This window comes from Lygodium microphyllum, chromosome 2 (genome assembly GCF_053477565.2).
Source record: "Lygodium microphyllum isolate KBCC chromosome 2, Lygodium_microphyllum_v1.1.10, whole genome shotgun sequence".
NCBI lineage: Eukaryota > Viridiplantae > Streptophyta > Polypodiopsida > Schizaeales > Lygodiaceae > Lygodium > Lygodium microphyllum.
The window spans coordinates 153545619-153689797 of NC_141136.1; the positions used below are offsets into that span (position 1 = coordinate 153545619).

The 144179-nt window shown below is 40.9% G+C and overlaps 2 protein-coding genes across 3 annotated transcripts; one reads left to right on the plus strand and one right to left on the minus strand.

The window, feature by feature from the left end:
- Positions 1-34326: 34326 nt before the first annotated feature.
- On the plus strand, positions 34327-83662 carry LOC148040486 (ribosome-binding factor A family protein). The gene is made up of 4 exons (XM_087699708.1): positions 34327-34903; positions 34991-35164; positions 35246-35399; positions 82790-83662. Exons 1-3 carry the CDS (start codon positions 34589-34591, stop codon positions 35384-35386), a joined length of 630 nt encoding a protein of 209 aa, XP_087555834.1. The 5' UTR covers positions 34327-34588; the 3' UTR covers positions 35387-35399; positions 82790-83662.
- Positions 83663-112828: 29166 nt separating this feature from the next.
- On the minus strand, positions 112829-117372 carry LOC148040487 (uncharacterized). 2 transcript variants are annotated; one of them, XM_087699721.1, is made up of 5 exons: positions 116648-117372; positions 116373-116509; positions 116174-116298; positions 115124-115979; positions 112829-115045 (listed from the first exon to the last, which is right to left on the minus strand). In XM_087699721.1, the coding sequence occupies exons 1-5, from the start codon at positions 117066-117068 to the stop codon at positions 113342-113344; spliced, it is 3243 nt and encodes a 1080-aa protein (XP_087555847.1). In that variant the 5' UTR covers positions 117069-117372; the 3' UTR covers positions 112829-113341. The 2 variants fall into 2 exon arrangements, with proteins under 2 accessions (XP_087555847.1, XP_087555856.1); XM_087699730.1 differs by having other exon boundaries at positions 112831-115045; positions 116424-116509; positions 116648-117371.
- Positions 117373-144179: the final 26807 nt, after the last annotated feature.

Sequence of the window (144179 nt, forward strand, 5' to 3'; positions counted from 1 at the left end):
TATCATCCACATAAAGTACCAAAATAAGCAATGAGCCATCACGGGCTTTCTTCGAGTAAAGACACAGATCCATAGCACTCTTGTTGTAGCCCTATGACTGCATATAGGTATCAAATTTATGATACCACTCCTTAGGTGCGTGCTTCAAGCCATAAAGACTTTTCTTCAACTTGCACACTAGGTGGTCCTTGCTAGGTTCTACAAAGCCCTTAGGCTACTCCATGTAAATCTCATCATGCAAATCCCCGTGCAAGAATGCACTCTTGATATCCATCTGATACATGTCCAAGTCAAGCTACACGACTGAGGCCAAAACCAAGCATAGGGTGATCATCTTGACCACAAGAGAAAAGACTTTATCAAAGTCAACCCCATGCTCCTACTTAAAACCCTTAGCAACAAAGTTCTGCCTTATAAGCCGACTTGGGGTGCCCAGGGGTACTTTTCAGCTTATACACCCTTTTGCATGGCAAAACCTTCTTGCCATCAAGCAATGCAACCAAATACCAAGTCATATTCTTATGTAGGGAGTCCATCTCAGACTACATAGCCCTCTCCCAGGAGTGACTATCACCCTTGCGCATAGCCTCATCATAGGTGAGAGGCTCTCTTGCATCTATAACCAAGACACATAATGCATCAAGGGCTCAAATTGATCATGTGGACATTTAGCTCTAGTAGACCATCTCACTGTAGGCTCTGCTACATGTCTAGCATCCTATCCAACACCCTGGCCATGTGTACCAATTGTTGCTGCAGGCTGTCCAACTGGTTGTGCAGGAGCATGTGGATCTTCCTGGAATATAACCCTGCATATCTCTACCACCTTCTCAGGATTCCTATGCATCTTGTCTTTATGGAAGACTACATCATGGTTGCGGATGACTTTCTATGCTTGCAGATCCCACAGGCGATAACCCATCTCGCCTGCATCTCCATAGCCAAGGAAAATGCATTTTACACTCTTAGGATCCAACTTAGTTTACTTGTCCTTGGACACATGGTAGAATGACTCACATCCAAAGACACGTAGATGTGCATAAGACAGAGGTTTCTCAGTCCATACCTTCTCTACGACCTGGAAATCCAAACCACTGGAAGGTGATCTATTGATAATATGCACAGTTGTACTAACTGCCTCTTCCCAAAAGCTCTATGATAGGCCTACATGGCTAAGCATACTGCGTACACACTCCTGGATGGTTCTATTCATTCACTCAACCAAGCCATTATCGGATGGGGTATGGGGGCGATCAACTGATGCTTAATACCCCTCTCATCACGCAGCTGCTCAAAGGCACGTGACACATATTCTCCCCCATTGTCAGTCCTAAGGCATTTCAGCCTATGCCCAATCTGGTTCTCAACCAATGCAAGCCATCTTTAAAACACAACCAAGACATCTGACTTAAGCTTAATGGGCCCAGACTTTACGCGAAAAATCGTCAATGAACATCACAAAATACTTTGCACCACCCATACAATGACAGGGCATGGGCCCACAGACATCTAAATGTACCAATGCCAGGGGCTCACTCATGCGTGTCCTACCAGACTTCTTGTGTGTATTCCTAGTCTGTCTGCCATAAAGACAATGCTCATGTGAATCAAAACATGCATAGTCAAGGGGCAATAAGTACTGCAAAAACCAGAAAGCATTTTCATTCCCTTCAAGGACATATGGCTCAAACGAGCGTGCTAAAGAGACACATGTGGGATGGAACTAACTAAAAAAGCATGGTCAACAGAGGACCCATCAACTACAAGAGGATAGAGGCTGCCAGCCTTGGCACCTCTAGTAAGCACAAGTCTACCACGAGTGATCTTCCAGGCAGAATCCCGAAATGAAACATGAAATCCAGCATGATCAAGCTGCCCCGCAAACATAAGACTATGTGTAAGCACACGTGCATGACGTCATCTTGTAGCAAAAAAGTACTGCCAGTAGAGAACTGTAGCCGTACATCCCCAATGCTAACAATAGTAAGTGACCTATCATCACCCAAGCGAATAGAAATAGAGATAGTACGGTAGGAATGGAACCATTAACGGCATGATGTAACATGAAATGAAGCACCAGAATCCAAAAGCCAGCACTATGCATACATAGAGTAAATCTCGGTCAATGGTGTAGCATCACAAGAACTAGATGCAAGTATGTACTCCCCATCAGAGTCATTAGTCTTCATGACATTTATCTCCTCGATTTTCACACTAGATTTCACAGGCATAATGTTGTGATCAGAGGACTTTTCATGTACTTTGTCTTTCCCCTTCTCTTTGCACTTCTCATTGCACAACTCATGACACCATGGCCGTATATGACCCTTCTTGCTACAATGATGACATGTCACATTAGCATTTCTCCCACGAGACTTGCTGTGCGACTTACCACATGACTTAGACCTAGACTTCTACGAGTCTCTGCCACGTCCATACCCACGGTCATTCTTTGCATTACCATCTCTACTTCCGACAGTCAAAGCATGTGACACATGAGAGGCATCTAAGTTCTTATGGTTGATCTCTTCCTGCAGAAGAGCACTCTCTACATCAGGCAAGTTCAAAATGGTAGCATGAGCACATAAGGTAGTGTTGAATACATCCCATGTCTCACTTAGAGTCCCAAGCAAAAACAATGGAGTAACCTCATCATTAAAGGTAATGCCCTACAAAGTCAAGTTCTTGAGAATAGCATGGAACTAGCTCAAATGAGTAGACATTGTCATATTCTTCTTCATGCGCAGGTCCATAAGCTGCTTCAGCCAATACATCTGACTTGCTGGACTTTTCTTGTCATAGAGGTTCTTAATTTTATCCCAAAGCTGCCAAGCACTCTGTGCTTCCTCAACCACATTGTAGTGCACTTGTTCAGTGAGAGACAAGATGAGGGTGGACTTGCATAACTCATCAAGCTCATCCCATTCGTCATCAGTCATAGTTTCAAGCTTCTCGCCATGCATCCTTCGTGGGTTGATCTGAGATTTTTGCACCAACACTTGCCAAACTTGGCCCTTCCAATAGGCATAATTCGTACCATCAAGCTTAGTGATGCTGAAGATAGCATTATCAGTGGAAGAAGATGCCATACTCAGTCCAAAACGGTGCATACATTTTAAAATTGCTTGCTATTTTTTTATGTAAACAGTCAAAATACCACCAAAGCCAAGGTAAAATGACCACAAATGGATAGCTAATGATGTTGCCCACCAAGTACCATCAAAAGTACATAAAATCAGGATGAGTCAGCATGAAAATTCCACATCGGTTCATGCATAACTACTTGTTGTAATAAATTACAGCCAGGTACAATGAGAGCAAACTATAGGCAAAATAAATGCACCAAGTCAACAACTGGCTATCAAAGCATAACCAGCATCAAGCGGGCATAAATCAGTTTGTGACAGTCATACGGACATTGAGAAAACACCCAAGCATGTCAATGAATCCATCAGTAAGCCGACACACCCCCTGTGTAATAGGGCAAAGTGTACACAACACTGGCAAGACCTGACACAAAGAGGTGTATGTTTGGGGAGTGCAAAGCCCAAATCAGCCCAAGTACATCTGTGAGGACCACCGCATATCATCCATACAACATCCAAGGGAAGATCCTAGTCTCAAGTATCTGAATGCTCAAGTAGCATAAACCGCCTACTCAATGTTTGTCAGGCATATTAAGACGCTCCCACTAGCACAAAATCCATAAATATCAAGCAAAGAAGCTCAATAAGGGCATATGATAGCACTAGTGCCAAAAGATCCAAGATCAAGCATCAATAAGACCTCATGAGCATATAGGCTATGTAGCATCCATACATAGCATCCACAGACATCAAGTACATCCAAACTATAACTCTGGCAAGCCGAGAAATAGCCAAAGTAAGCTCCGAGCAATCAAATGTCAAGCCAAAGCAAGTCTCAGTAGCATCCAACTCCAAACAATGTAACGGGCATGCAGTAGTTGCATAGGCCAAACATGTCAAGACCGATCAGACATAAGCAAAGTATGTGCCATAAGTACATCAGAGATGAAGATCCAAATGCTATCCAGAGTGAGCTCAAGCTCAACTAATGATTCGAGAGAAAATCCAAGTTCTATGTCGATCCCCGAGAGTAACTACATTAATGTATACATCTAAGACATAGCCCGAATCCAACAAGCATATCCAAACATAAGCAAATAAGCTTCAGCCCTGAATATTCCAGCAACAAATAAATATCCAAAACTAAGCAAAATGTGGCTCAATCAAGCTCAAAACCATAGACAAATTATTGACATACTTTCCCATATGTATAGGCACCAACCGGGCATAATCGGGCATCAAATGACTATGTAGCATGAGCATAAAGTATAATGACAGAGGGCTGCCCTATTTTGGGCTGCATGTGGACTGTGTAAAATAGTCAATGACTAAGTAAATTCAGTCCCAAAAGCATCTCACATCATAGGCATACATTGCCCTAGCATTCGAGGTGCATTCAAGACCAACTGAACAACCAATGTCAATGCCAACCAAGCATAAACATAAAGTGATGATGTAACACTATTAGTGGCTGCGTGTGGATTGTGAAAAATAGTCCTAGAATGAGGTAAATCAGCCCACAAATCAATGCCAATGATAATCACCAATGTCGAGCATCAAGGGAGTGTTCCCAAGTGCCAAATGAAGTGCTTTCAAGTTGCCAATGAGTGCCAAGGGAGAGCTAAAGTAAAAAATTAATTTTTTGCACATTTTCAAGCTGGCCCAAACTAATTTGGGGCCTATGGAAGGGCTGGGCAAGGTCAAGGCAAGGTTGGGGGAGTAGTCAAGGACCCCCAGGAGCTCCCTCTTGAAGGGAAAAGTCACCGGTAGAGAGTAGGCATCACAAGAAGCAAGAGGACATGGCTGCCCTACTTCACAAAACCTATGATCTGAAGTAAAATAAAAGAAGAGAGCTCCAGTACCTCTGAAGGAATGCCTTAAGGGTGTCCAAATGGGCTCGGGAAGCCAGGGAGTGATGGGAGCTCAAGAGAGTCAGCTATGTCTGCCAAGAAGGAGACCCAATGAGTGTAGGTAATCCATAGGAAACTGAAGGAGTCACGAACCAAGTCGGAATGCTCAAGCAACCATGCTCTGATACTAGTTGAAAGGTGAGTATGATCGAAGCTTGCTTGGAAGAGCTATGGCGGGAGAGCAAGAGCAAGAAAGAGAGAGAGAGAGAGAGAGAGAGAGAGAGAGAGAGAGAGAGAGAGAGAGAGAGAGACCAAATGGAAACTCCAAAAGTCACAACATGTGACCGAGCCTTCCTTTATTCAAACTGTCATTGAAAAAATAAAGAATAAAGTGATGGTGACGAGCACCCGCCACATGCAGTGTGCAGTGACATGTAATGTCAGTGTAGTAATACACGGGAGGCTAGGCAGAGGCTCCTTTACCTCCAACAATGTCCAAGTTGGTCCATCTTGAGTCTCTACAAGAGGTCAAAGATCAGCCTATTCATTTTGTCTTAAGTTTCTAACTTAGCAGTACATTCGATTTGGTATTTGATTTTGTCTCCTTTACTTACCACATTCCACTTCTTAGCATCACCATATTATTGGAGAAGTGTCCTCGAGAATTGCCTTACTATATTTCAGTTAGCTTTCATGTAGGGGAAATGACACCATTAACTGTTACATAAGAAGATAAGATAGCATTAACCATCACCAATCTTCTTGCCAATCTCCCTTCCCAATCCATCCAAATTTGGACTTTTCCTCAAACATTGTTAATTAAACACTCAAATCTATGAGCCATAATGATAGATAGCCCAAATGTATCTTAACATTGATTCTACCTTAACCTCTTTAAACCTCATTTGGACTAGCCCATTGGGAACCTTTTCTCAATTCAAAAAACTACTTATTTTCTCTCAACTTATTATTGACCCTTGAGATTTCTAAAATTGATCTCTCTATCTTGAGGACGCCTTTCACTAAATCCTCTTAAATTGCAACAAAGTCGAGGCTATTGTTCACAAACATTTATTCTTGAAACACTCAACTACAAGGAATTTGCATTTTTGTACAACTCTAATTTTTTATCTATTGCCCTAATAAATTGTTCTCCATGGTCAACAAAAGGGAAGGCAAACTACAGTAAGCTTGTCAAACTAACCTTGGAAACTTCATGCCCTCTAAGGTAACTAGTGATGCAACCTTTGTTGAGGGATTACTACCGATCAAATTCCATATTGATGAGAGCATCTCATTTACACTAAAAAACACCCAAATCCATGATCATGGGTAGATTTAAAAATGAACCCTTAAGCTTTTTCTTCTAGACAAATCCATACCATCCAAAGATGCAATCGTTTTGGCAAAGCAATCTTAATCTAAGAGGCAAGTGCTTTAGTCATCAAGCTAAAATTTATGTTCACCTGAGACCTAACTAGTCTTGGGTAGCACCTTGACCATACGATTTTAATAAACTAAAACTGACTGTTGCGTTCTTTCAAGTGGTTCAACATCCTACACATGTTTGGAGCACACGCATCCAATAAGGTCTAGAAAAACTCAATAAGTAGTCCATAAAAACCAAGGGATCTCTCATATTTTATTATATTTTTGCTTAGAAACTCCAACCCTTCTACTAAATGCAATTCACACTAGATTGTGCAATTTAAGCGATTAAGAAAGTCATTAGTTTTAGAAGTCACCTAATCACTGAGATGATACTCCATATGGACAATGCTAGAATCGTATATAAAATACTTTAGTAATATCATCATCCCCATTATATTGGACTTTGGAATGTCATCTTGCATTATGTGGATTCTATGTTTTTCTTACTTATCCTCTTGAAGATTCTAAAGGAGTGTTGGCCTTTTCCCTCAAGTCCCCATTTTGTTGTTGGGGGAAAAATTTGCTATGCCACCTAGTTGCCCATGTATTACTACACTAATAGTACCTGCACACTTGAACATTGCAGGTGGTGGGCACCCATCTCTATCACTTCATTCTTTATTCTTTCAGTGGCATGTGAATAAAGGGAAGGTCAAACATGCATTGTGACTATTGGAGTTCCCACATCTTGTGTGTGTGTGTGTCTCTCTCTCTCTCTCTCTTGCTCTTGCTCATTCCACCATAGCTCTTGCTTCTGCTCACGTGCTTTCACTCTGGGCTCACTCCCTTCAACTAATATTAGAGCCATCTTCCCTGAGAGCTCGAGCCCTACCCAGCATTACTTCAGCTTCCATTCAAATACCTACAATAGTTTACAATCATGGGCAGCCATAGCTTTAACATTCAAGGTATGTGTTGATCCCCCATTGCTCCGGTTCCTACCAAGGCCTATTGAGGCTTCTTTAGGGCATCATTGGGCCTACCTTGACCCCACTTCAATGAGCATTCAACTTAGCCATAGCAGTAGCCACACCAGACTAGCCAGCATGATTTGCACCTAGCTATCTAGCCCACCTCCTTGATAAATTTGGTGCCTCTCCTACCTCCCGTGTGGTCATTAACACCCCTTAGCACTTAAGAAACCACTTGGGCTCTTCTTGGCATTGGTCACTTGCATATTGGAGCTCCCAACCTCCAATCCTTGTTGAAACATAAATATATAGCAGACCTACTGTTATATAGGTTTGAATAGAGTTTTCATGGACATTAGAGCTTGTACATGCTTCACAAGATGCCTATATGCACATGTATTGATTATTGGATACTTGGGGTTGGGGGATGATATGACATTGATGTGAGATGCTATTGGACTTACATGAGCACACTTTTAGCTCAATTTTCTTAGAGATTTCATGGCTATAATAACAAGGTTGAATGTCATTTATATGGAAAAAGCATATGCGTCTTGTCATTTGATGGTTCCGAGGCTTGGTATTGATATCCAAATGCTTTTGGGCTTCAATTGAGCTTGCACTGGCTCAGTTTTAGTAGAGATTTCGCTATTTTAATATGGTGGACAACAAGCTTTTCTTAGGGAACACTAAATGCCTATTAGTCTTGGATGTCGTTCGTGTATTTCATATACATGTATTGATGCTTAGCATTGGTCTATGCACTCAAATATGCTATGGGATGCTCTTGAGCTTCAATTTTGAGTTTGGAAATATTCATCTTGACTATGGTTCAAGCCTTGATTGCTTCAATGGCTTATGCAATTATGGGCTTGAAGAATATATTGGATTTATGCTTCCAAATGTATGCTCTACAGATCTTGGATGTCTAGATATCATCACCATGATGTTTTGAGCTTTGCTTGCTCATTTGGCATTTGACTTTTGCTTCAATGGAAGCTATTTGGCTTTGTGTATTGTGCCCCATTGGCACTTGGATGTACTATAGAGCATTTGGTTTATGCAATTAAGCTTGAGCTTATCATAGTGAGACAATGGGACTCATTGTGACATGTGCATGCTCTCTTAATATTTATTGGATGTAGTTACCCTATCATGGGCTAATTTGATCTCCTTGGCTTGGACCTGGTACTTATGTCTGTCAGGGTATTTTCAGTGGTATTTATATGCTTATGGGTTATGTATTGAGCTTTTGCTTAGTGGGTTATGTATCTAGCAGTTCTCTTCATTTACCCTTGAGACCTATCCTGTGCATGATGTCTATGCCTACTGCATACATGGTTTTTGACACACTGCAATTGTGATAGTCTTCAACTCTAGTTGTTCCTAGCTTCTTCCTTCTTGGTTGCTCATAATTGATTGTTGGCATATTGCTACAGTTCATTATAGTAGCTTGTCATTTTATTTTTATGCATTCTATTTGAGAGCAATCACTTGGACTTCATAGCCTTTTACTTACAATTTGTGGACAGCTCATTACTTTGGTAGTATCTCTTGTCTCCCACTTAATTTAGCCATGGTTTTGGGGCTGATTTGCAGGGTATTATAGTAGTATGTCTTGCCCTTCTGTGTACTTACTCAGCCTTATTATGGCTAGTGGTTCTCATGATAGTGTTATCTTCAATATTGAGAAACTAGATGGGACCAATTACAGCTATTGAAATACCCATATATGGCAAGTTTTAGTGCAAAAATTGCAGGTTAGACCACTCAAAAATGGGGGTGCCAAACCTAAAAACATTGTGGCTGAGGATTCAGATGAATTGGATGAGCTATGCAAGTACACAATCATTTTATTACTCTCTAAGAAGGTTCGCTACAATGTTGTAACTGGAAATCAAACTGCATATGAGCTTTGGATGAAAATTAAGAATCATTTATGACAAGCAAAGTCATGTGTCTCAAATGTATTGGCTAAAACAATTAATGGACCTTCACATGAAGGAAGGGACTTCTATGTGTCTGTATACTTGAATGAGTTTCACTCTATCATCAGCCATTTAGCTTTGCAAGAGATTGAGTCCGAGTATACTTTGCATCCTTTATTTTTGCTTGGTACTCTACGTGAGTTGTGGGCCACTCTTTGTACAACTCTATGTACTAAGGATGGGCTAAAATTACAAGATGTTGAGAGTGCCCTCTTGAGAGAAGAGGGCCCTCTTGAGAGAAGAGGTGAACAAAAAGAATGTGGATGCTTCGTATACATCATATGTATTGACTGTGAGAGGCGAGTAGGATGGAAATGGCTATGGTAGAGACTCTAACAAGTCTCAATCTAGGACACATGGATAGTCTCATAATAAGTCTCATGCATATAAGTCCCGATCTTACTTGTCATTATTGTGGAAAAGCGGGTCATGTTTTACCACAGTGCCATTAAATGCTCGAAGACAAGCACAAGGAAAAGGAAAAGGGTAAATTACAGGACAACAATGATGATCGAAGCATTGTGTGTTGCAATTCTAGTGTCAAGATTGAGGAGATTAATGTAGTGTAGCCTGATATATCTAATGATCTTACCTTGGTTGTTTCTTCTTTGGATGCTTCACAATTTGTTGATGCTTTGTTAGGCTATACTCAATATTGGTTGATAGATTCAAGGTCTTCCTTTCACATGACCCCTCATAGAGAGTGGTTTCACTCCTATCGTAGTATGACTAGATCTATCTATTTGGGTAATGACCTAGCATTGGAGATAGTTATTGGCATTAGTAATGTCCAACTGTGTTTTAGTTTAGGAAGCATGTTCACTCTTCATGATGTACATCATGTATTGACTCTCACAAATAGCCTTATCTTTGCTAGCACCTTGGATAATGCAGGTTATGTTGTCTCTTCCAGTGATTTCTCATAGAAGATTACTCATGGGAATCTTATTATTGCACAAGGTGCTAAGTCCAATACCCTCTATCCTTTACTTGTATTTGGGTTAGTTGACTATATTTTGGTTGTGGCTATAGTTCCGCATGTATCTCTTTGGCATCATCGCCTTGGGCATATGTCCTTGAAAGGAATGAAAATGCTTACCAATTTGTAGTATCTTTTGTCTCTAGACTACAAGTCTTTTGAGTCTTGTGATCATTGCTTATATGGCAAACATGCATGTAGCACACATAAAAAGTCTGGCATTAAGTATATGGGTGAGCCATTAGCTCTTATTTATTCGGATGCGATCCCATGCCTAGTTAAACGTTGTGGTGCAAAGTACTTCATCACATTCATTGATGATTACTCACATAAGGTCTAGCTTACCCTACTAAGAAAAAATCAGATGTCTTGTCTACCTTTAGCATTGGCTTGCTCTTGTTGAGAACCAATCCGGGTATTTTCTGAAATGCCTAAGGTCAAATAATGGGGGTAAGTATTTCTCAAAAGCTTTTGAGCAACTTTGCAATGAGCAGAGTATTAAGCATTAGCTGACTGCCCCCTATACTCCTCTCTAGAATGGTATTGCCAAATGCATGAACAAGATGATTCAAGAGAGAGTCCGCAGTATGCTTAGCCATGCAGGCTTACCCCAATACTTTTGGACTGAGATCATTACTAATGTCATACACTTGATCAACCAGTCCCCTTGCATTGCTATTGATTGCCATGTTGCAAATGAGTTTTAGATTGGGAAACCTCCATCATTTGCTCATTTGCATGTCTTTGGTTTTGTGAGGCATTCTGCCATGTTTCCAAAGACAAGCACAATAAGTTGGATCCTAAGTTCATGAAATGCATATTTCTTGGCTATGGGGATGCAAGTGAGATGGGCTATCGCTTATGGGATCTGCAAGCTCGCAAGGTTATCCATAAAAATGATGTTTTTTTCCATGAGAAAAAGATGTATAAGTAGCCTGTGTAGGTGGTTGAGGTATATAGGATGATCATTCAAGAGGAGCCTCTTGCTCCCATATAGCCAACTAGATAACTTGCAACAGCAGTTGATGCTCCAGTAGACAAAGTCCCACATGTTGTGCAAGATCAACATGTTTTGAGATGCTCTATTTAGAGCTAGATGTCACCCTAAGTGGTTTACGCCCTCCATGGATCATGTTATGGTGGCAGATGCAGGTGAGCCTATCTCATATGATGAGGCCATGCACAAAGATGATAGTTACTCATCGGACAAGGCTATGTAGTTGGAGTTTGACTCCTTACAGACTAACCATACGTGGGATTTTGTTCCTTTGCCTAGTGACAAGAAGCCATAGCTATGCAAGTGGATATACAAGCTAAAATATATCCCTAGATGTCTTAATTCTGTTCATAAGGCCAGATTGGTAGACAAGGGTTTCAAGCAAGAATATGGTGTTGACTTCAATGAAGTTTTTTCTCCTGTGGTCAAAATGACAACCCTATACTTGGTACTAGCATTGGTTGCCCAGAGCTTTGGACCATTATCAGATAGATGTAAAGATAGCTTTTTAATATGGAGACTTGCATGATGAGATATATATATATATAGTAGCCTAAGGGCTTTAAAGAAAAAGGCAGGGAGGAACACTTAGTGTGCAAGTTGAGAAAGAGCCTTTATGGCCTTAAGCAGGCACCTAGGGAATGGTACCACAAGTTTAATACTTTTATGCATTCACGGGGATATAGCTGTAGTGCTATGGATCCATGTTTATACATGAAGAAAGCTCGTGATGGCAACCTTATGATTTTGGTCCTCTATGTGGATGATATGCTTATTGTTGGGAGTGCTCATGATGAGTTGTCGAATGCCTTGAAAAATGAGCTCAAGAAGAGATTTGAGATGAAGAACCCATGATAGGCCTCGCATATTCTTGAGATATGCATCATGCACAATCATTCTAAAAGGCTACTTTATCTGTCATAGAAGGAGAATATCCAGAAAGTCCTTCAACAATTTTGTATGTAGGATAGTAAGCCTATTGGCTATCCTCTACCTTCTCATGTGAAGGTTAGTCAAGTTGATTGTTTGTGGTTTGATGAGCGGAAGGCCAAGATGGCCAAGATCCCTTATGCATCCACCATGGGCAATTTGATATATGCCGTGATAGCCACTCATCTTGACATAGAATTTCCAATGGGAGTTGTGGCATGCTATACATCTACACCTAGAAAACGACATTAGGATACAGATAAGAATATCATGAGATACCTAAAGGGCACATTAGCTATATGCATATGTTATGGTGGCTAGGATATAGGAGTCATGGGGTACATTGACTCTAATTATATAGGACATGCAAACAGTAGGAAGTCTACCTTTGACTATGTCTTTACCTTTGTTGGAGGTGTTGTTTCTTGGATGTCTAGGGTATAGAAATACACAGCCCTCTCTACTATCGAGGTTGATTATGTTTAGCCAGACATGTAAGGAGGCTCTTTGGTTAGGCCGCCGTCTAGTGGCAAACCTTGGTATTATTGATGTGGTCCCTACACTACGTTCAAATTCTATGAGTACTCTCCAGTTAGTGGTCTTCCATGTGAAGGCAAAACACATTGAGATGCATTACCACTTCATCTGAGAGGTCATTGAAGATAAGTCTATTGACTTTCTCAAAATCTCACTGACCAAAATCCTATAGATCTGCTCACGAAAAGTCTCTCAACAGAGCATTTTGCCTTCCTTAGAAAGTTGATAGGCATTGGATGAGATGACCTCTTTCCCCAATCTTGTTGTACTTATGTACATTTTGTACTTTGACACTTTTTTCTTATTCTCTCCTCACTAGGGGCACATTCGCCTTTAAGTGGGAGGTTGCTGGGGTTGAAGGCACTTGTGCCTAGCCACCTGTATATTATTACACTAACAGTATCCATACACCTTTACACTATAGGTGACGGGCACCCATCACTGTCACTTCATTCTTTATTCTTTTAGTAACTAGTGACATTTGAATAAAGGGAATGCAGGTCACACATTATAACTTTTGGAGTTCCCACATCTTCTCTCTCTCTCTCTCTCTCTCTCCCTCCCCCCTTCCACCATAGCTCTTGCTTCCATTCTAGGCTCTCCCTTCATTTGCCTCACTAAACCCTAGCAACCTCAGCTCTAGCTTATTCTCAAGCAATCATGAAATCCTCAAATTTTTGAAGTACATGAACCAATTGAACATTAGGATAGCAACCAAGGTAATGCAAAACTTTACAAGCTTATTTCTCCCATAGCTCTTTAGAGAAAACAACAATCACTTTTACACAACTCTCATTGTTTACGTCTAGGATACAACCTTGAGAAGGTTATTTCTTCTAGATTCTCTTAATAGATTTGAGGTAATACTCTTTATCCACAAATAATGTGCTATCTTTGAAAGCAAGGGACCATTCTAGGTTATAGAAGGGCAAACAATCATGGTAGTTAAGAGAATGGGGCTTTGAATATATGCAAACATAATCCAACAAACATGGATATGTCTTCAATTCCTTCCTTTTCATCTACCTCATCTAGGTTCTCTCGATAGCTAGCGATTGGACAGATGTATATCAAGAATTTTCAATGGTGTCGAACCTTGATATCTTCAACTAGAATAGCAAGAATGATACCATCAATGCACATGCATAGCTTAGTCGTAGTGTGCAGGCCATGACGCTTTGCTCTTGCAAAGCATTCAGAGAAGCCAACAAACATTGGTCGCCATCCTAAAAGCATGCTTTCAAACTGCTGCCCTACAAATATAGAATGTTGGCACATGTCATGAAAAAAGGTTGTCAATTATATTGGAAAATGGCAGCCCACTATGGAGAGAGAGAGGAGAGACAATGACAGCAAGAGACTGAGCTGAAGCAAAAAGAGAAGAGTGTACTTGCTAGAATAAAAGATAGAGTTAAAGTACAACTTATGTTTAGATCAAGGGTTGACCTAACTAGCCTTCCACCAACTATCTAGAGTTAGATTTATTTTACTCTAGAGCCTAGTGTCACTACTTTAAGTTTCTAAGACACCAGGTGTACACACCTTACATTAACACTTTAATAAGTGTCCACACCACACAAATTACATTGGGTGCTGCCCATAGAATCGACAAATTTTGACACCCCCTTGCAGTGCCAATGTGATGAAGTACAAAGATGATCAATCACCAAAGGGTAACAAGTTTAACGACTTTCGAAAAGCCTCAAACTTCTCGCGTGGTACTGCCTTGGTGAAAATGTTTGCAATATTTTTATGTGTGGGTACATACATCAAGTTGATCTCTCCTGCATATCATCTCTCTTTGACATAATGGTAATGCACCTCTATGTGTTTCGTGCAAGCATGAAACACAAGATTTCCTGCTACTGCAATAGCACTTTGACTATCAGAAAGAATGGGTGCAGGACCCTCCAATGGTAGATGTAGATCAGCCACAATCTGCACAACCATACACATTCCACTACTGCCGTGAAGACTGCCCTGTACTCAGCCTCGCAAGAAGAGGTAGCCACTATAGTCTGTTTCTTGCTTAGCCATGAAATGCATGAATGGCCTAGAAAGAAACAGTGTCCACTAGTAGACTACCTAGTGTCTGCATCACCAACCCAATCTGAATCACTGTAAGCCTATAAGTGCAAGTCTCCCCCTAGGAAATAATCATGCATGTGACTGAGTACCTTGCAAATATCTGAATATCTGCATAATAGCTTGCCAATGTATGGTCCGTGGGCTATGCATATACATGCTCACCTGAGATACTGCATGCTGAATGTCAAGGCCAGTGTTGCAAAGATAAATGACAGCCAACAACCTAGCTGTAACTAAGATGTTTTAGTTCGCCAGGTTGTCTCTTGTCTGCCTATGGATTCAGCAATAGTTCATAAGGTTAACCTATTCGGGCTTGGCTCCATAGGAGTGCACATAGGTTTGCAATCTTGCATACTAAACCTATGTTACAACTTATCCACATATTGTGACTATGACATGATGATACCATGGTGATTTTGGGTGAATTGAATCTCCAAATAATAGTGTAGGTAGCCTGTATCTAACATAGCAAATGCATGTTTTAATTTAGCCTTAAAATCTACAATTTTTTCTTTCGTAGGTTCAGTGAGCAGTATGTCATCTACGAAAATAATGATAATCAGCAAGTTCCCCCCCCCCCCCCCCCATCCGTAATGTATAGAATGGGAGCAATTGGACTATTTTTGAACCCTTTGCTAGCCAAATAATCATCAATTTTGGAGTACCATGCATGAGGAGCCTGTTTGAGACCATCAAGAGCTTTATGCAGCAAATCATGCAAGGGGGGCACATTTGATTGATTTTACGAAATTAGATGATTGTGATGAGCATGTGTTTATGAGCTCACTATTGGATGATGATGAGCCTACTTCCTTGGACAAAGCTCAACAAGATGTACATTGGATGCAGGCTATGCAGGATGAGTTAAACTCTATTGCCACTAACTCTACATGGGATCTTGTGGATTTACCATCTGCAAGAAGGCCACTGGTACAAAATGGGTTTTTAAACTCAAATGCAAGGCTGATGGTACGATTGACAGGTACAAAGCACGGTTGGTAGCAAAAGATTATGCACAAAAGAAGGGCATATATTATGAAGAAACTTTTGCTCCTACATCATGTATAAGTATGGTGAGATGTGTGATTGCTATGGCTGCAAATTATGGATGGAAAGTACATCAATTGGACATTAAGACAACATTCTTGAATGGGGATTTGCATGAGGATGTTTATGTGTCACAACCTCTAGGGTTTGTGGTTAAAGGAAAAGAGCACATGGTATGCAAGCTACACTTTACTCTCTTGGAGAGTCTATAACAACCATCTTGGGACTATTTTGGATGCATTTACAGGAGCAGCCCTTTCATGCTATACTGCTTCTTCCACTACATGTGTCAAACCATCATTGATACCCTACTGTTCAGGAGCATATGGTGCAGCAACAGTCTATCTTGCCATTTACAACAGGCACAAACTCCAAAGTAAGGGGCAAAAGAATCTCAAAGACATCACCAATATCATGGGTGGGTGGCATTTGAAACTAATCATGTGAAAATGTAGCATTTTCAGCAAATAGGACATACCTACTGACAAAGACTTTCTTCGTGAGTGGGTCATACAAGTGATAGCCCTTGCTCTCTGAACTGTAGCCAATAAATATGCATTTTACAATCTTGTCATCAAGCTTCCCACGAAGCTCTTTCGGAACATGTGCATAGGTTATGCAACTGAACACTTGAAAGTAGTCTACTTTGGGTTTCTTGCCATGCCTTCGAACGGTGTGATCATCTTTAATGCCTTAGTGGGTGCACGATTCAACACATGATTTGCACACTGAAGGCCTTCTAGCCAAAATTTATGAGGTAGCCCCTTTCTTTTAAGCATACAATGAGTCATCTCCATAAGAGTCCAATTCTTCCTTTCAACAACACCATTTTGTTGAGGAGTCCTTCTAACAGTGGCTTGATGCGTAATCCCATGATCAAGCAAATATGTCTCCAAAGCACGAGACATGTCCCCCCCTCTATCTGTGCGAAGTGTCTGCACTTTTAAGTCAATTTTAGCTTCAAGCTTTGCAACAAGATGTTTGAAATGCATGAACACATCGGATTTTGCCTTCAACCCATACACCCATGTAGTCATCAATAAATGTAACAAAGTACTGATGACCTCCAAGTGCACGTGTCCTCATGGGACTACAGACATCAGAGTGAATAAGCTGTATTTTTCAGACAGCATACACTGCACCATCCTTTTTGAAGGCAAACCTATGCATCTTGCCCAAAATACATCGCTCACATGCATGAGGAGGTGGAGTCTCCACTGGAGGCAATGCATCTACAATATGACACCTCTAAAGGGTCATCAAACTCCCAAAGCTCATGTGTCCATAGCAAGCATGCCATAGCTCTGCATTGTGCATATCTCTGATACCAAATGTTGGAAAATGGCAACCAGCTATGGAGAGAGAGAGGAGAGACAATGACAACAAGAGAGTGAGCTGAAGAAAAAAGAGGAGTGTACTTGCTAGAATAAAAGACAAAGTGAAAGTACAACTTATGTTTAGGTCAAAGGTTGACCTAACCAACCTTCCACCAACTAACTAGCGTTAGGTTTATTTTACTCTAGAGCCTAGTGTCACTACTTTAAGTTTCTAAGTCACTAGGTGTACACACCTTACATTGACACTTTAATAAGTGTCCACACCACACAAATTACATTGGGCGATGCCCATAGAATCGGCAAATTCTAACAACTTAGATGCTTAAATTGTTAACATGCTTATCAGCATGCATTACAAATCATTAGCATGCTTATCAACTTAGATTGCCAAGAAAGTATTTGTGTGATATCGACTGTCATCATTACTCAATATGTGACAAGAGAGAGCTATTGGATATGCCACACAAGAGATCTTTGAAAGTGTTGGGAAAAAAGAACATACCTATGCATATAAATCGAGTCCATGCAAATTGAATCGATGCATATTGAGCCCATACAGATCGACTCTATATAGTTTTACAGGGATTTCTTTTTGAAATCACTATACTAAGTGCATTGGAATGGCTAGCACAATGGAGAGCATACTTGTATACTCGTGTAAGGTGTTCCAAATGAAAATTCCACCTTGATTGAAAAGTTAAAAGCTACAAGGCATGAGAAGCAAAAAAATGGAGCTTCTTGTGGGAAGGCATGGGTGGGAAAGGTGGATCCCTTCTAAGATATGTGCACTCGTGGATCGGTGAGCTCATCTATATTGTCACACTTATGAGCACTCTGGTGCTTTGGTTATGCAAAGCAGAAAGCAAAACCGTCCTCTTTTTATTGTAACACACATTCAAATGCAACACAATCACAAGTAGATGACCCTCTACTTCATCATAAGAGTAGACACTTATAGCACCAAAAGAGAGAGAAACAAATCTTTGAACATCCACATGTAATGGTCCTCACAAACCATGGCATCATGGACTCTATGAGAGAGAGAGAGAGAGAGAGAGAGAGAGAGAGAGAACGATGCAATGATGCATGCTAAGCATAATCAAGTACTATGCAAGGTGTCTCTATGAGAGGAGGCACCTGCATGTGTCAACCTCCTTCCACCTTGCCCCTCCTTGTCCCATCCATGTCCCCATATCTTGCCACACATTGATACATCATCCACCCCTCCCCCCCCTCCTCCACTCTCCTCACTACTAACCTTTCTTCCTCCCCCACAGTTGGAACTTGGCACTTGCAAGCTCTTCAACATCACCAACATTACCACTTCCTACATCACTGGCAAGTTCTTATTAAAGTGGGAGTAGATCAGAGGCACTTCATGCACCATTCACATGTATATCATAGGCGAACACCCAAGATTGTTTGCGGTTGCTTAGTCAGATATTGCACACCCACCCCCTCCACTTGTGCCCCATCAACAACCATTGTCTTCTACATCTGATCATGCTCCACCTGAAGTGCCACATGCTAAAGATAGGGGGGAGAGAGAGAGAGAGAGAGAGAGAGAGAGAGAGAGGCATTTGCTACTGCCTATGCCATAGGGTGCCACCTCTTAGTACTGTATTACTAATGCTACTATATCACCGTTGCGTATTAGTTGCCTCCTGTCACCGAATGTTGTGCCTCTTCCACCCCATTTCTATTTCACACATTGCATGGCTCCCTACCACACTTCTCTACACGCAATGTGCTCCTTCTTATGGAGAGAGAGAGAGGGGGGGAGGGAGGGAGGGAGGGAGGGACAAAGGGAAAGAGTGTGTGTGCATTTATGTTGATCCATGTGGCACCATGACAAAAAGAGAGAAAGAGAAAGCCAATATGGCACCACTGGAGACAAAGAGAGAGAGAGAGAGAGAGAGAGAGAGAGAGAGAGTACTAAAAGAGATGATTTGAGTGCATTTAGATTTGGCACCAAAAGAGAGAGAAAGAGAGGAGTTAATGGGCCGTAGCCCCTACCTCCTTTTGCAAATTGCATGTGATTTGTGGCCTATAACTTTATTTTATTTATTCTTTTATTTATTTTGTACTTCTTTCCTCAAAAAAGGGAAAAATAAGTTTGGGAGCACTTTATGACCACCATGTGGGCTTGCGGTGTGCTTTGATAGATGTGTCAATTATAATAGTATATGTAGAGAGAGAAAGAGAGGAGTTAGTGGGCTACGACTTGCCTCCTTTGTACAAACTACATGTGATTGTGGCCTATAACTTCCTTTTATTTATTATTTTATTTATTTTGTACTTTTTTACCTCAAAAGAAGGAAAAAAAAGGTTTGGGAGCACCCTATGACTACCATGTAGGCTTGGGACTCTATTCGATAGATGCGTCAATTATAATAGTATATAGATTTCCCAATAACAACCTTTGAAATTTGAAGGTTTGCTTTAAGTTCTTTCTCAACCTCTTGCATATCAATCCATATCTCCTTACATGATTGTGTCAACCTCCATGCCTTGTACTAGGCTCATTTGATACTTCATCCCATTGCTTCTCTCTACCTGCTACTGCTAACACTTAGGTACTATTTGATAGGAGGAGGATTGTGTATGGTTAGATGAGCTTTCAGAGAATCTACAATTTTCTTGAAAAGATTAAAATGGAGTGCCTCTAAGGTGGTAGCCAAGTTGCTTTTCAAGGCTTTGTAAGTTGCATGAGTATGAAGATGGATGTTGGTTCACTTTGGCTCATGAGTATTTCCTCGAGGAGCTATATGCATTTCTATAATTGAATACTATTCAAAATTCTCATTTAAAAAATATTAGGTGCTCCCTGTCTAGTTTCCTCTCAGTGCTTTGCATCAGGGTTGGTGCTATGCACCAGTTTAAGTGTTAGGCTAGTGCTTATTAGTACCACTTGACTACCATGATTGATGCCTTGAATGTCAACCTAGCCCACGCCCATGCTATATGGAGCCCTCGGGAGCATTCCCTAAACTTTTGGCAAGGAGTGTAGTCTTTGTCACATGGTCTCATAATCAATGATTTTTAAAAGAGCTTCAGCTCCCTCAATCTTTGATGACAACATGACCATATCACCACTTTTTCCTCATTGGAAGAGATGTTGTAAATGGCCAAACCTAGCATAGGGGACATTAGCATGCAAAGAGAGAGACCATTCACCCAAATAAATAGCAAGTCATGCAACATCAGGTTTTGTACCCCTCTAAAGGCACATTAAAAGATTGTTTCCACCAACATTACAAATTATTCTACCATTTTTTTGGCTTGAATCTAAACAAAATATAGATACATTATACCTAGGCCAATTCTTTGTACATACAACATGCCTCTCTTGAGCCTCTCTCTCTCTCTCTCTCTCTCTCTCTCTCTCTCTCTCTCTCTCTCTCTCTCTCTCTCTCTCTCTCTCTCTCTCTCTCTCTCTCTCTCTCTCTACACACACATACACACATAATATAAATATATATGTATGTATAGACACATGCTTACACATATACTCATACATATGCACGTGTACATGTCCATACATAATTATGGAGGCTACACTACTAATAGCCTTCACACACACACACAGAGAGTCTACCAAAAGAGAGTATTCGAGTGCATTTAGATTTGGCACAAGAAGAGAGAGAGAGAGGAGTTGATGGGCTGCCTCTTTCTATAGACTGCATGTGATTTGTGGCCTATAACTTTCATTTATTTATATTGTACTTTTTTTCCTCAAAAAAGGAAAAAGAGGTTTGGGAGCACCCTATGATTGCCATGTAGACTTGGGGTTCACTTCGATAGATGTGTCAATTATACTAGTATATAGATTTCGCAAGAGCTCCCTTTGACTCTCATTAGAAGTCTAAAGATTTGCTTTTTAAGTTCTTTCTCAACCTCCTACATACCAGTTTGTATCTCCTCGCATGATTGCAATGAAGTCAACCTCCATGCCTTACATAGGCTCATTTGATACTTCAACCCATTGCTTTCTCTCCCCATGCTAACTATTAGGCATTATTTGATAGGAGGAGGACTGGGTACGGTGCACTTTAGGCGTAGTGCCTACACGAGCTTTGAGAGAATTTGCCATTATTTTGAAAATATTCAAATGGAGTGCCTCTAAGGTAGTAACCAAGTTGCTTTTCAAGGCTTTGTAAGTTTCATGAGTCTGTAGATGGATGTTGGTTCACTTTGCCTCATGAGTATTTCCTCGACGAGATGCATACATTTCTATATAATTCAATAATATTCAATCTTGGCATTAAAAAAATACTAGGCACTTTGTACCTAGTTTTCTCTTAGTAATTCATGCTAGGGCTAGCGCTATGTGCCAACTTAAGTGTTAGCCAATGCTTAGCACCACTTGACTACCGTGATTGATGGCCAAAGTCCCAACCTAGCCCACACCCGTGCTATATGATGCCCTTGAGATCATCCCCTAAACTTTTGGCAACAAGTGTAGTCTTTGTCACATGGTCTGATAATCAATGATTATTAAAAGAGCTTTAGTTCCCTCAATCTTTGATGACAACATTACAGTATCACCACTTTTTCCTCATTGGAAGAGATGTTGTAAATGACCAATCCTAGCGTAGGGAACATTAGCATGAATATAGATAGAGAGACCATTCACCTAAACAAATAACAAGCCATGCAATGTCTGATTTTGTGTCCCAACAAAGGTACATTAAAAGATTGTTTCCACCAACATTACAAATTCTTCTACTATTTTTTTGGCTGGAATCTAAACAAAGTATAGGTACATTATACTTATATTTCCACCAATGTCACAAATTCTCCTACCATTTTTTGGCTCAAATCTAAACAAAATTTACATTATACTTATGCAAGTTCTTTGTACACACGGCATGCCTCTCTCTCTCTCTCTCTCTCTCTCTCTCTCTCTCTCTCTCTCTCTCTCTCTCTCTCTCTCTCTCTCTCTCTCTCTCTCTCTCTCTCTCTCTCTCTCTCTCTCTCTCTCTCTCCACACACACACACACACACACACACACAATATATATGTATGTATAGACACATGCTTACACATATAGTCATACATATGCATGTGTACATGTAGATACATAATTATGTAGGCTACACTACTAATAGCATGCATAGAGAGAGAGAGAGAGAGAGAGGAGATACAAGAAGGTGGATCTAAGTTGGATCACACTTGAACATCATTATAACTTGGCATAACGTTGCAGTTGAGGAGCTGGTAGGTCTGCACAATGAAAACGCCATTTAAGTAAAAGGATAGAGAGAAAAAGCATAGAGAGAGAGAGAGTCGAAATGGCATTGCCAAAAAGAAAAAGAAAACTCAAAAAACCTTAAGATAAGACATGAATTGTAGCTTTTTTGTTATCTTTAATTTTTTTTAAAAAAAATCTATTCTCTATTACCTTTGACTTAAAGCATGATAGCTATGACAATAAGGCATATCAAGCATAAGTGAGCTCTATGGAATTTAAGGGTTGACTATTTAATATGAAACTTGAGATTAAGTCTATCATCTCATCATTATACATATGCAATTGTCTCTTAAAGGATGATTATCATCATTATACATATGCAAAGTTCTTTCTTTTTCAAAAGTTCAACAAAGTTTAGCATTGTTAAGATTCATGTAAAAAGTGTTGTGTTGCTATTAAAGAAAATATCCTATTGGTCATCCATTGCATATTTTGATGAAGTATCATTGTTTCAAGTACCTTTGGTTAGCCCTTTGGAAGCAAATGTTTGTGTGTGTGTGTGTGTGTGTGTGTGTGAATGTATATATAAATTATATTAATATGCATAATATAGAAAAATACATGTATATACTTATTATCATATTTATATATAAGATTAATGTACATAATATCTTATATGTCATGTATATATTAATATACATAAACATATTATAAACACACATTTATAAATATGTATATATGTTTACACACACACACACACACACATATTCATACTCTCTTTATATATGTATATACATATTTGTATATGCATATTAATTTATAAATACATTTATTTATTTATTTATAAATGTATGTAAATACATATAAATATTAATTAGAAAATAATATATTTGTGTGTGTGTGTGTGTGTGTGTTCATGTTCTAGACTCTCTCTCTCTCTCTCTCTCTCTCTCTCTCTCTCTCTCTCTCTCTCTCTCTCTCTCTCTCTCTCTCTCTCTCTCTCTCTCTCTCTCTCTCTCTCTCTCTCTCTCATGTTACGCCAAGCTAATTTGTGTAGCAAGGAGCATGTGTGTGTATCTTGGTGGACAAGCTCCATGATTTGTAGGGAGGAGCACTAGCGCGAACTCTCTCTCTCTCTTCATGCTTTCTCTTTGTCCTTTTGCATGCTTAGATCAGCCTTCTTATTTTGTAGATCCACCTTCTTGTTCGTGTCTCTTCTCTCTCTCTCTCTCTCTCTCTCTCTCTCTATATATATATATATATATATATATATATATATATATATATATATATATATATGCTTTTTCTATTTGTCCTTTTGCTTCAATGGCATTTTCATTCTGTAGATCTATCAGTTCCTGAAGTGTGATGATCATTCCAAGCTCTTACTGAAGCTCAAGTGTGATCTAGCTCAATTCCACCTTGATATCGTACATGAATGGGATGTTCCTAGCTTTAGATCTAGCTTAGTTCTTCCTTGATATCATGCATTACCTGTTCTTCTTTTGTGATTTATTGATAAATTGGGCTGAAGCCTCAAAAGACTCCTTTTAAAAGTTCACCAAAAGTGTAATATTTTCGTAATGAAATATTAATTGACCCTAGATGCTGCACACCTCGTGCAAAAAGCAACCCAAAGTAATCTCCCGCAACGATAAATGTTGGTGACTAAGTGCTCCCTCCGCGTGCATCAATGAACTCCAGCCCGCGTTATGCATAAGAGACCGTGGCTAAAAACCCGTAGCCCACGTGGGAACACCCCTTCAAGGGGGAAAAGGGATAATGGATAAATTTTTGGCAAATTTTTTTTATAGATAAACTCCCCCCCCCCCCCCTTCAGTCGTTGCATGGCGGGCGAGAGGGAGTGTGAGAGGAGCTTGAGTGTGGAGTAGGAGAGCATGGGGGGGAGGAGGCATGCAACTTGCCACATGTGTGGCTTTCCCCCCCCCCCTCCTTCAAACTATATGACCCCCCTCTCAAGCTTGGAGGAGGGAGGAAGGACTGATCGTGTGCTGTGCTGCTGCCGCCTGAGGACCTGCCACCACCATCCGTCTCCTCCCGCAGGCTGCCGCCACCAGGCTATGCTGTCGTCGTCATCACCATCACCATCATCATCATTATCAATAGCATCGTCATCATCCTCTTCATCTCCTTCATCATCATCCTCATTATCTTTCCAATCATTTTCTCTCTCCACGTCATTTTCCTATGAGACAAAAGCTTGGAAGCTTCTATTAAAGCCTCTATAAGCCTTGTTCTCCCGTGCCTTCCCCAATTTTTAAAAAAACCGTGCAAGGCCTGTGTCCTGCGCGGAAGAGGAGATCTCAGACTGAGAGACTTCGAAACACGTGAGTAAACCAAGGGGGAGTTGCTACGATGAAATTCACTACATAAATGAAGGAAAAGGTCTATGGTCTTTAAATCGCATATTTGCATGGAATGATGCATCTCACCTATCTTGCAGTTACTTACTTTAGAAGAATGTATTTGCATCTTTAAAAGAAAATATCATCTTAAATTGTGGGTTGCTTGGATCAACTAAGTAATCCGTTTATAGTTGAGTAGCTCACATTAAATTCATAAAGATACGATTAGATTGCATATGACGATCACCTCAAAGTGTTAGGTAGGATTAAGTTACGTTAAAATTCTGCCTAGTATCACACTTAGGATGCCAACCTAATATTTTCGATCCCAAAGATCCTACCCACATTCCCGAAAATGTTAGGGTTGTTAGATCGGTCGTACAAGAATGATCTAGGATTCTCACCCTAGTGATTGGATGACCAAATGCTAGACTTCTGTAAGGAAATTAGGAACCCTAAAGCATTATTGACCTAGTAGGGTTAGGGGTTGGATTGGGTCAAGAGGACTCCCAAACCCTACATCTTGACCAAGGAATACCGTGTGATGGGAGAAATAATCCCACAAGTTAGGTGCGACACCTATCTCGTGTAACAAGTTGCAACGTCACATGATTTTGTGCCTAAATCACAAAATAGTATTGCCACTCCTTAGAACAAGGTTGGTGAGTTCTAAGTACAAGTCTAATTTTCTAGAGGATGAGTAGTCATCCCGCTACATCACCCTTACTTGGGGCTGATTTGCCAAGTTAAGGGAGTTACGAATTTGCCAAGAAAGTAGTTGACCAACTAAGTTAGGGCGACGAGGTTGCCCAAAATTTATTGACCTTCATATAAGGAAACCTAAGGTATTTACAATTTGGGTCAATAGGGTATAAACCCTGACCCAAGGATAAAGGGTAAACAACCAACTTAGCTTACGAAACCCTTGGGATCTTGCCAAGTAGTGATTGATCCCGGATCAAATGGTGGATGTATTCGAAGAGAAGGATTCACACCTTAGCAGTTGGCCGTACAAACGACCACTGGAATGCTCGTGATTGTACACTAGGAGCACTGTTTGTATTTCTCTACTCAAGGAACTAATACCGGAAACATAACTAATGCTTCAGGTTGAAAGCGTGGAGGGAGACGCAGTATCAATTACCCCCGACTGTCTGCCTGACCCTATCCAAGGGGATTGTTAGCTGCGTCGGGTACGTGGACCGAACCCACCGCGAGAGGTCTCCCCATGGGTGCTACTTGGAGCAAGAGGACGCTTGGGTGCCAGGGGGGGCTCTGGCCGTAAATCCCTTGTCTCCGAATCCTGCACAAGAGGCATGGGATCTTGAGGCCCGCATACTAGTCAACGGGCAGAACTTGGAATAGCGATCCCTGAGGATTGCTAGAATAGCCTTTGGGCAGATTATATGATGTATTCCAAATACTGATAAATAAAGATAAAATGTTGAGAAGGAACTTGTTTGACATTGTTTTTTTATGTCGGTGCCTAAGTTACGTGAAGGAACCAGTGATTAATTGGTTAATTAAGGAAGCTGTTTTTGCTTGTCAAACTAAATGTGGTAGGTAATAATTTAATAACTAAAGCAACCCGAGGAAAATGCAGTGGATGTGACCCTGGGTCCGTCCTACAGAAGGGTGGTCCCGGTTGGCCGGGAACTTTTCTCAAAGGATTTGACAGCAAGGTAACGATGCCCTAGAATCTAGAAAGATAGAGTCCCGATTTATACTGTTTTAGGGGAACGAAATGGGACTGTGCCTTACGGGCAGAGAGGTTGAGCTTCGCATCCCTCTCGTTTCCCATTCTCCTTGAACCAAGTGCTGCACAAATCCGCTTCGACCCTGATGCTTCTACGTAAAGTAGTTTGTCTAGGGCTCGATGCTAGTTACCTTCTAGGAACTTGACCATTAGGGAAACCCTGATTCAAGTCGGTCCTAAGTGGGAATGGCTGGAATGCTTCCGCTTCGTGGCAGAATTGGGAAGACCTAGATCACAAACCCCGTGACATTCCTTGGGAGTGCCGGGCGGCGCTTTTGGACTCTCTTCCCGATGGGCTGCTAAGACGTGTCCTACAAGTGGACAGGTGGATACGTTACAAAAAGGTTGAGATGGCTGTGAGTCTTTGTCTTCCCACTACACTTATTTTTATACTTGTTTTATGAAGCCTCTCTCACTATCTCGATGCCTGAGGACAAAATGGGTGTGTGTAATAGAGATGAAGCCTGGAAACAACATGTGGGTGTCGGAAATTAGTTTTGTAGGAGGCTTGGACACTAACACATGTCCCTCCCCCCACCTTTGCTTAATATGAAATAGAGAAGTTAGATTGGTTGCCTCGCCATCAACCACTCTCTTTAGAGGAATTAAAGCATGTTAATAACCACTACTTAGCAACATTTTAATATGTAAGTAAAGTAGAAAGTCATATTTTTTATAACATGTTTTTAAAAAGTCAAAGAAAATAACCAATCTATGTATAAAGCAAACTAGATTTGGATACAAATCATGCATGCAATTAAACATGGCATATGCACTTTAAAATTAAGGATTATATTGAAGTTAAAATTATTTTAAACTACTTAAGTGTCCTACAATTAAAAACTAATGTTACCTAAAAGCATTATACATTATGAACTTAAACGTTTAACTATGTATTAAAGAAAGCTAAGCATTACATATAACATGGATGACAAAGGTAGATTAACTTATACAGAAAACAACTACTAATTATATCCAAATCTCTTTAAAGTACTTACAAGGACAAAGCTATCTTAACTTACAAAAAAACAGCTACTATTTATATCAAAATCTTTTTAAAGCACTTACAAATAGACTTAAATACATGAACAAGAGAGAACACATATCACATAAATTTAGGCAAGGTGCCAAAAAAATGTTAAAGATCATTACAAAAATTTCCTATTGTTGTGGTACTCATAAGAGGGCATGTACATTGCATATCATATAAATTTAGGCAAGCTGCCAACAAAATGTTAAAGTGATTACAAAAAATTCTTACTGCTACAATGGTCATGACATAGTATGATAACGAAAATTCATAATTGTTACTTCTTATGATGTCCCTAAAGCTTGAGTGTGTCTCACTTTCATATTTTTCCATACCTCAAAAATCAAATCCCAATCTACTTCTTCTATGTTTTCTGGAGAAGAAAGAGACATGAACATGAGCATATCTAAAGTGGTGAGAGATAAACATGATCTCTCATCACTTATAACATGATTCTATTTTGAAAACCCTCTTTCACAAGCAACTGAACTTGTAGGTAGGACTACCACAATCTGCCATAATTTGTACAAAGCCGAAAACATCTACATCCACCATTCTACTTCCCCACCACATTGTCTCCAAGCTTCGAGAAGTCCCTTTGAGGGATAGGATTCAAAGAGATATAGAACAAATCTTTGCAACTCACCTTCACATTGCTCAGATTGAATCAAAGGCCTCTCTCCTTTACCAAATTTCTTGCAAAGCTGAGAGAGATGTTGTCGAATTGATTGCCTCAAATTTGTGGATCCTTGGGATAGTTTTTAGGAGAAAATAACTTTGCTGCATTAAACAAATGACGATCTTAAAACCTTTCATCAAAGTTGATTATCAACCTCTAAATAAAGGCCTTTGCTAACCATGTACATTCATCAAAAGTGATCTATTGTGCTTTACCCACTAATAAAGTGAATTGCAACACATGTAGATGTATAACACCTTCTTTGTCCTTCACAAAGAACATTCCATTGTTTGTTGTCTTAGTGAAGCTAGTTAAGTACTTGGATCCAGTTGCAAATGTATCAATCAAATACCAACCCTTCAAGAGATTGATAAGCACATCTGACTCTCTTCCAATCATTATAATATCGTTGTCATTTTCTTGAATTTTTTGGCTTAATACATTAGTTTCTTTAAGTACATCCGCCATGAAATGAATAATAAATAACAACTAAAGATTTGTTGCTTTTTTATACATTGTTGGATACTTTGTCTTCCAACATTCCAATAACATAGGCAGCACTTTCACCAACTTGTGATAACAAAACAACCAAATCAAATAAGGAAACAATAATAAAATTAGAATTAATATGATCTAAAGCTAGTTACTAAACAAATATATATATTTTCATGAAATTTCCACGCGACAACCATCTCACACCATGAATTCTCATTATCTTATAATTTCTTGGTAAAAAGGCAAGCATGAGCTTGCTCGCTTCAACTCTTCGAAGAGATGAGTTTCCTATCCATTATCGGACTTTGTTAGCAAAGCTATCCGCATAGCTAATCTCTATAAAGCATTCACAAGTATCTTTGACTACAAGTGCTTTCTTATGGGTAATTAAATGTACCCCAAGCAAATGTGGTACATCCTTGCAAAGCTTTGTAAATAATCCAGATCTTCTTCCAACCGTAGATGCAGCACCATCCGAGCCCATAGCAACCATCTTAGAAAGTGGAAGATCTAATTGATGCAGCACTTTTATAATGCCTTCATACATGGATTGAGCCTTTCCATCATCAACACCAATGAGTTTCACAAAGGAGGTTTTACATTAGCCTACACCACCATCCTTTAAGTATGTGATATAAAGGATGAGATGCTTATCAAACCTTCTATCCTTGCTTTCATTTACAATAATAGAAAAAAAACGGACTATGCCCAATCTCCTCCTTAAGTTTTTCTTGATATACTATATACATGGCTGAGAGAAAATCTTTTCTTGAAGATGGATTGGTATAAGTTGAATACTCACAAGAAAGAGGCATGCTAGGAGTTTTCATATACATAAGAAATTTACATTCATCTTCAAATGCTTCTAAAGACATGTCCTTTATGGCAACCCTATACATGATTTGTATAACACTAATAATTTGACACTTCTCATTGTCTACCATAAGTTCAACATGCTTTTCAATATGCTTTACATTTTCACTAGCCATAAAGCTTTTGTGTTGAACTCCTAACTTATGCAACTCAGAGGCATTATGGATAGCCAATACTTGCTTTTGAATGGTGGTGCTACCTTTTCCTCCAAAAGGATTTGGCATGTTCAATGAAGTGCAAATTGAGCACTTTACTCTCTCTTTTCCCTCTTGATCCAAGATTGAATACGACCAAGGATAGAGAAGCTTCTACGAGGATACATAGCTACGAACATATACTCTCTTTTTCCCATTGAGAATACCATCTACACTTTTATTCTCTACACATTGTGCATTTGGAAAAGTAATCCCGATCTGCTCAAGCAATCTTTGATGCTTATCCTTTTTAGGCCTTCCCATCCTAAGATAACATATTAACAAGACTTTAAAACCAACATGCATACAATCAAAAAACATGTAAATAAATAACTTAAACAAATGCAACACTCGATATGTATACGCATCCACTCCCTTCTTTACATTTTGATAAATTTAATAGTGTGGATGAAGTTGTAGAATAGAGAGCACAACAATAACTCACATGTGACTTGTGTTGGAACTTGGTAGCCTAGTTGTCAACGTCCTCTTTAGACTGGGTTTTATGAGCAAGATAACTCCAACATCTAACAACTGAAAAACATGAAGCCAGTTGTTGGTGACATGATCTTAAAAAATCTGGCATTCACCAACCCAAAGAACATGATACAATTAGAAAGCAAAAATGAAACTTTGGAAAGATCAACACTCTAAAGCTAACAAACTGCTTACATGATCTCACAAAATCAGGCCTTCAAGAATTGGTATATGCTTTGACACTGATTCTTCTTGGGTTTATGCATACCCATTGCCTACAGCTTGATGCTCATGTCACAGTTGATTAACCTATGCATACGTTGAGCTTGAGTGCTCATTGAAGCTCCACCTTGGATGCATTTTGGATTATCTGAAGTAGCCTTGGATGTTACTTGTCTTGTCAGAGTTTGGATTGGGATGTATTTGATGTCTTACATGCTTACAGATGCTACATACGGATGCTCTACCGCCTACATGTTCGGGATGTACTATTGATGTATTGTCTTGGACTTATGTCATTGGCACTGTGTCTTGCCTTAGATTGAGCTCTTGAGCTCGTACATACGACTTTTGTGCCAGTGGTAGCATTCTTGAATGCTTATTAGACATTGAGCAGGAGGTACTTTTATGCATTGAGTCGTTGTATGCCATTGAGTAGTTACAACGATTTAGATTGAACTTAGATGATCACACAAAAATTAGCACAAACGCCCAATAATCACACCAAAAACCTAAAAAGTGACATGAAATTGGTTAATCTACACATCTAAACACACATTCAAATGATAAAAAAATTTAGCACAACCACTCCATAATCACATCAAACACCTGACACTTGAATTAGTGACAGGAAACTGGTTAGTCTATGCATCTAAACACAACTCAAATGATCAGAGACTTAGTGAAACAAAAAATTTAATTGCAAAGCCAGCCTGATTTGTTTAACTTGATTAGAGTCAGAAATTGCAAGTCATATGACATAAAGCTTGAGATTGAAATAAGTTGATTCTAGACATGCTTGAATATGGAATAGATTAAGGTGAAATAAGCTAAGTTAAGACATGCTTGAGTGGGAAATAGACAACTTGGCGACGAGGTACAAGTCCTCTTGTGCGTTGATGCAGATGTGTATGATCGGGGCAGGTAGGATCGACCTTGTGGTCTTTGGTGCATTTGAACATACAGGCTATGGTAGCAATTCGTAGGCACACAAGACATGTGATGGCAGTCTGCATAGTGTAGACACACGAGAGAGGTGGGCGCCAAGGCTATACACAAAGACTAAAGTTGATTAGGTGTGGCAAGTGCTGCCTGTGAGCCTCAAGGCTCAACGTTAGCAACTTGAGCGATTTGAGAAGGAGGGAGAGAGGTGCTCAATGATGGATGATGTAGCCTCTTGCAACGCAACTGAACAAGGCCTTAGAATGGCCCCTGGGTGAGCAATAGTGAGTATGAGCCTCCAAGGCCGGGTGCTCAATGGCGGAACACTGCACAGTGCAGCCTGTGATGTAGATGAAGACCTCGCTCGCCTCTCCTACGTCTCCAAGCTTGCATGCCAACGAATCGACCAACGATGATACGCCAAGCTTTGAGAGAGAGAGAGAGAGAGAGAGAGAGAGAGAGAGAGAGAGAGAGAGAGAGAGAGAGAGAGAGAGAGAGAGAGAGAGAGAGAGAGAGAGAGAGAAGAAAACAAGAAAATAATTTGAAAAATGGAAAGAAGATTTGGGAAAAGATTTTTGAAAAGTGGGTGTTAGGAGTCAGGATTCAGAATTTTAAGAGGTGAGTTATTGTTGTACATACAATCATTGTCATGACTCATTAACTATCATTAATTTTTTACACATTAAAAGATATCTATTGTCAATGAAAAGATATCTATCATTAATTTGAAGGGTTTCATCGAAATGCACCCTTCATTTGAATAGTGAATTTTTTTAAACATTTTTATGTGAAGGTTGATTCTATTTTTTAACTTTCTTTTGGAAGTTCCTAAAAGTTTCACACTTCAATGGTTGAAGGTCATTCTCATGAAAAACGTTTATTTTTTGAATATCACATCTTACTACTATATTATTTTAGCTATAGGTTCGGAAATCTTCGAACTTCTAGAGGGCTTCCCGAACCTACTTCCTTTTTTAAACCTCATTTCTTTAATCAAAACTCCCTCCCCTCCTCTCTTTCTCACATGCAATATCTCATTTTCTCTTCTCCTTCCCTTTTTTCATTAAAGCCTCTCCTCCTTACCTCCTTTTTTAAAATTAAAACTCCATTCCCTTTTTAATTAAATTCCCTCCCCTCTCTCTCATGTGTAGAGCCTAGGTTTTCTCTCTCTCTCTCTCTCTCTCTCTCTTAGATTAAACTTTTTAATTAATTGTTTAATTAAAAAATTTAAAAGTTTTTTTAATTTAAAATTTTTCGAACATAGTTTTTCACACAATGTGAGAAAGAGATAGAATAAGAGAGAAAGAGAGAAGAAGAAGAAGGATAAAAAAAAGAAGATGGAGAGAGAAGGGGGAGAAAGAGGAAATATAATAGTCTTTTTTTAATTAAACATTTTTCTTCTCCCCCTCCTCCCTCTCTCTCATGCGTAGAGCCTAGGTTCTCTCTCTCTCTCTCTTTAAACTTTTTAATGTAAACTTTTAGTTTAATTAAAATAAGGATATACATATATATATATATATATATATATATAAAGAGCAAAAAAGAAAGAAGATGAGAGGGAGGGAGAGAGAGAGAGAGAGGGGTTAAGAGAGAGAAAGAGCAAGACAAAAAAAGAAAAAAGGAAAAGAGAGGAGAGAGAGAGAGAGAGAGAGAGAGAGAGAGAGAGAGAGAGGGAGAGGGACAGAGAGGAGAAAATGAGAGAGAGAAAATAAGAAGAAGAAAAAGAATTGTAGAGAAAGGAAAGACAAAATTTAAAAGAAAAAAACTTTTTTTAAAATTAAAATAAGGAGAGAGAGAGAGAGAGAGAGAGAGAGAGAGAGAGAGAGAGAGAGAGAGAGAGACACACACACACACACAAAGAGAAAAAAAAAGAAGAGGAGAGGGAGGGAATAGAAAGAGAATTATAGAGAGAGGAAATATAAAATTTAAGAGAGAGAGAGAGGAAAAGAAAAAAGGAAAAAAGAGGAGAGAGGGAGGCAAAGACAGAGAGAGAAAAGAAGAAGAAGAAGAAGAGAGATAATTTAAACACAGAGAGAATTATAGAGAAAGGAAATATAAAATTTAAAAGAAAGAGAAAAGAAAAAAATTTAAAGAGAGAAAAAAAAAGAAAAAGTAGGAGAGAAAAGGAAATGAGAGGAGAGGGGGAGAGAGAGAGAGAAGAAGAAGAATAAGGAAAAGGGGAAGAGAGATGGAGAAAAAGAGAAAAGAGAAAAATCTTTTTAAATTTTAAATATTTTTTTTGAGAGAGAGGAAGGGAGAGAGAAGGAGAGAAGAAAAAAAGGAAAATTAGGAGAAAAGGCAGAAGAAGAAAATGGGACAGAAAGAGAGAGAGAGAGAGAGAGAGAGAGAGAGAGAGAGAGAGAGAGAGAGAGAGAGAGAGAAGAGAGAGAATATAAGCATAAAAAAGAATTATATATAAGGAAAAGATAAAAATTACATATTTTAAGAGAGACTGAGGGAGGGAAGAAAGTGGAAGAAGAAGAAGAAGAGAGAGAGAACAAGTAGAGAGAAATATAGGGAGAGAAAAGATAAAATTTAAAAAATAGAGAAAGAAAAGAGAGGAGAGAGAGAGAGAAGAAGAAAAAAATGAAAAAAGAAAAGAGAGAGAGAGAGAGAGAGAGAAGGAAAAGAGGGGAGAGAGGGGGGAGAATAAAAGGAGAGGGAGAGAAGAAAAGCCGGGAGAGAGAGAGAACCAGGAGATGAAAAAAAATAAAATAGAAAGCAAAGAGAGAGAGAAAATTAGTCATAGGGAAATTTTTGGGGGGAGAGAGAGAGAGAAAATAAAAAGAGGAAAGAGAAAGATGAAAAATGGATTGTTGAGCGAAGTTGCCGTGCTATCACTGTCGCGAAGCGGCCTAGTATTCTGTGCGCGCTTCGTTATTAGCCTTCTAGAGAAAAGGATCAAAAACCCCTTTCAAGAGTGTTGCAACCTTCAATGTGAGGGCTGGTGCAAAGGATTAGCTTAGGAAACACCCCGGCGGATCTTTTAATGGCCTTATAGGCTTCGATACATGGAGGCTGTGCCATGTGGGAGTTGAGATAATGGTCTCTGAGCATACAGAGGTGTAGTAACGCTCTCGAGCATAGGTCTGTGAACGTGATATATATTCTCAATCTACGCTGCCTCGTGAAAAGAACGGCTGGGTCTCTTCAGGTTCCTCTACAAGGACGAGGGAAGGATATGGCTGTCGTGTCGACTGCTTCCTCCTGCTCGGCCCTTCGCGGTTGCTGCTTTCCGCACTTTCGGCCTTCTCTCATCCGCCCTTCCTTCTCTTCTTTCATTCCTGTTTCTGGTAGAAGCGGCAGGATCGTGTGTATGGCGCACCCTCGACGCGTGAAAATGGTTGCTCAGCAAATCAAACGGGAGCTCGGCGACATGTTCATCAAAGATAAGGTGCTTCAGCATGCAATGCTCCCCGAAACGTCCCTAGGCGCGGACATGTATTTGTCTTCTCTCGCTACCATTGTTGATGTCGAGCTATCCACCGATTTACAGGTCTTTTATGCTTAGCGTCAACCGTTTCACTTGCTAGCATCTTGCAAATATATGTTTATTGCTTATTTTTGAGTAATTTGGAGCCAGGTGGCCAAGGTGTACGTTTCTGTTTACAGTGACGAGCGGGGTAAAGAAATGGTTATGGAAGGTCTCAAGGCCAAAACCAAGTACGTTAGGGCTGGCCTGGGCAAACGGATGCAGCTGCGCTTGACACCTGAGGTCCGGTTTATAATGGATGATTCGTGGGAAAGAGGCAGCCGGGTATGATGTTCCCTCATCTTCACTTTCTATGTTAACCGGTCTTCAAAGTTATTGACTTAAGAATTTTGGAGAATCTGCCAGGTCTTAGCAGTTTTGGATCGATTGCGGAAAGAACGAGAGGAGAGAGAGGCTGAAGGAAGCAGGTCACAATCAGAGAATGCCGAAGATGATGACAATTGGGATGATATCTTAGATGAAGAGCCAGCTGAAACCGGTCTATGACTCACATAAAACGGTAATTCCTTCAATTAATACCTGGTCTTTTTACACACACACACACACAATCAGAGACCTCACTCCCTCGCTTAACATCAGATTGGCCCCGAAGATCGGTGCCTCTCTCGCTATTTCTTTATCAATTAATAGATAGAAAGTTACAAAAATGAAATGTTCCAAAATACATAATCTGTGAATAGTGGGTTTTCATATTTTCTGAGTAAATCCTAGCTGTATAAGGACAGTACAACATGACAAGAACAACATCCCTTTTATCTTGGCATCATTCCAGCAATAAGACAGTCCCACAAACAACACTAAATCAGAGTTGAAAAACCATGTTCGTGTGCGACATGGTTATTATTATTTTTAGTTCCTGTATTGGAGAAGTCAACAGCTGCTTCTGAACCTGGACAGTGAGGCTCTTGCCTCAATAGAAGTGCAAAGAAAACACAGAATTGTACGTTCAACGGAATCAACCCATCATGCAGAGCATTTTCTGTGAGAATAGAGAGAAAGTTGACTAGAGGGAGCAAGCTCCACCTCCATACATGAGTCAGAGACGAATAAGTACTCTCCATAGCTGATGAACTTGGAACAATCTATGCTCAACTCCTCAAAACTTCACTCTCAGATTTGCCTCTCATGCCTATTACGTTTTTTTTAAAATGCTCTCTCTTTCTCTTTTGGAAATTTGTGCCACATGGTATACATGTAATAATTTTCCTGTTTAAACCTTTTGGTGTAAAATTCACCATGATCGGTGCAAAATTTGATCTCGGCATGACTAGAGAATTAATCCTCGTGCAAAAACGAAGTTAATGACGCGAACAGATTCTGGGGTCCAAAAATAGTGACTTTCTAAATTTTAGGGATGGTGATCCCTACAACTTAAGTTGTTTTGAGCAACTTTTATCATTGCAACCACATCAAAAAGTGTAACGTGGCTCAGTTACGATGACTTTTATTCTGTGAGTATTCTCACATGTGCATCTTTTGTCTTGGCTAGGCTCATTGTCTTGCGCCATCTCCAGTGGCTAAGCACACAGTCCCAAACCACTAGCATTCTATTCTTCAGTGTCTATTCGATATGGAACTGGTCCTAAGGCTCAGACAAACCATTAGTCCAATTTGTCCCAATGGTTGCCTCTTTTGGCCATACAAAGATCTCGGCTTAATCCAAGAGAACTCTGGGGATAAAAAGCAATAGCAACTAAAGAAAAGAAAAATAAAATATTTATATAAGTAAATAAGAAAAGCAACTACAAAAAGTATTACCACCTGGTGACATACCCCTCTCTTGAAAGAAGTAAGTGGCCTTGATTGCATGCTACACATGCTAACAAATGATACAGGACGATAACAAGATTCTTCATGTTATCAGTGCCATTGCCTGTATTACTTGCTAACAGATGACACAGGGCGATGATAGGAGTTTTCCCACTATCATTTGTGCCATTGCAAGTTCAAGTCTCACATAGATGAAGGATCACATCCTATATTCAACTATAATTACTAGGAGTCTTTCTAATATACATGTTTCCAGATGCAACACAAGGCGATAGCACGTATCTCTGAACTATTAGTGTCACAATATGTATAATCATTCAACTGAAGTGTAACAAATACAACTTTAAAGCACTGAGATTTTATTCAATGATACACATGTTAATGCTAAGTATAAACCATACATTGTGCATTATTCAATGAGATGCAGTATTCAACTATACAATAGAAAATATACATTGCTTTAAAAAGCATTCTAAGTCACTGGTTCTAGCAAGAAAGCTTCTCGGTAAAGTTGAAATAACTAAGGCGAATCTGCCAATTTAGCCTCTTCCATTCATTTGGCATTCATTAGTGAATAGTTCTTGAACTTCACCAAAAATCTTCTTATAACTTTACCTTTTACTTTCCTATTCTTATGTGCCAAGATTTGCTCAGGAACTAAAATCTCATCTAATTTTTCTACTTTAGGTTGTTTTTCTTGAACCATATGTTCTGGCACTTCACCAATAAAAGGCCTTAATAGGCTCACATGGAATGCATTATGAATTTTTCAATTCTCTGGCTATTTTAGCCTATATGCCATGTCATTGATCTTCTGTGAGACTTGAAAAGGATCATAGTAACGCATACTAAGCTTTGGAAACAAACGTTCCTTGTCCTTTTGTTTTCTCAAACGTGCCTTTTCAAAATGCAATAAGACGCAGTCATCCTTTTTGAACAAGTGTTCTCGACGATGACTATCATCAGCTCTTTTCTGTTTAGCTTGTGACTTTTCTAAGTCATACTTGACCTTTTTATACGCTTCTTTCCAATCTTTTACATAATGATCTGCTTCAACAATGTTATCTTTTGTCTGCAAAATGGGAGGCAATTTCTTTTTACCTTCCACACTCTCAAAAGGTGATTTGTCAGTAGATGAGTGCACTGTATTATTGTATGCATACTCAACCAATGGCAAGTAGTGTTCTCAAGAAGTCTTATGATCTGAAACATAACACTTCAGTAGATCTAAAACAGTCGAATTTGCTTCTTCAAACTGTCCATTAGTTTGTGGATAGAAAGAAGATGAAAATTTCAACGTAGTGTCCATGTTTTCAAAGAATGTTTTCCAAAACAAGCTAGTTATTCTTGGGTCTCTATCAACCACAATTGACTGTGGCATTCCATGGTATTGGAAGATATTATGCATAAATATCTTTACCATGTGTTCTGACTTAATCTTTTTCCTTACAGAAATGAAATGTACTTGTTTGTTGAATCTGCAAATGATAGTCCAGATTCCATCATTCCCCGAAGAAGTTCTTGGAAGATAAAAAATGAAGTCCATGGCAATATTTTCCCATGGTCTTTCTGGAATAGGCAGTGGTTGCAATAACCTTGGTGTCTTCTGTCTATCAAATTTGACCTTTTGGCATATAAGACAAGATGTGACATATACATCAACATTAGATCTCAAGGTTGGCCAATAGAAGAAAATCTTTGCCGCTTTGACTGTAGCATCAATACCATGATGTCTTGCATACGGTGGAGCATGGCTTTTTAATAAAACTTTTGGCCTTAGCTGTTTTGTAATGCATAGTCTTCCATGCATCATGATAAAGCTTTCTTTGAACACATAATGATCATGATACCATTGATCAACTGTTCATAGATTTTAGAGAAATCTTCGTTATGAGCATACTGCTCTTCATATCATCCAATTCATGGTGATAAGAAATTGAAACAATTAACACCTGTGCTTTGCGAGATAAAGCATCTGCAACTACATTCTTCTTGCCTTCCATATGCACTATCTAAAAATGAAATATAGATAGAAAATTTGCCCTACGTATGTGTTTCTCTGACAATTTAGCATATGTGAGAAAGTATCTAAGTGTTTGATGATCCGTTTGCACTACAAAATCAACACTAAGCAAATAGTGCTTTCAACTAGAAAGTGCATGGATCACAGCCAATAACTCTTTCTCATAAATTTGGTAAGTCCTTTCAATGACAAAAAGTACTCTACTTTGTATGCCACAACTCGGCCATTCTGCATTAATACAGCACCAACGCTGTTTCTACATGCATCACACGGCACTACGAATGGCTTAGACAGATTTGGCAAAATAAGTACTGGATCTGTAGTCATTTTCCCCTTCAAACATCTTAAATGCTGATTTCTCTTTGTTAGTCCATTGCCATTTGACATCCTTCTTTTCAAGCGCATGTAAAGGAGAAGTAATCTCTGTAAAGTGTGTTACAAATCTTCTGTAGTAAGAGCATAGGCCAAGGAAACTGCGGACATCATGAACGGTTTTCAAGTCTGGCCAAGAGACTATTATTTCTATCTTTGCGGGATCCATCTTCACACCATCTTTAGAAACTATGTGACCAAGGAAGTGAATCTCTTCCAAAAAGAATTCACTCTTCTTGCCACTAATGAGCAATCTGTTACGCTTAAGCTCATTAAAGAATTGTAACTAAGTATTTTCTATGCTCCTCTTCATTCTTTGAAAAGATAATCATATCATCAAAGAATATGCCAACGAAACTTTGATAAGGGTGGAAAATTCTATCCATCATTGTATTAAATGTAGCAGGAGCATGGCATGACTAAAAATTCATAGAGACCAAATGTCGTTCTAAAAGCATTCTTATGGATATCCTCTAGCTTGATTCTAATCTGATGGTACTCACTTTTCAAATCTATCCTGCTAAACATTCATGCTCCTTGTAATCAATCAAAAATGTCATCTATCCTCGGAATTGGAAACCTATTCTTGATTGTGTTCTTATTTAAGGCTCTGTAGTCATTACACGTTCACCAAGAGCCGTCCTTTTTCTAAACTAGCAATATAGGTGAACAAAACGGAGAACTACTGGGCTGAATTATTCCTTTCTCTAAAAGCTCATTAACTTGTATCATAATCTCTTTTTGCTGTGCTGCATTGACCTTGTACGGTGGCCTATTGGGCGGACTAGTCCCTGGAATAAGATCTATGGTATGATCTTCAGGCCTCTCAGGGGGTAACTCTCCTGGTAACGAATCGGAGAAATAGTCACTGAATTTATCCAAGAAAGCCCTTCTACTTTCATCTAGTACAGACACATTATTGTCAATTTTATTAACTTGCTTTGCAAAAACTAGATACGCAAAAATATGATTTTTCATTACAGAAGTAATTGCAGAAGTAGAAACAACTGGGACAGACTCTCCTTTAAGCTTCACATCTAACACGAGTCTTGCTCCTATGTACAAGAGTAATTGTTCTATTGTAAGTATCCAATATCATGCTTCTTGTGGCACCATGGAATATCCAATAGAGCATCACAATTCATAGCTCTCTAAAGGCATAATATGGCACTCCTTTGTGTCCACATAGCTCTGAATGTGCATACAGAGTTTGCCAAGAATGGAGGTGACAGGTTCAATATGTCATGGGCATGTCAAATTAGCCTGTCCAACTGGTTCCATACCTCGGGGCGTATACCCAGCTTAGCTGCCAATGTCGGTGAGATAAAGTTTGCACGAGCTCTAGGATCAAAGAAAATAAGCATTGTGGACTCTCTAATCTTTCCCCAAGCTCTACACAATTCTGTAGCATCATTAGTTGATTGATCTCCCACCATATCAGGCACTAAGCCTGGGCTTCTTTTTACTTGGCGCATCTTTATCCTCTGCATCTTTAGAAGATTGCTGTGGGCACTTAGAACCAATATGGCCTTTTTGTTCACATATAAAGCATTTCCCAACCATCATTAAAGCCATTCTTTCTTCAAATGATTTGCCAAAAAGTGGCCTCTTTTGTCCTTTGCCCTGTTTAAAGGAAGTCTGAGGTTGTTGCTGAAATCTTTTCTTCCAAAAAGACTTCTTTGTAAAGCTGGTCTTTTTTGGAAATTGCTTCTTCTTCTTGCCAGGATCTTGCTTAAACTGAGAATCCTTCTTTTCAGTGCCTTTAAAGTTGTCAGCTTTTCCTTTCAACAATGCATTTGCCACACCAACATTTTCAATTAACTATACCATATTTGTAACCCTAGTCTTGGTACAATAATCCTTGATAGCTTTGGGCAAACCACAACAGTACTTTTCAATTTGTTCTGATAGGGGCACTGTCCTGTAAGAATTCACGGGCAAAAGTGCTTCCCAAAATTTCTTATTGAACTCTTCTAAATCCACACAATTTATCGCGTCCAATTTATGCCATGCAGTCATGACATCTACTTCAAACGTGTTAGTTAACCATGAGGCTGCAAACAACTGTTTAAATTGGACCCAAGTGGCAGGTGCATATCCTTGCAACAACAATATGTTCCACCACTGCATAGCATTACCTTTCAAAAAAGTCCCAGCCTTCCGCACCTTAGAAGTCTTAGTAAAATTCCCTCCAGTGTAAGCTGCATCAAACTGCTGTATAAATATCAAAGCTTTGAGCTTATCTTGCATACCATTGAAGGTTTCAAACTTTAATGCTCGACCACCCACTTTATAGTCTTTAGGCTTTGCACTTTTTGGTGTCAGTTGTCATAGATAGGTGGCTGTAAACAGGGGAGTCCCTTAGGCGCATTATCAGCATTCATTTCACCTATCTTAGCTACCATATGCCCACTAGGTTGAAAAAAACCAGCCATTGCATTTTGTACTCCAGGCATCAAATAAGGACTCTGCAAAGTCTGATAACCGGGCTGTAGACCAATATTAGCATAAAGTGGGTTCACTGTCTCAATAGGCAAGTGTCCTTGATAGCCGGTGGATAATCCAGCCATTGCTTGAAAAACTGACCCACCACCAAAGTAACCAGGACAAGTAGCAAATTGAGGAATAGTTTGCTGTGCCACTTGTACGTAACTACCTTGACCATTCACTCCTTGATCCTATGCTTGGGCTTCTTGTTGCATTGGACCTGTCTCCATGTTTGGTGTCTTTTCCACATGCTCACACACGTTAGAGGTTTGCCTTTTTGAGCGCTCCATGGTATGATATGATGACTCAGCCTGAGAATCCTCATTATGTGACTACAAAATTTTTTGCATCCGAGGATTCTTTACAAGTTGTTAGAAAGAGCCAACTATATTGAGGAGTTGTGCCATAAACAAGTCCTCCTGTTCTTGCTTCTCATCCTATGGTTCAATGTCAGTTCTAGAAGGTACTAACACCTGTGCATCGATACTCTCTCTTTGGTGTCTATGAGCAGAAGAAGAATTCTCTTCTTCATGAGGGAGTTTTCCTTTGCCTTTAGCCATGCCTGCCATCTCTCTAGTTCTGTAATCTCTTTAAAACCTATGTGTATGGCCTTTTCACCCAAAATTGTCCAAGCTTAAATTGTTACAGAAAAGAATTCAAATCTTGGGGATGGAACCACGAAACCAGTATATGACTCACATAAAGTGGTAGCTCCTTCAATTAATACCTGGTCTTTTCACACACACACACACACACACACACACACAAATATAGACCTCACTTCTTCGCTCAACACCAGATTGGTCCCGAAGATCGGCGCCCCTCTCGGTATTTCTTTATCAATTAATAGATGGAAAGTTACAAAAATGAAATGTTCCAAAATAATAACATGTGAACAATGGGTTTTCATATTTTCTGAGTAAATCCCAGCTGCATAAGGACAAGATAGCATGACTAGAACAACATCCCTTTTAGAAAAGCATTTTTTGAGACCATAACTCAACAATTCATGTGCAGAATTGCGGTCTGCAGAGCTCTGTATTTACTGTTCTTACTGTCCAATATATCCAGAATAACATCCCTTTTACCCTGGCATCATCCCAACAATAAAATAGTCCCACAAACAACACTAAATCAAAGCTGAAAAACCCTGTTCCTGTGCGGCATGGTCATCACTTTCTTTAGTTCCTGCATTAGAGAAACCAACAGTTGCTCCTGAACCTGGATAGTGAGGCTCTTACCTTAGCAGAAGTGCAAAGAAAACACAGAGTTGTACCTTCGATGGACTCAGCCCATCATGCAGAGCATTTCCTCTGAGAATAGAGAGAGTTGACCAGAGGGAGCAAGCTCCACCTCCCTACATGAGTTAGAGACGAAGAAGTACTCTGCATAGCTGATGAACTTGGAGCAATCTGTGCTCAGCTTCTCAAAACTTCACTCTCAGATTTGCCCCTCATGCCTTTAATGGGTTTTTTAAAATGCTTTTTCTTTCTCTTTTGGGAATTTGTGCCACATGGCATACATGTAACAATTTTCCCGTTTAAATCTTCCGGTCTAAAATTCTCCATTCGGCACAGATCAGAGAATTAATCCTCGTGCAAAAACAAAGATAATGACACGAACAGATTATGGGATCCAAAAATAGTAACTCCCTAAATTTTAGGGATGATGACCCTTGCATTCCTCAAGTTGTTCTGAGCAACTTTTATCATTGCAACCACATCAAAAAGTATAATGTGGCTCAGTTACGGTGACTTTTATTCCGTGAGTATTCTCACATGTGCATCAAACAATTAGTCCAATTTGTCCCAATGGCTGTCTCTTTTGGCCATGCAAAGATCTCGGTTTAATTCAAGAGAACTCTGGGGGTAAAAAGCAACAACAACTAAAGAAAAGAAAAATAAAATATTTATATAAGTAAATAAGGAAAGCAACTGCAAAAAGTATCACCACTTGGTGACACTAGCTTCAAGACAGGAGGACATAGAGTGATAATGGTATAGTCCTATTGGGTTATTCTAGCTCAATTGTATCTTACATTACTCTATTGAAGCTAGCAAGATTTGTGAGTATTTTTCAAATGCTGCAATCACTAATTTGCATCAAGTTAATCAAATGGTGGAGCTTAGCATGCCAAATTAATCATTTGTAACAATGAAAAGGATCTGAAATGTAGACATGAACACACATGTATATTGAAGAAACAGTTTGATGAACCTTTCCTTTTCAAATATGAATGCTGATACAATATAGCAAGCTCTCAAACTTCAATTCCATTATGTGTATATCTTTGGAAATGGGAGTGTCAACTTTTAAGCCAACTCAATCTTCTAATGCCAAACTCTTTGAAGCTTGGCAATTTTAGAACTTTTTGTATGGAATGTGAGAGATGTGATACTGTTTATATTTATACAACACAAGTTATGGAGGAAGGGTTGTAAATTTTTACGAAGATTTGGCACTTGCAAGCTGCAAAAACAAGATTGTGGTTGAGTGGAGGACAACATGCCTATTTATAGAAAGTTTGGGTCCTCCCAATAAGGGTTTGTGCTTATGGGACATAGACACTCTCTAAGAATGCTCATCTTTTTGATAAAATGTTTAATTCATTAATCAATTGAGTTTGGTAGCTAATGCATTTTTACCTCAGCATACAAGGTATGATGGATCAATCCCCAAATGATAAAAAGTCTAAAGTCTTACAAAAAGCTTCAAAGAATTCTCTCGAAAGAGCCTTTGTAAACATGTTTGCCAAGTTGTTGTGTGTAGGGATACATATTAAGTTGATCTCTCCTACATGGTGTGTTTCTTTGATGTAATGGTAATGCACCTCAATGTCTTTAGTGCGAGTGTGAAACACTAGGTTCCTTGAAATTGCTATAGCACTTTGATTGTTAGTATAGAGAGGAGTGGGTGATTGCTGTCCGACATTGAGATCAATCAAAAGGTGTCTGAGTGACATGTAGCCATTGTAGACTACTTATTACTTAGCCAAGAGATGCATGAATCACCAAGCATGAAACAATGACATTAGTAGACATTTTGGTGTCATATTAACCAGTCCAATCACTATTTGTAGAGGCATACAAGCAAGTGGGAGTCTCTCAATGATTAAAGAGGCCCAATGATTTGAGTGCCTTTGAGATACTGAAAGATAGGCGGTTTGTTGGCAATATTTAGTGTGAGGACTATGCTTGGATTGTGCCAATTGAGATACTTTGGATTGAATGTTGTTAGAGATTTGGTCACTTCCTGGAAAAGCATAGGCATATATAGGGGCAGATTAGGCCGTTTGTGCAACATCACATTGTAGAGGAGCAGGTCGGACAGCAGTTTTGGGCAGGTGGATCAAGGTAGTTAGGGCGGACAGTTTTGCCATATGGATAGCTGCACTTTTCATAGCATGTTTTTAATTATTTTATTGTTTTTTATTCAGTTGGTGTAGCACTTGGCAACAAGCTATTGAAAATTTTCTGGTCTTTTTAGGCTGGCCTGCCCTTGGCTACACACACTTCAGTTTCCATGCCCCTTGATCAAATTATTATATTATTTCTGGTCTATTTAGGCTGGCATGCTTGGCATGCTCCCAATCACACACACTTTAATTTTTGTGCAGGTTGAGGGAGATCTCAGCTCTCATACATCTCTGCCTTCAGTATTCAGCATTCATTCTCTGCAGTTTTAAGCTTTCTACTCTCTCTCTCTCTCTCTCCTTCCGCCCCACCCCCCCGGTCGGTGTTCACTTCTTTCAGTCCGGTCTTACGCTTTTGCATTTGTTGCACTTTGACATGGTATCAGAGTAGCATTGAAGGGCTGATTGATGGTGAGTAGATCTGAAGAGTAGGTTTTAGCATGACACCAAGGCTGCATTTTCAGTGTTTGAGGGAAGTCGGGAGGGCTGTGCATAGACACAAGGTTGAAGTGAGTGGAGACATGTGGCAAAGGAAGTGATTTGGCTGTTTTTGTGATTTCTGTTTAGGAGGAGGAAAGGATGCATTTTCAGCCTTTCACAAGAGATTTCAGATTTTAGTCACCTACGACAGCTAAGCAAGTTTGGGATGAGCAAAGAAAGCCCTAGCAGGTTGCTTTTTGGAGTCAAAGGGGGACTATTCATATTCTTATGCAAGTTATTCATGCAACCATGTCTTCATGACATGGAGAGTCAAGCTATCATGGACCATAAGGTCTTGGTGCTACCAACTCTTCCTCAAGATCAACAGCTACATGGCAAAAACTATCGCAGTTGGTGGGTGATACTTGTCATCTTGGAGTCTTATGATTTCGTCAAGCTTGCAACCAAGGCCATTCACTGTTCAATGGCCAATGATCCTTCCAAATTATGGTTTGGCAGAGCTTGTGATTGAGGCCATTGACCATTCGATAGCCAATGATCCTTCCAAACTTTCTTCTTTGGAGAAAGTGGAGTCGCCGAAGGTACAAGCCCACTAGGACAAGTTGAATGCATACATGTGTTTGTTCTTATTTCTCTCTTGTATACCAGTTGTGATTGCTCACATCTAGCATCTGATCAATGCTCGTGACATATGGTTGGAGTTAGATCAGCTCTACAATCGTATGACTATCATGAAGAGAGTTTCTTTGGAGGTGTAGATGCATACTTTGAACCCAAGCAATTCTACTTCTATGTGTGAGTACGAGAAGAGGCTTCAACCGTTACATATACATGTTTAGAATGTAGGCAAGGTGATTATCTTTGAGGACATGGTAGTTACTTTGTTATCCTAGTTTTCCCCAAGATTCAGTGCATTCTATTATGCCTTTATTGCTTTAGGGTGGATGGAGACCCTTAAGTGGGAGGACTTGGTTCCTACGATCTTGGACCAAGAGAAGGAAGGAATTGAAGGGTTCAAATTCTTAGAAATTTGAGGAAGGACTTGGTTTCTACGATCTTAAACCAAGAGAAGCAAGGAATTGAAGGGTCCAAATTCTTAGAAATTTGAGGTTCTTACAAGTCAAACTTCTCAAAAGAAGGGGAAGCAAGACAAGTACTAGGACAAAGAGTCCACTTACCATGTGTGGTAAGATAGGTCACTAGGAAAAGCCTTGATAAGAATAAGAAGAATACCAAGGAGGAGGAGAAGAAGACTACAAAGGACTCAAGAAGGGAGGGGGTTGTTGCTCCATCAATAGCTTTGTATATCTAGAGGTTATTGAGCCTTCTATAGAGGATCCGTTTGATGCAACATTGATGGCCCCACAATCTTGAGAGTGGATTGTGGATGGTGGAGCTTCCAGCTACATGTCTTCTTGAGATGGCATTGTCCATATGCGTCTGATACGTGGATATATTCTAATTGGTGATAGTTCTTCAGTTCCAATACAGTGCGAGGGTGATTTTGGATGTGCATGGTGGTGCTCACACTTCGAAGGTTCTCAAGCTTGGACTATCATCTACTGTCGGTGAGTAAGATTTGTGGACTTCGCCTCATGGTTGAGTTTGACAATGATTTCTTTTGGTAATTGCTTTGCTAGGGGCACAAGGCAAATGGTGTCTATAATAAGATATGGAGTTCTTCAGCTCTACTTCTCTTTTTCCCACTTCATAGTCTCAATACAAGCGGTGGCATGCTCAATTCGGCCACCTCAACTGTGAGTACCTTTAGAAGGCAGCTCATGACCAGCTTGGGTGTGGATTGCTAGTTGTTGGGGTAAGCCATTGGTTGTGTGTATCTTGCATCCAAGGTAAACAACAATCAGATGTGATCCTCAGTAAGGCTTTAAGATGGGCAAAGAAGCCCTTGGAGCTTGTTTCTACAAATTCGTATGGACTTATGTGGAGAAAGTCTCTTAAAGGGAGTCTTTAGCTTATGTTCTTTGTGGATGATTATAGCAGAATGACATGGGCTTATTTTTTGACAATGAAATCAAAAGCTTTCCCTAATTTTAAGGATTGGCTCATCTTTTAGGAGAATCGCTCAAGGTGAAAGCTTAAGATAGTGAGATTCGACAAGGGTGGAAAATTTATCTTCGATGAATTAGCTCAATTCTAGGCGGATGGAGGGATTCAATAGGAGTTTGCTAACACCAACACTCCTTAGGAGAGTGGCATTTTGGAGTAGAAGAAAAGGAATGTGATTGAGATGGCTCAGACTATGATGGAGCATTGATCGACACCTCAATGTCTATGGGCCGAAACAATGGACACCGCAGCTCATATCATAAATCAGTCACCCGCATTTGTTGTTGCTGGTATGACTCCTTTTGAGATATATTTTGGCCTAAAACTAGATGTTTCTTATTTCAGAGTATTTGAATTTGATGCATCTTTTCACATCCTAGAGAAGTAGAGGGATAAGTTTGAGCCGGCTTCCAAAAGATAGGTGTTCATTGGCTATAACTCTCAATCACGGGGGTATATGATTCATAATCCCATCTCATGGGATATCTATATGAGCTGAGATGCACAACTCATTGAGTTTCCAGCTTATGGGGCCTATGCAGCTATGCCTCTTGGAGCCCCACCTATAGATGAGGAGATTGCTTCTCCATAGGGTTCATCAGACCTCGCTAATGTTCTAGAGACTTTGGCCAAGGCTGAGCAATGAGGGGAGTATCGGCCTCCTCCTTATTGGGCTTGTGAGACAGTCCATGATGCGGGAATTGAGGGGCTTTTCAAGAAGTGATAGCTGTAGGTTGGCTTGTTGCGATCTTGAAGTAACCAAACACTCTCCACCAAGCTTGTTTGAACTACTATGGTGTGATGATTTCTGCCATGTTGGATAGTAAGTGAACATTGGTAAAGGAGGCCTTACAATTTGATCTTTGACAAAAAGCCATGGAGCAAGAGTGTGAGGAGTCCATTGAGTGGAATGACACTTGATATCTTGTGCCTCGGCCCACTCATTGGAAGGTGATTGGAGTGAACTAGGTCCTTTTTTTACCAAGTATCTTAGTGATGACACACTTAACAAGCACAAGGCATAGTGTCGCCTAAGGCTTTGCACAATGGCCATGTGTTGACCTCCATGATACTTTTGCTCCCTCAGCTTGTATAGCTACCATTTCGGCAATACTTGCTTTTACCAGCCATAGAAGATGATCGGCTTACTAGTTGGATGTTAATTCCGCATTCTTGAATGATGGCATAAAAGAGAAGGTCAACGTAGAGTAGTCTCTTGGCTTTTCTACCTTAGATAGTAATTTATATAGGGTTAAAGAAGTCCCTTTGTGGCCTTAAGCAGGCTCCTCATGCTTGGAATGATAGATTTATTCCTTCGAGATAGATTGGGGTATCAGAGATCTACCTTTGACTCAAAATTTTACATCCACACATCAATTGGAGGGCATGCAATGTTTGTGCTTTATGTAGATGATCTCATTTTAACAATTGACCATGTCCAGATGGTCAAGGAGACTAAGGAAGCATTCTATCAGAAGTTTGAGAATGATAGATTTGGGGCTTTTTCATTTCTTCTTAGGTCATGAGATATGGTAGATTGAGAGGGGGATCTCTCTCTTTCAACAATGGTATGTGTAGAAGCTCTTGAGATGCAAGAGTGTTGTGTTGAGAAATCACTTATTCAATTCACATAGTTCATTTAGAGTTTCACACTGATAGCCCCAAAAAGGGCTGGTGTCCACATATTTGCCACTTTTTCAGTGGGCGCCCACACAATGGTGCGCCACCCTAGACAGCTTATGCCTATAAATAGGCAGTCACTTGATTCATTCTAACCACTCTCTTTAGTCATTCTTCACCACCTTCTTTGGTCACCACCACTTCCTTTCTCTCCCTAGCCCCTTTCATGGCCCTCACCTCCTTTTAGGAGAACATTGCGTTTTGTGGCTCGTGGCCACCGTCACCTTGCATCATCTGCTTTAGGCACCTTGTTCCATGATCAAGCATTGCGTTTAGAGCATCTTTCACTTGGCGTCACCATCATCTGCTTGGCCTCATCACTCTTTTTCATCAAGCTTTACCTTCATTTGCGTTTTTTAGGTTGGAGGCCTTCTGGGTCATCATCTCCAGCTTGGCATCAGCATCCTAGCCTCTGGCAACAGTCTACATCATTGAGCGTCAGTGATTTCATTACTCATCTATCACAGGGGCTGCTGGGACTTGTGTTTTTGAGGCCTGGCTTCTCCTGTATTACCTGGTGTCGCTCGTCACAGGGATTGTTGGGACTTGCGTTTTTATAGTCTGGCTCCTCCTCCATCACTTGTGGCATCACTCGTTTGTCACAGAGGCTGTTGGGACTTGCGTTTTTGCAGCTCAACTCATTTTCCATCATCTAATTTCATCATTATCCACTTGGCATTAACATTTGGGTTGCTCTTCTAGAGTTAAAGTGGAAGCAGATAGAGAAAGAGAGCTGAAAGCAAGCACATTAATTGAGGAGCTCAATGATCTTCAGTTGAACAGTATTGAACAGTGAGATAGAGTGAGAGTGAGTCGACGGATAGGTGTGTACCAGTGTGGTACACACAAAGAATAAAATAATATATTTATACTTAGGGTTAAAGGGCCTTTACCCCCAACAACTCTCTCTACGATTGACAACTCCAATACTCTGGGATTTATGTTTTGCTACCCAGGTCACTCCTTGGCATCAAAGGACTGTGGTTCGCTCCCTTGACAGTTGTTCTTCACCTTCGAGTGATTACTTCAATAGCCCACTACTTGGAGGATAGCGTTTCGCTCCCTTCATTGTGTAAATTTCCCTCAAGTGCTGCCACTTGATTCAAACAGGACAGTGCAATTGTCTTTTGAGCTTCAGCTCCGTTGTATCAACTTTTCTTCTCATAGCATGATTCAGTGTATCATCATCGTGTTCTTCTTGTGTTTTTGAGTTTATCTTCTCTCTTAGTGTTTGCCGTACACACTTCGTGTTACTCCCCGCAAACCCTATTGTCTTTCTGCATTCACTTATTTTGACATGGGATTAGAGCATACCTACTATTTTTTGACATGTTGGAGTATTTCTACTTCTATGGATCCAAAGTGGAAGGCTATGGCTCATATAGATTCAGTGTTGGTGGATACTTTTGGCTATAGACAATTGATTGGGTCGTTGATTTGGCTTTTGAATATTCGAATTGATTTGTGTTTTCTAGTTGGTTTACTTGTATGTTTATGAGTGCACCTAAGAAGGTTCATTGGTAGGATGCCTTATGGATATTGTGGTTCTTGGGGGGAAAACCTGATCTAGGCCTATTTATTTTGGTAGATGTAGGTGGTTTGGTCTTGGTGTTATGAGGTTGCACAGACTCAGATTGGGTTGGTGATGTTGATAACAGACAATCGCCGATAGTCTATTGCTTTCTTTAGGTACAAGTGTGATTTCTTGGAGTAGCAAGAAGTAGTCTATAGTCACGCTTTCATTTTTATTTTTATTTTTGACAAATAAAATGTGGTTGATTATATTACTTAAAAAAACTGATTACAACGGAGTGCTCATGCTCAACAGACTAGTTGGAGGTGATGCAAAGTCACAAATACATCATGTATACAAGCCTCTCAAGGCGGTCTGGGGGGGATGGAGGCAAGAAGCCATGGAGGGGGGATGTATCGCCATCTGGGGCTGCCTGTCTGTATCACAAAAAACAGATCTTGGCCGCCCCAAGTACGCATTCAATGACAACGGAGCTCTTGACGAGCCCTAGACTCGCCCTGCACTTGATCCCAAAACGGCCGCGGAGGGAGTGGATGATGGAGGTCCAGAGCTCTGCTAAGGTCGCCTGTACTGAAAGTCTCTCTCTGCCGAAAGCCTCCTGACACCGCACCTTCCAGATATGCCATCCAGTAAGACTCCGTATGATCTCCTATACCTCAGAGCGGTCTGCTGTGGGCTCCGGCACCTGGCGGATAGGTAGAGCCTCCAAATCGACCATTGTGCACGACCCTGCCTCCATGATGAATATCGTGTCCTGCATCCCGGCCTCATACAGAAGGTGGCGGCCCTGGCTGACTGCTTGCCAGCAGAAAGCTCCCCATGAGATACATCCAAGGCTAGGTGCTATACGGCGAAGGATGCAGCATGCTCCTCTTCACACTATCTATGCCTCCTCACATGACCAAAGGCAGTGCTTTGGGGTTTCCAGAGGCTGCTGTGTGCAGCGTTTACCACCTCCATCCTACATCTAGGCAAGCCAACTTTCCACCACCAAGCCTCCATATGCCACCAACCATAAGAAATACGATACCATCCTCAGCCTTCAGCTATCCCATAGGCGACGCCAGAAGGTCGCGGAATGGCTCTGTGATGCTGTGCTTTGCCCAATGCCTGCTACGTGACGGTGCCTAATCCATATCAGGGGAGCAAGCCACTTTAGAGCAGTCGCGCTTTCATTTACAGAGGCTGAGTATCAAATGGCTTATTTTACCACTTGTGAGATTGTTTGGTTTTAAAGGTTGTTGGAAAAGCTTGGCTATTCATAGACAAGAGTTACCACACTTCTATAAAACGATGAGAGTTGCATAGCCTTGGTAGAGAATCCCATATTTCATACTAGGAGGAAGCACATAGAGATCTAGTATCACTTTATTTGTGAGAAGATCTTGGATGAGAGCATTGACGTAGAGTATTGCAAGAGTGAGGACAATTTGGTAGATTTGGTCACCAAGGCACTTTTTGAGGCCGTTCTTCGCCAACATTCTAGATCCCTTAGCCTTATACTATCATCTTGGTCACCTCCCGAACGGGCACACACATGTGCAGGGGAGTTTACGGTAATTTGTGCAGCATGGCATTGTATAGGGCAGGTCGGATTGTAGTTTTGGGCAATCACCAAGTTTGGGTAGTGATTTGGATAGATTGATTAAGGTATGGTAGAATACATCTAAATTTCAAAGCTAAAATCATATGTATATTAGTTTTTGTGATTCCAAAGGGTAAACAGCCCTCGAGTAGATGATAATGACCATCAAGTTCAAAAGAGAGTACATGAGTTTTATAGCCAATGTACAAAGAGTAATATTTATAAAAAAAACCATAGCATGCAAAGAATGGCATTGACAAGGTCAAGGCTCATAAGTCAAAAGTCCATAAGCTAATGATACTAATAGATTGAAAGATTCAAACTTGGTACCATTTGGTGCCGGTGATCCATAGTAGGGCCCTTGGCATAACATATAGAATAAATTCAGTCAGTAGGTATTGTGTGGAGCTGCAATTTTTGCACCAACTGAAAATAAAGAAAATTGTGAGTAGAGCCATTATGAATAAAACTGTAACTTCTTGGCCATTGATATGCCTAGTGACCTTTAGAGGATTATGCATCCCAAGTACACTTTTATTTATGGAGCAACCATTGCAACTACTTGCATTAACAAAATTGTCTTTCAATAAAGATTCAAAAGAAATATATGGAGCTTCAAAAGTGCTAACGGAAGTCTTGGAGGGAAACTTCACCTTCTTATTTTGGGGGCACTCTTGATCACCATGATGGTGACTTTGTTTGATGGTAGGAAAAGCAACGGGCCCTTCAAGCGATCCTCACTACAAGTAGCTTTGCGCTCACCATCTTTCTTTTCACATCACTTAAAACACTGTTGATGAGTTGGTGTCGGGGTAGACGGTTTCTTTGGCTTGAAGGTGGAGGCAGCTCAACGAGAATCACCCGTCGATTGGCTGCCCCTACTTGCGAGTCGCAGCCAAACTATCATAATTTTTTTTTTGCGCACTTATAGACATGCTCTAGTGAGTGTTACGGATTATGAAGCATCTCGTTCTGGTAGTCTGGTTGCAATTCAAAAATATATCGCATGTAGAGCAACAATTGAAGATCCGTCCTCCAAGGCTTTTCTTTTGTATAGAAGATGTTTTTTGTATAGAAGATGTTTAAATTCTTGTGAATATGTGTCCAAGCTCTTCTTCCCCATGTCTAGCTCAAATATTTTATGGAATTTTTCAATCCGGTTCTTGGTTACGAAATGCATTTAAAAATTGGATTGAAAATTTGTGCATGTTTCTAACTTGGGACATAGCCTTGCCCACCAAGTATACGCCTTCCCTTGTAACATGATTTGTATTTGTGTAATATGGGGAGGGTCATCGAATTGATACAAGTCAAAGTAAGCAGTCCTTTTAGCTAGCCATGAATCAATATTTGTCTCATCACATTCCCTCTTTTCCCCTTGAAAGGGATCAGGTTGGAATTGAAGAGGCAACGTCCTCATTGTTGTGGCTATAAACGGAAAATGGGGAGCTCACATCTCAACTGATTGTTGTTGCATGTCCTTAGTTTGAGCTTGGAGAATCGGCACTAGTGATGAATCTTCATTAGATTTAATGGAAGAAGATGCTTTGGGACATTGTTCGTGTGTGTTTGAGTTCGCTAGAAGCAGATGGACATTCTCCATGTGTTGAAGTGTGGTAGGAGTGGGAGCATCAAGAGGAGATACTTCATGAGAAGCTAGGATGATAAGAGAGGAGTAGATTGAGAGAGAGTAAGAAGATTGAGAGAGAAGGGTAAATTGTGAGAGTATGTGTTGTTCAAAATTGAGAGAGGCATGGTGTTGATGGAGACATGACTATAAAGAGGTTGCATTTAATGTAGATCTGTTTAGTCTTTTTTTTTTTGATGGAGCAAGGGGATAGCTTAGGGAGACTTGCTTCTTCTCAAATGTAAAGGTTCAAACTGAAACCTTACAAGAGAAATAAATAAAATATTAAGTGAAAGGAGAAATCAGGTTCAGATAAGACTCACTATACGTGTAAAAAGGAGGATTGAAGATTGTGTGCCCTTTTAGCCATGGAGGGCCCAAATCACCAAATCTCAAGCTGTGTGGCTCGAATACGATTAGGTCCCCCCTTTTGTCCATGTGGAAGGGCTTGGCTAATAGATGATTGTTGGGTCGCCTCCCTAGAGCCGACACCTTGCATTCAGTGCCTAGTGATAGATGCCTTGCAATCGACGTACTCTCTCTTTGCTCGATACCATTACGGTTTTCTCTCTATTGTCGTCACCATCACGTCATAAGCTCAATCTCTCTCTCTCTCTCTCTCTCTCTCTTTGTGGCACCAATCTTTTCTCTGTCTTTCTCTCTCCACGACATTAGAGCCTTTTTGATTCATAAAAACTAATAACAGAATAAAACATCTACATTGATGTTAATGTAAAAATGAACAATAACATTAATATAAACATTAAATGTTAGAGATTATAGTAACATTTAATGTTGCATTAACACTAAAGTTAACGATAATAATAACACATTAATACTAAAGTTAATGATAATGATAACATGAAATGCTAAATTGACATCCAAGAGAGATATTTTAGGATTTTGGTTAGTGATGATGGTTTGCCATAGCCTTGGAGTGGCAACTTATTGGGCTCCTTCATTAGCATTATTGAAACTCGATGCATATGCATCACTCCAACACAAAAACCCGAGCACGAGTATTGGACAAAAATTGTACCTTGTCATATCCACCACCCACAACATGTGTCCTTTGTGTATGCCCCTACTGCTAGCAGTGTCTCGTACATAGAAATAAGGAACGACTGCTCTAGCTTGTAGGAACAGCCTGACACGTTTCAAACCCTCTGAGGAGGTGAAATGGCTAGGGAACGTTCCTTGCCGTTCCCTGTTTGGAATGACCGTTCCAAGCTTGTTGACAAAAAATTGATGTTTTTTCTAGTTTTTTCTTTTTGGTTGTGTCACACTCCTTCTACCACATGTTCACCCCTCTCCATTGCCTAATGTGCATACACTAATCTCTCTCTCTCTCTCTCTCTCTCTCTCTCCCTCTCTCTCCTGTGGTTGAAGATTTGAAGTGTCAAGACAATCCACAAGCCAATCAGGAGTCCATGCAAAGTTCAAATTTGATGCATTATCAACTCTTGCAAATCACAATCAAATTTCATCCTATCCTCAATTCCAAGGTAATCATCCATTCATATGGTCTAATCTCAAGGAAAATTGGGATAATTGGGGCAGTTCAGAGCAATTTGGAGCTATGGGGTTGATTGAATTAATATTGGGACATTTGGGTCAACTTGGAGCATTGAGGGGTATTGGGGCAATTAGAGGGACATTCCTTGGGGGCAATTTGGGTCATGCAAGGCATATTTGGGGCACTTAAGGCATATGCTGTTCCCCTCGTTTCCATTCCTTGACCTTGGATGTTCCCCTCGTTGCAAGGGATCTCGTTCCTGTTCGTGTTCCTGTTCCCGTTCCCCGTTCCAAGTAACTATGGTCTTGTACCACTTGAAATGAGATAAAAGTGTACTTCTCAGGCATGAACCATCATGGGTCTGTGAGCAAAAAAGTGGTTTTGTTCATATCTTTGGATCTTGTGTCCAATTGTAGGTTGACGCTTTGATACCAATGAAACATCTCCCTAGGATCTAACCTGCACATGAGACATGACACAAGCCATATCCACAAATACAAGGGAGTGGACATTAAACTCACCTCCTAGTCAGAGCCAAACGGGCTCACCCTCAGTTAGGAAGCTAGTAATACTTTGGGTCATGTTCACATCCCAAGGGTTGGCGTTCGATACCACCAGCCCACACTGAAACTAGCCTTCATTCTTGGAAAGGGTGGTGATTCCTTGATTAAGCACTTAACTACAACAATTAGCAAATGAGTATAACTTGAAATGCACAAATTACCTTAATAATCTTGGACATTGGACACCTCGTTGGCCCCAAAATTGGCACCCCTTTTGGTATTTCTTTAACTTGATTGCTAATGGAATGAATACAAGTCCAGATCTTATATCTCCTTTGCTGTTCCAAAAAGCCTCTTTGCTGTAGTAACAAGCATGAATTAATTCGGGCCAAATGCCCCTTGATTTTTCACCAAGGACTTGCACAAATGGAATCACCAATTGGCCAAATGTCGCCCCAAATTACAATGAATGGGCTGGCATCTAAATTCCCTAACAATTACACAAATTTCAGGTCCTGAATTCAGTGCACGATGCCTTCACCAATTAGTACAAGTCTAGATGTGGCTGTCAAACCCTAATTTTTGTAGGAATTTAGGGTTTACAGCAAAGTTCTCTCTGCTGTTCACCAAATTTGGTTGAGATCTGCTCAAAATGGCCGAGATTTCTTGAGAATGGGTTGGACAAGGGAAGAAAATCGTATTTCTCTCTCATCTTGGCTTTCTCTCATCTTCTCTAACCCATTCTCAGGAGATCTTAGCATTTCTTAGTCATTTTGAGTAGATCTCAGCCAAATTTGATGGACAACAGAGAGATCTCTGCTGTAAACCCTAAATTTATGTAGAAATTAGGGTTTGACAGCCACCTCATGACCTATGCCAAGTGTTGAAAGCATTGTATACTGAATTCAGCACCTAAAATTTGTGTAATTGTTAGGGAATTCAGATGCCAGCCCATTCATTGTAATTTGGGACAGATTTGGCTAGTTGTTGGTTCCATTTGTGCAAGTCCTAGGTGAAAAATCAAGGGGCAATTGGCCCGAATTGATTGTTGATTGTTGCTACAGCAAAGGGGCTTTTGGAACTACAAAGGAGATTGTGAATCTCAACTTGTACTCATTCCATTAGCAATTAAGTTAAAGAAATACCGAAAGGGGCGTTAGTTTTGGGGCCAACAGGGTGTCGAATGTTCGAGATTATTAAAGTAATTTGTGCAATTCAAGCTATGTTCATTTGTTGATTGTTGCAACTAAGTGCTTGATTAGGGAATTACCACCCTTTTCAAGAAGGAAGATTGGTTTCATTGCCAGGACACCACTTAATTCCTTGATTTGGTGGGGCCGAGGCACCTAATTGCAAGGCAAAGCTTTGTGCTAGTGCTGATTTTTACTCCTAGCTAAGAAATTATAACAATGCGTCTTCATACAGTGAGATGCAATCAAGTAGTGATGATGCCTCTCAGTATGAACATTCATATGGGAATGAAGGAAATGCAGTGCTTGACTCAGACCATGGACAATAAGCTGAAAATGTTGTTGTTGGGCAAGATGCATAGTCTTTAGGGCATAAGGAGATTGATGACCAGCAAAGTGAAGAGGAATTTGATGACTAGTTAAAGAATCAGATGAGGACAGCAACAAATCTCTTTGTAGATTTGGCAAAGGATTCACAGTTTACCCGATTTTTGAATTCTCCGAAGAAGGACAGCAAAGGCAAGAAGAATAATACATATTCTACACCTTTAGGACAGCAAGGCACACCGAAGGTAATGCCAAACCCTTCATTTGAAGCTCCCAAAGATGCTAATGAAACAAAACAGCTGGTATCTATGAGGCAAGGAATTCAAATGCAAGGCCATTATAGAAGTGCCAATCCAATGGATTTTGGATAGCTAGGCATGTATGCTATAATGGAGGAGCTAGGATATTTTGGTGGAAGCATGATTTTTCATGCTATGGTTGAATAGAGATTGTATACGGGAATGTATGGCACAAATCCCTATGGTATGTGGCAACCAATGCATGGTGTGCAAGGCCCAATGTATTTGGATATGGCTGAAAGTACGTAAAACCCTATGTATGGTAGCATTGGCTTGATGTCTTGGGCACAAAGTAGCATGTTTGATAATACATTTGCATCCTTCACAGGGGGAGCAATTTCTTGGATTTCTAGGCTATAGAAGTGTGTTGCATTGTCCACAAAGGCTAAGTATGTGGCTGCCATTGAGGCATGCAAGAAGGCTTTATGGCTTGCACGTCTGGTGAAAGAGCTTGGAATTACCGAGATCCCTATCCTCCATTGTGATCGTTAGAGTGCTATCATACTAGCACGGAATCTCGTCTTTCATGCAAAGACAAAGCACATACATGTGAAGTATCACTTTATCATGGATGTATTTGACAGCAAGAGCATTGAGCTTGTCAAATTACATATAGACGATAACCCTACAGATCTTCTCATGAAGGGTCTTCCAACAGAGTGGTTTGCTCATTGCTTACAAATGATGGGAGTTGGATAGTATATGTATTTCAACTTTGTACTTACTTAGACTTAGTTGATTCTTTTCTTCACCCTTAAGGCACGTTGCCTTAAGTTGGGAGGCTGTTGGAAATAAAGGGCCATCGTGCCTTTTATACATGCTCAAGTGTGAACGCATCCTTAGCACTTGTACTTTACATATATCTATCACAAAAACATAAAAGAGGTACAACTCATTTTTGGACCTACACATATGCATCTCACACTCTCTACTCTCTATTGCTACTCACTCTTTCCCACACATCGTGCATCTCACACTCTCTACTCTCTATTGCTACTCTCTCTCTCTCTCTCTCTCTCTCTCAGCCGTTACCATTGTTGACCATCGCATCTCCACTGCACACTTGTCACTTCACATTTCGTGCCAATAGCCTTTTTACCAAGTGGTAAATCCATGAGATCCCATGTAGAGTTAGTAGCAATAGAGTCTAACTCTTCCTACATGGCCTGCATCCAATGTACATCTTGCTGTGCTTCGTTCAAGGAAGTAGGCTTATGATCATCTAATAGTGAGCTTGTGAACACATGCTCATCACAATCATCTACTTCCATAAAATCAGCCAAATGGGCTCCCCTACATCATGTGTTGTATGCCTAGCAGCCCTTTTAGTGCATTGAGCTAAGGGAGCATCCATTCTACTCTCCTGGAGAGTGTGTAACAAGTTGCATTTACAGCAGCCCTTTCATTGTGTATTACATCTTCCACTGCATGAGGCAAACCAAGATCAAGTGCTCGTTGTTCAAGAGCATGTGATGCAACAATAGCTTGTTGTAATGTGTCTATCCGGCCATTTACAGCAAGCACAAACTTTAAAGAAAGTGGCAAAAGACCCTCAAAGACATCACCAATGTCATGGATGGTTGGTATGTCAAAGTGATAATGTGAAAATGCAGCTTTTTCAGCAAATATAACATCTTGATTGACAAAGATTTTCTTCATGTGTGGATCACACAATGGATAGCCCTTGCTCTCCGAATTGTAGCCAATAAAAATGCATTTTATAGCTTTGTCATGGAGCTTTCCATGAATGTCTTTTGGAACATGTGCATAGGCTATACATCCAAACACGTGAAAGCAATCGACTTTGGGTTTCTTGCCATGCCAAGCTTCAAAGGGTGTGATCATCTTGAGTGCTTTGGTGGGTGCACTATTTAATACATGATTGGCACATTGACGGCCCTCAAGCCAAAACTTATGTGGCAACCCCTTATTTTCAGCATGCAATGAGTCATTTCCATAAGTGTTAGATCTTTTCTTTCAGCAACAACATTTTGCTTAGGTGTTATTCTAATAGTGGCTTAATGCGTAATGCCATTTTCAAGCAAAAATGTCTCAAAAGCATGAGATATATACTCCCCCCCTCTATTTGTGTGAAGTGCCTACACTTTCAAGCCAGTTTCAGCCTCAAGCTTTGCAACAAGATGTTTAAAAAGCATAAACACATCAGATTTTGCCTTCAGCCCATACATCCATGCATATCATGAGTAGTTATGAATAAAGGTGACAAAATAAAGATGACCCCCAAGTGTACGTGTCCTCATGGGGCCACAAATATCGAAGTAAATAAGCTACAGTTTTCAGACAGCACGCACTGCACCATCCTTCTTGAAAACAAACTTGTGCATTTTGCACAAAATACATCCCTCGCATGCATGGGGAGGTGGGCTCTCCATCGGAGGCAATGCATCTACCATTTGACATCGTTGAAGGGTCATTAGATTGCTGAAACTCATATGACCATAGCGGGCATTTCACACCTCCGGATTTTGCATTGCAGGCAAAAGAATAAAAGACAGCTCCCATGTACCAAGAGAAGTTGCTCTTTTACAACATTTAATACATCCCAAGTCCAAATTTCTCCCACTTAACTGTGAATTTGCTGTAATTTCACTTTCAAAACACAAATCGGGTCAAAATGCATCACCAATGCGAAAACCCCCAAAATTTGTGCAATAAATCTGCCCCAATTGCATTAATACATCATCCTAAGTGTCAAATATGGGCAAATGTTGTAGAAATTTCACAAATTCTGCAAAACCCCCAAATTTCGGGGTCCAAATGTGCATACATTTAAGTGAAATTGGCTCAGCTGAGCAAAATTTCACTTGTACATGAGAAGCCCCAAAATTTTTAAGGTAAGTGTGCACAATGTCTGCAATTTCTGGTCAAATGTCTCTGCTGTGCATCAAAAATTTCAAATCCGGGAAAAGCCCCAATTTTTTGGGTCAAAATTGCACATTGTGCTTGGGCATGCGAACGGCCATCGGTGGGAGATTTTTTTTTGTAGAAAATAATTTTAGAAAATGACGAAGAAGGTTTATCAAATTTGCGCTGTGATGGCGTTGACCTATCGCGTATCGCTTGTCGCCCATCACGCGCTGCCCTGTCCCCATCGATTGCTGGAACTGCGCCACCTGCCTAGTCATGTGTCACTCGACTTGACTTGCCACTATAGTTGACTTGCGCCTCACACCGGCTACCATTTGAAGACAACTAACTGCAAATTGGTCAAAATGAACACTTGCTGACTCTTGAACAGGCTAAACAATGATGAGCTGACTTCTCCTTTGCGCAAGCTCTGATATCAGTTTGAAAGGAGAGGAAGTGCCCAGGTAGTGTGCGAGACAAAGGAGGTGTATTCAACAGTAGAGAATGGAGACTTGAGATGGGTGTGTACCAGTGTGGTATACACAAAGAATAAAAGAATGTATTTATACTTAGGGTACGGTACACTTACACCTATAGGCGAATTTATACACGGGAGTGGGAGTAAAAGGGTCTTTACACCCAAAAAGATGACCCCCAAGTGTACATGTCCTCATGGGATCATAAATATTGAAGTAAATAAGCTACATTTTCCGGTCAGCACGCATTGGACTATCCTTCTTGAAAATAAACTTGTGCATTTTGTGCAAAATACATCCCTCACATGCATGGGGAGGTGGGGTCTCCATCAGAGGTAATGCATCTACCATTTGACACCATTGAAGGGTCTTTAGACTGTTGAAACTCATATGACCATAGCGGGCATTCCATAGCTCTGGATTTTGCATTGTGGACAAAAGAGTACTAATTGCCACATGAGACCATCTATCATATATATCCAACAGAAAGAGACCCTTATGTAGGGTGCAGGATAGCTTGAGTCCATAATCCATCTATTTGTCTCTGATAATGCATTTGCCACCTTGAAAGCCATGCTTATTAAAAGTTGATATAGACAACAAATTCTTTATAATGCCAAGCACAAATAAAACATCTAGAAGCATGAAATTTGAACCATCTATGGTAGTAATCATGACTAAACCAATGCCACATACATCATAACTGTCGCTGTTCGCACATGTAACATGCTTTCCTGTAGGGGCTGAATGCAAAGATGTGAAGAGACACGTCCTAGAAGTGATATGCTTGGACACCCCACTATCAAAATACCATGTATGCTGTGTTTCAGCAACATTAAATGTTGAATCAACCATCAAAGAATCCAAACCCCATGTCAGAAATGCATAGTTCTCCTCCATAAAGTTGGTTGAAGCATCATCATCAGAAGTTTTTTTGGCTTATGTCTCTTGGACAGCCGAACCAAAGTCCTCTGTCTCTTTGGCCAATCACTTCTTGTATTCATCAATATAATGACCAGGCTTTTTGCAATAATGACTTTCCCCCTTTTTCTTGGACTTTTGTGTCTTGGGCAGCCTTATTTGATGGCTGCCTAGCATCAACCTATTGCTGATTTTTCACATTTTGCTTGACTTTCCCTTTGCCTTTGTACTTTGAGAGCATAGCCACATCACTTGAAAGCAATGCAATATTCTTCTGAGTTTGTCCTCTTGTAGTAAGAGGCTTTTCCATTCCACAAATGTAAGGGGTTGCCATCCCCCCTCCCCCAAAAGACATCATCAAGGAGGTGTGGAAACCAAGATACGACTCAGGAAGTGAGTTCAATGTGATGTTAACCAACTCTACATCTTGAATGACCTCATTAACACTAAGTAGCTGCTCATGCAAGTCGTGTATGTGTGTGAGGGGATCTGTCATACTGTCACCCTCATCCATGTTTACATTAACCAGCTCTTTGCGGAGATAAGGTATGGTGACTTCATTACGTGCTGCAAACATACGCTCTAGTACATCTCAAGCAGCTTTTGAGGTCCTTCAAGATCGAATGTGCGGAACAATAGCCCTTTTCACTCATATGGCAATCATAGATAGAGCTTGTGCATCCTTTGAGTCCCACCTCGGTTGATCCTTGGTAGGAGGGGGGAGGATAGTAGTAGTAATAACAACCACCTGCTCTCTAGCATTACACTGAGGTGTTTGAGGTGCAAGACCTCTTGGTTGCTGCAGATCACTGATGACACAATCCCACAAATCCTTCACCACAAGAAGGTTGTGTACCATGAAACTCCACATAGGATAGTTGGTACCATCAAGCATGTCCTCTTGACTGAGGACACCAAGGATGCTGGCTTGCCCCATATCGATTTGCGCATTGGTAGTTGATGCCTCAGTGAATTCTAATGCTAAGCCTCACCAAATTTTACTAAAAATCCCCAAAATTTACTACCAAATTTGGGGCTTTTGCCATACCCAAAAAGTCTTGGGATTTCTGTAATCATCATTTATCATGGATTTAAATAACATATTGACATGGATATTGGCATTGATTGTTGAAGTTTTGTTTTGAGTTGTTATCCATGATGATTGCATATATTGATGGCTCTTTTTATAGCTAAAGTTGATGTTGGGCATGGATAGTGGACCATGATGCATGCAAATATTGATGCTATGTTGAATCTTCATTTGCATTGTATAGAATATGAGAAATGTCAATATGTGTTTTCTACATCACATGACTCATACAATATATGTATATAAAACTTTCATGCTTTTTTATATCTCAAATGAAACATGTTTCCAACATTTTATGAAACGTGTATGAAACCTATAAAATTGTCTCAAACCTCCTGTTTCAAAAACCCTTGGCAACTATGCTTCCTAACACATGTTTTACTGCCTTGCTGCCTTTGCTCCATGACATCAGATTCTCTGTCATTAACATGTCCAAAGGCTGTTGTTCTAGGCTGTACACCTGCATTTTGGCGTTCCAGCCCTAGAGAGTGCTGCATTTTGACATATGGCTTGCAGCCCTGTTGTCCTTAGTCCTCTACATCAGATTTACTGCATTGACTGGCCCTCAATTACTGCATGTGTGAGTACGCAATGGAAGAACATGAACACAGAGAGAAGGGAAGAGCAAGACTGCAGTGAAATAAGAGAATGGAACCAACAAATCTGCATTGAACTCTAAAAGCATATTGAATACAATGTGGACTGATCAGTCCTTGCATGCAGCCGCTGCTGATGACAAATGGCAGCACCATATGACAGAGAAGAGTGTCGAATGTCAAAGTGTGCTGAAAACCTGCAAAGCTGAATGACAACCAGCAACTGGACGATGGCTATTTATTGTCACAGCATGCAAAACTTGGCTGATTGATGTCATCATGACCTAGAAATCTGGCCCTTTGCATAAAATAATGCAGAAAGATGAAGTTGCCATCATAAATGTTGATATCCTCATCTATGTTGTATAAATATACCCTCCAACCATTGAAAATAAAATGCAAGTCTGGAATTAAACATCACTCAGTGCGAATATATCTAAAACCAACTAAAAAAGAAACACATTGTAATGTAAAACCTAGAAAGAGCTGCCTCCTCCGTCAAAACACATGACAGGATTGATTGATTGAATGTTAAAGCTCCTAATGTCCTCGTTTGATGTAGATTGAGGCTTACAGCTAGGAGATAATTGTGCAAGACACACATGATTGCTAATACCCTGTCACAAGACTGTGACAACTATTACCTTTTTGCTGATTTCTTTATTACTATTTTATTTGGTTTTTCTTTTTGGAAGGATCCCTCTTGAAATCTAAATGCTTGAGTTGCATGGCCAATATGTGAAACGGACAGGAATGTCTAGTGAGTCAAGACTGGACAGTTAAGGTCCAGTACAAGTCTGGAAGAGACTGATGGCACTGTAGATTGACAAGCCTGGAAGAGACTTGTGAAAGTGTATATGGACAAGTGTGCTGAAGAACTAGCCTGGAAGAGACTAGTTCAAAGTGAAGATGGACAAATCTTCAAGAGATTAGTCCATGTGGGGTCATCAGTGGAAATTCACTTTCAGTTGAGCTACATTACAAATTTGGATGTAGCCATAGTCTGCAAAGATGGTCAAAAGACTAGTGGGGATGCAATGGAAGCAACTCCTAAAATTTAGGGAGTTACTATTTTTGGACCCTAGAATCTGTTCGCGTCATTATCTTCGTTTTTGCACGAGGATTAATCCTCTGGTCTGTGCCGAGGTTAAATTTTGCACCGAGCATGGAGAATTTTAGGCCAGAAGGCTAGAACGGGAAACACCTTCCATTGCTACCATTTGGCACAAATTTGTGCACTTTCCTCTTTAAAGAGGGGCTAGCGTGCAGTTTCTTGAGCCTTTGGGGGCTCATTTGAAGAGGGGAAAAGATGGACAGTTGCTGATGAAGAACGATTGAGAGCTTGCCTACCTGGTCTATGATGCACAGAGGGTTGAGCTTGCTCCCTACTCTTTCTCTTTCTCTCCCTGACAGTTATGGTTATGCCCCAGTCGAGGGCCTTTCTTCTGAATCATGTACAGTTGTGTGGGAATATGCTGTTTTTGCATGAGGCAAGAGCCTCCTTTCTCCAGGAACAGGAGCAATTGTTTGCTGCCCCCAAGCAGTAACAGGTGAGGGTGGTAACCTCACCAAGCAAGTGTCCGAAACAGCACTAAATCAGTACTGATTCTAGATTGTTCAGAGGTTATTTCAGAGCCCAATTGATGTCAGAATCAAGGGGCACTTGGCACAAATGATGGATAACAGTGCAGGGAACAATATGAGCTGAAAACAGGTTTCAAAACAGGTCTGAATCAGTAATTACAGCAGGCTGAAATGGTCAATTCTGCACTCCAACCAGAAGTTTCAGACTTGGGCAGAGTTTCGCCTCCTGGTCAACTTGTTTTGGGTCAGTAATTGTACTGTTATGTTGCCAAATTTCACCTAGAATAGGTGAAAGACAGCCCAGCCCATTGTACTTTCTCTTTTTTTAAAAATAAAGAAATACCGCAAGGGGCGCCTGTTTTAGGGGCCAACAGGGTGTTTGTGTGGCAACAGGAGCATTCTAGCTTCCTGTATTTCTTCTTGATTCTGTGTCTTTAAGTTCAGGTAAAGTGGGCGACTGTGAATTGTGTGAAAGCATTTATATATTTTGGTTGTACACTACCGCTCTTTCCAGAGAACAGGCCGGTTACATGGTTCCGTTGTCGGGACCAAATCACTTTTTCCCTAAAGAGTGAGCCAAGGTTTGTTTGGGTGTAAGACACAGAATTGTGCATTATGGCTAATAGAAAGGAAGACACCAGAGAGGAAGCGTCTTCATCACAAGAGATCCCTATTGTTCATGAGGTGGGAGAGTCTTCTAGACCTCCACAGTTTGTTACTCCTCCTGTTATGGTTGAGCCATAAGTTCTTACGGCTTCTTCTATGGATGAAGACATTTTCAAGACTTAGTTAGTTGCTGCTGTGAGTATGTTTACACAAGTGATGCAAAATCCAAGGTTTTTGGCATTTTTGCAGCCCTCCCTTCCTTTACAGCAAATGGGGCAATTTGCAAAGATTTTGGATCCAGTAGAGGTGCATGTTGCAGATTCAGTGGAAACACCAAGGCAGCTTGCGGAGTCAATGGAGACTCCAAGATTGGTTCCGACTGGCCAGGAACAGGTTGCAGAAACGCTAGTTACACAGGCATTGCCAGTTCAGCTCGCCACTTTACAGCAGCCAAATGTTGGCTTAAATGGACAGGGAAATAGTTTTCAGGCTTTACCACAGGTTTTCCCACTGACCTCTGTACATCCTGGGTACTTTGAGGGTGGATTTGTATTTCAGAGTACGGCTGGTTATGTGCCTGGAAACCAGATTTATGTACCAGGAACAGTGTTTGGGGGTACACAGGGTTTTATGCCAAACCCCATGTATGGTAATATAGGCATGCAGTCAAAGGACCATAAGAAACCTTTTGTGTGCAAGTCTCTTGAAGAGAGAAAGGCTTTAATGGCTGAGAGGAAGTGCTTTATCTGTGAGCAGACTGGTCATATTGCGTCTAACTGTCCGGACAAGAATAAGAGACCAGCTGATGACGATAAAGAGGATAGGAAAGGAAAGAAGCCCAAACCTTCAGCAGGTTTAGTGCCAGATATGCTGGGAGATAAGCCACACTCGGATGCTAATGAGCTTTGCAGAGCTTGGGGTAAAGTTAGGGATCAACATGTACTCATTTTCTTTGATCCTGGAGCTAAGGCAAACTTTATCTCACCAGAGTTGGCTGCTTCTTTGGGCATCAGAGCAGATGAGACGGGCTACACAGCAGAGGTAGGGTTGGCGTGTCCTGGCCACTCAGAGTCTGTGACACCCATTCTTGGAAAGCCGCGTCTTCATGTACAGTCTTATATTGATGTAGAAGAATTTTATATCATGCCACTTGAAGGCTGTAATGTCTTGTTGGGAATGCCATGGATGTTCAGAAAGCATGGTGTGTTGGATGCTTTTAACAAGACACTGACTTTGGAACATAGGGGAAAAACTCATGTGCTTGATGTGAAGCTTAAAGGAGAGTTTGTACTTGTTGTATCGGCTTCTGCCATTACATCTGTAATAAAGAATCATCTTTCTGCGTACTTGATTTTTGCACGTGATGTCAAGGATAATGATGAGTCGAATTTCTCTATATTAAATAGAGTCAGGTCTGCTTTCTTGTCTCAGTTCAGTGATTGTTTTTCTGACTCATTACCATCACAGTTGCCACTAGAGAGGTCTGAAGATCATACGATAGATTTGGTGCCAGGCAGTAGCCCACCAAATAGACCTCCGTATAGGGTTAGTGCAGCCCAACAAAAAGAGATATTGAGCCAGGTGAATGAGCCCTTAAAAAAAGGGCTAATTTAGTCAAGTTCACCTCCCTTTTGCTCACTAGTGCTCTTAGTGCAGAAGAAGGATGGCTCTTGGCTCATGTGCATAGATTATCGAGCGTTGAACAAGAGTACCATCAAGAACAGGTTCCCCATTCCAAGAATTGACGATATCCTTGACTGTTTGGAAGGAGTGTCAATTTTCAGCAGGATAGATTTGAAGAGTGGATACCATCAGATCAGGATTAAGCGAGAGGATGTGCATAAGACTACATTTAGGACCATGTTTGGTCTCTATGAGTTCTTGGTAATGCCATTTGGACTTACTAATACTCCTGCTACGTTTAATCGAATGATGGACTGGATTTTTCGTCCATACAGGGAGTTTGTTGGTACATTCTTTGATGACATGATTGTTGGTACATTATATAGTGCATTCTGAACAGGAGCATAGAGAACACTTGAAAGCAGTCTTTGATGAGCTTCGCAGTAATAGGTTGCTTATCAATGGCAAGAAGAATGAGTTCTTCTTGGAAGAAATCCAGTTCCTGGGGCACATAGTGTCAAAGGATGGTGTCCGAATGGATCGTGCTAAGGTTGAAGCAATTAGAACATGGCCAGATTTGAAGACTGTCCATGATGTTAGAAGCTTCTTGGGTTTGTGTTCTTACTACAGGAGGTTCATCCGCAACTTTGCAGAGATTGCTTCACCTTTACATGCTTTACAGAAGAAAGGAATCCCTTTCCAGTGGACACAGAAAGAGATTTCAGCTTTTAATCTTCTTAAAGAAAAGATGACTTCTAGTCCAGTGATCATTCTACCAGATCTTAGGAAGTCATTTGTTGTCCAGTGTGATGCCTGTGGCAATAGCATTGGTGCAGTGCTAATGCAAGATGGCCGGGTAGTGGCTTATGAAAGCAGAATCTTGCGAGGGCTAGAGAAGACTATGCAGGTCTATGAGAAAGAATTATTGGCTGTGATTCATGCGCTTTCTTGTTGGAAACACTACCTACTTGGGGCAGATTTTGTTGTCCAGATAGATCATCAGACATTGCGTTATTTCTTAACTCAGACTAAGCTGTCAGAAAAGCATATGCGTTGGGCAAACTTTTTGTCAATGTTCCATTTTCAGATTGTGCATGTGGAAGGCAAAAAGAATGTTGTGGCTGATGCTTTGTCAAGGAAGCCACAAATTTCAGCTGTGTCAATTCCTTATCATCATGAGCTTGATGATATGAAGTAACAGTATGCTGATGATGAAAATTTTGCAAGGATCTTTGATCAGCTTGTCAATGGACACCATCATGAGCATTATCTTCTCAAGGATGGTTTCATGTTGATGCATGGTAGATTATGTGTGACTATGCCATTGAGACGGAAAGTTATGACAAAGAGTCACTCTCCACCGTATGCAGGGCATCGTGGTATTGATGCAATAGTCAAAGCAGTAGAGACATTCTTTTATTGGCCTACTTTGAGAAGAGACATGGATGCTTTTGTGCGGCAGTGCTTGATTTGCCAGAAGGTCAAGTTTGACAGGCAAAAAGCACTAGGGCTTTTACAGCCATTGCCTATTCCAGATAAACCATGGGAAAGCATAGCTATGGATTTTATCTTTGATCTTCCAAGGACACAGATAGGAAATGATGGGATATGGACTATTATTTGCAGGTTTAGCAAACAGGCTCATTTCATTCCTGTCAGGAAGAAGATAAAACCAGACCAGATGGCACATTTGTTTATGTGCAATGTCTTCAAGTACCATGGTATGCCAGAGTCTATTGTCAGTGACCGTGATCCACGGACGACAAGTCTAATAGGTACTGGCACACAAGGAAAGGAAAGTGAAAGGCAAGGTTGCTAGAAGGTATTTGGTTAAGTTCAAGAACTATCCAGCTATAGATGTTAAGTGGATGGACGAATGTGAACTTGCAGAGTCACCTAATGTGTTGGAACTTTACCTTGAAGCATTTCGCTTGCAACCTACCTTGACCCCTTGTATCTCTAAGCTGAAATAGATTGTCAAAGTGACAATTGCTCAAGAAAGAAATTATGTACAGAAACAGATTTTGTACAGTTTAACACTTATTGTGTCCATATGCTTTTCTCAGTGCTAAAGAAGTAAGTATTGCTTGCAAGAATACAGTTTTTACTTCTATTGAATTGAATACATGTTGTAACAATGGTTACTCGATTGAGCATGTATTCTATGAATTGACTCAGTCGGGATATCATTTTGATATACCGGCCACTAGATCTCTAGTCAGGGTGATGTGGAGTCATCAAATGAGAATCTGCCACTATGGGGATATCATTGTGGTGTACCGGCCACTATATCTGGAAACAGTGATGTGGAGTCACATAATGATAGTCTGTCATGTTTCACAGTTAGAACATACATGTGTTAACAGTGTGTTCAGTACACAATGTTGACTGATAGCATGTATGTGTTGTACATGTGCTGCCAAGTGTAAGTTCACTGGGTTAGCTGGAAGCATGTATGACATTCATGCAAATGAGGACGTTTGCGATTTTGAGAGGAAGGTATGTCACAAGACTGACAACTATTATCTTTTTGCTGATTTCCTTATTACTATTTTATTTGGTTTTTCTTTTTGGAAGGATCCCTCTTGAAATCTAAACGCCTGAGTTGCATGGCCAGTATGTGAAACGGACAGGAATGTCTAGTGAGTCAAGACTGGACAGTTAAGGTCCAGTACAAGTCTGGAAGAGATTGATGGCACTGTAGATTGACAAGCCTGGAAGAGACTTGTGAAAGTGTATATGGACAAGTGTGCTGAAGAACTAGCCTGGAAGAGACTAGTTCAAAGTGAAGATGGACAAATCTTCAAGAGATTAGTCCATGTGGGGTCATCAGTGGAAATTCACTTTCAGTTGAGCTACATTACAAATTTGGATGTAGCCATAGTCTGCAAAGATGGTCAGAAGACTAGTGGGGATTCAATGGAAGCAACTCCTAAAATTTAGGGAGTTACTATTTTTGGACCCTAGAATCTGTTCGCGTCATTATCTTCGTTTTTGCACGAGGATTAATCCTCTGGTCTGTGCCGAGGTCAAATTTTGCACCGAGCATGGAGAATTTTAGGCCAGAAGGCTAGAACAGGAAACACCTTCCATTGCTACCATTTGGCACAAATTTGTGCACTTTCCTCTTTAAAGAGGGGCTGGCGTGCAGTTTCTTGAGCCTTTGGGGGCTCATTTGAAGAGGGGAAAAGATGGACAGTTGCTGATGAAGAATAATTGAGAGCTTGCCTACCTGGTCTATGATGCACAGAGGGTTGAGCTTGCCCCCTACTCTCTCTCTCTCTCTCCCTGACAGTTATGGTTATGCCCCAGTCGAGGGCCTTTCTTCTGAATCATGTACAGTTGTGTAGGAATATGCTGTTTTTGCATGAGGCAAGAGCCTCCTTTCTCCAGGAACAGGAGCAATTGTTTGCTGCCCCCAAGCAGGAACAGGTGAGGGTGGTAACCTCACCAAGCAAGTGTCCGAAACAACACTAAATCAGTACTGATTCTGGACTGTTCAGAGGCTATTTCAGAGCCCAATTGATGTCAAAATCAAGGGGCACTTGGCACAGATGATGGAGAACAGTGCAGGGAACAATATGAGCTGAAAACAGGTTTCAAAACAGGTCTGAACCAGTAATTACAGCAGGCTGAAATGGTCAATTCTGCACTCCAACCAGAAGTTTTAGACTTGGGCAAGGTTTCCCCTCCTGGTCAACTTGTTTTGGGTCAGTAATTGTACTGTTATGTTGCCAAATTTCACCCAGAATAGGTGAAAGACAGCCCATTGTACTTTCTCTTTTTTTAAAAATAAAGAAATACCACAAGGAGCGCCTGACTTAGGGGCCAACAGGGTGTCTGTGTGGCAACGGGAGCATTCTAGCTTCCTGTATTTCTTCTTGATTCTATGTCTTTAAGTTCAGGTAAAGTGGGTGACTGTGAATTGGGTGAAAGCATTTATATATTTTGGTTGTACACTACCGCCCTTTCCAGAGAACAAGCCGGTTACACACCCCCTATGAGATCGTGGATATGGTTGAAGGCCAAAGAAGATGGAATGGATCCCAAGGGTGGAAGAAAAAGTGCCAAAGTTAACGAAGTCAGTTGAGGAAGAAACTCCTCGTGATCCTAAGGATCCTCCTTTGAAACACAAGGGACCAAGAAATCCATAGGTGCATCACGATATCCTTTCTCTTTGAAAGGAATGGGGGGTACAAGGGAACCGCTAAGCATCTAGGTCTCCTCTATGAGACCCGTTGCGTTGTTGGTACTAGCAAACTATGCAGAATTCAGGGATTCTTCCATTTGATTCCACTCCAGAGGGCCTTTGAAGATCTGTCCAACTTGCACCTAGTGTTGCATTTTCGTCTCTCATTTTGGCAAATTATATAGTGCATTCTGAGTTGGAGAGTTGACAGGAGACTCTAAAGCATCCACCATGGCATGAGGCCAAGGAAAAGGAGCTTGAGAGCATTGCTCAAAACGAGACCTAGATCTTGGTGGATCACCTAAGCCACAAGGAAGACATTGAGACCAAGTGGATTTTTAGAACTAAATTGAAAGCTGATGGAACATTGGTTAAATACAAGAATCTCCATTTTTCAGTTTATTTCATCTTTTGTGTTTATGGTCTTTGTGTGACAGTAACTCTAACCGGGTTTCTAGAATGGCTCTTGCAGAAGAATTTGCAACAAAGACAGCTTGTTTGATGAAGACAATTTGGGTACCCAGTCTAGTAAGGCCATGAATTGAGAGGAGCAGGAAGCCCAATTTTAAAACCTATGGGACTTCGAAATAGAGCTTGATGGTGGTGGATAGTGAGTAAAAAATGACAATGTGCCAACACCACTAATAAGCACCAAAGAAATGTCACCAACAATTACTTACCCTATGATGAACGAAGATCCTACAACAAATCTCCTCAAGAAGTCGTATGACTAGAAGCATTGCTATTGATAAGCCAAGGCCTCTCTGAAGAAGAGACAATCAAAGGAGGCTCCTCTATTTCATGGATGTGAAGGAACACAAACTCATGAGTAATAACTGGAGGAGAGGTAGAGGAAGGCTTAGATGATTTCATTCCATCCTTTGCACTCGGTCAAAGGTAAGGGTATTTCTTGCAATACTTCTTCTTGGGATGAGTGTCCTTTTCACAATGTGGACATTTAGGCTTCCCTTTGAATCTATGGCAAAGCTTAAAGAAGACTTCGAGTAGTAAACTTGCTTCTTCTTGTTCTTGGCGTCGTTATCTTTCTTATTGGCCCCTCTCAAAATTGTAGTAAAAGCTTTAGTTAAAATGGATCAATTGGCTCCAATCTGTATGAGTTGCTCTTTATTCTTCAAAATAAGGGAATATAATTCCTCCCACAGAATAGGGTCTCAAGTCGTAGAGATAAACAAATTGGTGTAGAAGACATCATACTCGAAATCATTGCCACGTTCTTTAATGAAATTGTCTTGCCATTGGATGCAAGCTCATCTTGCAATTCCTTCATCTTGTTGATGTAGTCCTTCATGGAAGAAGAATCATTTATAGAGAGCATTTGTAGTTTCTTCTTTGTAGTAGGGAAAGGTCTTTTATTCATAAAGAGAAGAGAGCTTCGTTCACACCTTCGATGCGGTCCAATTTTTGTGCACATAAACAAGGATAGAATCTTGCAAACTCGGAAAGAGGAGGATCGAACTTTAGAGATAAGTCGATCCCAAAGAGTAGCTTGGTCCAGTGGAGAAAGCATGAGCACCTATACATATAGTGCCATCACAACTATACAAAGACCTACAATACGAGCGGTGTGGGATGCTAGGTATGCTCAATGCTCCTTCCTCGTAAGCTGCCACCAATAATCCATGGTGCTCTAAGTTGTAAGATCCTCATTATGAGGAGAAGCCATGTGTGAACATGAACATTGGGTGGGTCTTGACTTGTATGTTAGATGAGGTCTACATGATCGGATGGCAAAAAGGTGGCCTTTGTGAATCTAGCCTTCAGGTTAGATAGAGTAGTTATATTGGTAGTAACTCGAGGCACAATGCATTGAGCTGTGGGATGTGGGAAATATTAGGGACCCCTATTTTGAGGTTCGGGGGCTGTAGAAGCAGCCCTTGGCTAGGGGACGTAAGGGGGGGCAGCGCTCCGTCCTGGTGATAAAGGGAATATTCCCTGGCCAACTAAGGAAGATTCATAGTATGGTTGGACATGCCGACAAGACTACCTTCCTGGGCTATAAAAGGAAGGCTCCTCTAAAGCAATCGTCAAACCATCTTTCACCCGGTCATAGTTTTTCTAGCTACCCTTAAGCTCCTCACCTATCATCTATCTGGATCACCATCTAAGCTTCACAGTGGAAGTGTACAAGTGGACAAAGCCATCTTTATATCAATTTGTTTGAAATTAAAGGAGGCTCTGTTCTTCTCATATTTGTTGTGTGTTCAAATTTTGTCCGTTGTGCTGTGTAATTTCTACATTAGAGACATATGAGAAGTGGGGAGGGGGGGATGGGGGGGATGGGGTTGCTCCTATCTGAGTATCTATCTCTTAAGAATCATGGCTTTGATCTTCGTGCTTGTGCTCTTTATGGTGTTCTCACTAGTTTGTATTCTTGACTTTAGAGGAATGGATGGACTGCTTATTTGAGTCATCAAAAGCATTGAATTGGCAATCCATAACTCCTCAAATAAACTTGCAAACACGCAAAAATCTATTGAGTTTTGGTGTCGGGCTGCTCATAGTGTGGTATAAATACACCCTTCATCCGCTTAAAAAGAAATGCAAGGCTAAAGATAAACATGAGTGAGTATAAACACACCTTAAATTGATTGAAAAAGAATTACATTGTAATGTAAAACGTGGAAAGAGCTGTCTCCATTATTAGAACACATGACATGGTTGACAGATAGAATGTTAGAGCTCGTAATGTCCATGTTTGACTCAAACTAAGGCTCACAGGCAAGAGATAACTATGCAAGATACACATGAGTGAAACACAAAGAACTCAAATACAAATGCAAAAGCGTAAAGCGCCAAATGCAAAATGTAAAAACACAAAATGCAAAATGCAAAAACAAATTCAAATAGAGAAGAAAGTTAACTTTAAAGTGAATAAATGAACGTTGTAAATGAAGGAAATAGCGTACAAGATGCTCAAGGGGAGAGCTTTCCAACAACTTGTGGCTCTCGTGGAAGTAGGTTGAGAGAGGTGTCGATGTGTATTGTTCACTAGAGACGGAGCTCGAGTGTTGTAACCAACACTTTGAACCCCCCCCCCCTCCCCCCCTTTTTTTTGTTTTGCTGGAGATATGGTGTGTTCCTAGGGGGAGACGAAAAGGATGGTTGGATCCAATCACATCACAAAGTAGACTAGCTATCTTGACCACTTGTGGATATTAGTAATGAAGGAAAAAAATGGTGAAGAGGTATGGAGGAATGGTGGTAAAAGAACCGCTAGTGGAAACAACTTAGGATCCACTTAGGGGTGCTCCATACAATGAGATGCGTAGATGAACGCCACATGATGAGAATGCGCATGCAATAGGTGCCAATTGGATAGTGTTCCTCATGGAAAAATTGTTCGCTTGCTCAAGCATCCTTTTACAAAGATGATGATAATGATGCAATGCAAAGAGTAGATACAATAGGGAAGGGAGGCTGATGTCAAAGACAAATGCCGAAACTTGTAGCATATCAAGAAAGGAGAACAACCCTCAATGATGGATGTCAATGCCAAAGGAGGTAGAGGAAGCTGATATTAGTGTTCGTGTGGTGCTGAGAATAATAAAGTTGATCATGAAGGTAGACTTGATACCCCACCATGCAAATGGATCTAATGAATGAAGAAGGAAGACTTGATGCTCCCCAACTAGAGGAGCAGAGGAAGAGATGGCCACAAAGGCAATTGGGATGTGCCTATACTAGGAGATGACTCCAATGTTGATCAAGTATTGTAGGCATGTCTTAAACTTGACCTTAGGAGATGGCTTCTATGCCAGTCAAAAATGCGAAAGGCACAACTAATGGTAGCAATCCACTTGACATGAAAAATAAACAAGCTAGAAGTGTAGTAAATTACGGTTGAATGATAATAACACCTCAATTGAAAGGAAAGATTTGCCTAAGACTTGATCTTGGGAGAGAAGATACTATCTCCGTCTCCATGTTGATGGAGGCAATACTCACCAAGGCAGGAATTGAAAAACCAAACCTTCAACCTAGGTTGGACTGGTAATATACTTGCAATGCTAGTCCTAATTGAAATACAAAACTCGGCATGAAAGTATCAAGAAAGAAACCTACATACTAAATGTTTTATATTGAGATGCTTTGAATGCTATGTTAAGTGGAAAAGAAAGCTAGGTGAGTGTTAGAACGCAGTGGAAGGGAGTGAAAGGTAGATGAGTGGGTGTGTAGTGGAAGACTTGAAAAATGCTAAAGTACAATGAAGTCTATGGTCGTCTAAAGAAAGTGGAACTAGCCTAAGGATCATAAGGATGACTTAGGACTCCTAAGAAACTGGTCTATTTGGAGATAATGACCAAACCAAACAGAGATGCGATAAGGCACTAATTGAGGGGAAGATCCATGATCCATTGCACTAGTGGCCGAACACGGATACTAGGTGGTGGAGAAATTGTGCTACCTCCTTGGGAAAGATCCCCTCTCAATTGTCTTGGAATGACACTACAACTGCTGCTGAAAGGGGCTGAGAGGCCTTTGAGCGATAACTATCATCTTATATGGCCAGGTTTTTGGAAAAGTGTACAAAATGTTTTCTTTTTAGGCAAGTAATGCCAAGAGGGTCTTTGTGAGATTTGGACTTTACCACTTCCTTTTTCCTTCAAAGAAGGAGATCGAACATCACTATCAGAACATGGTCTATGTTCAGGATCAATCGGGAAAGGTGATAATGGGTCTAAGTGGCTTGGTGATTCTTGTCCACTCCTTGAGTTCTTCAAAGGAGGGGACTCAATATCACATGAAGGGGTTTCATGTATTCGAGCAATCGGCAAGGGTGGTATAGTGTGCAAGAGGGGGATTTCCCAAACAACAAGACCAGAGAAAAGAGAGTGATGCACTTGTGAGAGGTATGGGAAAGATGCATAATGCGCAAGTAGCATTCCCAACAACAAAACACTAGGGCGCAAAGTGGTACACCTTTGAGTGTCGAGTGATGGCCTAAAACCTAAATGTATATCAAAGACAACGTGAGCTAAGACAAGATAACCTATTCAAGGTCTAAGTCTAAAGTGAAGGTCTAGATAACCTATTCAGAGGGGAAAGTGGGAGAGAAGGGCGGGAAGTGTGAAGGTGAATGGAAAGCACCAAACTCATGCTCAAATGAAAGAGAATGTAGGATTACCTTTGGAACATCTGTGAACATAGAGTTTTCTTCTAATCCATACCAATATTGACTAGGGTCTCCTAAGCGATGTACAGTCGGTCCCTACATAACTAAAGGAGTAGTGTAGACATAATGAGACTCGCACTAAAATGCATTGTATGAACCTGCCATTGGGCTAGATTGTGAAGAGTTTGAACTTTGGACTGTGTCCCAAGTGGATAGTCTTTCCTTAATTGATTGGTGATCAGTATCAGTCTTATTAGCGGAGTGCTCAAACTAAGATGCACCTATGAAGAAGAGGTGGACCTCGAGAAGGTTAGTAGGAGCATTGTCCTTCAAATCAAGACCATAATGCCTCAATAGAGCCTCCATTGCAATAGTTCGAGGAAATACCAGAGGATCCGAAGATGGAATGGACCGAGCCATTGTGAATTAGCATGTGATGTAAAGTGTAATCAAGAAGAAACCAAGCAATCCATGATAGCCTTAGGTAACTCTTTAGAAGAGTACTGGCTCTAATACCATGTGGAAATATGCTAGGGTTTGCAAAAGAAGGCAATCAATGTACCCCCGTGACTGAAACACAGGGAACTCAAACACAATTGCAAAAACACAAACTACAAAACGCAAACACAAAAACACAAAACAGAAAACACAAATATAAACACAAACATAGAAAAAAACTTTGAAGTGAATGAATGTATGTCTTAAATGAAGGAAAGTGTGTGCAATATGCTCAAGGGGAGAGCTATCCAATAGATGGTGGCTCTTGAGTGAGTGGGTTGAGGGAGGTGTCGACGTGCCTCGTCCACTGAAGACTGATCTTCAGTGTTGTATGTTGAGCTAAAAATGCATTAACCTTAATATAACAGCCCTAAAACTCAAATTAGTTAATGAATTGAACCCTTTTCTTAAAAAGAAACACGGTCCTAGAGAACTCAAACACAACTGCAAAAACACAAACTACAAAACGCAAACACAAAAACAGAAAACAAAAACGCAAATGTAAACACAAACATAGAAAAAAACTTTGAAGTGAATTAATGTATGTCTTAAATGAAGGAAAGTGTGTGCAATATGCTCAAGGGGAGAGCTGTCCAACAAGTGGTGGCTCTTGAGGGAGTGGGCTAAGGGAGGTGTCGACGTGTGTCGTCCAGCGAAGACTGATCTTGAGCGTTGTGTGTTGAGCAAAAAATGCATTAGCCTTAATATAACAGCCCCAAAACTCAAATTAGTTAATGAATTAAACCCTTTTCTTAAAAATAAACACGGTCCTAGAGAGTTTTAGTGTCCTACATGCAAACCTTAATTTGTGAGGCTTCAAACTTTCTGTAAATAGACAAGCTGTTCTCCATTTAGCCATGGTTGTCATGTATGAAAGGTACGATATGGTATGGTATGATAAAATACGGTACTAAATGGTACCTTATGATTTATAAGGTACGGTACGATATTAGTATGAAAAAAATTAACTTAATTTTTTTAAAAACTATAAATGATAAAACACACGTTTAAAGTGAAAATAGGCTATAACAATGCCATTACAAAATGAGATCAATGATCATACATGATACATCATACAACTGTCATAGGAGTTAGGAGTTGGACGAATCACAACAGACTCAAGAGTCAAGAGTGAAATCTGTCAATCTGGATATAATCATCATCATCAAAGCGCCCATCAAGAGAGTTTGAAGATGACCCCTCTCCATCAGATGATGAGATACTCGTACTCATCCTTACTAATGAGATTGCCATCATCATCAAATGATGTCTCCCTAGGCAATGGATGTATAACTATAGGCAAGGGGGAAATGTCATCATCAAGCATGGGATGAGAGCTATCAGAGCTTCGCCTCACATATATCTGCAAACCATTCGAACCACCCCTCGTTGATCTCAGAGGGCGTTAAATGACCATACCCCTACTCGTAACTATTGCAACTCAAACTCGAACTTCTCGCCCATGAGCACGCTTGACTTGTGAGTGTCACGAGTGTCTGCTGCTATGAGCTCTCTATAGAGCTCCGTATAGATCCACTCCCCCTCTGCATCAACCTCTTGGTATACACTCAAAAGAGTGTTATCTGTCAACTTGAATGTATCAACATTCACCCACACAGTGCACATAAGATTATAAATACTAAATTTGTTAACTTGTATAAAATTGAAAACAACAAATTTAAACTTAACCAACCAAAATGATAAGTGTTTACCTCCTTTGGACTATCCATGGTCATCATGGTTTTCATCATGCACAAGTTAGTGCAGCAATAGGCTAGTCGCTCTAATTGCCGTGTGCTAAGCCAATTGCGAATCTTCGTGTGAATGAGAGAATAGGCACTCCAATTGCTCTCACATGCATCTAAAGAGCAATCTTGAGTAAGGACTCTCATGGCTAAGGGTTGAAGAGTTTGCAACACATATCCAAAATTATGCCACCAAAAGAGAGATTTCACAAGTGACTCTCTTCTCCAACAAGTGGAAGAAGCAAAAGTCACATGCCCTCTCTAATCCGCATAGCATCTAAGCTCCTCTAGAACTGTGTTGTGGTCATCCACGGGGACCACATGAGTGAGATATACAAGCTGGTTTGAATGCAACTCTCTATCATCCATGACTGTTGGAGACTTGGAAGGCCGGATATAATAGTGTTGCAAATCCATGGATAGGCTTACGCATCCATACTCATCTCTTCTCTATTATGTCAATGATGTGTGCACATTGTGACTCCGTGATCACCGTGCAAGCCCATGCCTCCACCAATGCTGCTCTAAAGAAGTGAATAAAAAGGCCCATAGTGGACTCCTTGCAATCACTCATACATAATATCCTATAAAAGGTAGTCACAACAATCACATCCCACACAATCTCTACCAAAACTACTCATCGAGGCACAAGTGCTGCATGGCTTTCACCTCCTATGTTTCATGCTCATTCCTCCCACTCATTCCATAGAGTGGACACTACTATCTGACGTAGGGTCGACAACACCTCATAAAGGCACTCAAACAGCAACCACATATAAATGAAGCCAGATGAAGAAGACTTCAACTCAAACATTCTATGCTCGCGATACATTGCAAGCACCTTCACCTTCATTGTGAAGAAGGCAACAACTGATGTAGCCTTATGCGCCACCCTCTTCACCCATTTGAGCTTCCCAATGTCTTCCATGAGCAAGTCCAAACAATGAGTTGCACATGGAGTTTACACGATCAAAGAAAACTCGGTCTCAAGTAAATAGTCCATGCATCGACAATTGGATGCATTGTCGGTATTGCACCACATTTGGCAAGCCCACCTACAACCACATCATATTTGGCACAAATTCAAAATTATGATAAGAAAAGCTTTGGAGGGACATTAATTAAAAATTATAATAATGAAAGCAACAACTTTAAAATTTTAAAAGACAACGCATACCTCAATGACAGCTTGCTGAATGTGGCGGTAGATGAATGTGCCGATCTTTTTGCTTCCCCTCTTGCCAATGTCTAGGGCCTACAAAAAATATGTGCCAAGTGGACAAGAAAGGAGTACGTTGATGATGCCCCGTTTCCTATGGTCTCCCCATCCGTCGGTGAGACTAGAGCAACCGTATTTTGTCCATGTGGCCCGAATAGGATCAAGGGCTTTATCAATCCTCTCCTCTTCATCAATCTTCTTCGTCCTCATGTCATTGTACGTAACACCGCTTTCTCACCATCTTCATGCTCATGTCATTGCCTTTATTCTCACCATTGCTCATGCTTTAGGACATTGAATGCAAGATTACACTTGATCACTGTGTGTGCAATCTCAATGTCCACTTGTCGTTGCTTTTCTCTAAGAAAGGCAACCAATTCAAGCATATGACCGGGAGCTTAAGAGAGAGAGGATTGCCTCTCCGATGTTGCATGAGCCTCAAATCTTTACCTTTTGCCAATGCTAGAGCTATAAGTGGATATGGAGTCGGCACCACCAATGGTGGAGACCTCACTTGTATCAGTTGAAGATACGTCTACATTTGACGCTTCCTCATGAGTAGACATAGGTGTGGGTGCTGTCACCGATGTGCCACTTCCTCCTCCTCTAGTGGATCCCCTTCTCATCTTGGCAAGAATCTCCTCCTCAATGTGTTGAGGAATCACCTTGCATGCAGCAACTTTCTCCCCCATCTTGGAAAGATGTTGAAGAAGCCGGGTTGCACCACTTGTGTGGTGCTTCCGGCAATACTTGCATGTCCAATGGTGGGAATTGGACTTCTTTGTGTCCTTCCCCACATGGATGGCATGCAAGTTAAAGGCCTCATGCTTCTCATGTGTCATGATGCCAAGGCCTTGAGGCGAGGCTCAATGGAGAGAAGAGAGTCGAGACTCGTCGCTTCAATCGGCGGATCACAATAATGCTTGAAGAGGGAGAGGATGGGGGGAACATGGAAGAACAATGAAGAGGGAGGGGATGGGGGGAAGAGGAGATGGGAAGAGGAGATGATGCTTGAAGACAAGAGGGTGGGGATGAGCCTTGAGGAGAGAATGAGACTTGAGAATGCGTGCAAATGAGCCCCAAGTCCACAAGCTATCCCTTTTTGCCAAATGTTGCCGTGGGCCCCTACGAAAAATGCGCCAAAATCATGTTGCATAACCGGTTTTTGTCGCGGGATGGGTGGAAAAAATGCACCCAAAATCACGTACGAACCCATCCGTATGTCAGACAAAGGCAAACTATGCATTCAGCCAATCTAGTTTTTGTAGTTTGCATGTGCTAGAGCTTTGCTGTCCACACCCCGTTCGCGGAGATCTCAACCAGAGCTCCCCACCATTGCTGTCCAGCCTTCTCACCATCTCTCTCTCTTTCCAGCCCTTCTCTCATTGCTGTACAGCAAGGTGACTGCTGTCTACTACTATACAAGCCGCCTGCTGCCTCCAGCCCTAGAAGGCTGCATTTACTGCTGTCTGCCCCTCTACAGCCTGTGTTTGATGCTAACGTCACCTACCAGCTCAGTGTTGTGCTGTTTTTGACACCACTAGTGCTGCCATGTCATCACCGTATCAACGTTTTGCTGATTCTGCCCTGATTCAGTCCATCTATTACTGATCCAACCACACTTGAGCCACATTTCCTGTTGCCAGCCACCTTCAAATCTGTTTGTTGTGTTTTGGGATCCGTCAAGAGTACGACACTCTCCAGCTCATTATCTCTGCCCTGATCCTCGAGACATGGGAGTTCGAGGTTCGGTATTCGGTTTCGTTGTGCTACCTCTCCTATGTCACAGGCTCGAGTCGTTAATTGAGCCTTGACACCAGACAATGTGGTGACAACCAAGTATCTGGTTTTCCATGATCAGCATGTTTTTGCTCTAGGCTTCCAGCTGTAACTCCTGGCTCAGTCAAGAGGACCCTAGACGTCAAGGACGAGTTAATAGACTGTGTAGAGTGCTCATGTCCAGCTTTAGTGAAGGTCTCAGTTTGGAGAGTTACTGAAGCTGGTAGCTCCTAAAGCAGCTCTAATGAGCCCTTATTGTAACAGAACCGGATTTAAGATACCTATCATTTTTATAGAATTTGTAATTTTGAGATTTTGGTTATTGGTTGAAGACACACTAGGCAATCAAAGCTACATACATGAAGTTAGAAGTTTTGGTGTAGGCTCAGGTGTCCATCATTATGTAAAAGATAGAGGGATATGGTTAGGCTAACTTGTTCACTTTGCGTCATTCCAAAATGGTCTTTTGTCATACGTGATTAAAAGTTTTTATTGCCAGATGTATCTTCCACTGCAGAATTGTTTCAGCCAAGTCTGAGACTCGGAGTTTGCATGTATTATGACTTAATGAGTGCCTTTTACGCCATTTGTTGAACTTAAATGTGGTGGGACAATGCCCTTGTGTTTCTATATAGACAAAGCTTTCTATGATATTTTAGCTAAAGGGTTTGTATTAGTTACAGATAGAAGTGTGCTTAATCCTATGCTTGTGTGTTTTTCTTTTTCAGGGGATGGGAGAGGCTGTACCTTTGACAAGGATGCAACACTTCTGTAGATCTTTCATTTGTCCAGACAAGAGCAGTATGGTCCAGGCATGGAACCAGTTATTGGCTGAGAAATCGTCCTTTGCATGAGTGATTTGTCTAGTATGCAACTCCAAAAATCAATAATTAGATCTTTTTGTGTCGAGCATCTCCATGATATGGCCAAAGAAGCCCCAAAAATTGCTGGTCACAAGATTGCCAGAAAACTGTAAAAGAGCTTTGAACAAGGAGGCTATTATCTCAAAGAGTGAATCTGCTTTTCTATCAGACAAAGCAGATGTAGCTGGAGTTCATGTCCTCTGGCATGTGGATAAGGTTTCTCGTAGTATGTATAGAGGACAGAAATCCATCTTATTCTTCATTTGGCTTGGCCCACCTCTGCCACATGGTTAGTGAAGAGGGCTTCCAAAAAACTTGTTTCTTAACCTATTCTTCTACCTATACATATTGGCAAGCAGAAATGCACATGAAGACTGGTTAGACTACAAAGAACTATACAATTTGCTTTTGCTTGCTAGTGCTGTAAAATTGCAGTATCAGCTTTATGACTGGAACTTGAAATGCTGCAAGAATGTCTCTTATCCAAGAACTTAAAATTGCAGTGTCATCTTTATGACTGGAACTAGAAATGCTGCAAGAATGTCTCTTATCCAAGAACTTAAAATAACGTTATTTCCACTTCACATTCATTAATACTGAATTTTGTACTGAACTACTTGCGAGGAGTAAGGCATTGAAAGTAAAGTGGCTGGCCTTGAAGTAAAAGCAAAATTCACTTGAGTGGCATTCCATTGCAAGGAATCATGAGATATGTGAACGACAAAACACAACATTGTATTCTAGTAAAAGACCTAATAATCTCCCATTTCAGTGAAGGTTTACAATTTGCATTAACTTGTCATTTGCTATTATGGACTATGTTCCAAATTTAATTTTCTTCCTCTTATTAACTTCGGTGGTAGTGCGAAGGCTTTGCGGAGCTCTTGTAATTAGTCCTGACATTATGGCCCAGGAAATTTAGCTTTGCAGTGTGCTCACACTTCTTTTGGCCAATGTGGGAGCCAAGGGCTGTAGTGCGAATGACGACGTTATAAATACAAATCTACAATAGTATCCTTCCAGAATTCTTGTGTGGCAAGTCTTCATACCTCCGTGCCTTTGGCTTGTTTGGTGTATTTGAAGTTCTTGTCAATTTTTATTACTGTAATACAAAGCTGCCTGGCAATCAAAGGGGTGAAAGGCACCTCTAAGGTGGTCCATCAGCTACGAGTTCTTAGTTAGAGGAAGACTGCTTTCCATCTATAACATAGTGTGGAATATTATGGGATAGAATCAGAGCAGTACTGTAATAGGAAGTAGATTTTTGCTTCCACATTGTAGGCTTGTAAATGAGTGAATACTATTCTGTACGTCCGTGTGCTTGAGATATCGTATGCTCAAATGGCAGTAGGCACTCACTTCACAAGGCCTGCAATGAGTAATTGCATCGCATGTTGAGTAGTTGCATCACACGTTCACTTGGGATCGTTAGTCACTTCAATGTTTGTTTAATCTCTTGGCATTATGTTCTTTACTTGTTTGTTGTTTACTCTAATGCCGATTTCTAAAAGGTTGACGTTCCTTAAATCACACCCCTAAGCTTCTTCTCTCCTATTCATGTGAATGTTCGCTGAACATGCTTTTAGAAGAGTTCCTAACGCTATCCCCAAACCTACGTGTGAATGCATCAAATATATGCCCAACCAAAGAGAAGTCATAAAAAGCCCACAATATTGTTGAGGAGGATGTACTCTTAACCAAGGACCAGAACCTTTTATCGAGTGTATCAACTTGGATTGGTATGCATATGGTTTTTGCTGCTTTCGCTTCCCTTTGCATTTAACATTCTTGTGTAAAATGCCTTGATTGTTTCACGACGGAACATAACTTCTAGCTAATTAGTATTAGGTAGCTCAAGTAGTTCTAGGATTCTCTTCTTTGATCCCACAAAATGCATATCTTTTTTTTAATGACATGAGTCCTTTGGAACTTGTTGGAATGTGGAAATTTCATTTGAGAACTTCCATCATAGTAGCCACCCCCCTCTCAATGCAATTTGGAAGTGGAAGATGATATCTAGATAGGGTAGTCATGCTTGAGTATATCCTTGGGACATTCATCATCCCAAGCAACACTCGTTATCCATGTCTAAGCAAGCTCTTCTCTAGTACCCACAATACTAGTAAAGATGAAATCTTGTTCCATACTTGAGCCAACCAAGACTAGGAGGAACACTTTGTTAATGCAACTCTATTGGAGGGATGTTTTGGATTGGTATGTGTTTGTAGGCCACTTAGCAAATTGTTTTCACTAAAGTCTTCCATGAAGTAACAGTACACCTAAGAAACAAAAAATGGCCATACCATTGCTTGATGCGCACAAGGGACAATGTTGCTTTTTTATTGAGCCTTGGATGCTCTATGACCTTTAGAAGACAACATAAATTTCCCCTTGCCATAGAGAGCTCACATATCATCATAGTGGCTCTCAGTCTCATACATGTCCTCTTGATGGCCTTTGCAAAGTCTATCTCTATCCCTTACCAATCCTTACCGATACTCCTCCCTACATGTGTGAGCTTAGTGGCATCCAACCTTCTAGTCATGTGGGTTGAAGGTAGTGAGAACGTTTTGCTCTCTTCTACTTTTGACCATGTTCTATTCAACTCCATTGTCCTTCAACTCATATTTGCTAATAATGTTGTATTGTAGTATTGGATGTTCATTAGCTTTGCACACCTTTTGTATGTAGTGTTCATGCATCAATTCCCATCTTGGTATGGTTTAAAACAGACTAGCAAAAGGTTCATCACACGTGGTTCTCTTTTGAACCAAGCTGGAAATGTCGACAATAGAATATTTTTTCAAACAACATGCTATCCGTAGATGTCCCTTTGGAAGGTGTCAAATCTTAGGTAAACCATTGTGATCAATTGCTTGTGACATTGGGTCATGCCCATGTACTAGAGTGTTTGTCCTCGGAAGCTTCTCTAGTCTAGCATTGGTTGATTCACTTAAATGTTGACAACAGTAATGTCTCTTAGCTCCAAGATTATCAACAATATTCAATTTAACCCAATATGATAGCAATGCTTGTAAGTGCCTTTTCTCAACCAAGAATTAAGTATCTTTTGTCCTTGGTATCACATTTCGAATGATCCCATGTTCCATCTTAGCTTTTTTATTAATGCAAATGTAATCCATATGGATATTATTCCCGACTCAAGCATGATTAACTTGGTTACATGATAACACTCATTTTCGAGAACTCGCTATTAATACAAATTGGAACGCAATCCATTGTTACATTTATAGGTTTGTTAGTTTTTCTTCTTTTTCTAAAAATATTTTCCTCTCGTATTAGTTTGGGAGTGTGCTACTTGTAATCTTGTGATGATGGATGGTAATATCTTTATTAATCATGCATATGTGTCTCTTCTCATAACAACATTAGGACTAGTAGCTCAAATGCATGCTTTGAAGTCATTAGTTATTAGTCTTGTAGGTTCAATGTCATCAAAGAATTATTTATTCCTTCTTTAACCAATTCCATTGATTTTTGTATATAGTAATAGTCAAGTTTTGTTGGATACAAGTAGAGTCTCATATGTGCCAATTATCACATCAAAGTGTGTGCATCACATATTGATGAAAAATTATATTAACTCACATAATGTTATTCTTCAATGACCACTTTGCATATGTGTTTGAAACTTTTTTATTAACGGCTTTCTCTAACATAAAGTTGACAAAGGTAGCTTGTTAAGGTTAGCATAAGTGTGAAGATGTTTCATATTCTCTACAAGATATGTTTTTTTCCTACCTTTGTACACTTCTTTTCCAGTCAAACCATGCATAACATCAATCACATCAATAATAAACTCGATTGGCTACAATTCCTCAAGAGTCCAACTGTCCAACAAAGAGAAGGCTTTTTGTCATTGCCAGGACATGATGTACATCATTCAAAACATAATCAGTACTTGTAAAAAAACTCCAAGCAAAAATCACCAATGCCAATGATATCACATATATGATCATCTCCTAGTCGTATAAAACATAAAATGGTATAGCAAGTGTAAAACCAACTGCGATGTGGGATCACATGAAAGGAAGCCCACAAATCAAGTAACCAACAATGAGAGGAGGACTACTAACCCTCAAACAATTGTATGGCACCAAGTGAAGAAGTAGTAAATATGTAGTCATCTAAACTCCAATGCATTAATCTCTTCCATATGGACTGGATTTCGTGATGCACTAATCATCCAATTATTTTTGCATTATCCTACATTTTTTCTTTGCCTTTGTCACCCCTATCCTAGTAGACCTTATGCAATGTGGCCGTATGTGTCCTACTACCCACAATAATGATATGTTAGTGAAGACTTACGATAGGAGGATTTACTACGAGCCTACCCACGAGATCTAGACTCAAACCTATTCTATTATGGGTCTCTATCACAATGGTCATAAGTACCTCTAGCATCATTCATGCCTTGAACTATAAGAGCATGAGAGGTGTGGGTTGCATCAACATTCTTCATGTGAAACCTCTTCAGTGTGTAAAGCTCCCTCTACATCTGAGAATGTAAAGCCACCCTCATGAGCATTAGTGCTAATGGTAGTACGAAATGTGTTCCATGACTCAAGGAGAGTGACAAGTAAGAATATACACATAATATTGTCATCAAAGACATTTCTTTGCGATGTAAAATGAGTTTGACATAGAAGTTCCTTCCTTCCTATAAAGATCCACAAGCTTCTTGAGCTAGTACAACTGCAAAATCATGCATCTTTTCCCATAACTTCCATGCACTACTTGTAGTCTCAATAACATTAAAATAGACTTGCTTAAACAAAGACAAGGTAATCGTGGACTTACATAGTTCATCAAGATTCTCCCAAGTGTCAATATCAAGGTCTTCTAACTTTATCCCTTTGCATTTTAATGGCTTAACCTACTCCTTTTGGACCAAAACTTGCTAAATCTGTCTTCCAATAGTTAAATTGTTGCCATCTAACTTATCAATATTAAAGATAGCACTATCACTAGAAGCACTAGAGGCACTTGTCATAATGACTACAAAATAAAGAGGATATAGCCATTGTACTTTTAGCAAAACAACTCCAAAATTGCACCAAAGGTAACTTGAGAGAGGACTACTTCCTAGCAATCATTGCATGGAAATTTAAGGAGGGCAATAACTTTATAGGGGAGAATGAAATAGACGATTATTCATTGCTAGATTTTAATGCCAAAGAAAGTGAGTTCCTTACAGTGGTGGAAACATTTATCATGATGTATGATAATGCCATGTACCATGAATATAACCTCCCAATAAAAGAAACATTTGAGGATATATAGCAAGGATGAGGCTTATAGTTATGGGAACATCTGAGAGAAATGCTATATTCAAGTTGATAATAAAACTATCAACTTGTAGAAGTGATGTTGGAAGATGGCGAGAATTAAAAAAAGTACTCATTGTTGAATTTCAATTCAAATGACAATTGTGTAAGTTCACATTTTTCCTTTTTTCAATTTAGATAGCTATTATGCAAATTTAGATAGCAATGTCATTTTTTTTAATTCAGATAACTATTATGTGAGTTCCTTATATATATTTCAATGTGTCACTGCTAGTTGCATAAGATAACTTTGTAAGTTGAGGCAAAGGGAAGTAGGTTGAGGGCCTAGGCAAGGATTTCACACTTAGAACCTATATAGGGACAATAAGGTTTCCAAGTTTTACAATTTTTCATGCCAAATGTTCAACCAGCAAGGCTGACTTTGTATTCTTTGCCTTGAAAATCTATCAAACTATTTAGGAGCTTATCATTTGGGAAGGAATGCATCTAAGCAATATTTTTAGAGAAGTAGCTCAGCAATGTGCAGTTTTGGACAAGGACCTAAGTTGTAGACTATGTGGAGCAGGTACCTTCTAACATACCCTATTTGTGGGATCCGTGATCCCATTGAGTGAAAATAGAAAGAGAGAACTAATAAGGCTTTGAAAATGACACTTCGTGTTGTTCAATAATTATAATAAGAAGCGAATCCACCTCCAAAAAGGGAAAGAATAGAAGGAGCAAAGGATTCAATGATGTATTTAGACACCATTATATTGATGTATTTTAAGAACAATGTATTCATGTATTTTGAAAACAATGTATTTATGTATTGCATTGGGCCTTGATTTTGTTAAGTAGTTTTACATCTCTTGAGTTTACATACAACTTGTGTCTTTCTAGATTTTTTCACATCTTTCTTTCATTTGTCGCTATTTTGCATGATTTAGCTCGTGCATTAGATTGCTATTATGTAGCTATTCTCTTTTCTTTGTTTATATGTTCCAATGCCTAGTGGATAGTAGATATTTGAGTTGGATCTTCCATTATGTTTAAGTCCACTAATGTAATTCTTCTTGGCTATTAGCTCTCCCTTGCCCTCCACCATATCTTGTATGTTTGAAGTAGCTTAATCATGCTTAGTAATGTATTTTTTCCATTCCTTGGACGGATCATATTGAGGAATATTACATTCTTTTGAAAGCTTGAATGTGAGTGTAACAATCTACTCGAACATACATAACACCCATCGATTACATATATTTTTTAAATTTCTACTATGATACAATAAATTGACTGAACACTTCTCAAATTCATCAAGTGTTGTTTAAAAGAATTTGTGGTCAACTATTGTCAATACTAGCTTATGGAAAAATCTAAACATTGTATCCAAAGGTGTTCAAGCATTCGGCTTTTGCATTCTACCAATCCCTGATCTTCAATCTACATGTTTCACTACTATATTAGGAATGCATTTCCAATTACTATACTATGCAATTGACAAATCTCACATCCTATGATGTTAGCATTGATAGATATTGTCTTATCAATAAGTTAGAGGATCATTATCTTGGGATGGTGCAGATAGTAATTTCCTTGCTTTAATACCTCCTATGGAGAGCTTTGTGGGTATATCTTTTCCATCATCTAGAACTTTTTTTAGTACTTTATAGATTCATCCTTTTTTGCTCTAGGATGTAGAGTCCATGCAAAGCATATATGCAAAAATAAGATTTTGTACAATTTTGCAAAGAGTATGCATTGTAGAGTCCACAAAGCATATATACAAAAACAAGAGCTTCTCATGATTCTGCAAAGAGCATGCATTGTAGAAATGTAAGCTTTGGAATGTGCATAGTGGAATGTCAAGTATTACTTTGAAATCAAAGTCCTTCACGTACTTATCTAGAGCTTTCTTTCAGTACCACTTATCAAGTACATATATAGAGCTCATGAGATATGTATAAGAACTTTTGGAATTGGTACCCTTTGATATGTTCTACATATGCTTAGAAGCCTTTGGAATGCTCATTATACACCATAGTAGAATATCATATATGGTATGGAATTACATTCATTTAAATACACTTTTGCCAATGATGGATCACCTTCCATATGTTATTTCAAGTTATATTCTTCCACATGTTGTTGGACATGTATTATTTTTCATTTAATTACTCATTAATAATATTAAATATATAGGATTTACAAAGAAAAATATAAAATATTAAATTTCCTTGCGAGAATTTGTAATGAACAATGACAAATAAGAAAATTGTGCTATGTGAAATGACACATTACTTCCTTCCCATAGATAGCAAAAACTACACACTTAAAATGATACCAAAGAAAATGTGTTATTTGCATGTTGCACACTAAACCACTTTGGATCATTTTTTATGGTGGAAGCATCAAGTACTAATTTTTGTTTTTTGTAATTTGGCACTTCAATTTTGATGACAAATTTTTAAACACTCCATGTTCTATATAGGGCTGGACTCAAACACTTAAACTACAAGGAATTGAGAGCCTCCAAATCATAATAAATTATTAGTAAATCACATCTCTTGCAATTGAGCTATATGTATCTTCCATATAAAATGTCTATCCTAATACATGCATAGGCTCTTCATTAAAGTGATTTTGAGGAAAATCTCACATATATGGGATTTGACAATAATAAGCCCTTTATATTTGATTGCTTCATCTTTGCCTACAAAGTTTTATACATTGCAAAGTAGCCTCTATGTTAGATCTTTACCTCATCAAGAGTCTCTTGGGTGTCTTCTAAATGCAGTATATTATTTTTTATGCAACTCTATGTCTTTTTGGAAAATCTTTCAATATCTTGTTTTCTTCATAATTGCTTCCTTTCCTTGATCATTTTATTTTTTCAAAGGGTTTATGGAAGTACATATAGATCTATATTCTTTGCTTCCTACATCCTACACAACTATTCTTCATTGTTATATAAAGTAAAGGGCTTGTTTATGTTACAAAGAGGCTAGTATTCAAGACCAAGCTCAACTTGAAGATTGTATATTGATCTCCTTCTCTAAGAACCCACTACTTTCGTTTTCCAAGAACTATAGAGAAAATAAGATAGTGAAAGGGAAGTAGAACCCAGGAGGAAGAAGCTTGGTAGTGAGAGCTATAGTGGATGGAGAGTAAGAGCAAGAGAGAGAGAGAGAGAGAGAGAGACTCAAAAGTGGAAACTCCAACAACCACAATGTGTGGCCGAGTCTTCCTTTATTCAAACTGTCACTAAAAGAATAAAGAATAAGTGACTATGACAGGTGCCTGCCACCTGCAGTATGCAGTGGCGGATACTGTCAGTGTAGTAATACACTGGCGGCTAGGCCAAGGCGCCTTTACCCCCAACAACCTCCCACTTAAACACGAATCTGCCCCAGTGAGAGAGAAAAGAAAAGAAAAGACAGTACAACATATACACATGTACAATAGGATGAGGAAAAAGACATCATCACATCCAACGCCCATCAATCTTCTGAGGAAGGCAAAGCGCTCTGTAGTGAGGCTCTTCATGAGCAAGTTTGCAGGATTCTGCTCAGTAGGAATCTTGACAAGGTCAACAGACCTGTCCTCAACGACCTCATGAATGAAGTGATACCTCACCTCAATATGTTTCGTCTTCGCATGGAAGACCAGATTCTTGGCCAACTGAATGGCACTCATAGAATCTGAATGCATATAGGCATAAGACCTGTTATACCAAGGTCTGCAATCAAACGACCTAACCAGATAGCCTCCTTGCAAGCCTCTGTGGCTGCAATATACTTGGCCTCTGTATTAGAAAGAGCCGTACACTTCTGCGCCCTGGACATCCAAGAGATAGCCCCTCTAGCATAAGTGAACACATAGCTAGAAGTGGACTTCCTACTATCTGCATGTCCTGCTTAATCAAAGTCAGTGTACCCCATGACTCCTATATCCTAGCTGCCATAGCAAATACACATATCTGTTATGCCCTTCATGTACCTCATGATACCCTTCACGGCATCCCAATGTTTCTTGCGAGGTGGACACATAGCCAGAAGTGGACTTCATACTATCTGCATGTCATGCATAATCAGAGTTAGTGTACCCCAGGACTCCTGTATCCTAGCTGCCATAGCAAATACACATATCTATTGTGACCTTCAGGTACCTCATGATACCCTTCACGGCATCCCAATGTTTCTTGCCAGGTGAACACATAGTCAGAAGTGAACATCCAAGAGATAGCCCCTCTAGCATAAGTGAACACATAGCCAGAAGTGGACTTCCTACTATCTGCATGTCCTGCATAATCAGAGTTAGTATATCCCACGACTCCTGTATCCTAGCTGTCATAGCAAATACACATATCTGTTGTGCCCTTCAGGTACCTCAGGATACCCTTCACGGCATCCCAATGTTTCTTGCCAGGTATAGCCATATAATGTGCCACAACCCCAACTGCAACAACAATATCTGGATGGGTGGTTATCATGGCATACATAAGACTACCCATAGCTGATGCATAGGGAATCTTGGCCATCTCGGCCCTCTACTCATCTGTCTGTAGATAATCGGCCTGTGAAACCTTCACATGAGAAGGTAATGGACAGCCAATAGGCTTAACGTCCTACATACGGAAGCGCTCAAGGACTTTATGAATGCACTCCCTCTATGAGATAGAGTAGTCCCTGAGATCTGGCGCGCCGTAATGCGCATACCAAGTATATGATAGGCATGTCCTAGATCTTTCATCTCAAAGCTCTTCTTGAGCTGAGCCTTAAGAGCATCTAGCTCCTCATGAGCTGTCCCTGCTAAAAGCATGTCATCCATATAGTATCAAAATCAATAAAGAACCATCACAAACTTTCTGCGTGTACAAGTATGGATCCATAGCACTATGGTTGTAGCCCTGTGACTGCATGAATGCATCAAACTTATGGTCTGCAAAGCCCTTAGGCTGCTCCATGTAAATCTCATCATGCAAGTCCCCATGTAAAAAAGCCGTCTTGGCATCCATCTGGTACAATTCCATGTCAAGTTGTGCAACCAAAGCCAAGATTAAGCGTAGGGTGGTCATCTTGACCACATGAGAAAAGACTTCATCAAAGTCAACACCATGCTCCTGCTTAAAGCCCTTAGCAACCAATTGAGCCTTGTAGGCTGGCTTGGGGTGTCCAGGGGTACTTTTCAGCTTGTGCTCCCACTTGCATGGCAAAGCCTACTTACCCTGAGGCAAGGAAACCAAATCCCAAGACTGATTCTTATGCAATGAGTCAAGCTCAGACTGCATAGCCCTCTCCCAAGAGTGACAATCACCCCTGTGCATAGCCTCATCATAAGTGAGAGGCTCTCCTACATCTGTAACCAGTACATAATCCATAGAAGGTGCAAAACGGTCAGGAGGTCATCTATCTCTAGTAGAATGCCTCAACCCAAGCTCTACTGCCTGACTAACATCCTATCTAACATCAATATGTCTAACATCTGGGCCATGAGCATCAAGTGATGTTGCACACTGTCTAGCTGGCAGTGGAGTGGGCTGTACGGGAAGCAGGTGGCTCTTCCTGAAAGATAACTCTGCGTACCTCAACCACTTTCTCAGACTGCATATGCATTTTTTCCTCATGAAAGATGACATCATGGCTGCAGATCCCTTTCCGCACTTGTGGATCCCAAAGACAGTAACCCATCTCTCCTGCATCTCCATAGCCAATGAAAATGCATTTAACACTTTTAAGATCCAGCTTATTGCGTTTGTCCTTGGGCACATGGCAGAATGCCTCACATCCAAAGGCACGCAAATGATCATAAGAGGGGGGCTTGCTTCCCCATACCTCCTCTGCAACCTGAAAGCCAATGCCACTGCTAGGTGGCATGTTAATGAGATGCACTGCAATAGTGTTGGGGGTAAAGGCGCCTCTGCCTAGATGCCCGTGTATTACTACACTGACAATCACCGCCCCATTGCACACTGCAGGTGGCGGGCACCCATCACCGTCACTTTATTCTTTATTCTTTTAGTGACAGTTTGAATAAAGGAAGGCCCGGTCACACATTGTGACTGTTGGAGTTCCCATTTCTAGTCTCTCCCTTTCTTGCTCTTACTCTCCCACCATAGCGCTCGAGTCCAACCTTCGATCCGTCGCTCCCTTTCAACTGGTATCAGAGCTTTGTTTTTCGACCCTTGAGCTTGGCTCGTGGCATTCTCAGTATCCCATCGACTCCCCACTCACATTGGGTCTCCTTCCCGATAGCCATAGCTCATTCTCTTGAGCTCCCGTCACTCCCCGGCTTCCTGAACTTCTTCCCGGCCTATTGAGACAGCATCAAGGCATTGACATTGAGATATTGCTTCATTATTTCAGAGTTTTACTTCAGTTCTCAAGTCTCACAGGCTGTAAACAAGTTGTGGGCAACCATAGCTCACACCTCTTGGAGCTTCCTTCACATGGATCTTGCTTCTAGCCTATCAAGGCTTGTTGAGGCTTGGTGTAGGCCTTCTTTGGCCCTCATTTGTGTCCCCTTTGGGCCCCATTATTGACACGTGGGACAGCTGACCCCCCCCAGCCAACTCATGTATTTTTTGTGCCTGTTTCAAAATCTGGCCCAAAAATCACTCTTTTTGTCGTATCTCGGGCATTCGGAACCCGATTCAAGCAAGGTAAGAGTCTAAATTCGGGTTTTGGCATGCTCTGGACGTGTTGGTGATGTCGGATTTGCCAAATTCTGATGACAATATCTTCTGCAACAGATTTCAGGTCTGAGACATCATGTATTTGTATGCCTATGCTTGTTTGGGCATGATTACATAACCGGTTGGATGCCTATTGCATCCCGATTGATTGGGGGATTGAAGCTACATGTAATGCTATGATTTTGGCCTGATTTTGGGGCTCGAAATACACAGTTTATAATAGTAAATGCATGCTAAATACTCTTGGACTGAAGCTATCTTTCATGCTTTGACATATGCCTATTGGTTCCGGATGTACGTCTTGGATTATGCTATGATGTATTGATCATCGAGGGACGACTTTGAGCTTGTCATTGAATCCAGATGCTTTTGGAAGCTTGAGCTTATTTCAGCCCGCACTTATTGACATTGGTATATGCTTTGACAGTGATGTTTCTTGGGTTTATAAATACCCGTTGCCTACGGCTTGATGCTCATGTCATGGTTGATTACCCTATGCATACGTTGAGCTTGAGTGCTCATTGAAGCTCCACCTTGGATGCATTTTGGATTATCTGGAGTAGTCTTGGATGTTACTTGGCTTGTCAGAGTTTGGATTGGGCTGTACTTGATGTCTTACATGCTTATGTATGCTACATATGGATGCTCTACCGTCTACATGTTCGAGATGTACTATTGATGTATTATCTTGGACTTATGTCATTGGCACTATGTCTTGCCTTGGCTTGAGCTCTTGAGCTCGTACATATGGCTTTTGTGCCAATGGAAGCATTCTTAAATGCTTATCAAACATTGAGTAGGTGGTACTTTTATGCATTGAGCAGTTACATACACTTGAGACTTTGGGACTTCTTACCTTTTGGGATGATACATCATATGTCTTGATTCACTGTATGCTTATGAGCTAAGTCTCAGTTTTGGATCCGTATCTTTGTGAACTGACACCTACTTGTGTCAAGTTTTGGTAGTGGTAGGAACACTTTGCCCCGTTGCTTGGGGGGTGTGCCTACTCACTGGTGGCAAATGTTTGTATGGCATACTTGGGTGTTGGATTCATACTTATCGACCATCATATGCTTATGATATGCCTGCATGATGCCGGCTTTAGTCTTGGCAGTATCTGATTGTCTTGGGATCCGATTTTAGCACTGTTAGCTCTCTTTTACTGAAATCTGAAATTTATTACAACAAGCATATATGTATGGACTGACATGGATTTTGCATGTTGAAACACTCTGAAATGATGTACTTTCACTAGTACTTGGTGGGCAGCAGCTTTGGTTCCACTTTCTTTGCCATTTTTCCTCGATTTTGGTGATTTTTTTGCCATTTTCTGCAGTAAAGAGCAAGCCGTTTTGAACTATCTATAGTCTTCCAACCTTATTATGGCGATTTCGTCCACTGATCATGCTATTTTCAACATTACTAAGCTTGATGGTACGAATTACTCTTATTGAAAGAGCCAGATTTAGCAGGTATTGGTACAGAAATCGCAGATCAAACCTTTGAGGTTAAGCGGGCATCCGCCTGCAACTATGCCAGATGAGGAATGGCTTGAGCTTGATGAGTTATGCAAGTCCACTATTGTATTGTCTCTCACAGAACAGGCTCACTATAATGTCTTTGCGGAAGAACAGAGTGCATGGCAGTTGTGGGAAAATATCAAAAATCTCTATGACAAGAAAAGTCCAACGAGTCAAATGTATTGGCTGAAGCAGCTTATGGATCTGCGCATGAAGGAGAATGTGACTATGTCTGCTCACTTGAGCCAGTTCCATGCTATACTCAAGAACTTGACTTCATAGGACATCACTTTTGCAGAGGATGTCACTCCTCTTTTCTTTCTTGGTACTCTTAATGAGTCATGGGATGTATTCCGCACTGCATTATGTGCCTCGACTGCTACCTTGAAATTATCTGATGCTAAGAGTGCTCTTCTGCAAGAAGAGGTTAACCGTAAGAATTTGGATGCCTCTCATGTGTCTCATGCTATGACAGTTAGAGGCAGGAATGATGGATATGGAAAGCATGGCAGTGGTAGTGGCCATGGACGGGATTCTGAGAAATCTCGGTCCAAGTCTCGTGGGAAGTCACGTAGCAAATCCCATGGCAGGAATGCAGATGTTACTTGTCACCATTGTGGGAAAAAGGGCCATATTAGGCCACAATGCCATGAATTGGCAATGAAAGGCGCAAAGATAAGGGGAAAGACAAAGTGCAGGATAAGTCTTCTGATCGCAGCATAGTACCTACAAAGTCTAGTGTTAAAATTGAAGAGATCAATGTTATGTAGCCTGAGAATGTTGATGATGATGATTATATCCTAGCAGCTTCTTCTAGTGCTTCGCAGATGACAGAGATACACTCTATGTATGCACAGTGTTGGCTCTTAGACTCAGGTGCGTCCTTTCATGTGACACCTTGCCGAGAGTGGTTTCATTCATACCGTATTGTTTCAGGTTCTGTGCGCTTGGGTGATGACAGCTCTCTTGATATTGTGGGCCTTGCTGATGTTAGGCTGCAGTTTTCTTCCGACAGCAATTTTATTATGCAGGATGTACGTCATGTATCTGCTTTGACACATAGTCTCATGTCAGCTGGACAGCTTGATGACATAGGATATCATGTATGTTTTGGAGACTCTGCATGGAAGATCACTCGTGGCAGACTTGTGATTGCGAGAGGTGCCAAGGCTGGCAATCTCTACCCCTTGATTGTATCAGCTTTTTCCCTTGATCATGTTTTGTATGTGGGTTCTATCCCACATGTATCTCTTTAGCATGCTCGTTTGGGCCATATGTCTTTGAAGGGAATGAAAATGCTTTCTAGTTTGCAGTACTTACCGCCCCTTGATTATGCATGTTTTGATTCATGTGAGCATTGTCTTTATGGCAGGCAGACTAGGTCTACGCATAAGAAGTCTGGTAGGCCACACATGAGTGAGCCCTTGGCATTGGTACATTCGGATGTCTGTGGGCCCATGCCTTGTCAGTCTATGGGTGGTGGAAAGTATTTTGTTACGTTCATAGATGATTTTTCACAGAAAGTTTGGGCTTATTCCATTAAGTTGAAATCCGATGTCTTGGTTGTGTTTTAGAGATGACTTGCATTGGTTGAGAATCAATCTAGGTATAAGCTAAAATGCCTAAGAACGCCCCCTATACCCCCCCCAGAATGGTTTGGCTGAGCGAATGAATAGAACCATCCAGGAGCGTGTACGCAGTATGCTTAGTCATGTAGGTCTACCACAGAGCTTTTGGGCTGAGGCAGTTAGTACAGTTGTGCATGTCATAAACAGATCACCTTCTAGTGGTTTGGATTTCCAGGTTGCAGAGGAGGTATGGACTGGAAAACCCCCCTCTTATGCACATCTTCATGTCTTTGGATGTGAGGCATTTTGCCATGTGACCAGGGACAAGAGAAGTAAGCTGGATCCCAAGAGTGTCAAATGCATTTTCCTTGGTTATGGGGATGCAGGCGAGATGGGTTACCGTCTCTGGGATCCGCATGCGCGAAAAGTCATCCATAATCATGATGTAGTCTTCCATGAAGACAAAATGCATAGGCAAACTCAGAGAGTTAATGAGATCCACAGGGTCATATTTCAGGAGAAGCCGAGAGCTCCCGCACAACTAGTTGGACAGCCTACAGTTGCAGTAGATGCTCATGGTTAGGGCCTTAGACAGGCAGCTGGGCAGGCCGCAGAGCCTGCCATGAGATGGTCTACTAGAGACAGACATCCACCTGATAGATTTCAGCCCTCGATGCATTATGTCTTGGTTACAGATGTAGGAGAGCCTTTCACCTATGATGAGGCTATGCGCAGGGGTAACAGTCACTCCTGGGAGAGGGCTATCCAGTCTGAGATAGACTCCCTGCATAAGAATAACACTTGGGATTTGGTTTCCTTGCCTATGGACAAGAAGGCTTTGCCATGCAAGTGGGTGTACAAGCTAAAAAGTACCCCTAGACACCCCAAGCCGGCATACAAGGCTAGATTGGTAGCAAAGGGTTTTAAGCGGGAGCATGGTGTGGACTTTGACGAGGTCTTTTCTCATGTGGTTAAGATGATCACCCTGCGCTTAGTCTTGGCTTTGGTTGCTTAGCTTGACTTGGATTTATACCAGATGGATGTCAAGGCGGCTTTCTTACATGGGGACTTGCATGATGAGATTTATATGGAGTAGCCTAAGGGTTTTGCAAAACCTGGCAAGGAGCACCTAGTGTGCAAATTGAAGAAAAGTCTTTATGGCTTGAAGCAAGTACCTAGGGAGTGGTATCATAAGTTTGATGCCTTTATGCAGTCACAGGGTCTACAACCGGAGTGCTATGGATCCGTGTCTTTACACGAAGAAAGCACGTGATGGTTCTTTATTGATTTTGGTACTCTATGTGGATGATATACTGATAGTAGGGAAAGCTCATGATGAGCTAGATGCTCTTAAGGCTCACCTCAAGAAGAGCTTTGAGATGAAAGATCTGGGACAGGCCGCTCACATACTTGATATGCGCATTAGACGCGACAGGCATCAGGGACTCCTCTACTTGTCACAGAGGCAGTATATTCATAAAGTCCTTGAGCGCTTCCCCATGTAGGACATAAAGCCTATTGGCTGTCCATTGCCTTCTTATGTGAAGGTATCACAGACTAATTGTCCGCAGACAGATGAGCAGAGGGCCGAGATGGCCCATTCCCTATGCATCCGCAGTGGGTAGTCTTATGTATGCCATGATAGCCACTCATCCAGATATTGCCTTTGCAGTTGGTGTTGTGGCACGCTATATGGCTACACCTGGCAAGAAGCATTGGGATGCCGTGAAGGTTATCATGAGGTACATGAAGGGCACTACAAATATATGCATATGCTATGGCAGCCAGGATACAGGAGTCGTGAGGTACACTGACTCTGATTATGCAGGACATGCAGATAGTAGGAAGTCCACTTCCGGCTATGTATTCACCTATGTTGGAGGTGCTGTTTCTTGGATCTCCAGGGTGCAGAAATACACGGCCCTTTCTACTATAGAGGCCGAGTATGTTGCAGCCACTGAGGCTTGCAAGGAGGCCATTTGGTTGGATCATTTAGTTGTTGACCTTGGTATTGATGCTATCCCTACACTGCATTCGGTTTCTATGAGTGCTATTCAATTAGCCAAGAATCCGGTCTTCCATGTGAAGACGAAACACATTGAGGTGAGGTATCACTTCATACGTGGGGTCATTGAGGACAAGTCTGTTGATCTTGTCAAGATCTCGACTAACCAAAATCCTGCATATCTGCTCATGAAAAGCCTCTCTACAGAGCGCTTTGCCTTCCTCAGGAGGTTGATGGGCGTGGGATGAGATGACGTCTTTCCTCATCCTGTTGTACATGTGTACATGTTGTACTGTCTTTTTTCTTTTTCTTTTCACTCCTCACTGGGACAGATTCGCCTTTAAGTGGGAGGTTATTGGGGGTAAAGGCGCCTCTGCCTAGCCGCCCTGCATGTCCTAGAGGTTATTTTAGTGACAGTCACCACCACTGCAGGCCGGCGGGCGCCCATCACCGTCACTTTATTCTTTATTCTTTTAGTGACAGTTTGAATAAAGGAAGGCCTGATCACACATTGTGACTGTTGGAGTTCCCATTTCTAGTCTCTCCCTTTCTTGCTCTTGCTCTCCCGCCATAGCTCTCGAGTCCAACCTTTGATCCGTCACTCCCTTTCAAGTAGTAACTGCCTCAGCCCAAAAGTGCTGCAATAAGCCAGCCTGGCTAAGCATGCTATGGATCCTTTCCTGAATGGTCCTATTCATGCATTCAACCATACCATTCTGGGGAGGGATGTAAGGAGCGGTCAACTGATGCTTAATACCCCGCTCATCACAAAACTGCTCAAAAGCACGTGATACATACTCACCCCCATTATCTGACCTTAGGTATCTCAGCATATTCCCAGATTGGTTCTCTGCTAATGCAAGCCAATGCTGAAATGTGTCTAAGACATCGAATTTTCTCTTTATGGGATAAGCCCAAACCTTACGTGAGTAATCATCTATCAAAAGTAACAAAATACTTTGCCCCACCAAGTGACTGGCAGGGCATGGGCTCACATACATCTGACTGCACAAGAGCCAAGGGCGAACCCATGCATTTCTTACGAGACTTTTTATGCATATTCCTAGTCTGCCTGCCATACAAACAATAATCACGAGTCAAAATGTGAAGAGTCAAAAGGCGAAAGATACTGCAAAAGCACGGAGCATTTTCATTCCTTTAAGGGACAGATGCCCCAAACGAGCATGCCAAAGGGATACATGGGGAATAGAACCCACAAAGAAAACATGATTCAAGGTAGCTCCAAATACAAGTAAGGGATAGAGGCTGCCAGACTTGGCACCTCTTCCAAGCACAAGCCTGCCCCACGAGTAATCTTCCATGCAGAGTCTCCAAAAGACACAAAATACCCTACATCATCAAGCTATCCAGTTGACATATAAGGCTGCAAGTCAACGCAGGTACATGGCGTACATCATGCAAAACAAAAGAACTGCCAGAAGGAAACCACTGCCTAACATCTCCAATGCCCATAATGTCAAGAGACCTATCATCACCAAGGCGCACAGAACCAGAGATGGTGTGATAAGTATGGAACCAATCTCTATAGGGTGTCACATGAAATGCCGCACCCGAATCCAAAAGCCAGCACTGTGCATACATAGAATGTGTCTCAAAAGCTTGTAAGGCATCGCATGAAAAAGCTGCAAGTATGTAATCCTCATCTAAATCAGTGGCCTACATGGCATTAACCTCTTCTATCTTCACACTAGACTTTGCAACAGGTACAATACTGCGCTCAAAAGACTTTTCTTGTACTTTCTCTTTTTCCTTTTCCTTGCGCTTATCATCGCGTATCTTATGGCACTGCTGCCTAATATGTCTTGCTTTCCCACAATAATGATAGGTAAGATCAGACTTCCGTCCACGAGACTTATTGTGGCCACATGACTTTAACTTGGACTTCTAAGAGTCCTTGCCCTTATGATCATTATCATGCCTACCATGTCTGCCACCTCTAACTGTCAATGCATGTGAAGAGCAAGAAGCATCATTGTTTCTCCTATTGATTTCCTTAGTCAATAAAGCACTCTCAACATCTTTGATTTTCAGCCCATCAAGCTTGTTCATACATATGGCAGTACAAAAGACATCCCATGATTCAGGCAAGGTGCCAAGCAGAAACAATAGGTGCAAGTTGTCTTTGAACTCAATACCCTGTGATAACAGATTCTTCATGATAGCATGAAACTGGCTGAAATGAGATGATAGGGATGTCCACTCCTTCATGCGAAGGTCCATTAACTGTTTCAGCCAATACATCTGTGACGCAGCACTCTGCTGCACATAAAGCTCCTGAATCTTCTCCCATAAGTCCCATGCACTCTGATTCTCATCTTCAACAACATTATGATGGACCTCTATTGAGAGTGACAAGATAATGGTAGACTTGCATAGCTCATCAACTTCCATCCAAACATCATCATCCATATCCTCGAGTTTAGCACCCTTGAAACGCAATGGTTTAATCTACAACTTCAGCACCAAAACCTGCCATATCTGGAACTTCCAATACCCATAGTTGGTACCATCCAACTTGGCAATGTTAAAGAGAGTCGTGTCTTTCAAATGACCAACCATACTGTCCCAAATCAAAGCAAAAATGCAAAATTGCAGGTTGTTATAATTAGTAAAAAATGCACTAAAACCACTGCTAAAACTGGCTGAAAGAGTGGATATCACCAAGAGAACCACCGGTCCACCAAATATGACCAAGATAACATCAAACAATAAGCATTACCCTCCTACAAGTGCTCGAAATCTGCAGATTTTAGCTTGCTAGAATAAATTACAGTAATATGTAAAATTGTCCCAAAGTGAAGCAATCACTAATATATATGTCACAACAACTACCAGATAGTAAGATACATCCAACAATGAGTGTCAAGGGGCAAGAAGATACCAAGAACTGTCAAACCAATAACCTATCAAGCAAGATACATCTCATAGGTCTAGAAGTCATGCATGTAATGGGTCTCGGGGTAAGAGAAGAGACCAAGCACAACCACAACTAATAGAGCAAGAAGTTCAATACATAACCATCCAAGATACAGACACAATTGACAAACCTGCGACAAAGATAGGTGCCTGTCCCAATAGGCGTATCAAATCAGCCCACTATATTACAGCCCAAATCTGCTCCAAATCAGTCCCAAAGCATAGACATAGCATCCCATAACATCCGGGCATCAATAGGCATCAAATGGGCAATGCCAAGAAGCATCAAACATCAAATATCAAGTGTTGCCCTGTTTTTGATAGTCATGGGACTGTGTATACACCAATCGCTGAAGGTGCAAGCACTCGTATCGATCGTTGGGAGCCAAGAACCAATGCTGGGGAGTCCGAAGATGATCTGGAAGGTTGCAAACAATGCTGGGAAGCCAGGGAAGGAGCTGAAAATGCCATGAGTGGATCAGCCCACCTCCTAAAAATGTGTCGCATTTTGCGTTGGCTGCTCCTTGGCAATGATTAGGGGCTTCAATGCAACCCTGTAAGATGCCAAATGAAGACCAAGAAGATCGGGGAGGAGGCGGCAGATCAAAACATACTTGCAAATGAAGGTGCCATGGCTACCATTGAAGCTCGAGTTGAAGCTCTTCAAATCTGGGCTGAAGAGAATGCCGAGCAAGCTCCAATGCCTTTGCTCTGATACCAATTGAAAGGGAAGTAGAACCCAAGAGGAAGAAGCTTGGCGGTGAGAGCTATGGCGGATGGAGAGCAAGAGCAAGAGACAGAGAGACTCAAAAGTGAGAACTCCAACAACCACAATGTGTGGCCGGGCCTTCCTTTATTCAAACTATCACTAAAAGAATAAAGAATAAGTGACTGTGACGAGTGCCCGCCACCTGCAGTGTGCAGTGGCGGGGTATTGTCAGTTTAGTAATACACGGGCGGCTAGGCGGAGGCGCCTTTACCCCCAACAAATAGTTTTCTCGTGTGGACGAAAAGCACTACCAAGAAAATATCATTGTCATTTCCAATACAAGCTAGATCAAAGGATGAAGAATTCAAGTAAAAGATGTTACAAGATATACCTAATAATAGATTTTTGAGACTTAGCCATTAAGTTCCACCTTTTGAACTTAGTGTTTCTAGTTTTTAATATAACATTAAAGTTATAAACATCTTCATTCAAGAATATGAAAATATTTTTAAAAAAGATAATATTAAAAATTAAATTCAAAATATTGAAAGAAGTTTTTTCTCTTTTTTTGGAGTTTTTGAATTCTCTACCTAAGCTAAGTTGATATTTTTTAGGAGGCTCGATTTTTAGTCCAAACTAAACATTGTGTGTGTGTGTGTGTGTGTGTGTGTGTGTGTGTGTGTGTGTGTGTGTGTGTGTGTGTGTGTGTGTGTGTGTGTGTGTGTGTGTGTGTGTGTGCGTGCACGCGCGCGCATGCGTGCGTGCGTGCGCGCGCCCATACGTGTGCATGTGTGTTTGTGTGTGTGTGCATGAGTGCATGCATGTGTGCGCATGCACGTGCGTGTGTGTGTGAGGGGCCAAAGTTAGGGGATGAAAGATTTAACTCTAAATGGAACTCCTAATATTGGCAATAACCAATAAAATGAAATATAGATGTCCCACAAATCATCCCAAAATCATCAAAGATCCAACATTTTTCTAATTGCCAAATTAACCATGCATGAACATGTATAAAAAATATGGATTGAGATGATACATATTACAACATACCATTGACAAAATCAAGTAAAAAACATCCATGACATGGAAAAATAACATGACTTTGATGGCACATGAAACCAATCAAGCTCGATACCCACCTCTAGGCATAGTGGTAGTAAGAATAATTTTTTCAAAAAGTCGAAGTTCAACTATTAGCACATTGTCTCCTTGAACCCTTCCATCCCATTCTATCTCATGTTAAGCAAGATATTAAGACCTAAAATTTAGATTCTCTCCTATAATGGACTCAAAATGGCCCTTTTAGTAAGTCATGCAACTTCCCCAAAATGAAAAGCATTAGAATAAACACATTAGAATATAATAGCACCATATTAAAATATGACAACACCTTCACTCAAATGAGATGGAGGTTTGCCAATGGGAGAGCACATTGGATAAAGGTCACATAATGAGTTTCCAAGGTTACAAAGGATACAATGAAGTAGGGTAAGGGGGCTAATTATGAAACAAGTGCTAAAAAGAAAACACCTTGGAGATAATATGTAACAAAACAAGGAATATCTTGAGAATTTTACTCAGATGTCACTCATTGATTTACTAAAAAAGTGTCACTTGTACCACTACCTTGAGAACCCTACCCAAAAAAAAAAAATTTAACTAACTTTTTTTTTTAATACTAAGTTTTACTTTAGACTCATTCAATTCCTCTTGATGGCCCTTATATATTCATATATTCAGATCTCAAAAAACAAGGCAAAATGTGAAAACCTCCCCAAAGATACATCTTTTTCATTAGGTGGGTTCTATAGATGGCCCCTTACCCTAAGTACATCCATAAATTCTACCCACCACAAATGACTTCTTATCAAGGAAAAAATCAATACCCACAAAGAGACCCATAATTATTACCCAATTGTTAGCCATCAAGGCCGGCACCTTACCACCCTTAGTAAGTCATTGCTATTATTTATAAATCCACATTGGCTCTCACTCAAGTAATACATTATTTGTAAATTGCTTAGCATTATCAAACTAGGCCATTTAACATGTGGTGTGTGGAGCAATCCAATTTTTCCTATTGTGTAGTAGTGTATGCACAAAGGGTAAATATAGGGTAGCTTGAAGGTGATCTGAACATGTTATGCTATATCTAAACTTAGCTTTCTAAGCATTCATATCATAATGATGTGAATTTTAAGATTGCCTTCATGTTCAACCATTAATTCAAGGGTTTTTATTAGCCCATCGTTAAGTCTCTTTAAACTAATCCTAAAAGCACATTAATACATTTATCATTATTATTAAATGGCTTGGTTTTGGTGATAATTGATTCTTTATTTCCATCATTCCACCTAGCTATCATCAACCCTCTTGACACCCACTAATTTTTACACCCCTTTCGCAGATGTCTCAGTTTGTGGTGCCTTCCAAAGTGTTGCCTCAGTTGTACATGTAGTCCTACAGCCATCTGACCTAATTTGGGAAGCTTTCATCAAATCTTCAACATCAAAGGCATATTGATCAACTCTCTATCATTTGTCCTCAACTATACAACCTACTTTCGACACCCTACTAAAACATCCAACTAGAATCCAAGTTGCACACACGATGTGACACAAGTCACATCCATGGCAAAAAACATAAAAATGGACATTAAGTTCACCTTGTCATCCATAGAGCCAAGTGGGCTCACCCCTGACCTAGAAGCTATTTATTCCTATGGTTAAGAACCAATTCGAGTTCAAGTGAAACATAACAAGCAATGACCATGAGTCGCAAGACTTCTTTAATCCGGACTATTAGTTCACCTTGCCCACTTATTCTTTCAAACAACTTGTATGACACTGAGTGAACTCAAATGTCTAAAGGTAAATCTAACTTGTAAGGTAGTATACTTATCTTTAAGGTAATCTGCAAAGTATTGCAATACCTCAAAAATAATTTGTAGCACTTGCCAATAATTATTGAATTGTTATTGAATTGGAGTCCTTTAAAACTTTAAGGTAAGCCAATGCCCTTTTAGAGATCTTGAGGAGTATGACTATGGTTAGCATAAAACCTAACATGATCTTGGGCTATTTTAAGGCTTTTCCTTGCAATCATCAATATCTCTTTGCATATCATGTAGAAAGCTGACCATACAGATTGCATTTTCACTTCCTTAAGCTCTATAACAATTATCTAGCTAAGATAATTGTCTATCAAAGTCTCTACAAGAAACATGTGCACATAGCATATTTTTCATTGTTTGATTTGTCCTCTCAATTTTTCCATCAATCTCAAGATATTCTAAAGATAACATGAAAAATCACGTCTCCAACTTCTGGAAGACTATTTGCAAGCACAATGACTAATGCCCTTAGAATCATGTTCACTCACTATTTCCTTGCATAAACCTTAAAGTTCATACAAATGCTCAATAAAAGGTCTAGTCAATTTGTGGCAATGGTAATGTTTGTCTTCAAAATGAATTGAGCCATTTTTACCAATCAATTGAATGCAAGTAAATTGCATTATGATTGTGATTTATACAAGATAATCCTATAACAAAATTCATAGAAATACTATTCTACTTGCAAGGAATTTGTAAAGGATGTAACATTTCCACTTATTTATGCCACTTAACTTTATTACTCTTAACACACCAAGCGCTCACACATGTAAGATTCAACCAAAGTCTTCATGTGCAATATATAAAATATTGAGTGACCAAAGCTAAAGTCCAATGTATGCTTAAGGTATCCCACCCTTGATGTATCATGACTCATATAAAATCTTTATGCACATATCCTCAGTATCAAGTGTATATACTTTTTCCTATTTAAATATTATTCCATTTCAAAACAATTATTTTTCTACCATTTTTCAACTTTTGAGCATCTAGACCACCAAAGCTTTTTGGGCTACTGGATCCATCTTAAACTAATTGTCAAATTATATTGAAGTAAGAATTGTTTTAGTAAAATATTTTTTTTAATAAAATTCAATCAAAATTTCAAGGTACTTCAAATAACATTGTCAACCATATTAGTTGTGCCCTTTCAATAGGAAATGTCAAAGTCAAACTCCTCCATAAGCTCCGTCCATGTTGCCTTATGGCCATGATCAAGCTATCTGCAACATCAATGTAGTGGTAACCAATCATTGGAATGCTTGGACACATTGATCGAGCTCACTAGTCCAAACAACCAGAAGACTAATATGCTTCTTCTTGCTTAAAATTAACTAAAGCAAATTTGTCAAGGATTCAACAATCATTGACTAATCCAACACTACTCAAATCTTTTCAAGATCAATTCAATGTCATCAACCAAGATGACATGTCTGAGTTACAAAAGCTCTATACAAAATAATTCGCATATAGATAATTTCACAAACAGGTGTACTCATCTTGAGAGTCATAAGACGATATATACATGGTTTGTATATTCCTCCAATGATTTACTATGAACAATTATGGCATCAAAAGTAAACGAATCTCCACACTAGTTGAGATACAAACAAAACAAACCATTCATCATTTTCAAAAAAGTAATGGGTTGCATTTTGTACTTTGTATGGATACTATCAATTCTTAGTCTTTTATTATGGAATATTCTCAAGGGTTGTTTGTACCTGGTGGTGTCCAAACCTAAGATCAATCATTTAGTAAGGTACATTCTTAATGGTAACTTTATTGCGACTTTTACAATTCATACAAAAGCACATTGTGTCATACATTTTTTAAACGACAAATACAACCCCACAAAGATTTACTATGTTCAATAAAACCCTTCACAAGATAATCATGAAATTATCTAACTATGCCATCCTCATTCGCGTTGATATAAGATGGTATAACTATTAGGCAACATCTCGATCCTATGATCCATTGTATCATGAGATGATTGAAGTTCATCAAGTAATTCAAATGGAATCATATTAGTGAGTGCATGCAACAATGGATGTAGACACTTATTCACATTAGAGTCATTATCAAAATACATTGTTGAATTGATAATTAGATTTTTTTTCAATAAAACAAATATAAGTAACAATATCCAAATCATGAAGACATTTAAAGGTTTGATATCATATGTATACCAAATTCGTCGATCGTAGAGGATGGACAACCCATGATCAAATAAAACCAACCATCAAGTTTATAAGAGACTACATGAGATTTATAAATTACAAACAATAAAGAACATCTACCAAAAAACCATAGGATGCCAAGAATAACATCCAATTATCAAAAGTTATTGATTAAAATTCTAAAGGCTTGTGCTATTATTGTGTCGAAATATCCAAACTTGGCAATATCTAATCTCAATGATCCAAAGACGAACCCTCTCCATAACATACTTAAATATTTTCAGGCAACAAGTGCCATGTGGAATCGAAGTCTTTACACCAATTAAGAGAAGAAAGAAAATTGTGAGTAATGTCTGACTAGTCACCATTGATACTACGAATGACCTTCAAAAGGTCATGCATGCCAAATACAATTTTATTTACTGAACACCCGAAAAACTATTCGAATTAATGAAGTAATCATTTGTTAAAAATCAAATAATACATCTAAAGCTTCCACAATGTTCATTAACACTTTGGAAGTTGTCTTTACCTTATATTACAAATACTTTGCCTCGCGCAAGTGTATTATTTGATATGCAAAGCTATAACCTTTTGAACCATCTTCACTATAAGTCACCTTGCATTTATCGTTCTTCTATACTCCAAAGGTGAGTAATGAGATGCTATTACTACTATAGGATACTTTTTTGTCTTAGATATAGAGGCAACTCGATGGGATCCACCATCAACTAAGTGCCCCTATGGACAACCAAAATATTTTTACGATTCATTGTGTACCTATAGATATCATCAAAAAATGCAGAGGAATATCATTTTGGCAATCTAATGACAACCCAAACAAGTAGCACATATGAAGCAACACTCCTGAATCATCCAACACCTGCATTTTATAAAGGCCCTTGGAACTCAATGTGAATAAGCATGCAAGATCTTCATTCCCACATCTATCTAATTCCAATAACTTGCAAAGATTTCAATATGATCATCAATCACAAACCACTTCTAAGAAACAAAATAAAAACCCATCCATAGTTCAAGCTTGAGAACTGGCCCCACCCACCAAGCATGCTTCCCTTGTAAAATATGAATATATGTATGTCCATCACATTGAGCATCATCAAACTAATACAAATTCCTATAGATTGTCCATTTTGCCAACTACAAGTCAATGTTTATCTATCACATTCCTCCCTTTTGAAGGGATCATGTTGGAATTACAAATGCAATGTTCTCATGGCTACAAGCATCATCCAAAAGTGGAGAATGTGAAGCTCAACAAGTTGCCATTGCATTTTCTTCAATTAGGCTTGCAAAGCAACCATGACAAACTAGGTAACATTGAAACACCTTTCCAAATTAACATTTGAAAGTGCTTAGAATCAAGAAAAACCAACCATGCATCCTCCTTGTATTAGGTACTCACAATCAATTCCTCAAAGCAAAGCACATTTGAGAAACCATGATGAAAGTAGAAGATAATCGTGGGGAGAGCAATAAATAAAGCACAAAGAGAGAGAGAGAGAGAGAGAGAGAGAGAGAGAGCAAAAGAGATTATTTTATTAACGAAAATTGTGAGCACCGAGTTCGATAGAATATAACATTGTTGGGTGTTGGAATGCACAATGCAAAAGCAAACGCAAACACAAGCAACTTTTTTTTTAAGAGATTGGGTCAAAGCTAACATTAATGAGCTTTCCAATTTAAACTTTAGAAAAGATTAATACTTAATGCCCCTCCTCCCCTTTCTACCATAATAATAATGTAGTCAATTGAGACTCCAAGAATCTCATGAGCATGGCCTCCAAGAGATACCACTACGTCAAGGGCAATGTGAAGGAGAATCTTAAAAAGAACTAAAATGAGATCCACCATGTGAAACAAGCCCCTCTCCCCAGAGGTTTGCACCCACCTATTTCATAAGACTTCCCCACCTAACATGATGGCATAGGCTACTCATCGTGAACACACCACATCCTCCAATTTGCCAACCGCCTATTGATCCACCACTTACCCCAACCACTTGATCTCACTATATCAACCATGATAAACTACAACCTAGCTGTGCATGTTGACTAAACCCAAGCAACATAACTTCATCTCTCTTTCCTTGCTCACCTACGAGAAAGCAATTGCTCTCCCATCACATATGCTACATTCACCCTCATTATGGCACTCACAAAATCTCACAATCACCACACTTCACACAATGAATTTTCAGAAACATTAAAAATAATGCTTCAGCATTGACATTGATATCACAATTAACATTAAAACTAGCATAAATACTAAAAACTAGTACCATAATAACATCCAATATAGTATTAGCATTACAATTGATCAAATTGACATCAAATGTCTGTCAAAACTAAATCATTGATACCAATCCAAGCAACAAGACCTCCATTATCAACAATAATCTACCATGGCCTCGGAGTGGCAACTCTCCACGTTTTGACCATAACTACCACCTAAAAGGACTTCAAAAGCATCATCACCTCATTACCATCCCAAATTCAAGTACCAAACAAGAAATATACCTCACCATACCTAACACTTGCAACACACATCCAATGCACACTCCTCTCACTAATAGCATCCTATTTAGAGATCAACACACTCAGAGTTATAATTCTGACAACTCCAGCTTACCTCATCCCCGCTCCACCCAAGTCACAAAACCCATATTATACCAACATACAGTTCTGATTCATACATTCATTCATTCATCACTTTGAATTATCTTTATCTTGAGTTCTACTGTTTCATTGCGTTTGTTATAGACTTTTATGCTCTCTATCTCCGTTCAAGCATTTCTATCCTTCAAGCTGCACTATAGTACCCTTTGCAGACAGACTACTACATGATAGAAAACTTGGATTGCTCCACATCCTAAATATTAAATGGGCTGGTTTACCTCGCAGTAACCTTTGAAAACACTACTGAATAACAGAAAAACTGGACTGCCCCATATACCAAATATTCAGTAAGGTGGCTAATGCTAAGCAATTTATATCTAGTGTATTACCTGAGTTCACAGTTTGATTGCCACGTTTGCCACTATTTTTTCAGCAAATAATGTACCCTAACAAAAGCCCTAACAAGTCGTGCAACTCAAACCTTTTTCAAAACTGAATCTCTCAGAACAGGGATTGCCAGCTTGGCTTGCTCAATCTTAATTGATCTAACAACTAATTGCTCAGAAACACCACCAAGGACATATCTCTCTTCTTATTGTCTGCAACTTGTCAGCTACATACCACAGAGAGAGAGAGAGAGAGAGAGGAGTAACTTTTTCATAAGAGGTTTTAGATTCAGATAAAAAAAGCAATCAACAGGGGCAGGCATGAATTAAAAAAGTTTGAATGACAGATGGCATCGACAAGGGGGTGGACAAGCAATCCTTGTCTGCAGAATCCAAGAAACAACTGTTGTCACCCTTCATCTGAGTATATCAGATATGCATTTAAAAGCCTTGGTTCCTACATTATACAGAAGACTCTGAATAGTCAGTTTGCCCCCACGATAAGTTCAAAGGCACTGAAACTGCCTGTATCACATATACACCAAACTATTGAACAGAAGCTACAACCCCAAAACCTGTCCCTAGGCCTTTCCATTTACATCAGAAATTGCAAAGGTTTTTAAAGCTTTATCCAGATATCTGAATATAATGTTATTAATTTACAAGAAATCCAAACATAAAGTCTGATGCACCATAAAATTGACCCAAACACAAAGCCATGGCTTAATAACCATGCCAAAACCATCAAGCATGCAGAGACCCTTAACTATAAATGATGATGTTTTCAGCAGGGTACATCCGAGCCTAAAAGACAGCATGACATTCGCCTGTAACAAAAATGCATCACAGGTTTTAAACAGACAGACCTTTGCAGAGCTTGAGACAACAATAGGCTTGTACTACTATCAGCCACTTCATAATAACTTAAAGACTTAGCAAGATGCACCACTTGTTTAGATGTATTCTAATAAGACATATCCAGTGTTACTCTCCAATCACCTACAAACACGAAAATGCAGCAGCAGACGAAAATTTTCTAGTTGCGTATTGCAAGCTGGGCGAATAGAGAAACACCACCTGTAAAGACACTTTCAAAATCCGATAACTCCAGCAACTTACACTAGTCTCTTCCCAAAACTACCTGCCACACAAAACTCAAACTATCCAAACAGTATAGCATTAATACAAAGAACATGTCCCACATTTAGGGGGGGTTAGACCTGTAACCAAAACAGGCCTACAAGAGCTAGTACACCTGACTTTCACTTTACATTACCAGTCTCAAACCAGAAACTGCAACATGACTGCCTACTTTGCTTCATAGTAGCTGTACAAAGCAAGCCCTCTGGTTCAAGGAATGACCTGTGAAGTGTTCCTACAGATAAATTGCTCCTTGGAGATGAAAAACAGGATCACTATGACTAACAATTTAACAAAAGAATCGCACCAATTGCCTCCATTTCGAAGAATCCCATCAGAATCCTGTGTCAGCTCTTAAGAGTAAAGCCCTTTACTTGATATTGAGACTATCAGATACAAGGTCAAAACTTGAATATGATTACTTTTGCCTCAGGCCCTAGCCCAGGCTGCTATTTTCTCCTTTTGACTTTAATAATCTTCCTACTACTTTTGTCTGCACCTGGTTGTGAAGTGACAGTTGTTGAAGAAAGGGAAGCTAATGGTGCCCCTCTTCCAAGCCCAGGATGCTGTTCAGGAGACAATGCCCCTGTCTGAGAACTCAAAAACGGAGACAAGGTTGAGGAAGAAAAGGGTGACACGACTGACGATGATGTAGCTGCTTGGGACCCAAAAGAAAAAGTTGTGGAAGACTTCACGGTGTCATTAGCTGCGTTGGAGGTAAAAGTAGCATTAGCATCAAAAGCAAAACTTGAAGAAGATGGCTGCGAACTACTGGACCCAGGGGGGAAACTCGATAGTGAGGATAAAGAAGCAGTTGGCCCAAAGGAAAAAGTTGATGGCGAGGATGTAGCACTAGTGGACCCAAAGCCAAAAGGGGATGCCGAAGCAGTCACCCCAAAGGGAAGTGTTGGTGGAGAGGATGAAGCAGCATTGAACCCAAGGGACACCGCTGGCAGCGAAGCTGTAGCCGTAATAGCTACAGCAGAAGGTGAAGTGGACTTGGACCCAAATGTGAATGTCGGGGTAGAAAATGTAGAATTGGACCCAAACTCAAAGGTAGGAAACTCTGGTTCAGCTGAGGGTGCTGTAAAAGAAAAAACCGGAGTGGAGTTTGCTGCAGTAGATGCATTGATTTCTGAAGACGTGAATGAATTGACTGATGTCAGTCCTGCTGCAGCAGATGAGCTTGACACGCTTGGAGTGGCACTTGCCCCAATTGAGTATGTGCTCGCTACAGACACCTGAGATGATCCCAATGTAGAACTAGCACCTTCAGTATGACTCGTTCCTAATACAGTTGGTGGGCCTCCAAATCCAAACAATGAAGGACCCGACATAGAGGCCTTTGAAGGAGTCCCAAAAGAGAAAGCCGGGGTTGAAGATGATGTGCTGGATGACAAGGCAGAGAAACTACTGAGCCCTGATGAATTCAAAGCTGAAGATGCATTTGATGCCTTTGCAAAAGAGAAAGGACTGGAAGTTGGAGGCACAGGATGTCCTGAATCTTGCACAGAAAAAAAAGAACCCCTTGTGGTAGAAGAAAACACTGCACTGCCAGTGCCAAAACTGAAAGATGTCACTGACTGTGCTGATGCAGCTCCAGTTGACGCAGACCTCAAAGCAGGTACAGCTGCAGAATCCGAAGACCACTTCGGTCCCCCTACCATTGTCTCTTCAGACTCTTTGCCTGATTCTGTGACTTTAAACAATCCACCCTCTCCATCACCTGACCTCATAGCACTCATTCTGCTCCCAGTATACGTTTTAGGAGCCGGTGAAAAGAATGCTGCTTGCTCAGAAGCTGTGGCTGCTGTAGAAGTAGTGGCTGACTCTGGTCTGGATGCTGCCAGAATCTGTGTTGGTGATATCCTCAATGGTACCACTGTCTTTTCTGTGACTGCTGTAGAATACAGCATGCTTGCAGACCATTCTTCTGACAAGGCAGGGCCCGATGCAACAGATGTTAAGTGCTGGCCAGACGAGCCCATAGTTGTGAACAATGATGCCGGTGTAGTAAAGTGTAAACTGCCATTCAAAGTTGATAAAGGCGGAGGCTTAAACACAGATGAAGAACTCAGCTGAGAGGCATTATCAAAACTTGCAAATAATCCTGCTGCCTTCAGAGCAGGACCTCCTTGTTCTACCTTTGGTTCCTATCGACAAACAGTGGTGGTTACTTGATAGCTAAAGAACATTTATGCCACAAGCACATAAAAGCTTAGAGAACTTACCTTGGTAACTGGAAACCCAGAATTCACCATTGTTTGCTGTTCTGTTAACTTTCCTGTGTCAATGGGGGTAGAGATTTTAGGTGACACCACTCCATTTAACAGGCTAGGTTCATTGTTCCTTGAGAACCTGGACAATTCAGTGAACTGCACCTTTTTGCGTGTCAATAAGGGTGTTACATCAGGGATCGTTTCAGCAGGTTGCTTTTCTATGTCAACTTTTGCCTCATCTTGTGATGATTTCCCTTTGGGAGATGGGCTCAGTTTTTCTAACGTGTCCAAAATTTTACGAGCTGTCTGGCTCGACTGAATCGGTGGAGATGCAAATAACTGAGGCATTGATTCCCCTGTCAATCGCCTTGAATACGGACTTGGACTAGAATTTGCCCATGCCATCGACCTCTGGCGTGTCCTTCTGATAGGACCTACAGACATCCAATCCTCATCTAGTGCAGAACCTCTGGAAGGTGGCCGAACAGATGCAGGACTTCGTGCCCATGTTCTTATCATGGGAGAGCTTCTAAACCTGTCCTCTGAAAGACCTAACCCAGGAGGTGGTTGAAGCTCAGCCACCCTGTCGATTTGATGAGTAGAACCTCGAAAGGAAGCCGTCAACCCAGATGGTAATGAAGTGCGCTCTCCCATGTAAGCTCTGGCAACTTCCACTGGCGTCAAATCAGTTCTGGCTTTCTTAAGCTCTTCTCGCCACCTTTGAGCTTCCGAAAGTGGAGCAGCTGTATTGTCATCGACTACATGAGTAGCTTGTGTGTTTATAGTTGTAGCAGTAGTTAAAGCACCAACAGCAGTAGTATCAGAAACACGAGCTTGCAAAATGCCAGTGAGCCGATTCACTTGGTCCCTGCAAATTATATCCAACATAGGTTCACAATGGGCAACACATTGCCACCAACTTGAGCTTTCCACAAAAAATCTGTAGTAACAGTATGCACGGAATGACAACAGTCCAGCTAATGGACTTGAAAGAGCAGCACTCCCTCCTTAAACCTAGTAGGCAAACCTACAAAGAAAGCTTGCAAAAGACTACGGTGGTACCTGGACCAAGTCTGCTGTTTCAGCATTTCCTCCAGTTGAGCTAAATCCAGCTCCCTTTTCTCTGATCCAACAGAATCGACAGCAGCCAAAGCAAGGGTTTGCTCGGGAGCTGCAACTACGTTATCCTGCAAATGCCAAGGAACATGGATTAGAATCCTCTAGTTTTTGTCTGGTATGTTGCACATCAAACAGCACATACAACTTGCTTGATGGCGGATTCAGTAACAACATTCTGCCCACTGGATCTTACTGGATCCTTTGCAGTGCCAGCAGTAATTTCTTGAGCAGCAGACTGGGTCAAAACCTTCTCCAAGGACTCGGTTGAAACTTTTACGTCTGTAGAATCATGCGAAGAATAAACAAAGAGTTTTGGAGGCAAACAAACTTGATTTGCAATGGACCTCGATAGTGCACTCAACAAAAGCAGACCCAGACTTAAGACACGGAATGCTTCAAAAACCCTAGAAATAGTACCGGAGATTGCAGAGCCGTTAGAGATGGATGGGGGTTTACGACCACCAAAAAGAGAAGAGAAGAGGTAAGAGGCTGAGGAAGTGATGAGGCGGGATGCAGAGCCAACCAGCCGGGAGGTCATCGAAGTAGTAGAAGACACAGACGGTACTTGTGCAGCTCCGTAGCGGCCGGATGTAGGGCGATCGTACGGAGTTTTCTTACTAGAAGAGCCCCGGCGAATGACTCGAAGCTTGCCGCCGCCACCCCTGTCACCTCCGCCATCGCTACCTTCTGCTGCTGCTCCTGCTACTACTCTGGCCCCTGCCCCTTCCCCCGTGTCATTGCCATAACCTGTAGTGCCTGCTCCGCGCCCAGCTTCAACGAGGCGACCTGCTCTGCCGGGAGGTAGAGGAGGAAGGTCCAGTTTAAAGGGAGAAGCCATAGCATTCCAGTCGGAGCAGCTCCTGCAAGGGTAGCTGTGACGGAATGCTTCCACAGATGCGAAACCCTAATCTGCACTGTATGTAGTGCTGGCGGGTGAGAACAAGATCCCGATTCGCAGCGAATGGCTGGAGGCCATGGAAGCAACAAACGCACAGGGCATCGGTGGCGGGTGAAAGTGGCAGAAAACCCTAAATCATATTTTTTGCGCGTATTTATAGTGTAGGCTAGGCTTGGCACACAGCGAAAGGAAAGTCTCTCTCTCTCTCTCTAGCACGCGCGCGCGCCTCTCTCTCCCCGCTTCGAACGACGATGTATCTATCCATTACAAACCGTAGATACGCTTATCGACCTACGCTTTTAAGAGGCCATTTTGAAAACCAATGGGATGGGATGGATTTGACACCTTTGCAAGGCCCTTAGGTCCACGTCCCTTTGTGACTAAGGCTGGAGACGCACCGGGCTATGGACGGACGCAGGGTGGAAAAAGAGGCGTCCACTGCCCTATGTGTCAAAACGCCATTGGACCCGAGTCGGATACTTTTGGGCGGGAGATCTCCCCCGTCCCGAAATTCGAGAGCGCCCAATGTACACATTTCTCCAAAAATTGGCCTACGGGATTGACAAAAATACCCCCACCAATCCTCGCACACCTCTCATTCATTACCAATGAGCCAACCTCCTTTTGATGCAATTCATGGGCGTAGTTTAGTGTCTAAACAAACTAATGGACAACTTGCACCTCATGTCTGTCCATAGCCCGTTGTGTAACCGGCCTAATTGTGGTTACGTGCGCGTTTGCTGTGGTAGAAGACTTGTCGACATGGTACGGTATATTTCGAGGCATTGGCATGCAAGGACCGAATTTAACAGCTGTAGTTGATGGCTTTAGGTGAACCCAATAAGGTAAAGATACCTTCAAAAAGTGTATCCTAGCATTAACTTTAGCTATGTGTTAGACACATGCAATTACTACGTATATCAACTCTGGTATAAGAGATAAAAAGCCCTCCCACATGACCTATTTCAGGCCCAAAAAGGCTACCATGGTGATTGCTTTTTTGACACGGCAAGGAAGCTTCAATTAAACTATGGAGTGCTTGAAAATTGAGAGGAGATTGTGTGTTCTCGTGTCAACCATAGTTTGATTAGCACCATTATGGCACATGGAAGAATTGAATTCATTGTGTATACTCCCAGGCTATGATACAATTTGCTTTTTCTTCGGTTCATGTGTACAAACTCTTCTAGCTTTTGATTTACCATAGTTCAACTTTTGGTTCTACTATCGTTTATCTCGCAATAGGTCGTGTGCAAGCCCTATGAATACAAGATTTCCCCATAGTTATCATGGTAGGTCTAATTGACCAATAATTTTGGAATATTTCCCCATCCACATCAAGATTAGAAAAACCATGGTAACTTCTCATATGAATGTGGTTGGTCATGTGCACAACCCATGATTATTGCAAGGAGAGTCTATGTCAACACTAAATCACCACATTAAGATAGTATGAAACAAACACGTGTCACTCGCCCATGCATGAAGGCATACAAAAGTATTTCCCAAGGTGTCTTGATCACTTTGTCAAGTGGCTTGAGGCCACAACATAGGTACACCCATACTACCAAGCTTCAAATTGAGTCATCATCCTCTCCATTTACTTAACCTAGCCAATTGCTTGTCCCTATTGGTCATCCTCTCCTCCATCTACTTAAGCTACCTGCCACATTATAGAAGCTCAACCCTTCCTTAGTGCACCTTGTCCTCTTTTAGACCTACATGGTGGTGCTTGTCTATAGCTAAGCATTCTCCTTACAATCCACACTATGTTGGAATATAGAATTTTATTTGTGTCATTGTATTGGACATGTAATTATCATCCCTCAATCTATAGCTATCTTTGCATCCTTCTTGACTAAATTAGCATGTTTAATCAATGCATCTCTCTAATTTTCCTACATGCATCTTTGATTTTCTTGCATGTGTGATTGAACTTCCTCGCCTATGAAGATCTACAATGATTGCCTATGAAAATCCTTTATTGTCCATAATCTCTTCATTGAGTCATCTATAGGTACCATATTGCAATTGTACCAAATTCTTACCTTTGAGCCAATACCAATAACATGATCATCATGCATCATGGTGTTGGTGGTAAAGGCACATGTGCCTAGCCATCTGTGTATTACTTACATTGACATTACCCACACACATGTACACTACAGGTGGCAAGCACCCATTGCTATCACTTCATTATTTATTATTTCAATGACATTTGAATAAAGTAAAGGTCGATCATATATTGTGACTATTAGAGTTCCACATCTTCTCTCTCTCTCTCTCTCTCTCTCTCTCTCTCTCTCTCTCTCTCTCTCTCTCTCTCTCTCTCTCTCTCTCTCTCTCTCTCTCTCTCTCTCTCTCTCTCTCTCTCTCTCTCTCTCTCTCTCTCTCTCTCTCTCTCTACCATAGCTCTTGCTTCTACTTCGTGCTTCCACTTCAGGGCTCACTCCCTTTAACTGGTATCAAAGCCATCTTCCTTGAGAGCTCGAGCCCAACTCGACATTACTTCAGCTTGTGGAGAAAAGTTTCAACTCATAGTTTCAACTTTACCCCAAGGTGTGCATTGAACTTTATCTTCTTCCTTCCTTCTTCCCCCCTCTTAAGGCGGTCCAATCTAGGGCCTTGCTAGAGACCATTGAGCATTGCCTTGTACCTATTGAGGCCAACATCTCGAGAAGCCCCTTCACCAGCAACCCATGTGATTGTGCTTGTTTGGTCTACCCACTCCTTGACAGTCTCAACCCCATCCTCCAGCTCATGGCCCTACTCCCGGTACTTGGCAACCTTTGGAATCTTCCCTAACATCGGTCTTTCATTTGAAGCTCTTGGGAGTAGACATTAATTCACATTTTGTGACAGCTTGCTATCATACAATTCAAGACAGCACTTCACTCATTGTCTAGAGGTCACTTATACTTTTCGGGATGTCTATTTGATGCAGATCATCTGGGGATGTTATGCCAATGTATTGGAATGCTATGGGACTGATTTGAGCACTCTTTTGCTCAATTTTACAATGGTTTTTTATTGTTGTAATAAGCAGGGTTGATGTTCATTTGGTTAGTGGAATACATGCATATTGCTTCTCGAGTGCTTTTGCCGACTACTTGGGTTGATATACCGATGCTTATGGTTCATGTTACATGTCTTGGCATGCTTCCAAGTCACTTTTGAGCTAAGATTGGAGCTTTGAATCTTGACATTAACATTCACTATTATGTATGGCTACTTGATGCTCCAGTAAGAGCTTTGCAAGTTAGATGAGATACTCCCTGATATACATTACTTGGATCTTGGATGTATGGATGCCTTCTACATGATGTTTTGAGCTTTGTTTGCTCATCTGGCATTCGACTTTTGTTCTAGTGGGAGCCACTACTTGACACTTAGATATTAGATTGAGCATTTGGTTCCGTTATTGAGCTTGAGGGTCTTCTAGTGAGACCATGGGACTTGGTGACATGTACATGCTCTTGTCATGCTTTATGTATGTAGTTGATGCTTAATGGGCTAGTCAATTTCTTTCAGGCCATTACCTATCTCTGTCATGATGTTGTCAGTGATGTATGCATCTTGGTTCGTTATGTATTGAGGTTTTGTTACATTGCTTAATACGTCGTGCCTTTAGTTGGTCTCTTCTATTGCTTGTATGTGAGACCCACTCTATGCATGATGGTTATGCCTATGGAATATATCTTAGTCTGACACACTAATTCTTTGACAGTTCTCAATGCTAGACACGTATTCACTCATTGCTAGTTGGAGTTATTCCCTAGTAGTTGTGATCTGTTTTATATCAATGATTCCCCAACTTTGGCATTGATTTGTTATTATTATACTTCATTTTTCACCATATTATAATTGCAATTTACTACATTGTTTATGCGAGTAGTCACCTCCCTTTGACAGTTCTTTGCATTGATTTTTGGACAGTTCTTAGTCAACACCCCTTGTTTTTAGCTCGATTTAGCAATGTTTTTAGGACTATTTGCAGTAATTACATCAATCTGCTTTGATAGTTTGTGTACTTGTTTGCCTTCATCATGGCTCGTGGCTCAAATGATAGTGGCATCTTTAATATCAACAAGATGAATGGCACCAATTACGACTACTAGAAGGCCCAAATCTAGCAAGTTTTAGCGTAAAAAATGCAAGTTAGGTATTTGAAACATGAGGGTGTCAAGCTCAAACCTATTGATGTAGAGGATTGGGCTGAATTAGATGAGCTATATAAGTCCACCATCATATTGTCCCTCTCTAAGTAAGTGCTCTATAATGTTATCTCTGATGGGCAGTCCACATGGGACTTATGGGAAAAGATTCACAATGTCTATGACCAGTAGAGTCTGGATTCTCAAATATATTGGCTGAAGTGTTGAGTGTTGAAATGACCTATTTTTTGGCTGATTTTTGTTGTTTTTGAGAGCTAAATGGTTGATTTTATGAGATGATTGATTGGTTTGGAAGTGGTTTGAGAGTGTTTTGGATAGGTTGGAATGGTTTAATTAAGCTCATGATGTTTATTAGTAGAGATGTGAAGTTCTGTTTTTTTATGATCTGATATGTTCTGTTTGGTCCTGATAGCTTCTGTTGAGCTTTTGTTTTGTTCTATTTTCTCTCTGTACGGAAGGATGGAGTATTGATTGATAGGATTTTAGATTGTTTAAAAGCTTATTGAGTGATTTTTAACGGTTTGGAATGGTTTTGGTATGAGTTATGTGGTTCTGATGCTTTCTGTTGACCTTCTGTAACTCTCTGTTGAGCTTCTGTGAGCCTCTATAGACCTTCTGTATGCTTTTGTATGCATTTGTATGTGTTCTGTTGGATGAGAGTGTAGCTTGGGAAAGTTTTCTAGCCTTGGAAAGAGGTGAATAAAAGTGCAAAAGAGCTAAAAGAAGTCAAAGAAGTAGCTACTGAAGAGACTGAAGAGAAGACTAAGTGACAGTGACAGTGGTGAGCTATGAAGAGTCACTGTAGTAGCTCTGGTGCCTCTTCATATCAGACACACCTCTTGGGAGGCGCATCCACGATCTAAGAAGGGTTATTGTGGGTAATTATTATGTGATTGTAGTGAGGATATGATGTACTATTGATGGAGAGAGAGAGAGAGAGAGAGAGAGAGAGTCGGAGATAGTCAATTCTATCAAAACAGTGTGATTGTATATGAGAGATTGAGAGAGAGAACTATGAAGACATTGAAGATGAATAATATGTGATTGATTTCCATTCAAAGATGGTGTATTCCTTTGTGTTCTTTGTTCTATTGATGGATTTTGTGAAGATATTAGAGAATATGGTTGATTCTATCAAATCTGTGGGAGATATCTACTATGATGCTGCGTGAAGAATTGCTGTTTTCTTTGTTTTGATGATCAAAACAAAGAAATAAAAGCTTGTTGATGTTACAAGATAGATTTTATTGCAAGAGAATTCACTTTTCCTTGGTGTTCCTCTTGGGGCTCCATGTTTTTTGTGCGCAGCCGGGGAAGCTTGCCATCAACAAGTACCAGAAGAGGCTGAAAATGAAGGAAATGGCCTTGCCAAGAAGAGAAGAATTCAATGGATGTTTGTAAAGTTCCTTCTTCCATTGAAGAGTTGGAATTTCTCATAATCAAAGCCACTTTCCACAAGAAGTTCATCCCACAATGGTGGAAACATATCACCATCATGATGCATGCTCTATGTGGTGGACTGTTTCCTCTTCCTGTTGAAGCAGCAGAAACTTGCATCTTGGTGACAAACTGTTTGGGAACAAACTGAAGAGCAGAAACAGAGAGAATGACCATCCATGGAAGATTTGGCATTTATTGAGAAGTTTCCAGACATCATCAAGTGGAAAATAGTCAAGAAGCTTCAGGAGTCGTGGTCTGTGGAGGTTCACAAAAATAATAAGGAAAAGAGTTGGAATTTGTTCGTGGATGCTCAACAGCAAGATACATGGGATGCTTAGTGCAGTGATAATCTTCTGTTTGTTCAATTAGCAACCCACTGGAAGTTGGTAGACAGAGTGTTCTTTACAACATACACTGTTGAAACCATCAAAAGCTGGCATTACTATGATGATGGCACCACCACAATGCTTAGACGTATGCATTTTGACACCTTTAGAACCAAATACCTTCCTTTCTGTAGTGGCATGAAAGCAGAATTCAGGGACGTTGAAAAGGAAGAAGTAGAAGAAATGTTGGCAAGAGAGTCCTCCAGAGACTAAAGCCTTCTGTTATCCCTCTGTGGAGCACTAACAACATAGTGGAGCCAACCCCCTGATGAATGACGCAATAAAGAGGCAAGTGTTAGAACGAGTCCAGAGGTACGTGAGAAGAGATAATGCAAGAATCAAAGCCGAGAACGAGCTTGCAGGAGAAGCCGCCTTTGACGCCCTTGCGGAACTCTTTACAGAAGTCCCAATGGCACATCAAGCCTTTCCTCCTCCTACTCGAGGTCCACTTCCAAGCCAGATCCGTCCTGGAAATATTGATGACAGGCCAGCGAATGTAGTCCCGTTGCCAATTTTTAAGGAAGAGTACAATGAAGACCCCGATCTTCATGTAGCAGAGTTTATGGTAGCATGTGTGGCTAACAATGCCAGAACCCCTGAGCATTGGTTAGCAATATTCCCTGCCACTTTCAAGGGTGCGGCGTTTTAGTGGTATGAGAGACAAGCAGCAGGAACTTTTGGCACATGGGATGACCTGAAGTTGGCCTTCCTCACTAAATTCAGGCGTGAAGGTTTTGAAGAGCGGATGTGAGAGGAATTTATGAATTTAAGTCAGTCCTCTGGAGGAAGAGTAGAAGCTTATGTCTCACGAATGGAATCCATCCTGAAGAGATGGACTAACCATAATCTAGATGATGGCATTTAGAAGGGGGTGTTTCTCAAAGGATTACAACTAGAAGTTTGTAAGTTTGTGGAGCTGCAAAGACCAGCCACATTGCAAGCTGCAACAACAGAAGGTGCAAGACTGTACGATAAAGTGGAAGCTAGATTGGCGATGAATCCAGGAAGAGGAGTCCTACCTCCTCTGATGCCAGGAATGATATACCCACCAAATGCAGTCCCAGGGACAGTCCCCTACCCCTACCAACAAATGCCCCTAATATCACAGTTTAGTGCACCAAATCCATAGTGGCCACAATCAATGCCTCAAATGATGGTTTAACCACAACAACAATGGTCCCAACCAATTTCCCCAATGCCAAATCAGCAGCAACAGTGGAACCCTACCAACTGGAGCCAACAGCCAACCAACGGTTCAAACAGGAGCTCTGAATCAGAATTAGAACAGAGATCCCTCTGCACTAGCCCAACCTGTTTATGCAGTGATTATAGAGACTTCTCAAAATCCTACTGTCAGTACCTCAAGAGGAGAAAGCTTGAAGGATTATTTATCCAACTCAGTTGCAAACATCAAAAAAGTGATTACAGAGACTTCTCAAAATCCTACTGTCAGTACCTCAAGAGGAGAAAGCTTGAAGGATTATTTATCCAACTCAGTTGCAAACATCAAAAAGGAGTTGATGGATGTGATTACAGAGCAGCTACGACACTGAAAGTGAATACTGCTAGCATATCCAATGTTGCAGGAGCAGGAAGAGATGTGATACAGTCAAATACTTAGTGTGGTAAGTGTCATCAAGCAGGCCATTTAGCCATTGAATGTACACGAAAGCCAACAGTCCCTGGAGCTTTCTGTTCCTACTGTTTGCGGAAGAACCATTCAGAGGATATTTGCTCTCTAAAGGAGATGCATGATAGGAGAAGGAAGGAAGAAGACACAAGATTCAACTTGTTGGAATCCAAAATGACAACACAAGATATTGGACCCAAACCTAGAGAGTTTGGTCCTAATTTCGGACCCAGAAGATTTCCATCCCAAAGTTACAGAGGAAGACAGTCTGGAGGTGGTCAAAGATCAGAAGTGGAGTGTTACAGATGCGAAGAAAATTGACACATTTCACCAAATTGTCCAAATCCCAAAAGGTTAGTGGATTATAAGCCCTTATGCAGTCGATGCAAAGGAGAAGGCCGCAGTGGACTGTCCAAGCCCAGCCCTAGTGAAAAACAGTGCTACTGATAATCTGGCCAAGGCCCAAGAGCCTACCTCCAATTTAGTGGAATTGGAAGTTGCTGCCATCACGCGTGCAAAGAAGAAGGAACCACCTATCCAGAAAGAAAATAATCCTCCTGCCAGAATAGTGAAGTTCAATCTTCCACCGGAAGAACAGAACAGAACAGAGCCTGACAGTGCCATACAGAGCACTACAGTGCCACAGAGAGTCACAAAGACAATTCCAGAGATAGGACCAGAGGTCCAGGAGATAGAAGAGGAGGAGGTGACATAAGTAGCAGAAGAAGTCCCCATGATGCCTCTGTTGGAAGAAAAAAGGAAAATGAAAATGGATGTTGCCCCATTCCCTAACTGGTTAGAGAAGCCAGTGGATCCTATTAAGGAATACGATCTGGTCAGAGATCTAGATACCTTTAAACCAAACCTCACATTCCGACAATTATTGATGTTGTCTCCCAGTTGCCGAAAAAGGTTCAAAAGTATACTGACAAGAAGACGTGGCTTAAGATTGCTCCCTCAACAGTAGCAAAATTCAACAAAGCTCCAGAGCTTGTAAAAGAAGTGGACGTGGCTAACGCCTTCCTAGATCCTGGTACCCCAAAGACTGGCGTGTGGATAGAAGGCTGCTTTATTGCAAATGCACTGATTGATGGTGGTTCATTAGTGAACATTATGATGGATGTGACAATGAAGAATCTAGGCCTACAAGGTGTGCAACCAACCCAATGGCTCATTAGACTGGTGGATCAGAGCAGAATCAAGCCTTTGGGCATTCTCCCATATGTGAAGACTACAGCGGCTGGAAAAGATTATTGGCTAACCTATCTGGTGGTGAAGCTAAAATCTTATGGTACATCCTACCCTTTGTTACTGGGTAGACCATGGCTTTTTGAAGCCAGAGTAAGGACGGATTGGTTCAAAGGAACCTTGACCTTGGGTAGAGGACCTAATAAAGTGGTGCTGAAGCTATACGGTGCTCAAAAAGGACATGGATCCACCTCCTTGGAATTATCTTCTGACTCCCCCAATGAGGCTACAGATGGAATATCAGCAGACGAAGATGCTGTCAAACAGATCATTCCCAAGAAAATAGTGGCACGTTCCTTAACAGTGGATACGGTAAGTCGACTCCCAAAAGATGCAAAGCCATTATCAATGGGTGAATACTTCCTGCCTAAACCGGGAACGATTTCCGAAATCACTTCTGACAGTGAGATAGAAGCATGGATGTACTGCTCTTCCTGTTACATGGCCACAGCAGAGCCAGAGACAGAGACAGAAGATGAAATAGAGAACCTGTTCTTCTCTTACAGAGCTCCTACAGAGACAGAGACAGAGATAGAGATAGAGACAGAGACAAAAGAGGATGGAGATGATATTGAAGAAGAAGGTTATGAAAGCGAGACGGAAGAGTCTATCCCACCTGAAGAGGATACATATGAAGAAGAAGTTCCAGAAGCATCAGAAGCAGACGAGCTCATGCTGTGGGACAGAATGGCGATGGTACCATTTGGTCTGGTAAATGGATTTTCTCATATGTAAAATCTTTATAAGAAATGGTTAAAGAAGAACAAGCAGCCTTTCAGTAGTGGCTCATGCTGCCCTCACCCACCTTTGCCAAGAAAAGATGATGATGATGCACCGTGTCAACAAGCACCAGTCTCACGATTCCAACAGGCATCAGAGGATCCCTGTTATGTGATGTTCCTGGACTCGTCATCAGAAGATGAGTCTTCAAGCCAAGAGGTAACTAATCGTGAAACCAAATCCGAAACGGCTCTAATCCCATTTCAACATCTCAAGGAGCAACCTAAGTCTCCACCAAAAGAAGAAGTTGATTCTAGTGGGACATCAGAAGAGGACACCACCCCCTTGAAGGAGTCGGATCTTTATCCAGAAGCAGTCCGTGGGACCTTCATCCGTGAAGTAGAAGGTGAAAGGCAGTTAACTTTTGTGGATGTAGATGGCACTGAACGCCACTTGAAGGTGGGTAGCAGCCTACCAGAAGAGGAGTTGTCAACTTTGTACAACTTGTTGAAAGAGAATTTGGACGTGTTTGCATGGTCCTACAAAGACCTAAACGGGATTGATCCCACAATATGTCAGCATCATATTGATTTGGAGCCTGATGCCAAGCCAGTACGGCAACGACAAAGGCAAATGAACTCAATTTATTCGACCTTGGTGAAAGCAGAGCTGTTGAAGCTTCTGGAAGTCGAGTTCATCTATCCAGTGGCAAATAGTGAATGGGTCTCACCCATCGTGGTTGTACCCAAGAATAATGGCAAGCTTCGTATATGTGTGGATTTCCGCAAGTTGAATTCTAAGACGAAGAAGGATCATTTTCCTATCCCTTTCACAGACCAACTATTAGACACAGTGGCCGGACATGAGCTTTATTCCCTTCTGGATGGATTCAGCGGATACAACCAAGTGCAGATAGCAGAAGAAGATCAGTCCAAAACAACCTTCACCACAGAATGGGGGACCTACGCTTACCGAGTGATGCCGTTTGGGCTCTGCAATGCCCCTGCTACCTTCCAGTGAGTCATGATGGCCGCATTCCAAAATCATCTGCACGACTTTATTGAGGTATATTTGGATGACTTCTGTGTCTATAGTTTGATCCGTGAACACTGGGGACATTTGGAACAATGCTTTGACCGATGCCGGGAGTATGGGATTTCCCTCAACCCGACAAATGCATCTTTGGGGTCTCTTCTGGAGTTTTGTTGGGCCACATTGTCTCTGCACAAGGGATATCAACAAACCCTGCAAAGATCGAAAAGATTGCAGCTCTGACAGCACCCACCAACCTCAAACAGTTGAGGGGATTCCTAGGCCATGTGGGTTACTACATAAGGTTCATAGCCCATTTTGCAACAAAGGCAACCTCCTTGCACAAGCTTCTGAGGAAAGATGCAGAATTTGTTTGGATAGAAGATTGTGACAAAGCCTTCAACACTTTGAAGTAGTGTCTGATTGAGGCACCCATTCTGCAGCCTCCTGATTGGGCGAAGGAGTTCCATGTACACACTGATGTATCAGTTGAAGGGCTAGGTGCTGTCCTATGTCAAAAGGGCCTCTCGAAATTAGATCAACCGATCTACTATGCAAGCCGAAAAGTCACTGATAGGGAACGGAACTATACAGTGAGACAGAGTTGGAGTGCTTGGCAATGGTGTTTGCCCTAGAGAAGTTTCGCCACTATCTGCTGTCTACTCACTTTAAATTTTATGTGGATCATGAGGCCCTGTCCTTCCTGATGAACAAAGCAGATGTGAAAGGACGAATGATGAGATGGCTCCTTCTATTCCAGGAGTTCGACTTTGAGGTAATTACCAAACCTGGTCGTTCCCATGTTTTGGCTAATCATCTGCCGCATATCCCGTAGATTGGAGACGAGGAGCAGGATGATCCAGACCTCCCTGATGCTTCCCTATTCCTGGTAGAAACTGTAACCCCCTGGTTTGCAGACATTGCCAATCTGCTGTGGCAACCCAACAGTACCCTCGTGGCATTTCTAATCGGGAAAGAAAGAAGCTTATGTTAGAATCAGCCCCCTACACCCTGTTAGGTGGACCACAGTACAAGAAAGGCAAAGATGAAGTGCTCAGAAGATGTGTTGTAGGAGATGAGATTGGGATTGTTCTGAAGGCTTGCCATGATGAGCCATGTGGAGGCCACTTTGCAGGCGAAGCTACAACCAGGAAAGCTCTGTTAGCAGGTTACTGGTGGCCGACCCTCCACAAGGATGCCTATGATTATTGCAAGCAATGTGATACTTGTCACCGAATGGGAAAACCCACCAAAACAAGCTCTATGCCACTGCAACCTATCCTTCCTTTGAAGCCGTTTGAGAAGTGGGGCATCGACTTCGTTGGCCCAATCGATCCACCCACTAGAAGGAAATAGAACATATACATCTTGGTGTGTACGGATTATGTCACAAAGTGGTGTGAAGCTAAAGCCCTAAAGCGGGACGATGGTAATAGCGTGGCCCTGTTCATGTACGAGAATATCATCACCCGTTTTGGCAGTCCCCTAGAGCTGGTAAGTGACAGAGGCACTCATTTCATTAATAAAGTCATGGAAGAGTTGATAGAGCTGTATAAGATCCGCCATCGCAAGTCCACTCCTTATTACCCCAGAGCCAATGGCCAAGTTGAAGTCACAAATTGCATCCTCTGCTCGATTATGACAAGAATAATTGCCGCACATCGTCGTGATTGGGATAATCGACTTACAGAGGTCCTCTGGGCGTATAGAACCTCCCATAAAGCAGCAACAGGACAGACACCCTTCCAGCTGGTGTATGGTACATAAGTTGTTTTCCCTGTTGAACTGGAATTGCCCTCTTTGCGAGTGGCTATCAACGAGCGTTTGGGGGACGATGATTCACTGCAACGCCGTCTCCTACACTTGGAATGTTTGGACGAAACTCGTAGGATGGCTCTACAGTGCATGGAAGCCACGCAAGCTCGACGTAAGGCTTACCATGATAGCTTCATCAAGCATAAGGAGTTCAAAGACGGTGATTTGGTCCCAGCCTATGATTCACGATTTGGCAAGTTTCCTGGCAAGCTTCAATAGCGGTGGATGGGCCCATATAAGGTACTTGCTGTCAACCCTAATGGCTCTGTCCAAGTGCAGACCGTTGATGCCTCTGATGATCCCTTCCTGAGATCAATGGATATCGCCTGAATAAGTACTTTCCTCCTTGGGGATCTTGACAATCACGGTCACCTGATCCTTTCCCCCATTGGCATGGCACTGTAACTCTTATGATGCTACTTCTGATAGCCGTTCTTCAGCCACTCCTGATGAGGTGGATACAACCCTCTGTTCCCTCAACCCCACCTTCCAGCCCTGATCTCTTATCATCTATTTTTTACCAGCGACAGTGGCGAGGATGGTTCTGACAAATGGTATTTCCACCATTCCCTTGCTTAATTCGAATATATATATATATATATATATATATATATATATATATATATATATATACATATCGATCATGGGAGAAAATGACTTCGGTCCCTGTCATGCCGACCTATTCTTCGAGAAAAGGTGGAGACACCCTCGGGAGTAGGAGAAAAAGAAAAGAGAAAAAAAGAAAAGAAAAAAAATCTGTTATGGGAGAAAAGGAAGAAATTCCCTGTCATAGCAGGCCTCGTTCCAAGAAAAGGTGGTCAACACCCTTGGGCAGGAAGCTGGCTGTGGAAAAGGTGGCAACACCCAACAGTCCAGAAAGTGGATTCATCAATTGACATCCCCAGGATCCAGTTCCGAAGCTGCCTCCCTTGGTACGTTGTGTCCTGTGCCTTTCTGCAGAGCATTTGATAGTCCTCTAGCAGACGCCATGTTCCTATCTAACCCCACGTTCGATCTAATGGCTACCTCCCTGGGTACGCCTCTTCAACAACTGACGACGTGATCTTCATCGACAAACAATTGAGTGATGCGAGCTTTCATCCTAACCGGATGGGGAAGTGAGTATGGGTTGCCCTTTGTCACTATCGAACGAGCGTGAGACAGAGGGTGGGGTGAGTGACCAGTCTTTCCTTTCAAATAAAATGAGAGGTGAGAAGTGTGAATAAAGTGTTGCACGCACGGGATGGGCCTCTCAATGCACAAAGCACGACCTGTTTCTGTGCACTGCACCATAAGGCTCCCTAGCCTTCCTTCTCGCACTATATGCCGGCACAGGGCGGGATGCACAGTTGCACCATCAAATGCGCACAAGGTATACAACCTTTGCACAAGTGACCATGAGGATTACATCAATGGGTTTCAGAACATGGCTGCCCTCCTGTATCTATCAACATAGCGTGAGACAGAGAGTGGGCTGAGTGTGACTGGAGTTTCTTCACTCAATTACCGAGAGGTGAGGATTGAGGGATGTTACGACCTTTGGAGTCACGTATGTTCTCTTTTCCCTATGCACCCATGGGGTGGGTCTCTGCCACCATCAACACTGGGCACGTCACCCTGTTTTGTACACTGCACTGTAAGGCTCCCTTGCCTTCCTCCTTGCACTTATGCCAAACGGGTTGGACGCACTAATGCACCATCAACTGTGCACCTGGCATACTCCCTCTGCATCATCCCCTTGTTGCTTTCTAAACCGGGGTGTGAGCCATGGGTTTTCATTTTGATTTCCTCGAGTGATATTAGTCATGGGGCGAGTGACTGCTCTTTCATTCCATACGAGTGATTATGCGTTGAGTGTAACATTCCTCATCATCGACAAATTTCTTGTGATTCCTTTAACTAGCTACCTCCCTGGGTGCTGCCGCGTGGTCCCTGCCATGAAGGACGTGTGCTGGAGCGAACCTTGGTACCTCCTGCAGCAGCCGACAACCACACAGGACGTGCCATCGACAATCAACCTTGATTCTTTACAATATGGGCCAAGTTTTTCTAACCCTACACCTTATGTTTCTCAGTGCCGGTCATGTTTTAAGTGTGGGGACGTTAGCGGTTGGTTTGTTGAAGTGGTCCTAGGTCCATGTTGCTCGGTCAACCCTATCCGTTAAGGTTTTAAGTGTGGGGACGCGTCCCTGCGCATCTACATTGCATATTGTCCTGCATATGCCTCACTTTGATCATGCATGTATGCCATGACTTTCTGCTATACTCCTGGGGTCCCTTCCCCACCCACCCGTCTCCTGTCATCCCTCCCTTGGGGCTGTTCCTTATCCATTTCTCTTTTTCCCTTATTTTGTTGTGTTTCTATGTGAACGCACCTTACGTTCAGCAACATCCCCATCTACCTTTATAGACCTGTTTGTCCCTTCGAACTGTCCAATTTTCCTTTTTACCTACCCCTGTTCTGATGCATGGTTTTTGAGTTATTAATTTTTGACAGATTTTGCGTAAATTGGTCAGTTTTCCATATGAGTACGCTTTTTTTGTTTCGGAACCGTGATTTGATATCATAGCCCTGCCAACCACTTTCTCCCTGATATTTTTTCTTTTTACTCCGTGTCATTTTGATGCACGGTTTGTCCAATATTAATTTTTGCGGTTTCTCGGGACTTTTTCGTGCATCTTTTTGACATTTTTCCACGTGAACCTGCCCTGTTTGCATCGGAATTTCAATTTGATTTGGCGGCCGTGTCCATTGCGCCTTCCCCCACCTTTTTCCTTTTTCTTTCACCCTCTTTCAACTTCTAGATTTTTAATTATTAAATTTTAAATGTGTTTTCGAGTGTATTTTTGGTGTTTTTTGCATGTGAACCCCTCCTACTTCCGTCGGAATTGCGTTTTAACATGACAACCCTATGCCACCCTTCCTGAGACATTTTTCCTTTTTACTGCATGTCATTCTGGTAAGCGCTTCATCTAATATGATTTTCCGATTCCATTTTCGTGTCTGTTTTTTGGGTTTTTCCCATGTAAACGCATCTTATCTTAGTCGGAACCATGTTTTGACATGATAGGATTGTCGGACACGTGCTTCTGCATATTTTTCCTTCTTCCTGTACTTTGTTTCGCCTCATGGATCTTTCGATATTAATTTTCGTTTGCGTTCCTGTTTTTTGCGCTTTTTGCATATGAATGCCTTGTCTTTCCCCTGGAACCCCCATTGCACATTTCCTTTGTCTTCCCCCTGCCGTCCTGCCCAATTTTTGTTTTTACAACATTTTGTTTCGATGCCCTGATTGTGAGATATTAATTTTTCCTTGTTTATATGTGTTTCGCGTGACTCGTCCCGCGCGTTCATGCGCCCGTTTTCGATTTCACGCGTTTCCACATGCCTCGGTTGCGTCTGCGTGCCCCGTACCGACATCTTGGTGCCATTCCGATCCCATCACGGTAAATTTTTTTACCCCACCCCGCGCATGCACGAGGGACGGGGGCACGCCTTTCTTTTATTTTTATTTATTTATTTATTTATTTTAATTCTTTAATTCAATTTTATCTCCCTCCCTCCCCCCACGGGCACCCTCCCCTATCCCAACCACCCCCCTTTCTCTCTCCCCAACACCCTCCTCCCCAACCACCTTTCCCCCCATTCCTCCCTCCATCCTCCTGCTTCTCCCTCCCCTCCATTCTCCCTTCCTCCTCCCTCCCACCACCACTCTCTCCCTCCTCTTCTCCTCCTTCCCTCCTCTCCCGCCGCCCCGGACGCTGACGCCATTCACCACCTGCTATGGCTGCTCCGCCACGCCTGCTCCCTGGTCACCGCTTGCCACCTGCTGTGGCCGCCTTCCGCCCGCCACGCCTACTCCCTAGTTGCTGCCCCCCGCCGCCTTCCGCCTGGGCCCCACCTCGCCTCTGCAGGCCGCCCTCCCTTCCCCACCTCCCCCATTCTTACCCCCCATTCCCCCCTCCCTTCCCCACCCCCCCATAAGCCCCCCTTCACACCCACCCTACACACCCCCACCCTTCCACAAGCCCCCATTCCCCCCCACCCATCCAATCCACCCCACAACCCCCCCACAGGCCCCCATTCCCCCCTAGGCACACCAACACACATTACCCCACTCAAACCCCCCAGTCACCCCCTCTTAAGCCCCCCTTCTCACCCTCTTTCCCCTACCCCTCGTAGCGCCCTAAAAAAAACAACACAAAGAAGAAACCCGCAGAAACCCTTCTCAGCCCCTGTCACACGCAAGCTGTGCGTGCGCGGAGTTGTATGTGCGTGTTCGTGATCGCGGGTTAGTGCGCGCTTAGCGGCCGTTCACGCGCGGGGACACGCGTTAACTGACATGCAATCCATTCCCGGATATATATTCCCGAATTTTTAATTCCCAAACCCGAAAAAAACCCTAAAAATACATTTAAAAAGTCAAAAATTTATTTAAAATCAATTAAAATCCAAAAAATACGAAAAATTCTTTTAAAAAATTTTAATATTTCTGCAATCAATTGAAATATTCTTCCAAATTGAAAAAAAAATTCAGAAAATTTTAAAAGTAATTTTTTTTAAAAAATACATACAAAATGAGTAAAAATTTATTAAAATTGGTAAAAATACCAATTTAATTGCAAAAAAATTCTTGAAAATTCCATTTCTTTGCTTATTTTTGGAATATTTCCTAAGTTAAAAATGCTGTGCCAATTTATTCCATTATTATTTTATGGTAAAAATGCTTCATTAAATGCTTAAATTCATGAAAAATCCTCTTTAATTCCAAACATAAGCTGAAAAATCTGAAAAAATCCAGATACGTTGGTCACATGTGGTGGATTGATGCTGAAAATCTTTCACATTTTTATATGTGTTTCATTGTCAAAATTTTGCCACAAAGATCAACAAAAACACACAAAAAAAACATTACAACAAACAAAAACACATAAAAATCAAAATATACAATCAACAATACACAACATTTAAAAAAAAAAACAACAACAACATATAAGCCATCAGTCATCCAAATAAATTCATATACACTAATCTTGCTATGTCATGTGTCCAATTATTTTCAGTTCGTGGTTTTTCTTTTTGGATTGCTGACTTACATTTTGGGGATTGAGACGTGCGCATTCATTGCATACACATACATCCACTTCCAGGTATTTTTTCTTTTATATTTTTTTATTTTTTTCGCTACCCCAAAATTCACACTTAATTTTTAACATGAATCCTAAACACCACCATGGCACGCGCACTCGCGCCAAACACACATTTTTCTAATTAAAATCAACTGCCGTTTACTTAGCACGCGCTACGTGCGCTTCAAAGGCACCTTAATATTTTTAATAACAATGAACCAGCCGTCACAAAAGCACGCGCTGGCAAAAAAGTGCTCCACATCACCTTAATTTTTAATAAATGAATTGGCATTTAGAGACCTCAGTCTGGTATCGAAGTTCGGGTTGTGTTAAAGTACCACTCCAACCTAATAATTAAAATTTTAAGAAGGAACCGCCATTTTCTTGTTAAGGTTTATCACTTAATAAAATGTCACCCATTGTTAATAATTTATTAAAATGAACCTTTCATTAAATTAATTCCCCCTCACTGCACTTATTTTCCCTTTTTAATGAACTCGCTTCGTAGGATGGGCGCGTACAAATCTATTAGTTGCCACTGATGGTCAAGTTATGGTCCAGTCTTGATGTCTGTTTTTTTTTTTTGTAGTCTGATTTGTTCATTTGATACAGTTAAGGGTACGGTGTGTAGTTTTTTTTTTCTTTATTGCCTGATACAGGGATTTGGGTGTTTGCATGTTGCATCGCATGAAGCTTTCGGTCGCATATGTGTAGAGGTCATGTCGAATTTTTTCTAGGCTGTGGTTTGCTTGGGGATAGTTGGTCGAGTCACGTTTTACCACCTTGGTTGATATCTTATCCTTAGTTTTCGTCTGTTGCTTTGCAGGCATTCTTTATTTGTCTGTGTTTGTGGTGTGTGCGTGTAACCACCTGAATGGCGCCCTCTCGTACTCCTCCCCCGATCCAGTATGTTCCTTTGGCTTAACATGATTATTCTTTGTTACTGGATTCAGACGTTGTCGCTAAAGCGGGCTTGTCCAAGTTCGTGAGCCTTTCTTTCCCACTGGTTCCAGATGATCCTACCATTTGTGACAAGTTTTTAACCTCTTACAGTAAGAGGTCTGGTCCAATCCATGGCACTACTGTTCTTCTGACACCGAAGAGTCTAGGCAAGGCTCTTGGTCTGCCATATCGTGGGGAGTCTGTCCCTGCTGCCAAACAGTTGTTTGCCAATGACGATATTTTGAAGCTGTTGCAGAAGTAGACTCAAGATGTTCTTGATCCGAAGAAGGTCATTACCACGTTAGGAGTCGGTGTCTTCATGATTTCCAATCCTCTATGGAAACAGCTATGCCAATTCCTTCAGGATAGGTTCATGCCTGCAAAATCCCCATCTCATTATCTTTCCAAGGAGTTGTTTACAGCTTCACGAATGATTTTGAAAGGCATAACTATTTATTGGAGTACCTACCTCCTCTCCAAAATGGATCACTACTTTATCTGAGCTACTCGAGGAAATGTGACTAATGTTACATTTGGGTCCTTCCTCTATGTCTTTTTGCTACATGCTGCCCTTGCAAATGAAGTTCCTTTACCTCCAACTGATCCTCCAGAAGTTCCTCCTCCACCTCATAATGAAGATGATGATGTGATAATTGAGGATGATGATTCTCCTCCTCCCCTTGTCATTCAGAGAAAATGCCTCAAGAGGGTGGCTGAGTCAGTGCTTATTCCTCCTCCTCCAGTTCCAGTGATAGTTCCTGCCCAGTCTTGCAGCACCTTGCCTGGATTCCTTCAGACGCTAAATCTTTTCAGAGCGCATAGAGATGGGATGCTAGAACTTACTATTCCTTCTGTTCACCGCCTAGTAACAGGAGATGCTATTCCATTCCTGTGCAATGATATCTAGAGTTCTATTGAACTTTCGATGACTACCTGTATCTAGCAATTATATTCTTCATTTTATGATGAAGTTCAGCAGTCTAAGGAGGAACTGAATAAGACCAATACTGAGTTAGCCTTTGCTCAGGAGAAATTCTCTGACCTTTGTACGCAAATGGAGCAATAGAGTAAGCTCATGGATACTCAGAAAGCTGAAATCTCTAAGTTGAAAGCTGAGTTGGCAGAAGCTAGGTCTCAAGTGGTTGCTGTAACAAAGGAGAGGGATAAGTTACAGAAGGAGAGTCAAGAGATGAAGGAGGTGATAGCTGCCCAAGCAGAGAAGTTTAAATCCACCACAACTATCTTAGACCAGAGCAATGCTCAAATCCAGCAACTCAAAGATCAGTTGGCTCAGTCTCGGTCTAATACGCAGAGTCCTGTGCAACCAGTTTCTCTTTTATCCCCTGCAGACTTGGCAGCTCTTCAGAGACAGGCTACATTATGTCCCTTATTTTAGGCCAAGATGGAAAGATTGCAATCTCGCATGGATTTATTATGGTCTTCTTTTGAGCAGTATCAAGAATATGTTCCACCAGATCATTCCTTTTTTATCCATTATCAACAACAGAAATTGGCTTTCTATATAAAACTTTCCACGATGGATTTACCTATTCCAAAGGATGGATGGAGTGGGGCCTGGTTATCTGATTTGCTGATAAAAGTAGTGAGGATGGTTTTTGAAGACTCTGTCACTCCAGATACGATGCTTCTGTCTTATATGTATTTGAGGGGTGATTTACTGATTACAGATGATGAAGATCTGGCTTGGTATGTCGGAGATGTGGTATTGCAAGCTTCTTTGTATGTCCGACATTTGGAGTTGAGGATTGATGAAATGTTCCGGGGATATTCTTCAAAGGTGGCTGAGTGTCCTGAGTTTTCATGGCACACTATGGTTTATGCTGTCATTTTGAATCACCGTTAGGTCAAAGCTTCAGCTCATGCCAGAACATTAACCAACTGAGGGTGGATCTTTTAGCCTATCTCTCCAACCAACCCCCATTTGATACTTCTTTCTTTGAAGCCTATCATTGTAGATCAGCTTTAGGTCCATCCTTACCATGCCTAACTCATTATCAACAAATGGCCCATAGGTATGAGGCTTATATTTCTCTTTTTCAATCTAACCCAAAGGTCATTTTACCCCTTCTTTTCCAACCTCAAGGATCTCCTCAAATTCCTATATTTACCCATTGTTCTTTTTATTGAAGATCAAGTTTTTCTACCTCCTGATCCTTGTCCTTCCCCATCCCCTGACATTCTGTCAACTTTTCCTGCTTATCTTTTAACGCCTTTCTTAACCGAATCTCCTTAATTTTCAGCAAATCCATCTTTAATCCATTCTTCATTTTATGATTTTGCCTATCCATCGCTTCATCCTCTTTCATTAGTCCCTCTTCCGTCTCCTAACACTTCTATTCCTAATCCTCCTCAGTTGGTTAGTGGGTATCAAGGTTTTGATCAGAAGATTCTTCGAAGAAGAGGCTAGAGTTCAAATGATTCCCTTATTGGACCTCAAATCAATTGGCCATTGATCCCAGGAGCATGGATAAGTGCTAGTCAGGCTTATCAGAATTATCTGCATTTTGCTCAGCAATATTCTTAGTCTGCAGATCCTTCTGTGCGCTTAACTGCTCATTTTACTTGGTACCTAGCGTATATGCATAGGCATTCCCATAATGATTCAAAATCTATTCCAAAGTTGTGCATGAATGTCAATGTGAGCACTGATTCCCAACAACTGGATGTCTTGTACTTTCATGCCCTCTGTTTGCCTAGCAGATACCTTGTCTTGTTGGAAAGGATGTGCTGCCTTCAATTCTTTCAGAATCCTCCCAAGACATTTGTAGATGAATCCTTGTCTATGGATCATTTTTGAAATCACCAAGCCTTCAAAAGGGATCATCTTCATTGATACCTTTGCAATGTATTGTGGATGATTTTTAATGATAAATCTCTCTTTTTGGAGGAATCATTCAGATGGTTGTGTTGTGTGTAGTGTTTGTGTTGTGGGTTAATTTATGTGATAAGATCGTGGTGGTTGCCTATTCAATTTGCTTTCATGCGAGCTACATTTTTTGAGAATTCCGGTGATGGTGTTGCTGGTTGGATAGTTGAAGATGCTGATACAAAAGAAGAAACCTCTTATATCCTTTACAAGTTTGTTGTGATTTCCAGTTTGATAAGAAGTATTAATGTATAAAGGGTTTTTCCTTTCGTTGTATTCTTTATATCAGATACAGGTTATAAGTTGGGGTCGTGGTTGGATGGACTGTTTTTGAAGATTTATTGAAGATCAAAGTTGAGCTCTTGAATGAACTTGTATTTCCTTTTTCCTAGGTCGCGAAGACGATTCCTTATTAAGTGTGGGGATATGTTGAGTGTTGAAATGACCTATTTTTTGGCTGATTTTTGTTGTTTTTGAGAGCTGAATAGTTGATTTTATGAGACGATTGATTGGTTTGGAAGTCGTTTGAGAGTGTTTTGGATAGGTTGGAATGGTTTTATTAAGCTCGTGATGTTTATTAGTAGAGATGTAAAGTTCTATTGATGATATGATATGTTATGTTTGGTCTTGATAGCTTTTGTTGAGCTTCTGTTTTGTTCTGTTTTCTCTCTGTATGGAAGGATGGAGTATTGATTGATAGGGTTTGAGATTGTTTGTAAGCTTATTGAGTGATTTTTGATGGTTTGGAATGGTTTTGGTATGAGTTATGTGGTTCTGATGCTTTCTGTTGACCTTCTGTAACTCTCTATTGAGCTTGTGTGAGCCTCTGTAGACCTCCTGTATGCTTCTGTATGCCTCTATATGTGTTCTGTTGGATGAGAGTGTAGCTTGGGAAAGTTTTCTAGCCTTGGAAAGAGGTGAATAAAAGTGCAAAAGAGCTAAAAGAAGTCAAAGAAGTAGCTGCTGAAGACTGAAGAGAAGACTAAGTGACAGTGACAATGGTGAGCTATGAAGAGTCATTGTAGTAGCTCTGGTGCCTCTTCATATCAGACACACCTCTTGGGAGGTGCATCCACGACCTAAGAAGGGTTATTGTGGGTGATTATTGTGTGATTGTAGTGAGGATATGATGTACTATTGATGGAGAGAGAGAGAGAGAGAGTCGGAGATAGCCAATTCTATCAAAACAGTGTGATTATATATGACAGATTGAGAGAGAGAACTATGAAGACATTGAAGATGAATAATATGTGATTGATTTCCATTCAAAGATGGTTTATTCCTTTGTGTTCTTTGTTCTATTGATGGATTTTGTGAAGATGTTGGAGAATATGGTTGATTCTATCAAATCCGAGGGAGATATCTACTATGATGCTGCGTGAAGAATTGTTGTTTTCTTTGTTTTGATGATCAAAAGAATGAAATAAAAGCTTGTTGATGTTACAATATAGATTTTCTTGCAAGAGAATTCCCTTTTCCTTAGTGTTCCTCTTGGGGCTCCACAAAGCAACTCATAGACCTTTGCATAAAGGAGGGCACTTCTACGTCAGTCCACTTAAATGAGTTTCATTCCATTATCAATCATTTGTCTTCGCATGGGATTAAATTCAAGGGTACTCTACTATCCTTGTTCCTCTTAGTTACTCTACCTAAATCATGGGACATAATTTGTATGGCTATATGTGCCAGCATACCTACTGATGGGGTATAGTTGCAAAATGTAGAGGGTGCAGGTGCACTCTGGACTAAAGAGGTTAAAAAAAAGAATGTTGATGTTTCCCACACCTCTCGTGCTTTGATAGTTAGAGGCAATAATTATAGGAGTGGTAATGACTACCATGGGAGAGACTCTCAGTAGTCTCGTTCTTAGTCACATGGACATTCTCCTAGTAAGTCCCATGGTTGTCAGTCCTCATTGACTTGTCATTACTGTGGGAAAGCAGGACATATTTGACCATAGTGCCATAAAATGCATGAAGACAAGCGCAAGGAAAAGGGAAAGGGTAAAGTACAAGAAAAAAATAATGATCGTAGCATTGTTCCTAGCAAGTCCAACATTAAGATTGAAGACATTAATGTTGTGCAGAAGACTGATTCTTATGATGATATCATACTTATAGCTTTTTCGCTTGATACTTCATTGCTAAGACTGATGCTTTGCCAAGGTATACTTAGTGTTGGTTGATAGATTCAAGGGCTTCCTTCCATGTGACCCCTCGTAGTAGAGAGTGATTTCACTCCTATCGTAGTATGATTGTATTTATCCGTTTGGATAATGACCTGGGATTGGAGATAGTTGGTATTAGTGATGTCCAATTGCAGTTTGGTTTCGGTTTCATGTTTGCTCTTCATGATATAGTCATGTATTGGCTCTCATGAAGAGTCATATCTCTGCTGGCACTTTGAATGATGCAAGTTATGTAGTTTCTTTTGGTGATTCCTCATGAAAGATTACCATGGGAATCTTGTCATTGCACATGGTCAGTTGACCATATATTGGCAATGGATGTAGTTTCACATGTATCTCAGTGGCATCATTGCCTTGGGCACATGTCCTTGAAAGGAATGAAAATGCTTACTCGTTTGTAGTATCTTCCACCCCTTGACTATAAGTACTTTGAGTCTTATGATCATTGTTTATATGGCAAGTAGACATGTAATACTAATAAAAAGTCTACTATGACACGCATGGGTGAGCCATCGACTCTTATTTGCTCGAATGTATGTGGCCCACGCCCTACTAGTCATTAGGTGGCGTGAAGTATTTTGTTACTTTCATTGATGACTATACTCATAAGGTATGGGTATATCTATTAAGCAAAAATCAAAAGTCTTGGCTACATTTCAACATTGGCTTGCTTTGGTTGAGAACCAGTCCAGGTATCTGCTGAAATGCCTAATGTCACATAAAGGAGGTGAGTATGTCTCTAAAGCCTTGCAACAATTTTGTGATGAGAGATATATTAAGTGTCAATTAACCACCCCGTACACCCCACCCTAGAATGTTATGGTTGGGCACATGAATATGACGATTCAAGAGTGAGTGCTGGGAGTGCTCACGATGAGTTGGATGCCTTGAAAGGTTAGCTCAAGAAGAGCTTTGAGATGAAGAACATGTGACATACCTCACATGTTCTTGGGATGCGCATTACATGTGATCGCTCTAAGCGGCTCCTTTACTTGTCACAGAAGGAGTACATCTAGAAGGTCCTTAAGTGGTTTCATCTAGAAGATGTTAAGCTTATTGGCTATCCTCTACCTTCTCACGTAAAGGTTAGTTAGACAAATTGTTTGCAATCTGATGAGCAGAAGACCGAGATGGCCAAGATCCCTTATACATCCATAGTGGGCAATTTGATATATGCCACATAATGTAGGTCAAGACATCAGTTAGGAAGTCACCGGAGTTGAACTTGCTAGCAATGTGTAGCTCTTCCTCAGTAAGGACTCGATCTAAATAGGGGTGGGCTATGTTATGATCTTCTAAGGGTCGATTGCAAGTGATGGCCAATATTCTAAAGGAGGTAGGAGCTACATAAGCAGGGTCAAACTCAGAGGTTTTGATGGCGGATCTTTGCTCTGCATTGGTCATGATTGGGTAGCCCTCTTGTTCCCATTGAAGACGGAGAGCATACCATTTACGTAGAAACGAGGAGTCAGTGATGGCCCGCATTTTAAGTTCTTCTAGCTCTTGGTTTGTGGCAGAGACTTTGCTCTTACTATAGGAGGTGATTAGCCTTTGTTTGCGAGCTTGCTCAAGAGAAATCTCAATGGCGCTACCATAGGGACTTTAATGAACATGCACTCGGATTCTTCCTAGGTACATGGCATTGTGCGTACATCAGTTTTGCTAAAGGCTCGTCTAGAAGGCCTAGGTCCAACCGTTTGTAGCTTTTAGCAAGCATTGTGAAGGTAGCATCCAAGCATCTAATGCATGTGACCAAGTCATCCCCCATGTTCTTAGCTAGATCATCAGAGGCTAATGTAAGAATAGATCTTCACTCATAAGAGGGTTTAAGGCCTACAGGAGGTTGGGGTTTGACTGGAGGCTGGATAGCTCAGTAAGTGGTGTCTGTCACTTCAACTGATCCTTAGGGTGTGGGCTAGCCACTTGTGTGAGGGGCGTGGTTTGGGTTTTAGATATTGTGCTTCTTAATGGTTGTGAAGCAGTTGGGGCATTTGTAGCATTAGGTTGAGTTGGTTTAGGGGCAACCAGTTGTAGTTTTGGTCGGTAGACCTGTTGAGGTTCAAGGGGTTTAGTTTTTGACTCAAGTAGGTTAGTAGGTTTAGGTGGCTAACTAGTCTTGGGAAATGGGCTAGTAGCAGATGGCTGAGGGGCATGTGTGCTACTCTTGGTCTTACGCACCCAAATCTAATTGTTGCCCTCATAGTAGCCTTGTGCATGCAATAGGTCCATAGATACCCATCGTGGCTTGACAGTTTGTCGGGTTCTAGAATGCCAGTTGTGTCTCCTATGCTTAGGATGTGATGCTAAGGAGTTTACATCCATGTGGATCGGCTCTTGGGTGGCGACGGTGATTGGCATTTAGGTACCCATTTTAGTTGTTTTTCAATGGACTTGGTTGCATTTCCCTTGGGTTGCGATTGGTCGATCTTGACAGGGCAAGATAAGTCACAACCCCCCTCCTTAGACTTTGTGTTAGGTACTACTATCGGTGGCACTATGGGCTTGGGTGGAGCCACGCTGCCCTTGCTAAAAGCCGTTATTATCCTCACATTGCCAATGGCGAGGTGAATGTGCAGTGAGTCATAGTCAACATTGCAATGTGTTTACTTCTTGAAAGCACGTTCTAGCAACAACGATTCCTTACCTACAACCTTGGTGTTAGGTAGCCTGTAGAAAATCATGGGTAGGCTTTCAGTCTTGAAAGAGACCGCTACTTTGCATTTCCCTAGTAGAGGATAGGACTATCCCCCAAACATGTTGAGCTTAGCATTCATGGGTTGCAGTTGGGGCTAACCAATGAGAGTCCAATGCTCGTGAGTAAGGATGTTGAGGTCAACTCCCTCATCAATGAGCATATCAAAAGTGCATGTCTTTTTTGAGTAGTGACTATGATTTGTAAATAAGCATGTTCTACTATCTCCTTGTTTGTATCCTCGATTTTTGTGATAGTTGGTACTCTCACATTGACAGACAGTTGTAACATTGGCGGCTCGCGCAATGGATGGGTTGGGGGGCAGTACTTCTTGAGACAATAGCCGTTAAAGATGCATATGCCCTCTCCCTCTAAGGTTTTGAGCTCTACATTGCTTGTTTGACTAATATTGCGGACTTTGAAAGGCCCTAATTCTCTAGATTTCATCTTTTGCTTATGGCTCTTCACTGAGTATAGCAATACTAGGTCACATTACTCGAAGTCAAATTGTTTGAGATGCTTGTCAAAACAACTCTTCATCTTGCCTTCTCACAGATTAGCGCATGAGTAGTTAGGAATCATGTCTTAGAGAGACATTCCAGCTCTACTAATGATTCGGTCCATGCTTCTTTCCCATCCCATCGCTCTTGCACTGCTACTCTCAAGCTAGGGATGAAAAACTCTACTGGCAAAATCGCTTCAGTTCCGTAGGTCAACTTGTAGGGTGTTTGCCCAACTGCCATCTTATAGGCTGTCCTATAGTGCC

Bases quoted from the DNA above. Each gene is read 5' to 3' on its own strand.
- LOC148040487 (XM_087699721.1), bottom strand. From the start codon at position 117,068: ATGGCTTCTCCCTTTAAACTGGACCTTCCTCCTCTACCTCCCGGCAGA. The intron at 116,510-116,647 runs GTACTATTTCTA...ATGATTCTACAG, and splicing joins TAACGGCTCTGCAATCTCCG to ACGTAAAAGTTTCAACCGAG. The intron at 115,046-115,123 runs GTAAGTTCTCTA...GTTTGTCGATAG, and splicing joins CTGGGTTTCCAGTTACCAAG to GAACCAAAGGTAGAACAAGG.
- LOC148040486 (XM_087699708.1), top strand. From the start codon at position 34,589: ATGGCTGTCGTGTCGACTGCTTCCTCCTGCTCGGCCCTTCGCGGTTGC. The intron at 34,904-34,990 runs GTCTTTTATGCT...ATTTGGAGCCAG, and splicing joins AGCTATCCACCGATTTACAG to GTGGCCAAGGTGTACGTTTC. The intron at 35,165-35,245 runs GTATGATGTTCC...AGAATCTGCCAG, and splicing joins CGTGGGAAAGAGGCAGCCGG to GTCTTAGCAGTTTTGGATCG.